Raw genomic sequence first — 137522 nt, forward strand, 5'->3', positions numbered from 1 at the left:
GGCTAGATTAATATAGCAGCCTTAGAAGTAAAAGAGAATAGGCTCTATTATAGAGGCCATTTATTCGTCCCTAACTTAGAAAATCTATAATGGTAACTAATCTAAATGGCCTACGATCTCTGATTAAGCGGCTACCTAGGTAGAGGAGGAACCTATAAGCTTTTTAGCCGATACTACTTCTGGCCTAAAATAATAGACTTAGTTAAATGCTTTATAGGCGCCTGCTATAGTTATAAGCGCGCTAAGGCCTTTAATATAAAGTACTAAGGACTACTGCACCCTCTACTAGTACCCATATAATAATGGGTAGATATCGCTATAGATTTTGTTATTAACCTACCACCCTATAAGCGATATAGCCGTACCTATAAGAATATCCTTATAATAATATGCCGACTTATAAAAGAGCGCCACTACGTCCTAACTGAAGGCGTAGCCGTTAGCAATGTTACTAACGCCTTTCTTTATAAAATCTACCGATTATATAGGTTACCTAACTTAATTACGTCCAATTAAGGTATATAGTTTGGCTCTAATATATAGAGACGAATCTGCTAACGCCTTAGCATCTCCATTAAGATATCTATATCCTTCTACTACGAAACTGCTAGGTAACCAGAAAACGCTAATAATAGCATAAAAGCGTACCTATAATAGGTAGTCGCCTATAGTTAAGATAACTAGGTGGATTATCTCCTATTAGGTGAATTCGCAGCGAATAACCACGTCTTAACTACTATAGGATTTACCCCGTTCTTCGCGAATAAGGGATATTACCCCTAATCTAGTATAAAACTACTAGAACCTATTAATAAGAAACTGCTATATAGAAAACGCCTTAAGATGCTACTTGCTAACTAGTATATAGACTGTATAAAAAATCTACTTAACTACTGCAAGGGAGAAATGGCCTGGGCTTAAGTAAAGTAGGCCTACTTCGCCGACCGTTATAGAACGCCACCACCGGAGATACGTGTTGGCGACTGGGTATAGCTAGATATACGTAATATCTCTACATAGAGGCCTATAAAGTTACTTAATTATAAGAACCTTAGCCCCTACCTAATTAAATAAGTTATTAATAGGGGAGCCGTATATAAGCTAGAGCTTTTACCTACCCTAGCCACCCGCGGGATATAGCCTATATTTTACCTATAGCTACTATACCTTTACTAGCCTAACCCCTTACTAGGGTAGATATAGCCTAAACCCCTACTAGTACTAATCTAAGACGAGAATAAAGACGAGAACTATAAGGAGTGGACCGTTAAACAAATTATTAACTCTAAATACTTTAGCAAAGGCAGAGGACGATAGCTTTACTATAGAGCTATATATATAGGATTTGATATAAATTAGCTAAAATAGCAACTATGGGAAGACTTTAAAAATATAAAGGATCTAATTAGCGACTTTTACTACGCGAACCTATAGAAACTAGGCCTATGTAGAGATTTTATACCTAATCCTCTATAGGAGCCCTTATAGAGTTAAACCGTTATATATTGCCATATAGGGGCAAATTGCCGTTAAATTGCCGTTAGATTATGGTAAAGTGCGATTATATAACCGGAATATTGTTAAGATATCTAGGAACTTTAACTGGCGGTTAAAGTTATCTAATTAGTTGGATTTTTAGATGCCAAGCCTTATTATATAATATTGTTTTAAGCCTTTAGTAATACCCCCCTTTCTTTTTTTCTATACCCTAAGTGTCCCTTTTATATATATATAGTAACCANAGCGTCGCNGGAGCTCCGCCTNTATAGNAGGGGGGGTAGTNNTANNGAACCCNACCGCAGGGGCCTCNATAGGAGAGCCCCGTGCTCTCGCGTACACCTCGCGTACAGCTTATATCAGCTACGCGTAGGTATATCACCTCCTTACGCCCTCGACCCTTACGATCGATCGCGCAACGTCTTGTAGACTCCTTGAATATATACGTCTTGTAGCCACTGCCCCATCCCGTGACATAAAGATAGTAAGGTATAGGCTAAAGGAATAGAAAAAGGTACGGCGAGGGAAATCTAGTATCTTACCTTAGGGGGACTTCTACCTTTATAGATCTTTACAGGGCCCTAGCATTCTATTATCCTATTATCCTATTATCCTATTATCCTATTATCCTATTATCCTATTATCCTATTATCCTATTATCCTATTATCCTATTATCCTATTATCCTATTATCCTATTATCCTATTATCCTATTATCCTATTATCCTATTATCCTATTATCCTATTATCCTATTGTCTAATTATCTAATTATATTATCCTATACTGCATATTTCTTATTCGGCGAAGGATAATAACAACACTCCTATTATATAATAGCGTCGGCTAAAGACAGCCGCTTAAGAAGGGGGCAATTGTTAGGCCGTAGAGACGCACTTACTGCAACCAGTTTAGCGCAGGCGAGGCGCCTATAAAACGTAGTCGCCCCGCACCAGAGAACAGCAGAATTTAGTTCTATAGTTTTACTCCATCAAGAACCAGATACCTATTATATTCCGCTACTATTATTACGTTACTATATACCTTTAGGGCCTTAGCGTCCTAATAAATAGGTATTAATTCGCTTTAGTTCTAAGTCTAGTAATAAATATTAGGCTATAAGTCTTTAGTAGGTTAGTAGGTTATCTAAGGCTACTATAATCTTCTCTTATAGTTAAACCGTTAGCTTATTATATAGGTCCAAATAGTAGTTCTTAAGGGGAACCTAGCCTTCGCCTACTAGGTGTAAGAATTAAATCTAAAACTTAATAAAGGATTAGTTTAACTTTATTATTAAACTATTATAGTTATAACGCACATTTTATACTTTGTTTGGGTTTATATATATAGCGGCTAAATACTATAGTATTTTACTAATAGATATAAAGCGGACAGAGAAGTCGTCCTTAAATTTGGCTTAAAGGTGACGTTAGGTATCTTCTATAGTTTAACTAAAGAGGTAAAGCATCTTAGCTTCTTTAGAGGGGAAATAGTTATAGTTAACACGGAGTTTTTCTTATACTTAAATCCTCCAATTTTTAAAGGTAGAGTCTATTCTATTAGATAGGGATTAGGGGTTAGGGAGCTTAATAATTTTTAATTACTTTATTATTATATTTGTACTCCCTAGTATATCGCATTTAGTAGAGTAAATAGGTTAGCTAGGGCTTTAAAGGGGGGAAGCTAGGCTATTTTATAGGGCTGTAAGGCTTTCTAGGATCTCTTATAGGGTCTTTTATATATTTCTTACTTTAAGATAATTGGCTTTCTAGCCAGCCGTAAGGGCACAAATCTACTTACGCACGTCTATAATAATAATAATATCTTCAATTTTTAATCCCAATTAGATCTTAGGTTTCTCTTAAGTGGAAGTAGCTCTTTTAAATAAGCTTACTTTAGGTGCCATTATTAGCTTCTTAAGGTTTGTCGGTATTATACGCTTTAATTTTAATTCTAGGGGGTATAGGTTTAATCTTATTTAGCTTATAAAGTGGGATATTATTAAGGCCTTCCTAGGCAGTATAGTGTTGTTTAGTATCTAAGTATAATATATTAGCGCGTTATTATAGATAAAGTTTCTTTTAGGGTGGGATATTAATTAAGGCCTTCCTAGGCAATATAAGGAGTGCTTAGTATAATATAACGGCTTATATAAATGCCTCTAAACCAAAGCTTGTGGAATGCTATCTTATAAAGATACTAAGCTAAGAAAAGGGAAAAGGGGTTGCTAGGACCGATGTAAACAAATATATAAGGTAAGCCGCTAAGGCGCTAGCTTTGGGCGAGCCAATCGTAGGTCGGCAGAATTTGGCAGAATTTGGCAGGTAACGTGCGATAGCGCCGTTACACCTTTAGTTCTTTTTATTATATATTAGCTTATTTTTATATAGTAGGTAAGTAAATATATAGACTAGAGACTAAAGCTAAGCCTATTATATGCCGGAGCTCTTAATTAAGCTAGGAGTAGTTTTAAATAGAGATAAATCAGCTCCTAAAGCCATATTTCGTACAATATTATAGTAGAAAAGTAGTAAATTCAATAGAAGAAAATTTGATGGGGAATGCCAAGGAATATTATGATACTTCGAGATATCTTATCGATAGTAGATCATCGATTGTATCGAGATAAGATTAGATCTTTGCCTACCCTACTCTACTAATTAGTAATTTTATAGAAATAATATTGCCGAAATTAACGCCTTCTTACTGCTATTGTTATAAGCTACTATACCTTTAATAAATACTATAAGCTTACTAACAATACTTCTATATATGCCGCCTTAATTCTCCTTTACCCCTTATATTAAAAAGTCTATATTAAGAGGCACTGGAATAAGAAGTGGTATAAGTAATTATTTATGGTAGTAAGGAAGCTTTAGAAGGAGTAATATATATATTATAGAGTTAAACTAAAAGTTACCTCTACTAATCGCTCTACTAAGCCTTCTAATACTAAACTCTATATATATATATGCTTAATATTACTAGTAGCGTAGAAAACAAGTATAAATATTTTATTAAAGTAAAGCCTATTTTAATCCAAGGCACAGCGCTATAGTGGTAGCTTAATCTAACTCGCAGAGCTAACTACCTACGACTTTCTTAAATGGCTATTAATATATTATTTATACCGTTAATGTCGGCAGAGGTAGAGCAAATCTTTTTAGGTACACGGCGAATAGTCTTATAGGAGCGTATATTACTAGGGAGTATAAGTATTAAACATACGGAGTGCTTAAAGAGTTAGCTATTAAGTAATATTACTGCCGACGAGAGGCTTATGGCGATAAACGTAGTATGAGAGGCTTCTAAGCTCTTAGCAAAATCTAGAGAGTAACTAATACCTACTACACCGCGCTAAGGATCATGAACTTAATAATAGTGGTAAGAGAGCAGTTGCGAGAGAGCAGCTATTTTAAAGCTCTACTAAAGCTTAGGGGCGTACGGAGCCTACTTAAAATTAAAACACCATGCCAAGACTGTACTACATTTAATATTCAGTATCTTTTTAATACTGAATTACTTTCAATATTAATATTCAATACGGCCTCATACTGATATTGAATATTAATGGCAGCCCTGTTTGGTTCCATGCCAGATCCCAGAAATATCTTAACAATATTCGTAACGTCGATAACCGCTTGCCTTCCATGTATTATCGCGAGAGCAATCACTGGTATGTTGTATACAGTCCCCTTTGATTGCGGGTCTGCGCCATATGAGGGAAGGGTTTCGGCGGCCTCAGCACAGTTGCGCTCAACGGCATAGAATATGGCAGGTGACGGGCTTTGTACATCTTTCAGGCATTTCTTGACCAGGCCGGGTTCGTACTGTTGAAGATACTCTTTGATAGTAGTGACAGTTTATCCATTTTGAAGAGCAGACAGTGTTTGGACCGAAAAATCCTCCGGGAATGAAACACTTAATAGAGCTTCATCCAAGGGGACTTCTGAATGTGGTATTTGGAGTTGGGAAGAAGCAAGTCAACAGTGGCAGAGCGCTCAACTCGTTGCGTTTTTGGTGGTTCGTCTTGCGGCGCCATGTTTCTAAGTAGGTTAGCTTGCAATTGATGATTACGCTGAGCTTTGCGGCCTTGTCGGTTTTTAGGCGGTCCGGCTATGGGCATTGTGGACCTATCCCTTTTGGTGAAAACCCTACGACCGATAACAATATAGTTGATAGAAAGATAAGATTGTATGTTCTGTCGCTTGCAGAATCTTCCGTTTAGATCACATATATTGACGCCCACCGTCATCATTAGTGCTAAAGACTGGCGAGGGAAATAACCCATAACTTCAATTTCAACAGCTCGAGAGCGAAACATTCTATGCTTGTAACGACTTGAAGCTTCAGCTTTCTTCCACAACGCCGACGGGATCAAAAGGCATATTATTCGATGGGGAGATGGTTGGATGGCTGGATACGTATAGTCCGTGGCAATTCTGTAGGAAGATAACCTGTCTCGGCCACATTCCGTTGTGCCAATTGGTTCTGGATGTGAGGTGGAGATGATTCGTCCGGTAACCCTAATCTTCGAGTCACAGTTTAGCTTCACGTTAATTCCGTTTACGAAGACTTTCTTAGTACTCCTTAAAGAAATGCATTGAGAATTAACCCATGCTGAATGCTGAATGCTGAATGCTGAATTGTTAGCTTGTTAAGGTTCTGGTATGAGATGTTGAAGTTGGGGATTGGACATACGGAGATCCCCGCAAATCGACACCAAGATCCACAAAGGAAACTTTTAGGGGACAAGTGGGGAACCCAAAAGTCTTCTCCACAACTAATCTTCAACTAGACTTCTATTGTATAACACACTAGCGAAATGTACGGCTTCGTTCTCATTGAGCATCAAGAATATGATACAATCCATTAACAAAAAATAAGAGAAAGGGCCGCGAACGCCCTGCCACCTCACACCACGGTGATGGCAGAAGAGTAGAAAATGCAGCGCAGGTTTGGAGCCCAAGAAAGGTTTTCAGGGCTCTCCCTAACGCCACATTCTTGACCAAGTGGAATGATGACTATGGACACATTTTACAGCCTCTAACTTACAATGGAACCGACGTGAACATTATCGTACGTTACAACACCTCCCCAACGATCTTCGCTGCCTCTTTGTATGTCTTCAGCAGCTTCTCGCACTTCTCGCGCTCGGCTTTGATTGTGTCGTCTTCGTACAGAAGCTCTTGGAAGAGGTCCTCCCTGTAGAGCTCGCTGACGAGCCGGTTCTGCACTGCATCTTTAGAGTGATTGACGAGCAAATGCATCACGGCTTTGGGGACTTGATCAGCTATTGTTTCGCGTACAATGTTGAAGTAGGACGAGATGAGACGTCGGATGAGTTCAGTTTCGAGAGCCTCCCGCTCGGTAAGTGCCGGCGCTTCGTTCTCAAGTGGCTACAATTTATTAGCCTATTATACGGGGCCAATTAAAGGGGAAAGGGAGACTTACGAATGGGCTCTCGAAATTTTGCGTTGCAGGACTGTTGTCAAAGTCATCTGGTACCATCTCTAGCACATGACGCTCGGGGACCCGAGTGTCGCCTCTACGGATGCTCGCTGCGAAACTGGGTTCAATATTTTGGCTAACATGTCGGCTACCAGGTCGGTCGGGATAGGTGGCATTCCCTGGAGCAGATGGGTGTGAACCGGCAGGCATCTGGCCCTCTTTGCCGAAGAAATAGTTGAGGAAACTATCCCGTGTAGATCCGGGACCCCCTTGTGCGCTAAGCCGCGTTGGGGAGCCCGAGCGAGGCCCATTCATGGCGCCTACGATACCGTGAGTCCCATTCAGCATAGTGCGCCCAATCGCTGGAGACATACTCCTGCTGGCCTTACTTGCATGGCCACGAAGGGGAAGGTGCCCAACTCTCTCTCCAGGCGCTTCTGCTTCCTCTTCATCTTCAGGTGTTTCGACACCATTGATGCCATTGGGCTCTTTCATTCGTCGCTTCTCACGTTTTTTCCTCTCCTCGGCGAGGGCAACCTTCTTCTCTCTCTCTTGCTTGTCGTTGATAACGGACGACATAGCAGCAGCAGCGCCAAGGAAATTAGGGTGGTTTGTGTTTATGTATGCCCGTTGGATGGCAATTAGTGACTCGACGTAGGTTGAGCATGGTCCAAGGCGCTCACGGAGAAGATCGGAGACGACTTCTATCAGCTTTCCTTGGAGACGAGGATACCGACTAAGCTCAGTAGAACCACAAGTATGGCAAATTTTAATAAGCTCTTCATATACGAGCTCAACACATCGCTGGCTCGGAACATCAAGAAGTTTGATCTGCGGTTTTACGAGAAGGTCGAATGCTAGTTCCGGGACGAACAAGCTAGGACGAGGCCCCGTAGAGTTTCGAATGGCTGTCCGGATATCAAGAACGGATAGATTTGTGGTGGGGTCGATGGATTCCAAAGAGTTTCCAAAAACAGAGTTGAAGATATAGTATATTCTTGCACCACCACAGAGCTCTTTCGTTGAAATTTCAGATGAAGTACCATCAATAGACGAGATGAAAGAAGACGCAAAACGGGTCATAAGTTGCAATATCAGTGATCCTCGATGTTCCTTTCCGGTGAATGCCACATCTCCATAGCTTGCCAACTCCTGTTGCGTTTGACCCATTAAGGTGTTGAGTCGGGCTTTAATATCCGGTAACCTTTCTCGGATGTGCGCCATCAAGGTCTGGTTGAGGCTCTTCGCTAGAAACTCTGTTCCACATCGGTGTGCCATATTCCTGTACGCTGGGTGATGTCTGAAGAAGTCCCGTTCGGCTTGCAAAGCATCGGCTAAGGATTTGTTTCCTTGAATATCCTGTTGTGATCTGTTCACTACACCAATGAAGCCGAGCTTGAGGGGGTATACCCGGCCGGAGAGGATATCCAACGCATTTGTGCCATGGTCCATAAGATCTAATTTTGTAAGGACGCCAATTGTTCTTCGACCCATAGGATCCACATGTCTGGCAAGCTTGAGGGCTTCAGAATTGACGAGGTCGACATTTGCCGGAGAAACGGCTAGGATTATGCTGTTGGGCTTAGCAATATATTCAGAGATGAGATTCCTCGTTTGTTTCTCGATATCCGATGGCTGATCTCCAATAGGCACCTAGATGAGTGTCTTAGCTCCTTTATGCTCGGAGAAAAAAAATTTATACAACCAACCTTAGTCAAGCCTGGCAAATCCACCAGCGTCAAGCTTAGAACATGGGGAGAATAGATTTTGAGGTTTATGGGTTGCCTGTTAATGCCTTTATTGTTTCCCGCGATTCTTGCCGTCTCCGCCTCGATTTCCCGTTTGACCTCGGAAAAGTCATAAAATCGTCGGCCAGGGATATGATGGAACTCTGCCCACTCCTGCTGTCCCGCTACACTTGCTGGTGTGTGTGGTATGTGAACTTCATGATTTTCTGGCTCGTCATCGCGCTCGCTGGGGACGTTGATAAGTTGAAGAATTAGTGGTCGCCGGGTTACGATGCCGCTTCCGCGCGGAAGGAAATCTCTGCCAACAATATTTTCAAGTACAGATGATTTTCCTGATGATTGCGATCCTACTACAACCTGTTTGAGCTGTTAGTATAGACTGGCCTTCCTTTAGTTGACTCTGAGGGAGTGGGGCATACAATCTGAGGCAAATCCAAGGAATCATTTCCGATGGTATTGAAAACCAAGTCTTGCAACTTGTTGACTATGCCGAGCAGGTCATCGCCTAGCGATGCCATTTCGATAATGCTAGCGGACTGTACAGTGTTGGCCTCCTAATGCCTAGGGTGCTCTCAAACGAATAAACAGCTCTGCTTCAAGGAGGCGGACAGGGCCTCCGAGGAGGGTAGAGGGATAGTAAAGGTGGTAGATACTGTTGAGTAGAGCTAACGGCAATATCTTGGTGTTGAACTTGGGTTGGAAAATGACAATGGCACGAGGGGAAATTCAGAGGTTCGTGGAAGTTGCTTGTGACGACGATTCCAAGGTTTGCGAATGGGACGCGCACATTAGGACTAGCGCAAATCGGCCACGGCGAAGAAACGGCCAGGAACCGGGTATCTCAACACCAACTCAACTTCAGGTAGAGAGACCTTCAAACAACATCGTTTTGGGCAAATAGACCGTAATGCGTCCGAGGTTACAGCAACAGCCGAGGAACAGCCTTTATACGCTTCTCTACTACTTATGCACCGTATCGTGATCAACCGATGACTAACAAGAGCTTTCATGTTAAGCCTACCTTTTTCCGATATGGTTGTTATCTGCTCACTTTATGCTAATTAGAACTGTAAATTCAAATTCGGGAAGTATGAGTGGAGGCCCTTTTTTGTGCTTTCATTCTCAGTTCGGTCGTCTAGCTAGCTTACTTGAGGAGATTTTCTCTGAACTCCTCATGTTTCTCCTGAAATACCTCAAAAGCCTTCTAAAGTCCATATTGCCATTCGACTCTACTCTCGAATCTCTTTGTTTAGTGCATGGCTTCAAAGGGACCTAGATTGTGGATATCTAATTATTAGTGGAGTTTCCCTATCGCTAATGGCGATTATTTATCTCAATCATATTGAAGGCTTTGAAGCTGAAACTTTCTTGGTGCTTAGAATGAACGTAAGAAGGCCGTGATAGAAAGGGGTTCGAGCACATCAAGGGAAAACACTGGGATAAGGAAGATTTTTATTGATAGGGCAAGGCTGGACCAAATCCATCTCTAGATTAGGGTTATTCCACTAGATGCGCAGGTCCTGCAAGGCATTCTCATGCGAGCACGAAGTTGAGAGACAGTTTTTCTTGCTCCTATCTAATCCTGCCCTTACATATATTGTCAGGCTACTGAGTAGGCTGGTGGAAATGATACATATGATGCTCTATGAAGAAGAATCTAAGGGCGAGATGGCCCCGGGAGATGGCCCGCGCGCTGTCACGTGACCTATCACGTGCACGTCGCCGAGCTCAAAGAGACTGCCCAAGTAACCCCCCCTACAAACATATATTTCTCAAGTATAGCAATAATTGCGGGCGATTCAAATTCGGACTCTTACCAGTATACATAGCGCTGTAAGGGCAATCCAAAAGGGCCCTACTTAAGGGGGCGCATGGACGTCGGAGGCAGCCCCTAAATTTAGTCGTATGTAAATGCCCTTACAGCTTGCGAGCTCCGGCTTCTCCCCCTGCGTGCGCTTGTAACACACACCTAATTTCGCTTTCTTGCACACTAGAGAATTTTAAGTTTAACTCTTAATTAAGCTTAAATTATTAGAGACTTTACCTTTCTTGTAAGTGCACATACCTTACTTGCGAGTGCACAGCCTTTTTATAAGTGCACAGAGTCTACGCTGGATGGTGCACTTGACTAATTGTTAGCGAAATTGGGTGTGTGTGGGGGGGGGAGAAGCCGGAGCCGTGCAGGCTGTGTGGCTGCTACTGAATGAATTAAGGATTGTTTAATATAGAACATGGTTTCTTCGCAGGGATGTATTTCTTGCTGCCTTAACGTATTAGCCGTGCGGCCCTGCGAAACACTATTAAATTGAATATGCAAGTAGTTTTGAGAATATGTGTCGACCGGAAATACCAGGTCAGGAACTATCCCGGGCGTGACTAATCTGCGAAAAAGAATGAATATGTATACAAGGCCAAGATACCCCTGATCTAGTCTCAATCTAGTAGACGATCAGTGATCGGCGCTCGGTCAACAATATGACACAAGAAAAAGGCAATATAGGCGTGATATGGCGATATTACAGGCCTCAAGGATCACAAAGTGGACGTCTTGAAACTCCAATTGTGCATCTGCATGTTAATTAAGGTTCGGAAAATTCGGAGTTACTTGGGCCTTCTTCTCTGACTGGACGGGCTTTTCGATGCATCCAATACAGAAAGAGAAAAAATTTGCTATTGCAGAATTGCGGGTTTTATGCCTCTAAACAGAAATAACTGGTTCTGGCCTAGTGAGACTTGCTAAGCATTAGTAGCGTTGGCGTTAATTTTAGCTTACTATGGTATCCGGCGAAAGTATTGTACATTGTCGGTGCGTTGCAGGGGGTTGGATGGCTTGTGGCTTGTTTTTAATACACTTTTGCGGCAAATAAAAAAGGAGGAAAATTAAGAAGGTTCATGTTTCTATACAATCCGGCTTTCTTATTGGTGTAAAATGCTCTGCAAGGAACTCCTGTACAATACTTTTGCCGGATACCATAGTAGGGCAGACTTCGGTTCGCTTGACTCATCAAACATGCCACACGTCCAAATTAGGCAACTGCTCGATCGGCTGGCGAATTTGTGTAACGGTCTGATATTCAAGATACTTGGAGTATCAGGGGCTAGTTTTGGGCAAGGGGAATCGGAGAGTTGGAACGATATACTTGCGATCCACGGAACTACGACTATGAGATGAGGCGATGAGGAAATAGGAGGTAGTAGAAGACGAACCAAATGCGGAAATTTGTGTGCTTTGCAGTAGCCTAGCAAGATTTTGTAGGGTTGTGCTTAAGACATGAGATTAATTATTAGTTTCTAAAAGTCATGAATAAGTTTACTGTTTTGGAAACACGAACCCAGTCCTAGATGCTACTATTACATTTGCTTATCATTGTAGTCTGACGTGTCGGATTCAGGTTCATCTTCAGGTTCATCGAGCCCATCGCCCCATACACTTGGTTCATCGGCCTGCTCTGCCTCTTCAAACCAACCGTCAAACTCGGGTTCCATGTATCCGTGGAACCCATTGACCATGATCGGACCAAACCTGGTGAAGATTTCGGTAAGCTCCCATGGAGGGCAGTACACACAATCTTCTCCAAACAATTGCGAGGTAGGGACCGTGAGAGATGTAAGATTAGGGAAGTGGTACTCAAGGATGGGAATGATGGGAGATAAGCCTTCTGTTAGAGAACTCGAAAGGCTAAATGTGCCATCACATAGCCAGAGTTGCCTCAACTTCGGAAACAAAGGCCTTTCATGGAGATTAAGTTCGCGCAGATCGATTGGAACGGTGAACTGCAGATATTCGAGAGACTGGCAATGCGTTCCTAGTGCTATGAGAGATGCAGTGAAACATTTTCCTTGGGTTGATTTCGAATAAATTGTTCTGGATGGCCAGTTTAAGTATTGGTAAGTCCGCTTTACTATTGGCTCGACTGAATACTCGAAGAAGCGTAAGTGAGGAAGGTTGGACGCTAGGTACAGGATGTCGGAGTTGCTGATGTCGGTGCTAGTGAATAGGCATGAGCTGTCTACATTTCGTGAGAATAGCAAGGTCCGGAGATGGCGGCAATGTGTAGCCAATGCACTCAATGAGCGAGATGTCAGTGGAAACCACTGTCGAGGATCATCATACCACTCCTCACGAAAATCCAAATCCCAGGCAAAACCAAAGCTTAATTCGAGCTTTTGGAGGGCCGGAAAATACATGATAGTTGAAAAGAACTCATCCATCAAAATTCGCTTTTGCATTTCATCCCCGTTGAGGGGAGCTGAAATTTGAATGCGGAGAGTTGAAATTGCTTGCAGACGACGACAGAGAGTTATTGCGAGGTTGACTGGGGCTTTGAGGGTGAGCTCACGGAGATCGGGGAACATGGCCAATTGTGAGTTGGTTAGGAAATCGGTAATGCCTGTACCTGCTGGTTGAAGCTCAAGACTGAGGCTTCTCAATAATGGACGTCTCGCGAGATAGGTAAGATGATTGAGGGGTACTGCAATGTCCATTTTGATTAGGTCGAGTCCTTCGGCTGATGGGAGTGCTCTGAACAGGTCCATAAGGGCATCAACCGATTGAGCTGCTCGTAATTTAGGCAGAGGGATCAAATCGGTTCGTGTGGTATACGTAACTCCAATAGACTTCAAAAGACAGCAACGAGTCTAGATAGAAGCTGTTAGCTATAGTACCGCTATATGTCTAATGACAGTTAGAATATAAAGCGCCGCCGCCCCCCAAAAAACTGAACTCCCTTCAGTTCAATCGGCACTCTCCCTTCATCTTAGGAAATTCTCGAGCTATTGAGCAAAAGTTTCTTCACAGCTTGAGCCCTGGATAGTGCTTCCGAGCCGCGCTTCAATGCCTTAGGATTATCACTGCTGGAGGGCTGAAGGGCTCAAAGCTATTTCTTAGAGGCCTCCGCGCCTCCGTTTCACTTCACGCTCCTGAGCGAAGGCGGGAATGATCTGCTCAAATTGATGTGAAATAGCTTTCTTACCGCTATCATAGGGAGTAATTTCTCGTTGATGTGGCTTGGCATGTATCCTGGAATGTGAAGCGCCCGTAGCATAGGCGGTAGAAATGGATGCATCATGTTCTCGTCGAGCATAAAGTCCTCTGTAGTGCAATTCATGGCAAGCTTAATAGTGTCTAGCCTTGGGAAGGCTAGATTGCGCATATTGACGAATGAGAGGACTGAGCCGACCGTAGTGTCAAGGCGAATAGAGCAATTTCGAACCTTGTTGGCATAGTATTGTTGACGCTCTGGGTGTATAGTCTCGAGTCGGGGAAGTGGTGGCTGATCAGCCCATTGGATAGATGCTGCTTCCGCTGCCCATAGGCTGTTTACGAACATGCAGGTAAATAGTGACTGATCTTCATGAACATATGCCAGGATAATAGACAGAAGTTCTGGGAGTGAGAGTGCATGTTGAGTTGCCATGTCTGTATAGAGAACTGCAAAGCGGCCTCACAAGGCGTACTAGGTGGAATGATTGGTTTCAATTACAAGATGGCATTCCGTGCTTTCAAGATACTTTGAGAACCTATTCCTCGCATGAGCTGCTAAGACATGATTCAAAGACCAAGAAAGAGGAGATAAGGGGAGGTTGTCTCGTGCAGGTGGCTTTTTAGCGATTTTCCACGAAAAGCATAAATTATGCAAGTCTTGCACATTTTTATGTATACCGATAGCATAGCGAAATTAGTAGAGTTTCAGGAGGTCTATGCACAGTTGGAGAAGTGCAAGATTTAATTGGAAGTAGATATTTTTAGACAGGTAGTCTACCAAGTAATTGATGAATTGTTCTGTGGCTTGTCAATTTATGCCCCCGGAAGGCCTGTTGTTCCAGTGCACGGACCCGTTTGCGACTTGAATTTCCTCGCAACTCTAACTCTTTAAGCGTCTTTTGACAGTACTGCCCCGCGCAAAGACCACCCCGCCATTCCCGGAGATTATTCACTATGGGGAGGCGAGGGAGAAAGCGTAACCACCAAGAGTACGAGGGCGATGACCAAGGCAACCAATTCGGCGTGGGCGAAACGCTGTCCCGGCTGAAGAACCCTGCAGGAGTGTCTGACTCTCAGGACAAGAAGCTCAATGCTACCACTAGTAACAAGGACGAGGGAGACGAGTGGGAGACAGTCGGGAAAGACGGGCGGCCTATCAAAAAGCAGAAGCCTTTAGACAAGGAGAGCGGGAACTATCCCGCCATCATCCACTCTCCCAATTTTCGACTCTATCATCAAATCAAGATCGGCGACTTACAAGCTCTAACACTGTATATTCTTGCGGATGGCCCAGGACCTCAGTGGGTGTCTGTACGGCATCAGGCTGCGATCAGACAAGTGGTCGTGCTCATGGTGCCAGGCTTAGAAGCTGGCATGTTCAATGGTAGAATACCTCTAGAGACAGCTCCATCAGCGCCTAAAACTGCCAAAGACAATGTGGTCCAGAGTGGCTCTGAGAAGCTACAGGAATCGGGTAAACCTAATGTGGAGCAGAATAGACCAGAACGACTTCACATGACACCAGACGACTACTACCCCGTCAAGCTTAATCCTGATAAGCTAGCTGAACCACTCAAACCGTTAGCAGAAGTGTTTCCTCACATCTGGCCCATCAAAACGCCCGGTGACGACAGAACCCTACGCATACACTCGCCCTTACATGCAATGCTAACCGCACCTATACCAAAGACGAGAGAGGAGAAAATGTTTAAGAAGGCGTCTAAAGGCCCCGCTCCACAAAATGGGAAGAATTGGCAAAATAAGCGCACACCTATTACGGAATACATTGCAAATATCATGGATCTACAAGAAAACGATTACGTAATTCATCCGGCCTGGTTCACAGCGGCGACTGCAAAACAAGAAGCCATGGAGGGGAGGAAGGCAAAACATCAGACTATGGAGGATGGCTGGGTTGATACAAATGTGGCAGCACTGGACGATGGCGATGTGCTGGACAAGAAGATTGAGAAAGGTAGTCTCACTGCCGGCAGGACCGTCGTTGCTATGGATTGCGAGATGTGCAAAACCGAAGGAGACCAATTCGAACTCACGCGCATCAGTCTGATAGCTTGGGATGGGTCTGTACTATTGGATGAATTGGTCAAGCCAGAAACGCCGATCATAGACTACGTTACGGCGTACGTGCTCGAGATTCCTCTTCTGTAATTCTCACTAAAATTTTCCTAGTTACTCCGGCATCACTAAGGCTATGCTTGAAAATGTGACAACTAGGTTGTCCGACATCCAGAAGCGTCTTTTGGAAATCATTACACCCCGTACAATCCTTGTGGGACATTCTCTTAATTCTGATCTCACGGCACTCAAAATCACTCATCCATTTATTGTGGATACGTCTATCATCTATCCTCATCCGCGTGGCCCGCCTTTAAAGTCTTCGCTCAAATGGCTTTGCCAGAGATATCTCTCTCGCGAGATCCAGAATCACGGCAGTAGTGGACACGACAGCGTTGAGGACGCTCGGGCCTGCCTCGACCTCGTCAAGCAGAAGTGCGAGAGGGGTCCGATGTGGGGTACTAGCGATGCAGGCGGTGAGTCAATCTTCAAGAGACTCGGTCGTTCACCGAAACCTAAATTCCTCAAAACGCATGCCGATGCAGAGGAGTTTAGGATGGGTGCTGTCGTTGATTGGGGCGATCCTTCAAGAGGACACGGAGCTCACGCAGACGTATGCATTGGCTGTAAGACCGATGCTGAGGTAGTTGAAGGCATCAAAAGGGCTGCGAAGGGCTCTGTTAACGGCGAAGACTCGCCTGTTGGAGGAGTGGATTTTGTCTGGGGCCGACTGCGTGAACTAGAGGCAGTTCGGGGATGGTGGTCGAGGTCTAAGACTGAAGACAACGCTGAGTTGCGCGCGAATGCCATGAAGACACTGTCGCAGCCTGATGGAAACAGCGACGGTGGCGAGGCTAGTGGCGCTGCGCTCGGACGAGCTGTGGCAAAGACCGTCTCTCACATTGTTGACGTCTTTCAGTCGCTGCCGGCTTGTACGGCCTTCATGGTTTACAGCGGCACAGGCGATCTGCGTGAAACAGTGCGCTTACAGGCAATGCAGCAGCAGTTTCGGAGAGAATATTCTGTGAAGAAATGGGATGAAATTAGCGTCAAGTGGACGGATACGGAGGAACAAGCGTTGCGTAAAGCGTGCAGAATAGCAAGAGACGGCCTCGGGTTCATAGTCGTTAAGTGAGATCCATGTCTTATTTACAAATACTATTTTGGGGTGCTGTGCAACATTATTGTCGCAAGCTGCACTCCTATCCATTGCTATATAGAGGCGGAGCAGGCAGGCAGGCATTGTTTAAACGGACGTGGTGGCCTTGGTGGACTAATGGGCTGATGGCATGCTTTGACGATCCGTATTTTTATCCAGGCGCCGATTGGATTTGGGGAAATAGGCTGTCGCGGCAGCGAAGTGAAACAAGCCCCCTATGCAATCAAGAATAGATATAGGAGATACAGCCATTGCCGTAACTCGCTATCCCTTGCTTTGGGAGGGTAATCTATTGCAAGGCTTAATGGACGGCGGATACCGCAATAAAGCGCGCTATATCGGGACAAAGATGTGTGAGATCGAAGCTACGGCGCAGAGTTACTCTGCTGCATCACCAGCTAGGGGAGGGGGCGTTGGCGACGCTTGCTTTTCTCATTTGCCAGCGTGTTCTGCATCGTGCCGAAGATAGCGGCGCTGCGTGGTCGCGTTGGCGAGCGCAGCTAAGTGGAGGGCCCAATACGTGAAATGCAATAAAAGCTCCGGCATATTTAGTCGCAAATTTCCAGGTGACGTTTAGCAGCTGCGCTTGCTGAGCAGCTCAGCAAGTTGGGTTGCCAACGGGCAACCTGGCGATATGGCGGCGATATGGCGGCGATATGGTCGTGCTCTCAGGTCGCTTGGGCGGGAAATTGCAATGAATCAAGAAATCTACAGTCTTTCGTAATAGGGACTTGTAAGTGACACACAGCAACTATCCACCTTGGGCGCTAGGCTGTGCAGGGTATGAAGTAAACCCGAACAAGCCTGTGTATGCTAAACGTGGAAAGCGCTTGCTTAGCTCCTAAACTTAAACATTCGATCTAATCCTTTGCTCTCTCTCAACGTAATCAACCCTGAAACCCCCCTATCATCACACCCCCAATCCTGAGCGGCCACTGGGCGGGTCTCTTATGACATTGGCACGTCAGCCTCTTCTCGAGAGACCCGTGAGATCGCATACCTACTTGCCGATAGACCCATCCCAGGGCTTATTGCGTCGTACCCTCCTACACAACTTTTTTTTTTCTTCCTGTTTCCATCCGATCCCCTTTTGGACGTTTTGATTACCTACTTTTAGTGATCGTTTCGGGCCCAAGGGGTTACCACGAAGGGATCAATCTTCCGCGAAGGCAAATTTTCTTTGCTGGTCTGGTTCAGATGGCCGCCACGCGCAAGCGATCTCGTATCAGCGACACCCCCATCGTGCAAGACGCTCATTCGCAAGCAGCAGCAGCAGCTCAGCTAGCATCGCCAGATGGCGACTTTCCCGTGACGCGGTCGACCAAGGGCTTCTGCAAGAAGTGCAGCACCCAGGTTGGCGAGTTCTATAACGGGTGGGTCAAAATCACGGGCACCTACTACCTGCCGGCAATGCTGGGATCCTACAACAGCTTGCTCAAGGAGTCGGGCAGGCAGAAAGCGGCCAGTCTTGGGACGGCTTTAAATGGATGGTAAGCTTCTGGTCTGATCTAGCGGCTGCAATCTTTTCAATCGTCCCCTTATCCCGGTCCCCAATCAATTGGAACGAGGAGCATGCTATTTAATTTTTTAAGCGCGTCGCGCTAGTCTGCATTTCAAATAATTTCCACACTGTACATTTTATGTATTAAGCCCGCCCGGCCGCAAATAATGATCCAAGCTCCACCCAAGTCCATCCAAGTCCCCGTTTACTGACCTGATCTTTCCTCTCCCCCAGTCAAATCCAGCCGCTGTCCTGCCCGCGCTGCCCGGAAATCTTGGGATTTACTGTTGTCGACGCCCCGAAGGAGAAGCACAGCTACAGGTATGTACGCACGCACCCTCAAGCCCACTCATCCGCCTTTCTTTTTTGCCTTGCACCGACCGCGAGGGCTGTGGCGCTCGTTTCAAGGGTCGTGCAGGTGAGACGTGCTCATCGCCCACCACTTTATGCATATGAAGGGTCGCTGCCACCAATTCATTTATCTGCATTTTACGTCCATTTACATCCATTTTCCTGAAGCTGACTGATTTTCGCCTTCGCTCGTAGTCATCGCGACTTCTTCAAGCTGCCACGCATAGAATTGAAATGCGAGCACGCGGGCAAATTCAAATTGGTTGACCCGCTGCTGGACCCTGTACCTGATCAGCTCCAGCAAGAAGACTCCAAATCACCACCATCAGAAATGGAGGTCGAGTCGGCTGCACCAGCGGCTGCACCTCATCACCCTCCACCGCAGCTCCCTCAACCTCACCCTCCCTACCGCCACAATTCCCCGGTATCTGCAGTCACAACTGCCCCGCCGCATCAGCAGAATGCGCCTGCATCGAAAGCTACACTTCCCTCACCAGTGCTGCCGTCTGCACCGCTGCCGCCGCCTCGGACTACGTCGGCTGCCTTCGTACCACCCACCGCTAAGGACTCGGGAGTGAATCTTGCCAACAGATTCCGTGATCGTGACTACTCAATCCCTCCGGTATTGCCCAGCTCGCCCAATCCAGCGCACAAACCCAATGGCCAACACTATCCCAACCCGCAAGAGGTGCAATTCGATGCCATCTCGCGTCTGCAGACGCAGATCGGTCACAACACGGCGAACCTGCAGATCCAGGCACGAGACATCAAGCGACAGGGAGGAGACATGCAGAATCAATTGCAGTTTCAGCATGGAGAAATCAAGAGGGTGGAGGATGCGGTCAACAGGCTTCAACACGAGATGAGGGGTGTTCATGAGATGTTGGAGTCGATCAGGATGGAGCTGCATTCTCGTCCGATGACTGCAGCACCGCCGCCACCGCCACCACCACCATCGGCAGCGCAAGACTCTACGCTTGAGCTCCTGGCGAATAATCTTGCTACGATCGGGCAGAAGGCCAATGAAGTCGACACGTTGAGGGTGACTATCGAAATCATGAAGCGTAGAATCAACCGCTTGGAGGAAACTGGCGCCGCCTCTTCCAGCTCACATCCATTCCCATCCCCGCGTGAGCCCTCTGCGCATTCCGCCCACTCTACGCATACCGTCTCGAGCTATCACGGGACTCCTTCCACCGCGCCGGATATTGCTACTCCTATCCGCCCAGATCTAAGACTGCCATCGACATACCACCCAACGCCTACGCCCGACCAGCCTCATACCCACACCCTAGAACCCGAGGCCAAGCCGACCGGTTGGGTGTCTGTCAATTCCAGCGCCAAACGTGGACACTCCAATGGCATCGAGGGTCCACACGAAATTGTTGGTCAACCTGTCGGATCGCCCAAACGTCCTAAGCTCGCACCCATCGAGCCGCGTATGACATATGAAGCCAAGCCGCACGCACACGCTCTCTACGACCGCATGGACACGTCGGACAGCGAAACGAGAGGAAATCAGTCGCATCCTCAATCCCAGACTCAGTTGCGCGAGTCGTTGACCGAGTCATCTGCTACCCCGTCCACTTTCATTCCTTACTCGACGCAGGAACCCAACCCAGAAGATAGCTGGCATTCAGAATCGCAGCACGCCTCCAACCATCCAGAGCATCGTAGTCCCCGGGGTCGTGGGCGGGGGGGTCCTAGCAGCCGCGGAGGACGTTCCAGAAAAAGCATCCCTGTTGATTCCGACCTAGGAACCCCGGAATGGGAAAAGGAGGATTGGCAAGGAGCCGGTGCGCAGACCAGTCCGGACGGTCACTACAACCCCGTGACCCCTGGTGGCACCAAGACGGGCCGCGGGCTTGTAAGGCGCGGATCTGGTGGCGGTGGCACGGCCTCGCGTTCTTCGCGGCCCACCAGCTCAGCCGGGAGAGCCGTGAGCATGGGCCTGCAGGGTGTTACCCCAGGCCCAGGTGTCGGGATCGGAGGCGATCCCTACGCCCACACCAAAAAGACCCGCACGAAACCCATCAGAAATGCAGAAGGAATACTCATCAGGAAAGATGGCCGGCCGGATATGCGTTCGCAGTCCTCTGCCGCCAATCTCCGTAAAGTCCACGCAAAGAAAGAAGAAGCAAAGGCGGCCCAGCGCCAATTTACACCAACCTCCAGCCTTGCAACTTCTCGACCTAACACCATGGGCGTCGACACGCCGAGCCCAACGGCCGGGGCTGAGGGCGCAGGACCGAGTACCCAGCACAAACATCAGTTGATTATGAAGCAGATGTTCCCGCATGGAGTGGATGAGGCTAGAGCAAGACATGACTACTCCAAACAGTTATTTGCGGCTAGTGGCTCTCCTCTAGAAATGAAGATTAAGCGCGAGGAGGAAACCAGGCGGGTTGAAGAGATTAGTCCGGCCGACAATGGGAATGGGACAGACGTCGACATGGACCACGAAGACGACGAGCAGACGCCAAGTCAAGATGAGGATCAAAGCGGCGCCGGCGACAGAGCCACTAGGGCACATTATGAAAGTAGGGATCGTGATGCTAGTGGCGACAAGGGTGCTGAAGATGCCACTGCGGGTGCTGGAACAGATTCTACGAATCAATCGACTGCGGCGACTGCTCAGACGCTCGAGGCGGAGGCTTGAGCGTGTGCCTTTAGGTGTTCCCAGGCGTTTACATAGTCGGAGGCCATTTGACATACCCTTATTTGCGCGAAACTGGAATATTTACCTTGATACCGGAGTCTTTCCAAGTTCATATTTGCGGTAATGCACGCCTTCCTTAATACTCTTTATCCATGGCCGGGACCACACAGAGCCCGGATTATTTCCTTCACATACATTCGGCAGCGCGAGCAAACGAGTTGAGGAGGCATGAATCATTTCGGCTGCGGCAAGTTTTCAACCACAAACTTCAGGTATCTGAACACTGTTTTTCGATAGAGAATAAGTTGAGATAGAATTTATTTTGTCCGTTTTACTCAGCCGTGAGTCGGCTTTACCCGAGATTGTAAGATTAGAAGCTTTTAGAGATTAGCTTAAGCATAGTGCTTGATTGCGAATATACCCGTTTCTTTCCAAGCTGCATCATATCCTTCGAGTATCAGGATGCTTAAGGGTCTTATAATCCTTTGATATTTCAAGCTGCTTATGTTGCACCGCTTCCTTAATTTAATTGCAATACTATCGGTAGTGTTCGTACTTTGGCTATTATTATTGGGATGATGGATCCGTTCTCCATAATGCCGAAATATTGTGCAGCGTACACAAACCACGAGTCGATAGATAGCATAGCTACAATACCGATCTTCAGGCTCAGAATATTTGAGGGCCTGCTGAACTGTGACGCGTTATCTGGCTCGACTTGAGCCGTCACTATTCCTATCTGCCTCTTGCGTCTTTTCCTCAAATTCCTTTAATAAAGCTTCTGTAGCTTTGAGGCTCACGCGCACATCCTCCAAATCGGCATTGACCCGTTTGCGCGCCTCTTCCGGGGTATTCGGCGACGAAGCCACCTCCTCTAACACGCCGATGACATGTTTCGTGCCCTCCCAATGCGACCGGATGCAATTCCGCGTGAGCTCAGGACTGTGCACGGAGCCAGCTAGCGCCTGTGGCCGCGGCAGCCAGGCGACCTGGCCGTCGCCCGCCTGCATCGCCTCGATCTGGCGCGTGTTCTTCTTCGAGTTGGCAAGCATCCAGTCGATGTCGGAGATGCGGCGCCAGTGGCTGTGGTGGATGCTGTCGAGTAGGTTTAACGCGCGGCGCTGGACCTCGCGCGCGTTGTCGTCGTCGTCGTGCTCGCTGTAGTACGCGTGCTCCTTCTTCGCCAGCTCGAGCCACACGAACTCGGCCTCCTTGGCCAGGTGCGCGCGCTCGTCCTGCAGCTCCGCAATGTGCTGGCGCAGCGTCCGCAGCCCGTCCTCGGCGGACCGCGGACTCCACAGGTAGTCGGTTTCGGGCATGAAGAGCAGCTTGCCGTCGAGCACGGCGACGGTGTGCGGCGCGGTGCCCGGCGGGAGCGTCGAGGCCTCGTCCTCGTCCTCATCGCCCTCGTCGTTCTCATCGCCCTCGTCGTCGGGGAATAGCGGTACCGTGATCGGCTGCGGCCTCATGCCCGGCTGCGCTGCTATGCTCTGCTGTGATCCCGCCCCCTGCGGCGACTCCATGCCCTGCTGCAACCCCTCAATCTGCCGCGACGCCCTCACCGCGCGCGCGCCCCCATACCGCCGCAAGTCCAGCGACGCCAGCCACAGCATGGCCTTGCGCACGACGAGGGCGCGGCCAGCATCGGACTCAGCATCGAGCGCCAGCTGCATCTCCAGCTCCGCGGCGCGCCGCATCTGCCCCCGCCACGCCAGCACGCTCGCCGCGTGCCTGGAGTCCGGGAACGCGCTCTGCCCGACGAACCACCCGGCGCAGGAACCCGCCGTCACGGCGCCGACGTAGCGGCGCCAGCCCGCCGCGCCGGGGAAGGAGCGCGCGCGCAGGGCCGCCAGCGCGCCCAGCGCCCCGCCCGCCAGCAGGCAGTCGTCGCGGCCGAGGCGGCCGTTGTTCTCCCACAGGCGGCGGCGGGGCGGGGCGGCGCCGTCGTGGGCGAGCGCCGGGCGGACGAAGACGTGGGTCTTGAAGGCCGGCGCGATGCTGAGCAGCGGCAGCGTGAGGCAGGCGGACGCGGCGGTCGCGCGCAGGAAGGTGCCCGGGGCGATGCGGCCGGCGATGGAGCGGAGCGTTGTGTAGGCTAGGCCGAGGGAGACGCTGAGGATGGAGGTGAGGGGGATGGCGGGATTGCCGTGGTGGTGCTCGGGCGCGCGGGGCTGGATGCGATGGCCCTCCCCTGGGATGAGGTTAGCTAAAGGCGCGGAGGATGCAGAGGGGGTGCTGGAGAGAGAGCTGGAGAGATGTACCTGGTGGGGGGAGCAGACGCGTCATGATGGACTGGGAGAACTCTGGAGTGCCGAGAACAGCACCCGGGGCATATTCTTTTTTTTAAAGGACGGCTGAGTGAGCGGGCGGAAGCGCAATTGCGGCGCGCGACGTCGTGATCGGCGAGCTGGGGAAGAAGCTGTCCTCGCGCGCGACCCTTGAGAAGGTAAGGAGGAAAGATGGAAAAGGGACGAGCTGCTGGAAAAAGCCAACGGTTGCACAGAACGGTGACGAGGGACGGGTAAGGCCAGCCACAGCGCTTTCATGTATCAAGTGTCCTCGACGTCATTCTGGTTGTGGGGGGAGGTCTTTTACCACTGCTACCTGGCCAGCAGAAGAAATACTCAACATTGCCACCGGCCCAATGCTCTTTTAAGTTGGCAGGCTGGCTTAAGGATCTTGTTCGATCCTTGACTACTCCACATGTTCCTCATCAACCGCATACTGTCCACTATGACGTTTCCCGAACCCCCCACCACCACCGATGCCAGCACCAGCACCAGCAACGATGGCTCTTTCTACAACCCCACAAGCGCGGAGACGCTGCTTGTGCGGTCGCTTCTTATACAGCTGAAGCTGCCGACAGAGCTCGCGCTCGCAGTCATTGATCTCGCCGACTACTACCCCGTGGTGCGCGGGCACGAGGCAACAGAACTAGACGTGCCTGCCAGCACCCACCGGCTAAATTCAGCTGCCGTCCTCTATGCGGTCACGAATCCGATCCCCGAGGGCGTCAATGGCGAGCGAGTCCGCACGAGGAGCGTGAGCTTTGAGCTTAGGAGCCACGATCAGGGGTGGGGTGGGGACAGGGCCTGTAGAGGTATGGTTTCTTTGCAGTTAAATTATTGCAGGGCGGGAATTTCTATGCCATTCCTGCCTCTGTTGTGCTCTCTGCCTTTCCATTTCAATGTCTCCATACTCTATATATTTCTGGTACATGATTGAGCATAGCTCTGAATTTATCTTTCCTGCATATTCCACCACGGCCCCAACTAACCGCTCCTATTTACTCAGGCACCTATAGCGGCTCTTATACCTGGTTCGAAGCTTGCATCCTTCGCCCGATCCCCTGCTCCCCGCCGGCACGCCCTCTCCGCCTACCCTACACCTTCAACCCGCACCCAACGGCCGTGTGTTTGAACCCAGTTGGCTACACGCTGGTGCCGTGCTCAGCGTCCAGCCGCGAGGAGACGGTCGTCTGGCACATCCAGTCGAACGTCTGTGCGAGGTCGCAGGAGATGGTGCATAGAGTGGAGTGGCGGCCGGGAGAAGTCCAGGAGATGCAGCCAGGGAGGGGAATTGGGAAGGCGTTTGTGGAGAAGCTGAGGCCGGGTGATAGGGTCGGGGTTTGGGTCAGGGCGTTGGTGAGTCTGCTTGTTGTCTTTCTGCTTGTGCCTTTGGCGATGGGAGAGGACTTGGCTGACTGTGAACAGTACCCTGGATGGGTAAATCATGTCAAGGAGGTTAGTGTCGAGGTGAAGCTGATAGTAGATTAATACGTCTACAACTAGACTGCAATGGGCTTTTTTTGGGCTCTCGGGGGCGTTGGGGGACCGTAGGTGGCCGATAGAAGGGTATAATATTTCGGTGAACTGGTCCTCATGTTGATATGGAACGAATAAAGTTCTAGCCTTTCGGGCATAACACTGTAACGGGAGTAATTGGTGAAGATTTTGGACATGAGATATTCGAAAAGTGTAGCAAAACTATCTGAATGAAAGATGCTAGTATTCCGATTGGCACAGAGCTTGAGTTATGCTTGTTGTATCTATATTGAATATACAGTAAAAACTCTTTAATACGATATTTGATTACAACGATATACTCCGTATTACGATCTACATCTCTTAATCAAAACTTTTTTGGCGTATTTTACGATAAACTGACTTCTAATGATATTGTTAAGTTCCAGCCACTAAAATCGGTATAACCAGAAGAAACTTTGTATGGGAGGAAGGCTATTTAGCTGTAAGGTAGATCCTACGCCCTTTTCGGACACTTGACGTGTCGGCTTCCTTTTCCTGCTTATTAACCCAACACGTGACTTCACGTATAACAATACCATCGGTATAACGATACGCTTGGCCGTACAACCTCCCTAGCGTACCCGCCTGCTACACAACACACTTCCACAGGCCATTTACATTTAAGCTCTTATGCTTTGCGCTCATGGCAGTGCTATGCTTTAGATCAACACAAGCTTTGGCTTCAGCGTAGGCGATAATTTTATTCTGTTCGGGTTCAATAAATCCAATCAAAGCCATAAATGCAAGTTGACGTGGCGATTATGGCGGCTGTGCAGCATTGTGCCCAACACCTATCAGATTTCAGCTTATGAGGCTGAGCCAGTCGCCTCACTCTATTTCCCTTTTCTTTTCTTATGGGCCCTCGCATTTCATCCCATTTCCTTCATTCCAATTCTCCTGCTCCTGAGTGCCTAGTTTCGATTTGAGCAAGTTGAGGCTACCGAGCCCTCACTAATAAACACCTGCGACTGAACAGGACTGACTAAATTCGATTGAACACTTGTTCCAAATTCATCCTCCCAAGACCCCACGTCCCGGCGCGCTTCCATTCCATTAGTTAAACCCCTTAGACGATGCCAAAGCGAGAATTTGAGCCTGAGAATAATCAAGAAGCTATATCGGGCGAAGAGAAGAGGAGGAAGATAGATTGTAATGATGCTCGGACGCCAGTAGCCAACACCCCTAGGCGGGGGTTGGCTCATAGTGATTACACAGTCGGCTGGATCTGCGCTATAACTACGGAGTACGTTGCCGCGCAAGCCTTTCTCGACGAAAAGCACGACGGACCGGAATATGTGTCCCCCAATGACAATAACGATTACACACTAGGCAAATTTGGGAAACATAATGTTGTTATCGCCGTCTTGCCTAACGGGGAATACGGCATATCCTCTGCAGCAAGCGTCGCAAAAGACATGCTCCATAGCTTTCCCAACGTCAGAATCGGTCTAATGGTCGGCATTGGCGGTGGTGCGCCAAGTCCAAAGCATGATATCCGTCTAGGCGACATCGTGGTCAGCGCTCCTCGCGATGGGAAGGGCGGCGTCTTTCAGTACGACTTCGGCAAAATGATCCAAGACCAGAGCTTTCAACCAACAGGGTTCTTAAACCAGCCACCAACGGTCCTGCGGGCTGCAATAAATGGACTTAAAGCCCAGTATGAAAGCGAAGGTCATCAGCTTGAAGAGGCTATTAAGAGTATCCTTGAGAAGAAATCAAGGCTGCGGAAGAAGTATCAGCGACCGAGCCCAAGTAGCGACCGGCTGTATCAAACCGGAGTCACACATCCTTTAAACAATGAAGCAAGCTGTGCAGCAGTCTGTAATAACGACCCGTCAAACTTGATACTACGACACGAACGGGCCAAAGACGAGGATAATCCGGCAATTCACTACGGTCTGATTGCCTCAGCGAACCAGTTAATGAAGGATGCTTTGATTCGGGATAAATTTGCAAAGGAAATTAACGTTCTATGTTTTGAGATGGAAGCGGCAGGCTTAATGAATCAATTTCCCTGTCTAGTCATTCGTGGTATATGCGACTACTCGGACACCCATAAGAATAAAGAGTGGCAAGGGTATGCAGCAATGGTGGCGGCTGCATACGCGAAAGACCTTCTCTATCGAATTCCTCCAAACAAAATCGAGGCTGAGAATAGGATCAGCGATCTTTTCTCTGGCGGTTAGTCATTCTTAAGCTTGTGTTAAGGCGGTAAAGAGTGTCTAATAGATGCAGTTCTCGACAATGTTAAAACAATAAAGTCCAAGTTGGATAGAAACGAAGACCTTGAGATCCTCAACTGGCTCACGCCAATCGACTACGGTCCTCAGCAAAGTGACTTCATTCAGAGACGACAGGAAGGAACGGGAACATGGCTGCTGCATACAACTGAATTTAATACATGGCTCAACCAAAGAAACAAGACTCTCTTCTGCTCAGGCATTCCAGGAGCAGGCAAGACAATTCTTACATCTATCGTCGTGGATCACCTCTACTCCAAATATCGGTCTGATTTTAGCGTTGGCATTGTATACCTATACTGCAACTTCCGACAGCAGCAACAGCAAAAGCCTGAAGATCTACTCTTAAGCCTTCTTAAGCAGTTAGTCCAAAGGCGAGCGCCCGTGCCTGAAAGCGTAAAAACACTTTATGAATGCCACAACCGCGAGCGAACCCGGCCATCATTTAACAAAATTCTAGAAGCCTTGAAATCAGTCGCCGCTCAGTATTCAAGAGTCCTTATTATCGTTGATGCACTTGACGAATGCGGTATTTCCGATATTAAACAGTTCCTATTAGCGATCTTCAACCTTCAAGACAAGACTAAGGCAAATCTCTTTGCTACTTCTCGGATTAATGATAACATTGCGAAGCTGTTTAAAGGAGCCCTATCCCTCCAGATCCGTGCGAGGGACGATGATGTTGAGAGCTATCTAGACGGGCAGATATCACTTCTACCGTCTGATATTGTGGATGACGCCCTTCGAGGCACGATTAGAAAAGAAGTTATTAGAGCTGTTGATGGAATGTATGCAAGGCTTTCTATTAAATACCGTACAGATCCATTTTAATCTTAATATTAGGTTCCTCCTTGCGCAGCTACATATGAATACTCTTATAAACCAGCCGACAAAGGGAGACATTAAAGAAGCCTTACAGTATCTAGCTAAGGGAATAGACGGATTAAATAAGACTTATAAGCAGGCGATGAAAAGAATTGAAGATCAAGGGAGTCGCGTTCAAGAACTCGCAAAACATATTCTAGGATGGATTATCCACGCTAAAAGGCCGCTTTCCACTGCAGAACTTCGACATGCCCTTGGTGTTAGACCGGGTGCAAAAAAGTTGGATGAAGACTACCTTCCGAGTGTTCAAGTCCTACGATCTGTATGCGCTGGATTGGTCACTATTGATGAGCAGAGTAGAATTGTCCGCTTAGTCCACTATACTACACAGGAATACTTTGAGCGGACATGGACTTCTTGGTTTCCTAATGCCCAGATGGATATTACAAGTGTCTGCGTCACCTATCTGTTATTCGACGTTTTTAAGACGGGTTTCTGTCAATCTGATAAAGAGTTTGAAGCACGATTGCAGACGAACGTCCTTTATGACTATGCAGCGCGAAATTGGGGCTACCATGCTTACACGGCGTCAATTAAGGAGGACTTGATTCTCAACCTGTTGGAGAGCAGAGCTAAGGCCTCCGCCGCTAGTCAGGCGATGATGGCTTCCGGAAGCTACTCTGGCTATAGTCAAAACGTGCCAACACAAATAACAGGAGTACACATTGCAGCGTACTTTGGACTAGGGGGAATAATAATAGGTCTACTAAAGAATAGGTATAATCCAGATCTCCAGGATTCTTACGGTCGGACGCCGCTATCGTGGGCGGCGGAGGGAGGGCACGAGGCCGTGGTCAAGCTACTGCTCGAGACGGGCAAAGTCGACTTCGACTCGAAGGACATAGGGCGCGGTCGGACGCCGCTATCGTGGGCGGCGGAGGGAGGGCACAAGGCCGTAGTCAGGCTGCTGCTCGAGACGGGCAAGGTCGACGTTGACTTAAAGGACAAGGACTACGGTCAGACGCCGCTATCGTGGGCGGCAAAGCGAGGGCACGAGGCCGTGGTTAAGCTGCTACTCGAGACGGGCAATGTCGACGTTGACTCAAAGGGGTACTCTAGTCGGACGCCGCTGTCGTGGGCGGTGGAGGGAGGGCACAAGGCCGTGGTCAAGCTGCTGCTTAAGACGGGTAAGGTCGACGTCGATTCAAAGGACAAGGGGTACGGTCAGACGCCGCTATCGTGGGCGGCGGAGGGAGGGCACGAGGTCGTGGTTAAGCTACTGCTCGAGACGGGCAAGGTCGATGTTGACTCAAAGGACAAGAGGTGCGGTCAGACACCGCTATCGTTGGCAGCGGAGGGAGGGCACGAGGCCGTGGTCAAGCCGCTGCTTAAGACGGGCAAGGTTGACGTCGACTCAAAGGACAACTTTGGTCAGACGCCGCTATCGCGGGCGGCGGAGGGAGGGCACGAGGCCGTGGTTAAGCTGCTGCTTGAAACGGGCAAGGTCGACGTTAACTCGAAGGACAAGTCTGGTCAGACGCCGCTATCGTGGGCGGCGAAGCAAGGGCACGAGGCCGTGGTTAAGCTACTGCTTAAGACGGACAAGGTTAACGTCGACTTAAAGGACAAGTCTGGTCAGACGCCGCTATCGCGGGCGGCGCTGGGAGGGCACGAGGCCGTGGTCAAGCTGCTGCTTAAGACGGGCAAGGTCGACGTCGACTCGAAGGACATAGGGTACAGTCGGACGTTGCATTTGTGGACGGCAGAGCGAGGGCACGGTCAGACACCGCTATCGCGGGCGGCAGAGCGAGGGCACGAGGCCGTGGTTAAGCTGCTGCTCGACACGGGCAAGGTCGACGTTGACTCGAAGGACATAGGGCACGGTCGGACGCCGCTATCGCGGGCGGCGCAGGGAGGGCATGAGGCCGTGGTTAAGCTGCTGCTTGAGACGGGTAAGGTCGACGTCAACTTAAAGGACATAGTGCACGGTCTAACGCCGCTATCGTGGGCGGCGCAGGGAGGGAACAAGGCCGTGGTTAAGCTGCTGCTCGAGACGGGCAAAGTCGACGTCGACTTAAAGGACATAGGGCACGGTCGGACGCCGCTGTCGCGGGCGGCAGAGCGAGGGCATGAGGCCGTGGTCAAGCTGCTGCTTGAGACGGGCAAGGCCGATGTCGACCTAAAGGACACTGGGCACGGTCGGACGCCGCTATCGTGGGCGGCAGAGCGAGGGCACGAGGCCGTGGCTAAGCTGCTGCTCGAGACGGGCAAGGCTGATGTCGACTCAAAGGACATAGGACACGGTCGGACGCCGCTGTCGCGGGCGGCAGAGCGAGGGCATGAGGCCGTGGTTAAGCTGCTGCTTGAGACGGGTAAGGCCGATGTCGACCTAAAGGACACTGGGCACGGTCGGACGCCGCTATCGCGGGCGGCAGAGCGAGGGCACGAGGCCGTGGTCAAGCTGCTGCTTGAGACGGGCAAGGTCAACGTTAACTTGAAGGACATAGGGCACGGTCGGACGCCGCTATCGTGGGCGGCAGAGCGAGGGCACGAGGCCGTGGCCAAACTACTACTCGAGACGGATAAGGTCGATGTTAACTCAAAGGACAAGTCTAGTCGGACGCCGCTATCGTGGGCGGCGGAGGGAGGGCACGAGGCCGTGGTTAAGCTGCTGCTTGAAACGGGCAGGGTCGACGTTAACTTCAAGGACATAGGGCACGGTCGGACGCCGCTATCGTGGGCGGCGGAGGGAGGGCATGAGGCTGTGGTCAAGCTGCTGCTCGAGATAGACACGGTTGACGTTAACTCAAAGGATAAGTCTGGTCGGACGCTGCTATCATGGGCGGCAGTAAGAGGGCACGAGGCCGTGGTTAAGCTGCTGCTTAAGACGGGCAAGGTCGACATCGGCTCGAAGGACATAGGGCACGGTCAGACGCTACTATCGTGGGCGACGGAGGGAGGGCACGAGGCCGTGGTTAAGCTGCTGCTTGAGACGGGCAAGGTCGACGTCAACTTAAAGAACATAGGGCACGGTCAGACGCTATTGTCGTGGGCGGCAGAGCGAGGGCACGAGGCCGTGGTTAAGCTGCTGCTTGAGACAGGCAAGGCCGACGTTAACTCGAAGGACATGTGGCACGGTCGGACGCCGCTATCGTGGGCGGTAGAGCGAAGGCATGAGGCCGTGGTTAAGCTGCTGCTTGAGACGGGCAAGGTCGACGTCGACTTAAAGGACATAGGGCACGGTCAGACACTATTATCGTGGGCGGCAGAGCGAGGGCACGAGGCCTTGGTTAAGCTGCTACTTGAGACGGGCAAGGTCGACGTTAACTCAAAGGACGACTACTACAGTCGGACGCCGCTATCGCGGGCAGCAGAGCGAGGGCATGGTCGGACGCCGCTATCGCGGGTAGTAGGGCGAAGGCACGGTCGGACGCCGCTATGGCGGGCAGCAGAGCGAAGGCACGGTCGGACGCCGCTATCGTGGGCGGCGGAGCAAGGGCACGAGGCCGTGGTTAAGCTGCTGCTTGAGACAGGCAAGGTCGACGTCAACTTAAAGCCGCTATCGTGGGGCGGCGGAGCAAGGGCACGAGCCGTGGTTAAGCTGCTGCTTGAGACAGGTAAAGGTCGACGTCAACTTAAAGGGCAACTCTGGTCAGAGCGCCGCTACCGTGTGGCGGTGATGCGAGGGCACGAGGCCGTGGGTTAAGTGCTGCTTGAGACAGGCAAGGTCGACGTCAACTTAAAGGAACTCTGGTCAGACGCCGCTATCGTGGGCGGTGATGCGAGGGCACGAGGCCGTGGTTAAGCTGCTGCTCGAGGACGGGTAAGGTCCGACCGTCAACTCCGAAGGATGACTACGGTCGGACGCCGCTATTGTGGGCGGCGGAGCAAGGGCACGAGGCCGTGGTTAAGCTGGCTGCTTGAGACAGGCAAGGGTCGAACGTCAACTTAAAGGGCAACTCTGGTCAGACGCCGCTATCGTGGGCCGGTGATGCGAGGGCACGAGGCCGTGGTTAAGCTGCTGCTTGAGACAGGCAAGGTGAAACGTCAACTTAAAGGGCAACTCTGGTCAGACGCCGCTATCGTGGGCGGTGATGCGAGGGCACGAGGCCGTGGTTAAGCTGCTGCTCGAGACGGGTAAGGTCGACGTTGACTCGAAGGATGACTACGGTCGGACGCCGCTATCGTGGGCAGCGGAGCGAGGGCACGCTCCGCAGAAGATTTGTTCCGTGACACGCTAAAACACCTGCTAACTCTTGGACCAGTTAGAACAACGCACTAATTTCAGCCCCCTGCGCACCCCTGTCACCTGACAAAATCTTCTGCGGAGCGTCTGAGAGCTTATGGGCGTCGCTTTGGTGAGAATCGCATGTTTTAAAAATCAAATAATATTTATAATATATATGCTTGATGTAATGGATTCTTTAGGTAATTATATATTTATAAATATATACTATAGGCCTATATCTAGAGTATTAAGGGGCGAGATACATCATCGTAAAAGTTAAGTTATATTTAAAACTGAATGTTTCTACTAGGCTAACCGACTACCTATATCTAACTTCTCGCATAATAAAGCTATAATATTACTATAACGTAGAGGCGATAGAGAAGATAAAGGGCTTTTAGCTCGTAGTATTTTAGAGATAATTAGACGTAGAGAAGTATGTAAGGTATCCCTTAACCCGCCGACGTCCACAAGGCATGTGGCCCGTGCGGAACACCAGAATCAAAACTACGCGTATGGCCTATGTAGATTTAATTAATTAATTACCATCAATTATGCCTTCCAATCGTACTTCCAATAATATAGATCTTGTTTAACCAACTTAATATAACATTCCACCAAACCGGGCTGCTAAAAAACCACCCCCCGAGCCATGGGAGCTGCCCAATTTCGAGCCTTTGCATATTAACGATTCGACGACCATAGCACCTCAAATCTACCTCCTATGCTTGATCGAAACGGTCCATTCACTATATTCAGTTGATTCTTTACTAGTAAGATCATAGATAAGCTAGTAGAGTAGACGAATAAGTACGCAGAGCTGCACCCGTCGAATGATGTAGGTGAAAAGCTACGGGCCTGCCCTTGTATTTTTGATCACGACAATTTTCATGCATTGATCTGATTGGCTGAATTCTTATCGATAACGTGTGGGATAGTAGTAAGGCAAGATCACAATAGGATTTCAAAACTAGACCGACTACCTATGACTAACTTCTCGTAGAATAGAGCTATAATATTTTAACCCGAATCAGCGGGTTACCTCCCCACCCACCACCTTTCATACTTGCTTGCTTTATATAACTTTTTTATATAGAATATACTTTTAACTTTAGAAATGTACTGCTTGGAATTCCGCTGCTTGGAATGCGCTGCTTAGAAAATACTCTACTTAGGTCTCCATTATCTACGTGCGACTCGAAAGCATAATATGATGCTGGACCTTATCGATAATGCGCGGCGTGAGGCGGACTGCGTGCAGCGCTGTTCAGCCTTGCTGCGGCTCCATTATTTCCATAACCCTAATTCTGATCTCTGTTGATCTAACCTCGTCGCGCACTTTGATTCGTCACATTGCCATGATTAATATCCCTCCCTGCGTTGTCGGTGCCTTGCTGAAATACTTCCGCTTTGATCGGACCATTGTTAAATGTCAACTTAGCCGCAGACGCAACGTCGTTGGGTTGCGCGTTGGTTTCTCGAGTCGCCTGCTCCCTTCCTCGCTTGATCCAGTCATCGAGAACACCTTTGACGCTAATGAACCCGGCATCGTTCAAGCTGGTGAACTTCGTCATATCCATGTGGTTAGCATCGATCCCACAATTCGGATACGGCAGCATCGTTGCAGACTCTTCTGGTACCACGAATCCGACGACATCCACAGCGACGGTCTCGTAGAAACAGAAGATCTTGACATGATTTAGTCCTCCATCGGTTGTCAACTGACGCTGGAACACCTCTCCAACCCCCCTAAGGATCTCCGACCGCCGCTTCAGCACCGAGAGGATCCTCTTGTTCGTTCTCCAGAATCGATCCAAGAGCCTTGCCAGAGTATATCCCCACGTCGCGAGATAGGATCCAGAATGCGGCGTGCCCATGAAGATGACTCCCGCTGTGGAAACAGCAATACTGCGGAGACGAGGCTCGTTCGGCTCCAGGCAAACGAGAAGGGCCTGTTCGGTGACCAGACCACCGAGGCTGTGGGAAATGAAGAAGATGGGACGCTTGATCTCGTTCAATCGACTGTTGGAGATGGCATATGCCAGGGCTTTTCCATGCCCACGGAGGCCTTCTCCACTCGCATTCTCCCAGAGGCCTACAACGTTGGCGTCGTAGCCGTAGGTGATGATTCGCGCAGTCGGAAACCGGGCATGCATGAGGTCTGGGGTAAAGGTGCCATTTGGATGCGTCCAAGTCGACTCGCGGTCTCCGGTCAAGCCATGGACAAACCAGATGCTGGGGGTGTAATTAGCTAACGGTACTGTAGAGTTAGGACGAGCTCTTGCTCTTACTCTATCTCAGCGTCTGCTGGATTCGAGATTGTCTGGGCCCCAAACCGGCCATCTATCGACTCACTGCAGGAAGGTGAGCGACGTAGGTTAAGTAACGGATCTGGCTTGCTTACGGATACTCTGCTGGGAATGCCATAGACGGCGTCGAAGGTGAAGCTGCGGCTATCATAGGAGCTCGCCGAGATGCGAGAGCCATCGAACTAGTGCTGCTGCTCACATCATCGGCTGCGGTAGTGTTTGTGGGCGATGCTAGAGACTTATCTTTGCGCTTGTGTTTAGATAAACGAAACATTCTTGCATAACTGAGATGTAGGGGTAAGGAGGGGTTAGGGTACGTTATGACCAGTACCCCACCACCTGTCAATTATCGTCCTACGTTATCGATAAGAATTTGGCCAATCATAAAGCATAGACTAAGTACGGTTCCTGGGTGTTATACGCACGGGCCGTATTCTTATCGATAACGTAGTGCCCTGACAGGTGATGGGATAAGGCTGAACCCTAGCGCTGGTCTGTCACTCCGCATCTTGGGTAAGCAGTGACCTCCGAAGTGTCGCTCAGGGACATCATTTACCAACTCCCGTATGAGGTCTCGTCCGACATGTAATGGCTCCTTCCCAAGCCGCCAGGCCCGAAAGCTTTCGAAATGAGGCTGTTACCGCGACTATAGTCCAGCAAGGTAAAGACAACGCGGGACGCGACATATACAATGGTAAGCTTTCTATCCTTCCACCATGCCATGTTGAAAGTTCGCCAAGGGAATGCTTTGGCTAACTGTCTCTACAGCACCCGTCACCGTTCTATATGACCGCCATCCAAAACCTCCTCCCTCGTCCACCGTTCCCTTCCGTCGGGACGACCACTTCATCCACCGGGACGGCCTCGACAAGATACACCAGATATGCGCTAAGCCAGCATCTCGTGCGGCGCTCGTTGGCCTTGGAGGCGTTGGGTAGACACCAGACATTGCATGCTCGCAGCGAACAGCGGCTGACCATCTGCACAGGAAATCTCAGATTGCCATCGAGTACGCCTACCAGGTGCGGGATGAGTCGCCGACAACGTGGGTGTTCTGGGTGCACGCAGGCGCGCAAGCGAGATTCGAAGAGGGGTACCGGAGAATCGCTGAGACGACGAGGATGGAGGGGTGGGACGACCCCAAAGCGGATGTTCTCCGGCTCGTTCGCAACTGGCTATGCGACGAGTCGAACGGGCAGTGGGCGATAATTATCGACAATGCTGACGATTCCAGCGTTTTCTTCCCTATACATAACATATCACAGGCTCATGGGGCCAATAATCTAAGTCAAGCAACAGAACCACTATCAGACTTCCTACCGCAATCGCTAAATGGGTCAATTCTTGTTACGTCTCGGAACGCAGAGCTGGCTTACGACTTGGTGGGAAGCCGCGCTAATGTTGTTGAGGTTAAGCCATTGGACGAGGGCGATGCGTTGGCTCTTCTCCAGAAGAAGCTCAGCTTCGATGCTGATGAGAAAGCGGTCGAACTGCTACAAGCTCTTGATTACATGCCTCTTGCCATTACCCAGGCGGCGGCTTACATCGAGCAGAGAGCGCCACGTATGACTATCTCAAGATACCTAGATGAAGTTCGCAGAAGCGACTATGACCGAGCCCGCCTGCTTAACAAGGGCCTTCGAGACAGTCGTAGAGACGGTAGAGCATCCAACTCCATTATCGCGACCTGGCAGATCTCATTCGAGCATATCCGGAAAGATATGCCTACAGCTGCTCGACTGCTATCGCTGATGAGTCTTTTCGATAGGCAGGGGATTCCGGAATCGCTTCTTCACAATCGATATCAGCGAGACGAGGATGGAGAAGCCGACTTTGAAGACGATATTCATACATTGACAAGCTATTCGTTAGTTGAGATGAGCGCTAACGGGAAGGAATTCGAGATGCATCGACTGGTGCAGTTCTCGACAAAGAAATGGCTGGAGCTGTACGACGAGCTAGAGGGGTGGAGGGAGAAGTACGTAAGGCTGATGGATGACAGCTATCCGGTGGGGCGTCACGAGAACTGGACAATATGTCGAGCGCTGTTCCCGCACGCTCAAGCGGCGGTAGGGTGCCGGCCGACGGATGCAAAGGCGGTAAAGGCGTGGGCGTTAGTTCTTTTCAAAACTGCATGGTATGCAAGGGAGATGGGAAAGTATGATATAGCGAAGGAGATGGATATCGGTGCTTTGCAGGCAAGGGAGGCCACCTTAGGACTGGAGCACCCAGATACGCTTAATAGCGTCAGCAGCCTTGGGTTGGTGTTAGAGAGGCAGGGGAAGTATAAGGATGCGGAAGCGATGCACCGGCGGTCACTAAAAGGATACGAGAAGGTGCTTGGGCTGGAGCATCCAGACACGCTCACTAGCGTTAGTAACCTTGGGTCGGTATTGTCAAGGCAGGGGGAGTATAAAGAGGCGGAAGCAATGCACCGGCGGTCACTAAAAGGAAGGGAGAAGGTGCTTGGGCCAGAGCACCCAGACACGCTCACTAGCGTTAGTAACCTTGGGTCGGTGTTGTCGAGGCAGGGGAAGCATAAAGAGGCCGAGGCGATGCATAGACGAGACCTAGAAGGATCAGAGAAGACACTTGGGCCAGAGCACCCAGACGCGCTCACTAGCATCAGCCGCCTTGGGTCGGCATTGTCGAGGCAGGGGAAGTATAAAGAGGCGGAAGCGATGCACCGGCGGTCACTAAAAGGATACGAGGAGGTGCTTGGACTGGAGCATCCAGACACGCTCACTAGCGTTAGTAGCCTTGGGTCGGTGTTGTCGAGGCAGGGGAAGTATAAAGTGGCGGAAGCAATGCACCGGCGGTCACTAAAGGGAAGGGAGAAGGTGCTTGGGCCAGAGCACCCAGACACGCTCACTAGTGTTAGTAACCTTGGGTCGATATTGTCGAGGCAGGGGAAGCATAAAGAGGCCGAGGCGATGCATAGACGAGAACTAGAAGGATCAGAGAAGACACTTAGGCCAGAGCACCCAGACGCGCTCACTAGCGTCAGCCGCCTTGGGTCGGCATTGTCAAGGCAGGGGAAGTATAAAGAGGCGGAAGCAATGCACCGGCGGTCACTAAAAGGAGGGGAGAAGGTGCTTGGGCCGGAGCACCCAGACACGCTCACTAGCGTTAGTAACATTGGGTCGGTGTTATTAAGGCAGGGAAAGTATAAAGAGGCGGAAGCGATGCACCGGCGGTCACTAAAAGGAAGGGAGAAGGTGCTTGGGCCAGAGCACCCAGACACGCTCACTAGCGTTAGCCACCTTGGGTCGGTGTTGTCGAGGCAGGAGAAGTATAAAGAGGCGGAAGCAATGCACCGGCGGTCACTAAAAGGAAGGGAGAAGGTGCTTGGGCCAGAGCACCCATACACGCTCACTAGCGTTAGCTACCTTGGGTCAGTGCTAGAGATCCAGGGGAAGTATAAAGAGGCTAAGGCGACGGAAGAGCTAATGTTGAAGGTGATAGAGACGAGAAAGAGGGTGCTTGGGGAGGAGTATCTAGGCACGCTGAAGTCCTAGAACCGCAATAAGAAGGTTAATGCGAAAGTGCTACCAGCTATAGAAATAGATCTTTAGCTTTCAGCATCTAACCCTTAAACCGTTAAAATTAGTCCTCGTGTTATCGATAAGAATCCACTAATTAGATTGACTAAATTTAATAGCCGTACTAAGAAATATAAAGCTTTTGATTTTATAGTAAATTAATATATAAGCTTAATATATATAACGTGTCCCGCCTCCACGTCGCCATACGGCTAAAAAGATAGAGAGTGCTTGCGAACTTGTTTGCAAGCGCGGCGGGATTTAATATATATACTCTTACAATATAAGGTCTCTAGCAATCGTCGTTTCTATAAAATGATATTTTATAGATACTAATAGTAGTAGTGTAATTAATAGTTTAATTTTATCCCTTAACCTATTAGCGTCTAATAAATAAGTAGTCTATACGCGAATACTAGGTTTAAACAATAGGTATATCTATAGATTCTATTAATTAATTACCTATATCCCTTAACCCGTTGGTTCTGGCGTAACGATATCGATAGGGATCTAGCTAATAAGAGGCTCTTATTTGTATATCTGATACTAGTGTTTGTAGACGAGCCAGCTTGGCGTTGCGCCTTAACGAGTAAAGGGATAATATAAAATAGTTCTATAGGAAGGACAGGTGCTAATAACCTTATATTAAGCGACTTAACTCCTAAAATTAGGTGTATATATTAAATTACTATATAATTAAAAGCTTTATATTCCTCAGTGAGGGCATTAAATTCAGCTCGATTGATTGGCTAGTCCTTATCGATAACTGTAGTGTTCGCGCACAGATCACTTCGTCTGAGGACCTCGATGGGTAAGGGATAACGCACGCTCGGCCGTACAAGGGTATGACTCGGTACCTCCCTGCTAGCGCTAGCTTACGTCACATAATTATAGACTAATGCGGAACTTTTAAACCTGCCCGTGGTAAGAATGCTGGAGTCCAACCCACCCGGGGTTATGACGTGGCGAATATACTTGACGTCACTCTGATAGTTTTAAATCGACAACAACACAACACAGCTACCGTTCTCAATAGAAGTTCATTATGACAAAGCATATTAGCGAAACCCTTGATTGACATTAAAATCTCTTCCGGCGCTTTGATTACCTTGGAAAACTGGTCCACCGCCAGAGTTCACAGATCCAGAATACACTGACGAACCAACATCTTGCATCGTCCCAAACTTCTTGTTACGTCTTTCCCGTATCTCTTCTATACATTGAGCTTCTGTCTTCTTCTTTAGGGTGTCAGCCCACAACCAGAGCTGATCACTGACAGCAGCATATCCAGCGTCCTTAGCACTACTAAATTTTGTCATATCCATGTGGTTGCCATGTATGCTGCGATTTGGATAGGCGCTGAGTATTGCAGAATGATCTGGTACTATCTAACCATACTAATTAGCTTTAGTTCTTGGGTCCAATCAATTTCCCTAGTACCCACCTTGCCAATCCCTGTTACCGGCAGCTCCTCGTAGAAGCAGAAGATCTCTATCGTCTGCTTCTGGTTCCTAATTCGGTCATCTAGCATTGTATGGAACTCTTGCCCCAAGTTTGCTAGTATCTCTGATCCAGGCTCGAGGACCTGTACAATCTGGCTGTTAGTCCGTCGGAGGGCTTTGGAAAGACGTGTTAGAGGCGTGGCCCAGTCCGCATGGGTTGAGCCGCAATGTGGAGTGCCCATAAAGGCGATTGCGGCTGTCGACTCCAAGATATCTTTGAGATGCTGTTGCGCTGCGCCGCGGGCAATTAGTAGAGCTTGTTCCACCACAAGCCCTCCAAGGCTATGCGCGACGAAGATAAGTGGACGCTGGTTCTGTGATTATTGAGTTGTTGCTTTTAATGTTAACTCTGTTATGGCATTTCACTGACCGAGCAAGATTTCATCCGCCGCAGGGCCAAATCGTTTGCAAGCGACTTCCCGTGGTCCCTTAGAGTATTCGAACCTGCCATCTTAAGAACGCCGATAATATCGGCATCGTAGCCGAAGGTCAGGATGCGAGCATTGACCAAATCGCCCCCAAGTAGTGTCTGTGGCCAGAAAGTCTTGGTCTGCTTGTGAGTCCAGGTCGTTTCGCGATTGCCGGTCAACCCATGGACGAATACAACACTAAAGCGACATCTTAGTTAGCGTTCCAAAGTGATAATGATAGGGGGTTACGTACTCCACGTATGCCTCATCAGGCTCAGAGAGTGTCCGAAGCCCGTAGTCTCCCTCAGTTGAGTATAACTCCTCCATACTTTCTTTAGTTTGTTGATGGGTGTTAACTGAGCAAGATGCTACGTTGATGCGCAATGCCTGTCGCTCTGTCCTGCGGCGGCTGCCCCGCACATCTTGGCAGAAGCAAAGTGAGGCTGAGCACGCTGCCCTTCCAAATTGATATCTATCGCAACCTCCTCTCCGAGTCTTAAGTTTGCGTGCCTTCGTTACTTTATCTTAACTAAAAGGCTGTCTTCCAACCTTTGATATGGAATACCGCCATTCGTAGGCACAACGGCGCGAGCCAACTTCTATTGAAAACCCATCTAATGCCGAACAAGTTCATAAGCAGCTATGGCTTCATCGTCACGAACACAGCGCATCTACTCCGGCCACACAAACTCTCAAGGGGGTGCGGTATTCAATGGTGACATTAATGCGGCAAGGGATATCAATATACGTATGTATCAAATATGACACGTAGGACTTTGTCGCTGACAGAATGTCTCGCCGGTTGTAGATAACATCACTGAAATCCGGCCCATTGCGCGCCCCCTCTACGAATCCTTCTTTACCTCATCTGAGTACTTCAAACAGGTCCAAAATGAGCTTGGCTCTCTTCTTGCCATTTTGGAAACTACAGAAATGAACGCTAGAAGCCATGGCATTGACACCAGTTGTCATCCGCAGCTATGCGATATATCGCAGAACTGTTACGGGGTCTTGGGAGATCTTCAATCTCTGAAGGAACACTTTGATAGTGTTGGTACTCAGACTCAATATACCTGGGAAAGGATGGGCTTGCGTGCAGATGATCTGGCGAACATTAGGTTAAGAATTACGTCTTATGTCGGCATGCTTAATTTATTTAATACCAATACACTAAGGTATAGCTAATCAGAATCCCCTACTTTGCGCTTTTCAAGCCGCCTAATAGCTCCCTTTCTAGTTCATCACAGGGAAGGATAGAACAAATGCTTAAGACCTTTCTAGACGAGCTTCAGGCCGGAAAACGAGATGGATCGGTGGCATCTGCCCAAACAACTGGCTCGCTCTCTGCCGATGACAAAGAAGCGTGGCGGCAGCTGCGTAAAGAGCTAGAGAGCGTTGGCATAACTCCTGCGCTCTTTACACAGCACCGCATATTCATTGTTGGCACGCTTTACAAGGCTATCATTGAAAAAGATTTGGCAGGGGATATTAGCATCAATCAGATTAACATGCTAGAACCGGCTCCACAACGACCTTTAACTTCAAATCCTAACGCAGAGCCGGCCAGCCAGTCACTGCAGCAGCTAGATCAACAGCAAACTAATGGTGAAGTGTCTACTAAGATCGGTGCTCCGCGCAGCAAAAAAGTAAATGCGATGGCGAAATTGTTATACCGAATTACCAATAGCAGAGCAGCCCTACTGAAAGCGGCTATGATCGGAGACGCAATCTTTGTCAAGCAGTTGCTTGAGACAGGCAAGTTTGACGTCAACTCGAAGGACAACAAGTACGGTCAGACGCCGCTGTCGTGGGCGGCTAGGAACGGGCACGGGGCCGTGGCGTGGTCAAGCTGCTGCTCAAGGTGGGCAAGGTCGATGTCGACTCGAAGGACAACAAGTACGGTCAGACGCCGCTGTCGTGGGCGGCTAGGAACAGGCACGAGGTCGTGGTCAAGCTGCTGCTCGAGACGGGCAAGGTTGATGTCGACTCGAAGGCCTACGGTGGTCAGGCGCCGCTGTCGTGGGCGGCTGGGAACGGGAACGAGGCCGTGGTCAAGCTGCTGCTCGAGACGGGCAAGGTCGACGTCGACTCGAGGGACTACGGTGGTCGGACGCCGCTGTCGGAGGCGGCTGAGAAGGGGCACGAGGCCGTGTTGAAGCTACTGCTCGAGACGGGCAAGGTCGACGTCGACTCGAAGGACAAGAACGGTGGTCAGACGCCGCTATCGTGGGCGGCTAGGAACGGGAACGAGGCCGTGGTCAAGCTGCTGCTCGAGACGGGGAAGGTCGACGTCGACTCGAAGGACAAGTACGGTCAGACGCCGATGTCGTGGGCGGCTAGGAACGGGCACGGGGCCGTGGTCAAGCTGCTGCTCGAGACGGGCAGGGTCGACGTCGACTCGAAGGACAAGTACGGTCAGACGCCGCTGTCGTGGGCGGCTGGGAACGGGCACGAGGCCGTAGTCAAGCTGCTGCTCGAGACGGGGAACGTCGACGTCGACTCGAAGGACAACATGTCCGGTAAGATGCCGCTGTCGCGGGCGGCCGAGAAAGGGCACGAGGTCGTGGTCAAGCTGCTGCTCGGGACGGGCAATGTCGACGTCGGCTCGAAGGACAAGTACGGTCAGACACCGCTGTCGTGGGCGGCCGGGAACGGGAACGAGGCTGTGGTTAAGCTGCTGCTCGAGACGGGCAAGGTCGAGGTCGACTCGAAGGACAAGTGCGGTCGGACGCCGCTGTCGTGGGCGGCTGGGAACGGGAACGAGGCCGTGGTTAAGCTGCTGCTCGAGACGGGCAAGGCCGACGTAGACTTGAAGGACGAGTACGGTCAGACGCTACTGTCGTGGGCGGCTGGGAACGGGCACGAGGCCGTGGTTAAGTTGCTGCTCGAGACGGGTAAGGTCGACGTCGACTCGAAGGACAAGTGCGGTCAGACGCCGCTGTCGTGGGCGGCCGGGAACGGGCACGAGGCCGTGGTCAAGCTGCTGCTCGAGACGGGCAAGGTCGACGTCGACTCGAAGGCCTACAATGGTCAGACGCCGCTGTCGCGGGCGGACAAGAACGGACACGAGGCCGTGTTCAAGCTGCTGCAACAGAGCATTCAGTAGCTTTATCTGCTACACCACCTCCCTACCCACTACCAGTCCTACCTGCTTGCTTTATATACTTTTTCTTATAGAATGCGCTTTCGACCTTAGAAATGTGAAATGCGCTACTTAGAAATACTCTAGTTAGAAATCTTCTATTTTATAACGTTAGGCTTAGGGATAGATAAAAGGATTACTTTAAAATCTCTCTTAAAGTTACCTCTATAAGATTAATATCTTTACTATAAATATACGACGTCTATTACACGCCAGCGCTACTTGGGCGCGCTAGCAGGGAGGTGGCTGACCCGCACCGGCCATACCCTTGTGCAACCCGTATCGTACTAACCAGTTTTTACTGGCGACCGATGACGTCGAAAGAGCCGCAACTGTAACTCTCGCGAGCCGACTTCGCTCAAAGAAACCCTCGACCACCAGCCTCGCCCTTAACCCTACGGACAACCATTCTACCTGCTGTTCTACTCTTAAAACTCAGTAATATTCACTATATTAGGACATCCAACCACCAGCCATGNGCCCCGCCTCACCTGCAGCCCTGACATGGCTGCGCGGCGCCCTCACCGCCGAATCCTCCCTCGCACCATTCACCGCACGCCAACCACACCCCTCCTACCTCCTTCACACCACATCCCTCTCTCCTAGTTCCCACAACCCAGTCTCCGAACCCTCCACCCGCAAACGCCCCTTCAGCACCTCCTCCCGCCGCAGCGACGACCCGCAAACCCACTACCACTTCTTCCCGAACTCGCTCCCCGCGGGCCCGCCCCCCGCGGGCACCTTCCACATCGACCTCTCGGCGCTGCGCAGAGAGTTCCTGCGGCTCCAGGCCCGCGCGCACCCGGACCTGCACCCGGTCGCACACAAGGCGCGCGCGCAGGCGCTGTCCGCGCGCATCAACGAGGCGTACAAGACGCTGCAGTCGCCGCTGCTGCGGGCGCAGTACCTGCTCTCGCTGCGGGGGATCGACGTCGGCGGGGACGAGGCGGCGCGCGTCGAGGATGCGGGGCTGCTGATGGAGGTGATGGAGGCGCGGGAGGCGATTGAGGAGGCGGAGAGCGAGGAGGAGGTTGGGGTGCTGCGGGACGTGAATGAGGGGCGGATTGAGAGGAGTGTCGGGGTGTTGGAGGAGGCGTTTCGGAGGGATGATGTGGAGAGTGCGGGAAGAGAGGCTGTGAGGTTGAGATATTGGGTTAATATTAAGGAGAGCTTGGATGCATGGGAGAAGGGAAAGCCGGTTGTGCTTATGCATTGAGAGGGGAGGTGAGGAGGTTGGTTTGAGAGAGGGGGGTTGGGGCTGTGGATGGGGTAATTGGGAAGAGAAGGGTGTGTGGTTTCTGTATCAATATGGGAGTAGATAGGCGTTAAAACTTGATAACCTTTTTCGGCAAGGTTTTTAGGCATTGGGACTCATTTTGTGGGAGTAAAAGTATTCGTGTGTTTATAATCTACCCTCCAGAATTTCTTCAGGTTGTCTGAGATGTATAAGCTCTTCAACACTACTTGGTTAGAGGGATTGAAGGCCTCGGAGTTAATTCAAATGGTTGTTTTTGACACGGTTTAGAGCTGGAGACTTAGAACTAGAAATTCCTACTTGTCTACGTGGCACTCTTGAAGCTACATTAAAAATCTCGGGATTATTCGAAGCCACTTTTTTACATATAATGAGTGACTTCGAGTACTTTTCAAGAGCAGATTTTGCTCGTGGTTTAATATGCTGAAGCTAGTCATAGTTCGTTTTTTTTTAGATAGTCTTGCAATTGAAATTTGTAATGAATATCATTGAATATCTCGAATTTTATGATATCTTTCAGCTAAATACTCGTTGTGGTAGATGTTGCTTGCGTCGATTATTGATCCTACTGCGTGACACCTGCAATGTCGGACCATTTCGCGAACCTGACATCTGTCTCCAAGCTCCAGGCTCCGCCTTTCTCCACAACACCACCACTCCATTTCTCCACCATCTAATCTTACACACCCAATGCGATAACAATGAAGAACTTCTGGGCGCTCCCAGCCTTTCTCAGGCTCGTCATCGCGAGTCCGCACGCCTTCAGCGTCTTCGACGACCTGCTTGCCTTCCCTCAGGTGCGCTTGCATCTCACTTCTCCACAGTAGTGAACAACCACTAACACTCTCGTGTCTGCAGTATGAAGTCCGCTTCCCCGACTCCTTCGTAACAGAAAACTATGCATCCTCACGCCTCGCCCATGCCGTCTCCCGCGCAACACCCTCGCCGGTCCCGGACTCCCGCGAGACGCAAGAGCTCTCCCCAGCAGGTCACAACACGCGCGGCGGCAACATTGGCAGCGGTGGCGAAGCCAGCGACGAGGTAGACGAGACATACGAGGCCGTCGTGGTGGACGGGCAGCGGTACCTGTGCAGCATCCCGGTGGTGGCGGCGAACGAGGCGAACACGACAGCGGACGCGGCGCAGGCCAAGGACGAGGAGGAGAAGGAGCTGATGCGCGCGACGGACCGTGGCTGGGAGCTGCTGCAGGGCATGCAGGGCGATTGCATCTACTTCCTCAGTGGCTGGTGGAGCTACAGCTTCTGCTACAACGACGAGGTCCGCCAGTTCCACCAGCTGCCCCCGAGCCGCGGCGTCCCCGTCTACCCGCCCGTCGAGGACACGACGGTCAAGAGCTTCGTGCTGGGCAGGTTTCCGGGGGCTAAGGGGAAGGGGAAGGGGAAGAAGAGGGCGGCGGAGGAGAGGGCGGAGGCGGAGCAGAGGAAGACGCTGGATGCGGAGCCGGATGAGGGGTTGGGCGGGATGGAGGTTGCGAGGCTGGAGACTAAGGGCACGACTAGGTATATGGTGCAGAGGCTTGGTGGAGGCACTGAGTGCGATCTCACGGGCAAGGAGCGGAAGATTGAGGTGCAGGTGAGTCCACTACAACCTTCTACAACCCACTGATCTACAGAGTTTGCAAATGCTGACGGGTATGCTTAGTTCCACTGCCACCCCCAATCCGCCGACCGCATCGGCATGATCAAGGAAGTCGCGACCTGCTCCTACCTGATGGTGATATATACGCCTCGCCTTTGCAACGACGTCGCCTTCCTCCCGCCCCAGGAAAACCGGCCTCACGCCATTTCCTGCCAGCCAGTCATCGCCGAAGCCGACATCGACACCTGGAAGGCCGCCAAATCGATGGTAGCTGAGCAATTCATGGCGCTCGCCACAGACGAAGAAACGCAGGGCAAGAAAGACCCGCCGCCTCGCCCGACTATCGGCGGCATCGAAGTCGGTGCGCAGCGCGACGTCGGGTCCGAAGGCAAAGTCATTGAGAAATCCGTCGTAGTGGGTGGAGGGAAAGAAGTCTACATCGGGACCGTGGCGAGCAGTGACGGGAAAACTATGAATGAGAAAGAACTCAAAAAGCTAAATATCGCTGACCCGAAAGATGTGGAGAAGCTGAAGCGGGATCTGCAGAAGTTGGCAGGTAGAAAGGGGTGGAAACTTGATTTAGTGGATACGCCGCGTGGAAGGGAGTTCAGGGGTATTATTGAGGCGGAGGACGATGATGATAGGGGGAGTGAGAAGAAGGGGAAGCAGAAGGGAGAGGAGGGAAGGAGGAAGAGAGACGAAGAGGAGGACAATCGGGGCAGCGAAGAGGTGTATAAGGATGAGCTGTAGTTTTACTGTTATTATGATTCAAGCTGGTTTAGGGAAAAGTATTTTATACACACGATAACTGTTATTCATACTGTACCTACTTTACGTCTCCCGTTCTTGTATACACTCCAAACCTCACTCACTTTTCTTTCCCCAACCCTTTCCCCTGCCGCACCCCTCCCTTGCCCACCATCTGCAGCCAAGGCAGCGATAAGCCCCTCGCGATAAGAGCACACGTGCATTTTTTTGGCAGCTACTCAGCATCTCCGCGCGCCGTGGATTTGCCCAGTGCCATCAATTGCGCCCGATTCGATTCGATGTTCAGCGGATCGAGCGAGTGCACTATCCTGACCTCCAGCGTGGTCGTCCCGCTTGGCCCATCTAGCTGTGTCACGGTTTTCATTGCTTTTCTTTTATTTACTGCTTCGTGCTGAGAGTTCGGGCGTGGAAAAAAGATATTGAAATTGTGTAATTATGACTATTAACGGGACTGAGGATAAAGAGAGGTTGGACTCGGAGCATTTCTCGCCGTATCGGGCGGATGGGAAGTTGGTGAGTTCTTTCTTGTTTCTGGCTTTACTGTTGAGGGATGGGTGTGGAGGGCATAGGAGAGGGATAGAAAAGGAATTGGAAAAGAGTGGGAGAAAGAAAAGTTGAACGAAGCTTGAGCTGATGCAATTGAGGTGTACAGTATGGCTTCGTCTGCGTTGTCACAGGCGCGACTCAGCCGGTAGGCAAAGCAATTGTTACAGAGCTTGCGAGTAAGTGCTGAGTGTATCTTTGGGTTATCAATTGAGCTTCATTGGAATGCCTTTTAGTTCTGCAGTAGTTCCATGTCGTTTTCAAATTCTAATTGAAGCATTTCTTATGATACGTTCAATTCGAGGTTGACTGTCCAGCTAACCATATCACTACATCTGTATAGCTCACGGCGCCGCCTGCATCTACGCCTGCTCATCCACTCCGAATGAGCCCTACGCCCAGCTAGCCGACGAGGTCAATAAGGCACATCCCAATACGGAAATAATCGGATACCCGTATAAAATCACCAGCGAGGAGGATACACTAGGTTTAATCGACGACGTGCTGAACTCATGGGGAAGGTAACCACCTCTTCTCCTCTTGAATGATACGGGTACAGCACAGTACATTAACTGAGCCCAATGATATCTGCAGACTCGACGTGTGGGTCACCTCCTCAGGCCTGCTCGGCCCTCCCTCCATCGCTGATACTTCACCTGCCGATCTGNGCATGTGCTTCGAGGCGAACTCAATGGCGCCATTTTTTGCGCTCAAGTATGCGCCGCCGGCTATGGCGAAGACGACACCGAAAGGAAATTATCTGAATGCCGCCCCGAAGGATCAGGCGTATGGGAGTATCATTGTGGTGGGGTCAGTTGCAAGCACGTACGGTGGTAAGTTGGGATAACAATGCTATTTGGTAACAAACAAAGGGGGTGAATATTGGCTGAGAAGGAGAAATGGTCGTGGTGGGACGGAGACCCATATGAGGGACTAAGCTGATAGAGTTGCCGTAGGATGCTGGGGTCCCTGCTTCACCATGAGCTCGCATGCTGCTTTGGGCGTTGTTAGAGCTGGTGTTGTGGTGCTGAAAGGTCAGTATTGCACCTTTCCGCATGTACTGACCAATCCACTACGGAATTTTGCTTACCGTAGTCTCAATAGGCACTGGTGTTCGCATCAACTGTATCTCTCCCGGCCAAATTGATGTAGGAGCCGACCTGAAAGGGGTATGCTGCACTTTCATCCGAACAAGCCAAAGATAGCTAATACATGATAGTTTGACATGCGTGGCATGGACTCCCAATTCCCACCGTCCAGGTTGCAATCCGAATCTGTAATCTCTCCCTTTTCTCCCCTGCCATTAATGCCGGTTGATGTTCTAATCTTCTCTTCTCCCCGCAATAGGCACAGAAGTCTCACATCGGCCTTGAGCGCGCCGGTCTACCACATGAAATTGGTAGAGTTGCAGGTTTCTTAGCTAGTGGCTTCAGTAGTTATATTACGGGTGCAAATTTGGTGGTTGATGGGGGCGCTTCGTAAGTCACTCTTTCTAACTGTGAGATTATGGTGACTGACAAGGACAACTAGGATTATGAATCCATTGACCGTGCCGATTTGATTGATTTAGCATGGACCTATATCGGTAAATTGGATTGCTGCGGTGAAATTAGGGGGAAAAAGGCATCACTGGGAAAAGCCATTAACCAAAAATACTCCACAATGCATGACTGTCTGATAAATAGTATCATAGAATGATATTACGCAGCCTGTAGTCTTTAATCCTAAATGCATCACTCTGCTAAAAATTTCACAAGTCTAGATCTCCTCAAAAGCAAATCTAACTCTAGATCCATCACCTCAAACTGCACAAATATCTACTGAACCCACTACCTCCACAGTCTCAGCAATCGGCCCCCCTACGCCTTCTACGGCATCTTCACCCCCATCGCCTGCAACGCCTCCCTCGGCGGCAGCGCCTCCGGCCCAAACGACATAGGCAGCAGCTGCTCCAGCGTCTTGACCTCATAGCCGCCGGAGCGATTGTGCATGAAGATGGGCGTGTGCGGCTCGCAGAACTCGCGCAGGAACTGGCGGCACATGCCGCACGGGCTGCAGAAGTCGTCCATGTCGGTCGCGACCGCGACGGCCTTGAAGCTGCCCATCCGGTGCCCCTGCACCACGGCGGCGCCCATGGCGACCCGCTCCGCGCACGTCCCGACCGGGTACGAGGCGTTTTCGACGTTGGCGCCCGTGATGATGGCCGAGCTGGTTGGGGGGGGGGTTTTGAGGAGCAGGGCGCAGCCGACGCGGAAGAGGGAGTAGGGGCCTTCTCGGAAATGTTAGCTGCGTGGCCTTTGAGGTGGTTATAAGAGGAGAATGAGACTGTGTAGGTGTAGGCTAGATACGTTAAGGCATTGAGAATATGGGCGGAATGCATACAGTAAGCCGATGCTCTTGCTTCAAGACATTTTTCAGAGAGAGTTTGGAGCTCTACGACTGTAAGGCCGTGAACTAGACCGTCTGGGTCAGTGGATTGGGTGGATGGGACAGTTGGGGCTGGGTTGGTTGACATGGTGGAAGGAGGGAGAGAGCTGTGAGGGGCGTTTTAGTGTCACAAGCAGGGAATGGGAGCCCAGACCAGACGGTGTCAACTCCAACCCAGGGCTTTGGCTGCGAACCATTGCTGTTCCTATTATATAATGGCGTTCTATTTTATGGTTTTACAGCCCTGAAGAGCATCACGTCCATTATCTCTGGAAAGTAATTGTACGTCTCATTGGACGTGCAGGGTGCAGGATGTGCAGGATGTGCAAGACTCCGCCGGTTAGATGCGGCACCCTGCTTTCGGGGCTTCCTTCGATGAGAAAGAAGTGACCTGTCTCCTATATGAGATATTTGGCTCTGGAAAGTGTTGCCCAGCGTTTAGCGCCTCGAGCTAAATATGCATTTTTGTAGTATTATAGCCTCGTTTCTTCATTACAATTTTGCCAGTTAGATTCTCTTACCAGATGAGAGCATTCCTGTGTAGTGAAGGTCTCTAGAGTGTATTGAGAATCCTTCTTTAAAACAATTCGCTGTATGCACCTAGCGTATCAAAGGGAAATTTTCAGCTGGTGTGATCTGGGGTTTGAAACTTCACAGACACCGGAGAAGGATAATTAGGGGACTTAGGTTTAGTATCAAGGTCAACTTTCACTCCGGAAAATACTGGGTTTTGTTCACTGAAAATCTCCTTGATCCTTAGGATCTTTTAATGTAATCAAACATGCGTCTGGCATCAAAACTGGGGGATTTGCGTATACCTTGGTAACACCAATCTATAAGTAGACGCAATTGTACTTGTTTAACAGCTCCAATTTTTCTATGCCCATGAGAGTCCTAAATTCCCGGCTTCCGCATTGCACAAGCAAGCGAGCCCCTGATGAGATCTATATACACACAATCCTCCAAACGGCACTTCCGCATTACCCAACAGACCAGCAACTCTGCAAACTGCACCGTTAAAGACGTTGCGACACATCACCACAAAGCGTAAACAGCGCGGGCGTGCATCCCAAAACCGTCACCGCCCAGGCAAATTCTCGCAACGGCCAAATTGCGTAGTCCTACTACCAAGCACCAAAACGTCCTCCCAATGAGATCGCTAGCCCGATAGTAAGATGAGGGAAATAATGAAATGTTAAGGAGAGAGGGACAAAATGCAAGCCCGCTCCACCAACGCCAAGCTAACTCTGAACTAAGATAAAGCCCCTTAGGAAAGAAATGGCGGAGATGGCCTAGGAAGAACCCGAATTTTATGACTTTGATCAAGGGGAATGAAATTAAAGTCGTAAAAATATCACCATCCGTGTGGCGTCAAGCTCTACCCGCGAAGCTGGCGAGATACCTAAGATCCTTTCTTCACCTCAAACCGCGTTCCTGGCTCTCTCTTCTGTCGCGCTGCACCGTGATAGAACTCGCATACGAACTTCAGGCACTTGCCCTCCTTGCGGTCCAGAAAGACGGTAATTACGTCTCCGCTGTACAACCTCCCGTACAACACTCGTCCTTTGTCGTCTTTTTGTCTCAAGTGCACGCCGTTGACATATATACCATTTCTTGTGAATGTGTTAATCCCAGTATACAGCCCATCAAGCTTGGTCCAGTCTCTGCCTTGCTCCTCAAGTTCTTTAAAATCGTGTCCTTCTTCGGCGTGGAACCATATTGTAAATGCCTTCTTTGGGATGCGGGTGTCGTTGACCTGTGGATACACGATTGTATTTTCCAGGAGGCGACCCCAAGAGGTGTTGTTCTGATCTAGTTTGAGCACGATTGGTGAGAAGGAGTCGGGGGTTGCGGTCAGCTTGCCTAGTCGTGGAGGTGGGCGAAGGAATTCGGCGGGCATGGAAGTTGTGACAGGTGTAGAGTTTGCAGATATGTTGGCATGTGTACTGCCATTTTCTGAGCTTGACGCAGAGAAATGCATTGTGTCAGGAAGGCCGTGGAGCGCATCTTTCGACGCTGCCGCTTCGGCAACGAAGTCGTGGCCACTGACCTTCGAGGCATACTCAAGATTGTGAGTAGTAGGGTCGTAGGGGTCGTAGTAGAATGAGGCGGTCTTTCGAAGATTGATCTGTCGATTGAAAACTGGCGCTTTCGGCGTCCGTTCACTTGACATGGTCTCGCCCAGATCAAGGGACGAATGCTGCTCTACCTCAGGTGTCTTTGGTGTTGATGGCTCGTTCGGGGTCGCAGCAGCAGAATTGGGTGATTGCGGCGATGTCATGTTGAGTTCTCGAACCAGTGATTCGGCCCCAAGAAGACTGGGTGAGGAAAGCACGCCATCCATCTGGGCAATAATCCGATCTGCAGAAGGCGAGCTGGCTGGCTCAGCGCCATTACGCAGAAGTGCACTCTGATGGTTGTCTGGGTGTGGGGCCTTGTCGTCTGAAGTATAGATGGAAAGAGCGGCATTTGCCTGTACGTCTAGGACACCGGAGCTCCGAAGGGCGGACTGGCCTATTTCACCGAAAAGGCGAGGACGGCCAGCGGGCTGTGGAATCAGTGCGAAGCTCTCATCAGGAATTTCTCCAGCTTGTCCAGCTGCAGAATGATAAGAGGCTTCAGGGCTGGAATCAAAGTCGTCCCTGTCACGGGGCTGATTTCGGGGAAATAGCTGATCGGTTTTGACGCGTTTAGAAGGGTTTTTGTTAAGGAGAAAGTCGAAATCTTCTGTGGCAAAGTCCACTTCCTCTTCATCGCTAGGAGCATCAGAACCAGAAGATTTCTCGTGGATGCTAAGCTGCGACAGTTGTTCCTCAGCCTCTTCTGCACCGTTATCTTCCTCTTCTTCTTGTATAGCATTAAGTGGGGCATCGTCCGCCACTTCGGTACCATCATAAAGCCATTTGTGCCTTAAACACTGCCGTTCAGTAGGTCGTGAGGTCGGATCGGTATTCAGCATTTTAAGCAACAAGTCAATACACTCATTCGAAATACCAACTCTTTTTAATGGTGTGACGTCCAGACTTGTCTCCATGATTTTGTTGAACATGCCCTTGCCCGTTGGATCACTAACGCCCTCAAAAGGTGGGCTGCCACAAAGGGCAAACCACAAAACGGCAGCAAAAGACCATACGTCAACAGACTGACTGTATGAATGAAATGTTGACTTTTGAGCTGTACCTCGTCTGCGTTTTGTTCCTTGCGCGGCAACATGGGCATCGTAGTGAGGGAAGACCTCAGGAGCGCAATATAACAGGGTTCCGCAGAATGTCTTTAGGAAAGTCTCGTTGTTTTTTACCACTTTTGAGAGGCCAAAATCGGAAAGTTTGACGGTAAATGGATCTTCGCAAGCAATCAAAATGTTGTCCGGCTTGATGTCGCGATGAGTGATCTTCTTCTTGTGCAGATAGGCCAAGGAACTAAGGATTTGGCGAGCCATGAGTTTGGCAGAGTGTTCTGGTAGGTTGCCCTTAGTAGATAGATACCCTTGTAGATCTCCGCATGGAACGTATTCCATAATGATGTACAGGTGACGCCCAACATCCTGATAATCGATGTACTGTACAATATTCGGATGACGGAGTTCTTTCATGATTCGCATTTCGTTGTCGAGACGTTGGTCAAGTTGTCCATTCTTCATGAATCGCCTCTTTTCGAGTTCCTTAGCCGCTAGTGGCTCACCGTCTAATGCAGTAGCAAGTTGGTATACGGTAGCAAATGCACCTTTTCCGAGCATGCCTATGATGTTATTAGAATATGGTCGAGAGCCCTCTAGGGTACTTATTTTTACTTACCTACGACATTGTACTTATTCCCTCCATTCCATTGCATGCCATGTGAATTACTATATGCATTTGGGAGAACAGAAGCCGTGCCACGTCCCTCAATCAGGTTACCAGGTGCTCCAGCAATCTTAAGATTGGTTCCTTGACGACCCCGCCCTCGCCCTCGGTCATTGGCTATAGCGCAGCGAGCCACGTAATTTGTGAACTTGCGCTGATATTCGTGTTCATGTCCTTCTCGTGAAGGAAACCGCACAATAAATTTGATTTTTTCGTCCTCTACGGAAGATAAAATTTGGATAATGGATCCAGGATTGATCATCCGCGTCGATGGGTAGTTACTCTCTTTGCCCTTGAGAAAAACATCGTCGACCAGGGTTCCGTTTGTCGACACATCCTCTAGCATAAGTACCCCATTGTGATTGACATAGATTCTGCAGTGGACGTTGCTAAAACGTTTTGCCGAGTCCCTAAGAATCATAATGTCGCACATTTGGGCATTCCGTCCGAAGGAGAAGCCCAAATGTGGGTTCACAGTGTTAGAAGACATGCGCAAAGCTAGATCGTTCCCCGCGGCGCTCATTCCCCCTCCGTCCAATATTATGGTTTCTTGCTCATCAATGTTCGCTCCGTATTCATTATAAGAAATGAGACTTTCATTCTGCAATATATGCTGGGGCTTGTATATCGCGGTATCGGAGACGATACGATACGCTGCTAGCGAAGCGGGATGGAGTATACATAGGACATCCGAAATATCTGACTCGCTTAAGCCAGAATTATTTCTGCCAAGCCTTCGAGGATCGAGGACCTGTTGTGTCAACGGCTGTGTGGGTTGGTCATCCATGTTGAGTGCTGGCTGAATTGACACCAGGCGTGAAATATCCAAGGTTAATAAAGTCTGTTGAATTAGGCAACCAGATCGCGAGACGTATAGTTAGACTGTCGAGTTTGTTCTTGGCAAATGTGAATGGTAGTGGGACTTGGGTGCCGAAACTAATGGTACGCAATATTCACACGTTGGAGGGTTTGATTGGGCCCAAAAAAATTCCCGAGAATCCCGGTGAACTGGTGCAATAAGCTGAACGCCGGCTTGGTTCCAGGATACCAAGCCAGACGAAGGAGGTTCTGGGGAGGCTTCAGGCTTCATAGGGCCTCCTCCTTTATAGATCACTTGCCAGGTATCAAGCCACAGCCAAGTACCTCACAAGACGACGCGTTTATCCTCCACACTTGCGTGCGTCGCTGTTCCTTGAGGTGCTCTCCTTGGTTCCCTCCTCTTCAACCTTGGGAGGCTGAGGCCACCCTCTAAATTCCTGTTCAGCAATATGAAACGCAGGTACCCGAGAATCGAGGGTATTTCCTGATATATGTCTGTTCTCCCTCGTGGGATTGTAGTGGGTTGGAAACTGCAGCTGTGATTTTATCGGTCGTTGAAGACTAGGCGGACAAGCTTTCGAAGATGTTCTGGCAGATTGCAGAGTTTCGATTTTATGCGAATATATGCTGAAGTAGAGATGCGATCTAGAGCTTTAAGTCGGGAGAAGTACGTGGTCAGGCAAAAGGTTGCCTTGTTCTGAAAGGGCGGGCGAGATGGGAATAAACGGAACGTTGCCCCCCTAACAACCTGAAGGTCAATTTGTAAGCCTGGAAGCAGATGAATGTAGATAGATGTAGAATTTGAAATTCGTCAACATGCTCACCTTATGGAAGAGTAATTAAGAACAACAATGCTTTTGTGCGAGCGAGGCGATGTCGAGACAAAAATTGCCCCAAGCCCTCGACGTTTAGCCAAGACGCGGGATGTTCGCGTGGTGTTTCGTTTCACCAAGGTTAAGGCCGACCCGGCAATCCCCCGATTGGCCAAGGCATACATTCGGATTTTCGATAGCAGATTAATTTGCTTCCGAGTGGTATTATATCCACCCTTATAAAACAGCATACCCCTGCCTGGGCATCTCTTATGGCCGGAGCTCCTCATTATATACTTCTTGCGGCTATAAAATTTTGAGACCTTCTGCACCTTTTCTAACAAGAAAATCTCCTACATCCTTCCTTCCTTTCCAGTCTAAACATATACCCATGGTACATATATACGACGAATGCTTCTAATAAATGCTAGCATTGAGGGAATCTATTGAACGAATAAAAGAATGCAAAAGATGAAAACGAAAAAGAGGAGTATAGTACAGTACGTCATATCTTTATTAATGAAGCAGGCCGGGTTTATTTATTTATTTCCACCTCACCTTAGCTTTTAATTCACTATCCCTTTTCTCCCGCGTCTTGAAACTTGTTCTCTCCTCTTCTCACTCCATTCTCCTGCAGACGCATCGAGGCCCGTATTTGCGCTTTCTCTCCACTCGTCGCGTTCATGGAACTCTTCGATATCCTCACAGCCCTTAGGAGTCCGGCACAACTTTCTTGCATCTTCAGATGCTGTCCGCCAGATTACTTCTCTCACCTCTTTCCCTACTTTCTCGATAGAATCTATGGCCCAAATGACATCGAGATGTTCGTAACCTTCAATGATCTTGGCATGCACAACGTCAACGTGGGGTTCGCGGTCGCGCTCGAAACGCCGAAGCAGTCGCCGACCGTCGACGAGATCATCGGCTCCACAAACCCATAGTGCAAAGGGGGGAGTTTGTGGGCCATACCAAGCATAGCGAGAGCGGTCGGTGTTGCGGCGAGTGCGGGTAGTCTTCTTGCCCTTATCTTGATGCGGGCCCAACGGGGAAGCTTGGTTGGGGTCGGAGCTTGAGTGCGGATGTGCGGATTCGTCTTCATCTTCGCTAGAGGATTCTTCGCCTGATCGCGCCCGTTCTCGGTCTTCCTCTTCATCTTCACGATCCTCGATCTTCTTCTCCTCACGCGTGGCGAGAATGCACTTCTGTCGCGCAAAGCACTCACGGCCTAACCACCACCGCATACTCTCTGCGCTAACATATACGGGCGCAAACTGGAACATTCTGTCGCGAAGATCCCTTTCCCACCTATCGTCTGTCCAGTTGAATAGAAAGGAGAAGACTCGGTAACCCATTGCACCGTAGAAACCCCCAGGTAATATCGAATGCATAGACATCATAAATGGAATGAATGCATGGATGCCAAATATAGCGCGGAACATGCCGGGGCTAATCACACGCATAAATTTGAAGTATATTTTTCCGATTAACGGTCCGGCGTAGGCAGCAGGAGCGAGTGCACAAAAGACGCTGATTTTGTTCCCGATATCTGGTCGTTGTTCTTTGGCAAGTGCCACGAGGGTTTGTGTGGTGCCTTGACTATGGGCGATGAGGGCGAGCTTTTCGAAGCCGGTCTCAGAGAGTACGCGCGAGATGAGTGCAGGCAGGTCCATAACACCCATTTGTCGTATATTCCATGCCCACATACGTGGGTCACTGTACTTGAGCAGATTATGACGAGGCTTGAAACCGCAGCGGTTATTACCGAGCCAGACATCGTAACCCGATTTTGCAAGAAAGAAAGCCAAACTATCATCGTCATTTGTGCAGTATGCTCCCGCTGACTGAAGTAAGCCATGGATAAGGAGGATGGGGTATTTTTTGTCCCCAGGCCTGTATTGAGATCCTGAGGCGCCATGGGCTGATCGATTGGCGGCAAAATTGGCTGGGAAAACATCAGGGGAATGCGGAGCTCTCTTAGCTGAACTTGCGCGCTGATACTCGCGTGGGTTATATAAGTGCCACAACTCGATTACGAAATCATCCTCCGTTTGGACGTCGAATATTTCACAGCCCAACCCAACGCGTCGTGCATAATAACCCACATCACAGACAATGGGATCTGGGCCGCCTTCTAGAGGGACGAATTCGTCCGCGCCTTTCCATTCTTCACCTTCGTTGTCCGCATCCGCCTTATTACTATCACTGCCTCTTCTTTCCTGATATTTTTTCCTCTTCCACGCCTTCTCTGCGTCTCTTCTTGCACGCTTTCGTCTTTCCTCCTCCTGAAAGAATGGCCTCCTTTTGTTTGGGTTCTGGAGCTTTAGTCTTATCCAAACATGCTTCCAAGCGAGTGGTATGCTTGTAAAAGCGGCACCCAATATAATGACCATTAGGAAGCAAAGTGATAGTATAGCAGAGGACACTCTAAAACTCCAATATTGTATACTTCGTAGTAGCGTGGGCGGGCCATACATTGGCAACGGCGGAAATAACGGATTTGTTCTCGAGGAAAGGACGGCCTGTCGCAATGGCGCTTCAGGGTTGGTGCTTTGCTTGGACTCTCCATCACTTGGACGTGCGCCGTGTATAGATCCATCCTTCGCTTCTTGTGTGCCGTTCTGAACTGGCTCATTTGGGGATGAATCACGATCATCGAATATGTCTCTTAAACGGTTAGCTTCCTCGATAGGCACAGCCGGTAAGCGTCCACCATCAGCAGTCTCTACTACAGGATCCTGTCCCGTTATAAACTTTGCCTCAACAGCCTGAGTAGAACCTGTAAATTCGTCTTCCTGCGACGGGCTGTACTGGGCGAGGCGCTCCGCTTGATGCGCGAATTCAATACCTGCTTGAGTCTTCGAGTTCGCTTTGTCCTCAACCTTTTGCTTGACGGTGGTGAGGCTAGGCATGTTTGCCCCTTGTAAAGTTTTGCTTAGGGTAGTGACGGTTTTGTGGAGAACACAAGGTCTATGTAGGTTTGGCCTCGGGATGACCGTCAACAGAAAGTTGAGAAGGAATTGTAAAAGCTCAAACCAGACACAGGCCAAAGAAATCTAGCAACGGCTAAAACTACGACACTAGATGAAATAGCAGGAGATAGCCGGGCGATAACAGTGAAGTGGATGAGCTGCGTGGCTAGTTCATCACTACCGCTACTATCGCAAGTTCGCATGTGTTGCTACATGATGTCAGGATTCTCGGCGAACCATTACTAATTTGGGTAATGACATCTCAACGTCTAGAATCATTCCCGGGATATTGAATGGTCCCTAGACCGAGTCCTTTGAGTTTGAGTCTTGATGGCGGACTGTGGTAAGTACACCGTCGAATGATGTTGTGTCTAAAATAAGCAAACGCCTAGTCTTCGCTCCACGGGTGGGAGCCGCCAAGATCCCCGCTCCGCCCTCGTTAGCCTCCGCTGCGCCTTAAATTTACTCCGCATTCTCCTCCATGTGAGCTACGGAGAAAGGTTCCACATACACTAAGTTATGATTGCCTTGAGGTCCTGGGAAATATCTTCCAGCACTCTATATTGCTACACAAACGCAGTCGCTTCTCATACCCACGGCATTTCATCTTCACCTGCTAGTAAAGAAGTCTTTACCTCGGCATGTTCGCTTGCTTGGCATTATTCCCAAGCGCATTGCCCTTATGCAGACCTGAGAAGCAACAGTTTCTACCTTGCTGCTACAATTGAATTTCCTGACATTTATCCAAGAATATGGAGGCCTCGGTGAGCCCCTTCAACCCTCGAAAGAGGCGGCGAAGGAGGAGGGCAGACAGGCCTGCCATTTCTGCTCGATTGCTGCTGGATGAAAGAATGAAGGGTGAAATCGGTGTTCTATCTGAGGACCTATTCGCAGACCTTTTTCCTGGTTGTAAGTAAATCTTCGAGTACACATATCATTGCCTCAAGGGTTTGTAAAGACTAACGGGTAAGTGCTGCAGTAAGCCGTGAGTTGGCAGACCAACAGAGTCGCGTCCATCACGTCGCAATAACGCCTTGGTTACCAAGCTCCGTCGTCGCGCCTCACAGCACTACTTGGACTATACTACCTGTCCGAGCTGCCGAAAAGAACGATGTATCAACTACCCGACCACACTCGTCCCTCCAATTTCCTGCCGCATCACTAGCTCTACAGTCTTTCGTGCATACTCTTCATTCAGTCTCACCAAACAAGACACAAAGACGGGACGCACCTATTGAGATCCGAATACTTGATGCGGTGCCTCTAGGGCTAGACACTGTCTTTGTTAGCCTTGATACCGAGGCATTAAGGAAGCTAGATGAAGTGCACGCAAAATTTGGCGGAGGGTTTGGATTTAGCCGTCCGAATGGTGCTGCCAAAGGGCCAAAAGACCGCTTTCTTGAGGTAAATGGGACTGGAAGTAAGACCAAAAATGCCGTGGATATAGCATCGCAGGAGCAAGGATGGAAGAACGCAGTAAGGGATGCTCTCAAAGCGCCTACAATCGTGCATACGGGGGATTTGTTACCGCTTCCAATTCCATCCCACCCTATCACTCATGTTCCCCCACCCCCGGCCAAGGTAACAGCTTGTGAGCCGGTATCCCAAGGATTGCTTTTACCAACTACGAAAATTGTTGTGCTTCGATCACACGGACATTCCAAGTCATCCAAGGTGTTACCACCAGCTCACCCTACTATGTTTCCCAACGGTGTAGGGGACGATGATGACGATACGTCAAATGAGACATTCTATTCAGCAGCGGAGGAGAGAACCCCATCGCAAGGCGCAACCCCGCCAGAAGAAGACCTTGGACATTCAACTGCCGATAATCTGGACTCGGAGATGTCTGGGACAGATGCTGGTGATTTATCCGACGATTCAGAAGACATGATATCATTAAGTGCGCCTATGCTTCCACCTCAGTCTTCTGGGGTTCTCTCGTCATTCAGTTCCGCAACACCTCGACCTGGAGTATTCCAAACAAACGGCATTGCAACACCAGGTTCTATCTTCTCGAGTTTTACTGCAACAACAGCTCGGGGACCTACATCGAAAGGCAGGGTATTCAAAGCTCAAGGACTCCTTGAGTCCATCCCGGATGAATTGGTTCACCCAAAGCCCGGGAGTGATGATGATGAAGAAGCTCGAGTTTTTGTAGACACCAACACTCTGGTAAAGATAGGCTGCTTCTCCGGAGATTGGGTAAAATTGGAGGCGGCTGCAGAACCTCCGCAGCATGGTCTTGGCTCCTGGGGCTTAGGGGCCTTTGGAAATGAGGACGAGGACTCTCCTGAATGGCGCGCCGTCAAAATATACGGGCTCCCTGAGAATTTGTCAAAAAAAACTCATCGATACCCCGTCCACAAACCAATGGATCGAAGGTCAAGCTTTTCAGGCATGATCCAACACAACACAACGTCACAAGCATATCTTTCTCCGGTACTCCTAGCAAATCTTGGAGATCCAACCCACCTCCGCATCGTATCACTTACGCCCCACCAATCTTCACATATGAGCAGGACCTCTATACATAAGCCACGAATAACTAGTTCTTCCGTACCTCCATCAGCGAAGGAAGTTACTCTATTGAAACTTTCTACGCCCCTTTCTACAGACCGCTTGCTCCAACCAAGCTTATTCGCTGCACTGAAGGAGCATTTTGAGCAGAAACGGCGCCTAGTCAAGAGTGGTGATTTAGTCGGAATTGCGATCGACGAGTCTCTTGGAAAGGCTGTTTTCCAAGGGCCGAACACAGAGGAAGATTCCGGGAGCGATGAGCTCCTATTCAAGTCAAGACATAGCGGCTCAGAAGAATCAACAAATGGCCACGACTGGAATGCAAAGGCGGTTGCATGGTTCAAAGTTGGTAACGTCGTAGCAAGCACATCTTCTGAGCTCCGCGATGATGAGGAATTAGATATTTGGGGCGGAGTCGTTTCCGTCGACGCTGCAAGTACGAAAATGGTGCAAGCCGGTAGTGAGCAAGGCAAGGTCCCCGCAACAATGAACAGTTCATGGCAATATTACCTTGGCGCAAAACGACCGCCTGCAACATCTGGAGTTTCTACCTCAAAGGCCGTTGGGATAGGCGAGCTGCCTAAAGCTTACCTCTCATCTCTCAGGCATCGTCTTAGAGAACTAATGTCCGCTGCTACCAGTCCAAGAGCTATACATTTGGGCCTCCCACCTTTAGCAATCTTGATCACATCAACTCAACGCGGAATCGGTAAATGTACGGTAGCAACTCGAGCTTGCGAGGATCTTGGACTTCATATATTCCCTATCGATGCTTTCGATATCTTGACCGAGGGGGGCGCTGGTGGTGGAGATGTTAAGACGGAGGCTTTCCTCAAGGCTAGGGCGGAACGCGCTCTCACGTGTGGGGCAGAGTACACAGCTTTGCTTCTCAAACACGTGGAAGCATTGAACGCCGACCGCATGACGACAGCGCTCAAGGAGGTCCTCGCTGATTCAAGGGTCCTAATCGCCACTACAACGGAGGTTGACAAAGTCCCTGATGGTATACGAGGCCTCTTCACTCACGAACTCGAAATGACAGCTCCAGACGAAAAGGAAAGAAAAGGAATATTACGAGGCATAGTTGGGGATACTGGAATTCGTCTTTCTCCTGACGTGGAGCTCTCCAACATTGCCGTCAAAACTGCCGCCCTTGTGGCAGGAGACCTTGTAGATGTTGTTGATCGTGCAATTGTAGCGAAACGTACCCGCCTTGAGCTTCTAGCCCAAATTGCTACAAAATCCTCTTCTTCCTCAGACCTCGTCACAATAAAAGACATTGAGCTCGCCGGTGGCCCTTCTAGTAACAGCCTAACGAAAGGTGATTTCGACACTGCCGTTGAAGCGGCGCGAAAGAATTTCGCTGATGCTATTGGAGCACCTAAGATTCCTAACGTCAGCTGGTCCGACGTCGGCGGTCTCACGCACGTCAAAGATGCCGTCATGGAAACAATTCAGCTGCCGCTAGTACACCCAGAGCTGTTCGCCAAGGGTATGAAGAAACGGAGTGGTATTTTGTTCTATGGCCCGCCTGGAACAGGCAAGACACTTCTTGCTAAGGCCATCGCGACAGAGTTTTCGCTCAACTTCTTCAGCGTCAAGGGACCGGAACTTCTGAATATGTATATTGGAGAGTCAGAAGCCAATGTGCGGCGTGTATTCCAACGAGCTCGAGATGCAAGGCCTTGCGTTGTTTTCTTCGACGAATTAGACTCTGTCGCGCCAAAGCGCGGTAACCAGGGGGATAGCGGCGGCGTCATGGATCGTATTGTTAGCCAGCTTCTTGCGGAGCTGGATGGCATGAGTGATGGTGGGGAAGGCGTCTTCGTTATCGGCGCGACAAATCGACCGGACTTGCTAGATCAGGCACTGCTGCGACCAGGGCGGTTCGATAAAATGCTATATCTGGGCGTGTCGGACACGCACGACAAGCAGCTGACAATTCTAGAGGCTTTGACGAGGAAGTATGTATTTCCTATCTTACTTTCTATATTCTCGTTAGACTGCTAACCTTTCCCACTAACAGATTTATTCTCCATCCAACTATCTCTCTTCCTCGTGTCGCTTCCACTCTACCCTTTACCTATACTGGTGCAGACTTGTACGCCCTCTGCTCCGATGCCATGCTCAAAGCCATCACCCGCCAAGCCCGGGCTGTCGATGAGAAAGTCAAATCCTATAACTCCGCCCATTCTCTCTCTAATCCTAAATCGCCATCACAAGCTGGGCACATCGGCCCAATCTCCATTGCTTACTTCTTCGACCATTTGGCCAAGGAAGAAGATACAGTCGTAGTGGTTACAGAGCAAGATTTCGTCGATGCTGGGAGAGAACTGGTGCCTAGCGTGAGTGTGGATGAGCTGAAACACTATGAGCGGGTGCGCAAGACATTTGAAGGCGAGGGAGCACGGAAGCAGGAGGAACAGAAAGCGATCGCTCCAGCATTGGGTGCGAGTGCAAACTTCACACGTCTTCCAGGGAGCCGAGTTTCAAGTTATGATAGGAGCAAAGGCAAAGGCAAAGGCAAAGTGGATTCGGCATCTCCTTTCGATGGTGACCAAGCTGATGGTGAAGCCGGAGGGAAGGACGATAGCGAGGACGACTATGTCATTCGGACAGATCATTTGAAGCTGAATGGATCCTCCAGCGGAGATGGGGCGGGCTTTGACCCCGCCAAAGGGAAAGGGAAAACTAAGGGCAAAGGAAAAGCGAAAGGAAGCACTGAAATTGCGGAGGGTGGGTTTGGTGATGCGGCTGAAGGTGACGAAGAATTGTACGCATGATTGAAATGGGGTTAAAAATGCGAGGACATGCAGTGCGCATGTACTAATATCGAGCCAAGATTTGAATGTAGCTATCACAGATGAAAAAGTGGAGTTTGAGGACCCTTTGCAAAAGCGATAGGAGGCAGCACAGATACACCGAGAGTGTGAGTACATGCGAAATCATAGTCGTGGAGATCTTCGACATGTAGTAATACGCCAAGGACATACGTTTCAGCTCAGACTGCACGAGCACCGAACAAAATAACGACTCGAAGAAGAAATGAGTCATTAATACAACTAATAATAATGTGTGACTTCTGTCTTCCCTTTTCAATGGGTACCTGCATACTCTATCTCTACCACTGTATATTTACGTCGCCAGAATGACACCGCCTCTATTGATTTGGCTAAACGGCTTTCCCGGTTCAGACAAACTCGCCGCAGCAAATGCGCTTGTAAATCTCGTGGGCGAAGACAAAATCCATCTCATCGACATCAACTCATCCCTTGCATGATATTAACGTCCTTAGAGCTATGCGCCTTGCGCACCAATCAGTAAGCTGTATATGCAGGCGGTCAATCGGTCTGCCAGATCACTGAGACGCCGTAGATAAGGCCGCGAATATGTCAAATTTCGTATATATATTATATATTCAGAGCTTCACTCCCTGGTGCTAAGTCGATCTACGTGTTCCCGCCGACACGGGCCCCGTTTTGCGTGGGGGTGGTTGATAAAGTTATCTATTTGGGGTTGATGTTCTTGATCGCGCGTACGGGCCACATATCTCAGGACGCAATCAATGCAAGGGATAATGCTGTCGAGGCAAAAATCACGCGCTCAAGTCCGAATTACTAGATGCGGCGCAGCACTGGTACAACCTTAACTTCGAGGCACCCCTGGTTATGGCGCTGTTACATCGTAGTTGTCTTCTTAGTAGAATTATTAATTTGACTTAAGCAGACTTTTAGTCAGATAACGGGCTTGGGTAGAGCGTGGCGAGAGAGCATATCGAAGCTGCTGAGAAATCAGGACGGCGGTTTACATCTGTCATGGCCTCAGGAAGAGAATGTTCGCTAGTTCAGATCGCAGCAGCGCTGGAAAACTGCTAGACGAGTCGGTACTAGCAGGGGTGCGGAAGAGGTGCACGTTGTTGAGATTTGCGAGCCAAGACGAAACGGAGGCCAACGTTACAGAAGCATTGCCTGAGATTGCAACAGCGATGGTGGGAGTTCATAAGTGCTAGGTTTCAGCCGCAGCAAGTACGTACTTGCAGCCAGCAAGGGAGATGATTGAAACTGGTGGATCAGCCCTAGAAGAGGTCCGTTCCCCGACCCTACCCTCCCTCCCGGCACCATTACCGTATTGCGACCTATCCGAAAACCAAGCCTTTTACCCCACCGCCCGATATCAAACCATCATATCATTATTTCTGACTGAGCAGCGGGCGCACACCGAGTAGCAGCGGGCGCAGTCCGAGCAGCGGGCGCAGGAGCAGGCAAGCCATTAATGATCTGACGCACAGCGTCCACTAGCGCTTCCAAAATGACTACAAGCCTGCAGCTTACAACCAGACTTATTTCACCGACGCGTATGTCCGATCGTGCGCGTTGCGAAAGGTATCCATAACATGCTGACACATGGCTTGAGAATTGACGAGCAACCAGGGAGTCAACCACCATGCAGCCCTGCGGGTTCTCTATGCAGCCACAGGTCGTGCATACTTCATCTCTGGGATCGGTTTCGTTCATCATGAAGCGACAATATTGTCTCTCGAAAGGCATTAGCTGTTTGGGAGCCGTAAATGGCAAATGGTATTGTAAGGCAGCGTCTCTAGAACTGCTAGTTTCCTGTCCTCTTGTCCACGTTTCCTGGTTCTGGAGCACCTGAGCCCCGACTGCCTAACAGCCTTATGCAAATCTCACCAACTAGGGACATATTACTCGTCAGATGCTTTTCGTGACGCGCCACACTAAGTGGTCTTGCATCCCGGTGATTATTGACCGATTACCAGCCTCGATATTTTGCCTTCGCATTTGGCAGTGCTCAGCATGCATACCGCTGCCATCTTATCTGGATTTTTCATAAAACTCTAGCCTGTCTGATTTATTTACTTCGTCCCCAGATTCAGCCTTTCACTCAACTCCATCAACCCCTTCGAAAATTATGAGTACACCCAGTCTATGATGGCTACATACGACAACCTCACCAGAAATTCTTGGACGTACGAGAACCTAGACAGTGTTGAGAAGAAGGAGAAGAAGAACACCAGTGGTTCCGAATCGCTTTTGAAGTGCAAAGAACCTCTGAGATGGTACCTTGGTGGCCTTATCCTTTACACAATCTGGATACTCGCAATCATCGGCTGGTGCTATTCGGGACCAGTCTACGCCGGACAGTTCAAGCGTGTTTTATCCACCGGCAATCTCAGAGTAGACCAGTTCTATGCCGGCGCAGCTTCCGTTAGCTTTCTCGTCCCTGCCGCTGCTCTAATCGATCTAGTGTGTCGGGAGTTCGGACTCCTTCACCCTTTCTCCATCGCTCATAGGGTACCAGTCAGCGCCGCCGATATGGATACGATGATTGATACTGGAGTGTTTTCCTTGACGGCAGTGTGGAAATATTCGCGCAGACGAGCAGTAATGCAAGCTATGCTGTTGCTAATAGGCGTTTCCGTCGTTCCTATCAGCTCGTTGATCCTAGCTACTGGCCAATATGCTCCGCAAACTCGTGACCAAGGTGTTGTTGGATTGCCGGCGTACCCTTCGAACCTGATGAACCTGTCAAGCACCATGGGATATAATGGCTCCGGACCTTTCGTCAGCCGATTCGACGACAGCGACTTTTTCTTGACTATGCTGGGGGACACCTTCAGAGGCTACGTCATCAGCAGACGAGCTATGCTCAATAAAACTCCTTACCAGCTTGGTCCCACCGCGACTGTCAACATGACATTCAACCCAGGAGTACAGTACGATGGAGTAGTGACGTTCAAGTGGAATTCGGGTTGTGAGGCAGCTAACGACGATATTGGATACACAATCAGCAACCACAATGACCATTTGAGTGTCAACTTCACGTTTCCCGATGGCTCCATTCAGCATAGCGATGAAGATGATATCCCGCTTTTCATGTGGAGCAACGCAACAAAGACTGCTAGCGGTATCCCATTAGGAGGGACTTCATACCTTGCGCAAACATCTCTGGTCAAGAACTTCACCCCAAACATGTCAGTGAACGAGCACGCAATAACTGCTGTCGGCCACGGAACTTGGGTGTCCCGCGTTAAATGCACACCGACAATGACATGGCAGGTCAGCTCCTGCATTGCGAATCACGACTCTATGTTCAATTGTACGGATACCCCGGGAAAGAACACAACTGGGCTCGACACCGTTGCCCTCGACGCGCTATCCGAGTATATGACCGCGGTTCCCTGGCTACTGTATCTCAAACACGATTACATCTACCGCATGACCCTCGAACCCTTTTACATCATGCCCACAGTTGAGCACTATGACAGCCTAATGGGTGTCCTAGCCGAAGCAATTGCCTCCATCACCACTGCAGGTTATTTCGGTACGGCGACGGTTCCGACGATCGGCGAACCTCCAAAACCGGTCTACGTCGTGCGACTGTACATCCTATTCATCCTTCTCAGCTTACTCTGCATCGCCATACTTCTCAGTGTGGGGGACTTGGTTTACAACAGCAGGAAGCGATTACCTTTCCGGAAGGCAACATTCCTAACGATCGCTTACGCCGTTCATGGACGCGGGTTGAAGGAGGGTGATGACTGTGGATGCGTAAAAAGTAGGAAGGAGCTGAAAGCGGATAACAAGATGATGTTGCAATATGGAATCGACGTCAAGGATCGCTTCCATGTTGGCCTGGCACCTGATATACAGGGGTGGGACCGCGAGGAGGAAAATACCATACACTATCGAGGGACAACATTTCAGCTTGTTTATGGTTAAATTCGACGACTGGATTTTCACGACTTAATGAATTTAGATGATTCTGATTCTTGTTTTTAGGTTTGGACACTGCAGTTTTGTAGCAGTGGCCTCTTAAGATACCATTGTAGATGAATGGCTATGTCAGCTATTATTTTTGGCGAATCCCAGCGTTTTTGGTTTTAGCAAGCTTCACCCCCTTCTCTGGCGAAATTTAAATTCGCCCACTTGCCGCCAACTGTACATAGTAATTGTAGCGAACGGCTATGGCTGCACGCAAGGACCGTTTGGAGAATTGTCCTAGTTGAGAATCGAATTCAGAACTTGCCTGATGTACGTTCCCTCTTCGTCCCTTTTTGCCTACGCCTCCGTTCGTGGGGTTACAACAGCCAATATCCGCCAGAACGCGAATAGTAGCCGATGAAGTTTGGCAATATCGTATCCCTTAACACGCTTGCGTCCTAAGATCAAATGGTCCGTGCACAACACTAGGATCAAAACAACGCGTATAGCCTTATTTAATTGATTTAATTGGGTAGTTCTTATCGATAACGGTAGGACGCAAACCAGCGTGTTAAGGGATAGGTGGAAACCTCACGATATTTGACAAAGATTACGACGCTGTGGAGAGAGGCCGATCGCGAACAGCTTAAAGTCCTTACTGCCAAGCATAGGCGTTCGCTACGATTGCTATGTACAGCTAGTGTGAGGGGGTTAAAAGCTAGGTGCCCAGGGCCGTTCGGTCGTTCCGAAAATATCGGTAAAACCGCGCAGCGACAGAAACGCACCACACCCTAAAAGTACGCGTATGTTCACGGAGCCCTGATCCGATTGATTCTATTGGCCAGATAACAGTAGGACGAAATACACCAGCTGAAGGGATAGTACAATAAGCTCTAAAATAACACTTTTTTTAATATAAAAAGATGTTTTAGCTATTAATCATAGTGCCTAGAGCTGTACGTTAGCATAAAGAGGTAGTAGATTTCTGTGATTGTAAGATTAAGAGCCGCATCGTCAGGAATTCTGCAAAGTGGCAGAAGCATGCCTTGAGCTGATGTGTATTCGCGAAATGCGCCCGGTGCCGGGGCCAGCCTGCGCCATTTTGGCCAGCCCTGCGCCATTTTGATCACTCCAGCGTCATTTTGATCAACTCTGAGCACATTTAGCTTAACACATGAGCTCGAGGCATCTGCCACTTTGCAGAATTCCTGACGATTCCCTATAAATACCCCGTATATACGCCCACCTAAGGCTTTAGATATTACAATTAATGGCTAAAAGCCTTTTTCATACTTAAGGATATTATTCTAAAACTTCTTATTTATATATCTAGCCATACTTGCAGTATTGTATATAGTTGGGGGGATATGGCGCGTTTTTTGTCGCTGCGCGGTTTTTACCAATATGTTCGGACTAGCTGTATCATGTTACAGTAGCCGGGAAGCTGACGTCCTTATAAGGAACGGTAGCAGAGTCGGTACTTCTCGTGCAGGACCTCTCCTTAAATAAGCATCGGTAAGCACCAGAAGCCAGGGAAGCCAGGGAAGCAAATCCAGAATTGTGCATCCGGGAGTGCGATTAAGCTTCAAGCAACCCACTACGGAGGAAACTCGGGGTAGAATTAAGGGCTAGCTACCTAGGTAGGCTTCCCACAGCGAGGTCGCGGGCCGACGGCTGGGCACGACTTTCGGTCAACGGCTGGCGGAAACGAGTCTTATTGGGTAATTTGGGAAGAAGCTCCATCCTTGGGCTCGGATCCCCGGGCTCGGATCCTGAGCAAGCCCAGCTGAACCCTGCAAAGACCTTAAACCCGCCTGAGCTTTGAAGATATTCAAAAGAGACGCCGTTTCCGCTGCCAACAGCCGTTATTTTCTGCTCTGCTCGTCGACTTCGAATCAATCATGTTTCTCTCCTTCCTGTTCACCCCGTATGCGCTTCTAGCGTTTCCTGTCCTCTACTACGTCCTACCGTACCTCCGTAACTGGTCTATTCGAGATATCCCTGCGCCGTTTCCTGCGGCATGGTCGAACCTCTGGTTGCTTCTTCAATGTAGGAGAGGGAAGCGTTTCCTCGCAGTCGACGCGGCTCATAAGAACTATGGCACAATGGTTAGAATCCAACCAAATCACGTCTCGATCGCGGATGCAGATGCAATTCCTGTCATATATGGACACGGCAACGGATTCTTGAAGAGGTATATTAAAGCCCTCTTATGTATCATATCAACGAGCGGCGTTAGATCTTAAGCTGAGAGTAACTAAATAGCGAGTACTACGACGCCTTCGTCTCCATCCAGCGCGGCCTCTTCAACACCCGCGACCGCGCGGAGCACACCCGCAAGCGCAAGACCGTGGCCCACACCTTCAGCGCCAAGTCCATCGGCCAGTTCGAGCAGTACATGCACCACAGCCTCGAAGAGCTGGTCGCACAATGGGACCGCATGGCCGCCTCAGCGAAAGGCGGCTATGAGCAGATGGATGCGCTTCACTGGTTCAACTACCTTGCTTTCGATATCATAGGAGACCTGGCATTCGGTACACCATTCGGCATGCTCGCGCGAGGGAAGGACGTCGCAGAGGTGCGGTTGACACCTGATGCGCCGCCGACGTTTGCGCCTGCTATCGAAGTGCTTAATCGCAGGGGTGAGGTATCTGGGTGAGTAAAAGTCCAAGCCATCACTTTCCCATTACTTACACACTCTACGAAACTACACATACTTGGATTTTCCCCCAAGGTGGGTTTACTGACTTGTCTGCTTCTAGCACAATTGGCTGCTTCCCCCAACTCAAACCCTACGCCAAGTACTTGCCCGACCCCTTCTTCTCCAACGGCATGAAAGCGATCGAGAACCTCGCCGGCATCGCCGTCGCGCGCGTGAACGCACGTCTCGCGAACCCGAAAACCGACCGCGTCGACCTGCTTGCCCGCCTCATGGAGAGCCGCGACGAGAAGGGTGAGAAACTGGGCCGTGAGGAGCTAACCGCCGAGGCGCTGACGCAGCTGATCGCGGGCAGTGACACCACGAGCAACACCAGCTGCGCGCTGCTGTTCCACTGCCTGCGGCATCCGGAGGTCGTGGCGAAGCTGCAGAAAGAGCTCGACGAGGCGATTCCGGACATGGAGACTGTGCCGACATTCACAATGGTCAAGGATCTGCCATAGTACGTTTCCCCTTTCCCATTCCCCCCCTTCCCTCTTTTCGTATTACTCTCCCTCCTAGCCCCTCCCTTCCAGACCCTAGAAGCAACAGAGACCCCACAGCGAGCCCGAAGCACCGACTAACACCTTCCCCCAGTCTCGACGCCGTCATCAAAGAAACCATGCGCATCCACTCGACCTCCTCCCTCGGCCTGCCGCGCCAGATCCCCCCGGGGCCCGGCATAACCATCAACAACCACCACTTCCCGCAGGGCACGGTGCTGTCCGTGCCCGCCTACACGATCCACCACTCGCCCGCGATCTGGGGCCCCGACGCCGACGCCTTCCGCCCCGAGCGCTGGGCCGAGGCGACCGAGAAGCAGCGCGCGGCGTTCATCCCCTTCAGCCACGGCCCGCGCGCCTGCGTGGGCCGGAACGTGGCTGAGATGGAGTTGGCGCTCATCGTCGGTACCGTGTTCAGACGGTACGAGTTTGAGCTGCGCCAGGGGGAGATGGAGACGCGGGAGGGGTTTTTGAGGAAGCCGTTGGGGCTGCTGGTCGGGATGCGGAGGAGGGCGGCGTGAGGGGCTTTTTTTAATTTATTTTAAATTTCGTGGGGGGTTAGGGCAGTGGGATCAGGTGGTGAAATTTGGAGGAGAAGTGGCTTGGGAGGGCTTTGTTGGGGAAGGTTTAGGATGCTTCGGTACGGTAAGGGGAGACAAGGGTTTATCTACAGTTTTTTTTGTAAATCTTGTAATAAAAGGGTTTTTTGATGGGTAAAATCTTGCTCACAGCCAACGCTCCGGCCCATGCGCCTGGTTTATCGTGAGTCCACTCGCTTTCAGCTTTGGGATGAGGACAGGGATGGACATCAGCAGCGATTAGTAAGAGACAATGAATCAAAGAGTTAACAACTTTATTTGAGACCTGGAAAAGCGAATCATGACACGCTAATTTTAAATATCGCCCGGGATGATATCATTGCTTTGCGCTGGATGAACTCTACAGTATCAACATTCTAAATTTAAGTGCTACAAAAGACCAAATGCATAGCATGATATTATTCAATCCTGAATGAGTATAGAGCAAATACGTCACAGATTAAAAAAAAGCGGGTCTTCGCGGAAGCTTCGGAAAAGACAACGCCAAGCCGTTTCGTAAAATACTGGCAATTTTACATGAGCAAATAGTCTAGTGAAATGATATATGCGGTGCAGCAGTTAGTGTTGCTGTTCGCCTGAGTTTTCTCACCTATGCATGTTAGTTTCAAGTCATGCAGGCTGTCTCGGCGAGCTTACCAGTGTCGGAGTACGCAAACATAACCAGGTTCTATCACCTTTCTTAATGTGCTGAGTACCCTCTTCGTCTAGCCATGATGTAACACCATCTTCTCTGTAATCCGGCGGCTCTATCCCCTTCAGTAGATCCTCAAACGAATCGTCTGTAACATTCTCGTCTGATACATCCAGATAACTTAATTTGGTTAATTTAGCTGCATAGGACGCATCAGTCGCACAGATTGTATTGAAATACGGCCCTAACCCGTTATGCTTAGGATCATCTGAGATGTCTAGAATTTTCTTTGTCATACGAAAGTTAGCAGCAGCTTGTTCTTGGAGATAGCGAGCCCATTCCTTCGCGAGAAAGGCGTGGATACGTGAGAAATGGTGCGAGTCATCAACCTCTGCTGCTACTCGAGCTCGAAACAGCAGCTCCTGAGGAGAGAATTTGAATGCACCATTTAGCCGTCGATCCAGCAGCGATCGGAGCAGGACTTCCAGCTTCGCAACTTTTTCAAACAGGGGCGAAGTCGCTGGCACTGGCTCATTTCCCCTTAGGAGTTTATTCCACTGCCGTTGGTATGAAGCGTACAAATCATCTTCGGGGTAGGTTTCCCTTGGTTCCACCTTGGTGGGTGCAATGCCGATTGGACTACGCGTGTACGAAAAATCATCGTTTATCAGAGCAGTATATGCCGACGAACGAACAGTCGTGCCTGTTATGTTGTCCAGAAAAGGGATGTTGATTCCGCGTAACACAGTGAAAGGTTTGAGAACGAAGATCGCTGCTGCTACGATTTCGTCCCGTTTCCAATCCGCAAAGCCTATGACGGCGGGAACAACATGGACTTTCTGGATGTTTTGGTTACCGTCGATGAGACGGAGAAATTGCCGAACAATGATCCTTAAATCATATAAAAGCGTGTCCTCGCGTTCCGGTAGTGCTGTACTGACTGGAGCATCCCAAACTGCCCTCTCTACAATTCGCAACTGAATACGAAGGTTTCGTATTCGTCTGAGCTGGACGGATGCAAAACGGTCTTTTGTTAGCCCGAAAGTGTCCCTTCCCCATTCTCCCCTTGTCCACATCATGCCACAAATAGAAATGCTCAATTCCGTAATCACAACACAGAATGGAATAGTGTCATATAGGACGCTTGTAGCTTCCTCTGAAATTTGCTTGCTAACGCGGAATATTGCGGTGTTCACATTCGAATACCCTTGTCGCCAGCGGCTGATCTCCGGTAGTGGCTTCGCCGGTATGGCATCTTCTGGGAAGAGGAAGCGGAATATAGCCAGACGTAGTTCCGTGGGAAGTCTCATAAGATGGCAAGGTAGATCATTGCGACCTTGATCATGCCATTCGCATATTTCCATGAATGTCGGCTCCAGTTTGAATAACCGGTTACAGGGTTGTCCGCATTTCGCAACGGCTCGACATCGTCCTCTTGGAATAAGCTGGCGGATGTGCTGTCCACAGGTTGGCAGATAGTCCGGATTAATTGTTGTTGCTGTCCGTGTGCATGGTAGACCATCCCTTTTGATTGCGTTACAAAAGCGGTCGCAATCAGCGTCGTGAAGTGAGCAACTGTTGGTGTGATGATCCGCCTCATGAGATTGCATGGTCTTCTGTCGTTTAGATATTGCCATAAGAACGACCGAGCTCGCAGCTCGAAGTCACCTCAGGGTTTTATTAATATTTTCTTATTCGCTCGTCGTGACGTGGCCGGGCATACACGTAGCTATGAATACCAGCTCCCAATTTCCCCTGAAGTTGAAAAGAAGTCTTAGAGCGACGAGACGATATAAAATTCAAATCAAGACATAACGGACGTGTGCTACAATAAGTATCTTTCATGTCTGCTCAGCTGTTGTTGAAAGCCTGATGAGCTGAGGTCTGATTGAAGTTAAGCTCGGTCCAAGTGCATAGGTAGGGCTGCCAGGATTCTTGGCTACGCGCGTGGGGGAGTTTTCGCCTCGGTTCGTTCTGTTCTCCTCATATTATCTCATCGACATGTAGCCGATATATAGCGTATATACAGTAGACTATAACGGCCTTGCCTGGCGTTTTACCTCTAACTGTTCACCCAATGGCTTCGTCTTCAACCACAGGAGCGCATATCATAGCCCGAGCTTGGCGGCATCTTGGAGTCACCGTCATCTTTGATCTCGTCGGCGTTCCAATCTCAGATATTGCAGAACAGGCCATAAACTTAGGGATACGTTTTATTGGTTTTCGCAATAAGCAAGCTGCAAGTCATGCTGCTACAGCATATGGCTATTTGACAGGAACCAGGTGTGTGCCTGGTCGTTGGAGGTCTAGGTGTGCTTCATGCAATAGCTGGAGTATGTCATTCATCTTCGCACCGCGAAAGAGCTCAGCAAGGATATCTTTTTATCATATGTGCTCAATAAGTGCTGATGAGAATACATGAGAATACAGATCGGCCATTCATCGGCCAATGCATTCCCCCTATTACTTCTGGGAGGCTCTAGCGAGACCCATCTGGTCGGAAAAGGGGCTTTCCAGGAACTTGATTCTATATCACTGCTTACGTCACAAACCAAAATTTCTGTCCGTCCACCGGATATCCAATCTACACCTCAAATAATCGCAAATGCGTATAGATCTTCGTGGTACGGCAGGCCAGGAACCGGATTTGTGGACCTTCCAGCAGACCTCATAACGGATACTGCAGAATCGCCATACGGTATCGAGCAAGGAGGGGTTATCCATCCACCATCAGCAAGTAGCGCCGATGAAGCAAGGCTGTTTCAAAATTTCTCAGCTTGTCAAGATTGCGAAGGCGCCTCTAGTAGTTATTGGGAAGGGCGCTGCGTATGCAAGAGCAGAAGGTGTAATCCGCGAGCTTATTAACAAAACACAGATACCTTTCCTTCCTAGTCCAATGGGTAAAGGTGTACTATCAGATTCACACCTTCAGAGTACCTCCTCTGCAAGGTCAACAGCACTAGGAGGAAACTCAATCTGCCCCTCGCTACGCGAGGGGCGTGTCGCGGCTCGACTTAGGTGGCCTTTCGCTGTTTCGACTCAGGTGGCCTTTACGTGATAATCGCGTATAGATTCACATAATTGATCACGTGATGTATATTAATATAGCTATTTATATTATTATCGTCGTTATCTTCTTCTTTAAGTAATAGTACTACTACCACCACCACTATTAAGTAAAACTTCTGGATATATAATATTGTCTGTTTCTATTTAATTTGGGGGAAGCAGTACTAAAATACTATTTACGGTAGTAACCCAAGACAGTATAATATAGAGCTAACCGTGTGTAAAAGCTGGTATCCGTAAATTAACGCCTATAAAGTTAAAAGACTGACCCTATAACTTATTTATGGTTATCGCAAAAGATAAACAGATAGGAAACTGCCGTTAATTAATAATAAATGGCAGCTCGCCTTTTGTAGAAGACAGCATAATCTACGGGATAACCTATAGCTGGTTAGTAAAGGTGCCGCTAAGAATATAGGCTTTAAGATAGCGGCGGCCTATCCGGGTAAGAACTATATGGGTACCGTTATAGAGGCCCTCTTTAGGATATAGGTTCCGTAAAAGGATTATTAGAGCGCTAACCTTAAGGCAGAGCCATACGGGAGAAAGATATATAGGGTTAAAGCTCTGTAAAAGCTCTGGGGGGAGAGTACTTTTAGTATTTAGATTATCCTATTATACGGTATCCGTAGAGTAGAAAACGGACTTAGGGCTATTAAGAGAGTGGAGGATAGTATTATTAATAGCAGCAATGGTGTTGTTACGGATAGTTAAGATAGCACGGCCGTAGAATATATGGAGATTAGTATACGCCTACTATAAAAGAGTGGGAGGGTAAACGGAGTTAATAAAAGGCTATAGACCGGTAAACTGGGCAATACTAGTAGGCAACTAGATACGGCTAGTAAGAGTAGGGTTATAAGAAAGACTATAGATCTAGGTAGCAAAGCGCTAATTTAGCTCGCCGTCTAAAACGCGTATATTCTAGCGTAGCGATAGAATATAGAGGGAAGGCTATAAGAAGAACTGCCGTAAGCAGGCCGCAATAACATTAGTATAGGTCCCCTGTTTTATAATAGGGAGGATCTAAGTAAAATTACTACCTAAAATAACGGGAACGCCGCTAAAAAGAGCCTAGGTATTAGAATGGACGTCCGTAAATATATAGTATATAGCTTTAAAGCAGTAACAGTGCTATATCGGTGCTTTGTCCCAAATTATAAGGGTAGTAGAGTATAGTAACTGCACTAGCTAGGAGTCTTTAGGCACGTTATATACGGATTCCTTATATAGATTAATAGGAATGCGAAAACGGGAGTGGGTAGTTTAGCCGCTAGGTAGTAAAAGGGCAGCTATACTAGAAGAGGCGATATAGAGAATAATGCGGCCGTAAGAGCGGTAGTAGTGGCAGATATAGCGGTAAAGAAAGGTTTTACCGGTGCCTGTAGGGCCCTATAGGAAAAAACGGGCGTTCTGCGGGTCCGTATCTATAGCGGTAGTAACTATAGTAAAGTAGGCAGCCTGGTTAGAATTCAGCTAGGAACGCAGCTCTGTAAAAAGGCGGCCTTCCTTAGTAGTGCTGTAATTAAGCTCTATAGTAATAAGCGGGTTACCATCTATAAGGTCCTAGCGGTGCTACAGTAAAGGCAGAAAGTAATCTATAAGAGTTTTGCTATAGTCTATAAGCACCTACTAGATAAGATATAGGCCGTAATCCAGATATATATTGTTGATGCTGCTTAGAAGATTAGGCCAACGCTCTAAAACGCGAGAGAGATTATTATAGAGAGACGGCTTAAATTTCGCCTAAAAGGTAGGAGGGTCGCTTACGGGGCTATAAACCAAAGAAGTTATAAAAAGAGATCGTAGTTAGGCGCTAGTAGCGAATACGGATGCTTTCTATAGGCAGTTAACCTACTCTTAGTCGTTATTAAGGAGCCCTAAAGCTACGTAAGCGGCTTAAAAGGTTAGGTAAATAGTGCTAGCGATAGTACAGAGGTGCTTAAAAGAGGTAGCGCTAGAAATAACGGTAAGTAGTAGCCGTAAATAATACCGTTCGCTAGTAACGGGGCTATAGTAATATATACGGCCAATAATAGTATCCTTTAGGCGGACGCGGCGCTACTACTAGTATGTTTTTACCATAAAGGTATATCTATAAGGGAAGTCCTAGTAAAGCGTAGCATAACTATCTATATTTTTAGAGTTATACTAAAACTAAGTAGTTAAAGTTAAATAGGCTATTTTAAGGCGCTGTTATAGGTCCTCTATAGACTCGTCTGGCTAAAAATAAATAGGCTGCTGGCTAGGAAGGTGTACGGTAAGCTGTATTATAGGGGGGTATTCCTTATAAACTAGGAACTTAAATAGCCGCTAGATGGCCTCTATAGGGCCAACATATCTACTATAAAGGTACCTACTAATTTCGTTATTATCGTCCAAGAGCTATATAATTATTTAGTCGGTCCCCTTATAAATATACTTATAAATATACTTTACGGCCTATATAAAGGCGCAGACCTTAACGTTAATATAGGCCCTATACTTTGCGCTAAGATAGGGATTATATAGTATAACCTAGCGGTTATTAAGGTTTATGGTAATATTATTACCGCCTAGTATACGGACAGGCCATAACCATAAATTATTATAGTGGCGATATTAAGGGTAATTATTGTTATATATGGCCGTTGCGGGGCAGAACGGCTTTAGAAATTACTTTAAGTAGGTTAGCGGACGGCCGTAAGCACCGGCAACTATATAGGGGGCGTTTAGGTTATTAGTACCGTAGGGCCTATAGACTATTATAGTCCGTATAATGTTGGTAAGTCGTTTAGTAGGGTTATCCTAAGGCCGCGGGAGCTTTGTGGATATATAACGGTTAATAACTATAGGATCTATTAACGTATTATGGTCCTCTAGATATAAAAAGAGAAGAAGGTAGAGATACGGTAGGTACTATTTTTGATATTTAATAGTCTAAATATAGCTAAGGAATCTACTAAAAATCTGGTTTTTCTTAAGGTTATATAGAAGGTAGATAACCTTTATATAAAAGACACGGGCAACTAAATTAGGGCGGTTAATAGCGGTTTAGAAAGGTAAAAGCTTATAGGTAATTTTATCCTACCGCGGATTAGCTATAAAAATAATAAATAGGCTTAGACGGCCGTAACGGCGGACTATTGCTATAGAATTTTAGTAGTACTAGCTGATAAAGCGGGCGCTGCTAAGGTAACTTAAAGGAAGAATAACGCGGCGGCCAATAGAATTAGGGTTAAAATCTCTACAGGAGATAGCATCCGTAATGCCGTTATATAGGTCCGTATAAATATTAGACTAGTGGGAACGGATCTAATTAAGCTTATTCTAGTTATATAGGGCCTAGGCGTTAACGACGTACTGCTGAAATAGGCGCTAGAAGGCGAACGGCACTAATTTAGAGCTGTTATAGATGTAAAGGTAGAACTAAAAGTAAGCTCGCTAAGGAAGGCGGTTATACTAGTGGGTACGGGAATTACTACGGAGCTATATACCCCAGTGCTAGCTAGGGTCGCTATAAGAAAAGAGCAGTATATAGTATAGCGGCATATAGGCGGCATAGTTTAAGTTAATATAGTAGTACCGCGGGGGCTCCCTAGGCCAGCTATGGTTAGTAAAAATAATATTACGGAAGCTAGCGCTTTTATGCTTATTAGGAATAACAACAGTGACCTTAATAGCCGTAGGTAGATTTTTACGGCGCCAATTAGCGCCCGCCTTAACGATTAGCTATATTTGCGGGTTTAGAATAATCTGTAACGGAGTAGATATAGCTTACGCCTACGCCTGCGCCTACACCTACACCTACGCCTAAAGCTGTTCTATAGCGGTTTAGTATAAGGTAATAAAAGGGTTGCTAATCTCGTGTAGCATATTAGTAAGACGCCGTAAAACCTCCGCATTAAGCTGCGGATTAGTCTACAGATAAATATTGGTAGCGTAGGTAGAGTCGTAAAAGTAAAGCTAAGCATATTAAGGTGTAGCTTTAAAGGGAGCTTCTATAGGCCTAGCAAGGTAGTACAGTTCGCCATAAATCTAGAAACAATTAATACCGGCCAAAGTAGCGCTATGGTTAGTAACGGTGCAGTTAACGGAGGTAAAAGCTAAAGCCGCATTATACGAACGGAGCTAGTCCTAAAACGTACGGGCGAAGCGTTCCCGGGACTGTAGTAGGGTCTATAAATACTGCGGCGGAGGTTTAAATAAAGGTAGGATAACATCGCCTTGCTTATAGCAGCTCTTAAAGCGAGGCTATTTAGCCTACGTAGAACCAATCCGTTTATCTATCTAGTATAAAGCTTAGCAGTAATCACAGGCCGTATTTATAGGCCTAATATCCAACTGGTCCGTAATAGGGCGGGCTATAGTAGGTCGCGGCTAGATCGATACGGGCGGTATAAGGAGGCGGGAAGTAGAGGAAGAAGCAGTAGCGGAAGTAGCAGCGGAAGCAGCAGCGGAAGCAGCAGCGGAAGTAGCGGTAGAAGTAGCAGCAGAAGCAGCGGCAGGCTGCCGAAGGTCCGCTAAAGATCATCGGGACCGCCCCTTTCTTCTCTCCTATATATATAGAGTTAGAAAGGCAATTAAATTAAAAAGAAGGGAAAAAAGTATTAACCTTATAAGGTTTATAGGTCTTATACGGAGCTCTAAGACGGTTCGTTACAAAGTTAGTAAAAGAGTAATACTGCTTATAGGCAGTGCAAAATATGTGATTAGAAGGCATTTTGGAGGTAGGCAGGGAGTAGTATATTAGTAGTAGGTAGGGTATAGTAAACGGGGGGAAGATAGAGAGCAGTAAGGGGTAGAATTCAAAATTTAATGGGGTAGCACGTGAGTAGATCAGGTGACCCGAATAATTTTTTTGACGAATCAAAAAGCGCCAAGGCCCTTTGAACAGTTCTATATAGATTACAACTTGCAGACGTAGTCCTAATTTTAGGTGCTCGACTAAACCGGATATTCCACTTCTGGGAGGCTCCAAAATGGAATCCTACCACCCGCTTTATTTGATATATCGCCCGAAGAAATTGGTCGCAACAGGAGTAATGCTGGATTAGGTATTGTTGGAGATATTAACGTCGTGGTTGCTCAACTGCTCCATCACCTGTCCAACTGGTACTACAATTCTTCGTCTTCTGACTTCATAATAATATTATCTGAAGCGAAGCATAAAAATGAAGCTAAAGCCGCTGCCGCTGCCGCTGCCGCCGATTCCTCAATTCCCTTTTCTTATGCGCACGCTTTCCACGTTATAAAGTCCGCCCTTCACTCTCTCTCGCCTCCGGAAGATGGCGGAATTGTTTACGTATCTAAAGGCGCCAATACATTGGACATATCCCGCTCCGTCTTCCCAGTTGAGTACTCCCGCCTACGACTGGATGCGGGTTCCTATGCTACAATGGGTGTAGGTCTCGGGTACGCTATTACTGCGCACGAGGCCTACAACGGCTTAGCCGCGGAGGCATCGTGGGGCACAAGCAGTAGGAAGAAGATTGTGACTACCGAGGGCGATAGCGCATTTGGCTTTAGCGGCATGGAGGTTGAGACAATGACTCGATTTCAAATGAATGTGTTGATTTTTGTCATCAACAATGGAGGGATATACTTTGGTGATTCAAATTCGTTCTGAAGACCGGCTGAGGAAACAAGAAAAGAGTGTGAGGGGTGAGGGTGTGGAAGGCGGACTGAGGAGCTGAGCTTTGGGTTTTGAGGTCGGTTATGATAAGGTTGTTGAAGCGTGTGGTGGGGAAGGTTTCCTAATTCGAACGCCAGAGGAATTGTGAAAGGCAGCGATTGAAGGATTTAAGGCGAAAGTGCTAGTAATTGTGAACATAATTATTCAGCGCGGTAAGGTAGAGAAACCGGTGAGTATCACACTTTATAATTGGTCGAGCTTGTATACTAAGAAACTTTGTTTGCAGAGCTTCGGCTGACAGGCAAGTTCAAAAAAGAAGACTAGGAAAACGGACTCTCATTCCAGGTTGTAGCAACTGCAAACCTACAGGTAGGTATATCTAGAATTCATGTCTTTGTGATAGGTCAGAAAGTGACCTCACCTCTGCTGGACGGTCGCGTGCCCGTGCATCTGCATGCAGCCGAATCAGACTGTATCACCCAATTAATACTCTCCTAGACTGAAGCCCCAGCTTCCCGGCATGCGGCGCATGCTGCATCCTTCTCCTCACTTAGACTTCAAATGTCCGTCAGCGTTGGAGTCTTTTCATCACCTTAACACCACAATGAATCCTTTGACTCAATTACGGCATGGCAGATAGTCCCCTGCGTCTGGCAGAGAACATAACCCTTCTCCAGAAAGTTAATTCCGAGCCGGGAAGGCCTAACGAGAATGCTATTCCATGCTTGGAGCTCGACGAGAGAGCTCTTAAGCTGCGGCACGAGCGAGACATTGCCGATTGCCTTGCATTCGTGTCAACTTACAGCAATGACCCAAACAGGATTATGGCTCTCTGTATTGAAGAAAAACCGAATCGACAAGGCCTTATTGTCAGCGTGGCTGCCAATGCGGGTAACCTGGACACCCTCACATCTGGAATGCGTGGTATTGTCTCAATTCTGGAGAACGAAGCTCGTGGTTCGACAGCCCCTCTAATACTATAGCAAGGCTATAAGCACTGAGTCTACCTAGATCCAATTCGAGAGAACTACCCTGCCCTTTTGCGGCAGATAGTTGTACACGGCCGGTCCCGATTGCTACGTCGTTTGAGCTCAAGTCACACACCTTCCTCGATGAAGGCGCTCAAAGCCCCAGTAGCAACCCGCCTCAAAGACGCCCTTACTGTATTTTATAAAACCTGCGGAAATGCTGCTAAGGCCAATCAGGGCTTAACAACTTTGTCTGAGAAACTCCAAGATCAGTTCAACCAGCTTGAGCAAATGCCAGCTGGCGATACGCAGTCAAATACCGGTGAACAACTACTGACATCCATGCTTATAACTGCAAATTCCATTTGGACGGAACACAGGGAAGGCTTGGCTGAGGTGATGGAACAAATTCCTTGTGAGAACTCCTGGATTCAGAACGACAAGGAGAAGTTCATGCTACGGCTCAGAAAGCTTGCACATTATATTTCCACCGCCAAACACCTACTTAAAGCAGCCCGCACCTTCCCGATTCTCAAATCTATCGAAGTCCGCGGGGTTTCCGTTGCTCCCTCGTCGCTTGCTACCCATCTACAGCATCCTATAACATTACCCTCAACTGGCCTACTAAATCGGTACCTCAACGGCTATGGATCTCGCAAATTAAAGGCCACGATGACGAAATTACAGCAGCTAAACCAATGCAGCTTGCCAGCGCTACAATCTGAAGTCCGGAATCGAGTGTGCGGAATCGAATACAAAGTTCATGCTGAGATCCAGCTCCTTTTCTATTACGAGGAACATGGCAATACACAGCTCAAGCCCCGTGTAATTGTTTCTAACAAAAGTGCATGTTTTCTCTGCAACCTTTTTCTCAAGCAACATGGCGCCTTTCATACTCCGAGAACTCATGGTAAGTTATACGATACATGGACGCTACCAAATCTCGCTGCGCTGCAAGTCTCTGGGGGGCAGCGGACCGAGTTGAGGGCTGTTGTTCAAGAGTTTAATACCGGAATTGAGCAAACCCTCATCAATAGCATTGAGACAGGAGCAGTCCCAAGGCTTTATCCAAATGAGAGCGATGTCTTTTCGATAGCTCCCTTCACTCCTTCAGCAGTATCAGCCGTCTCTACCAGAACTGTAACTCCAGGGAACACAGCTCCAATCGCTCGAAGTATGCTGTCTCGAGGCGCGGATACACACGTCCCGGTATCGATCCTGAGGAATTCCTCCTCAACACACCTAGATATTGAAACTATTCAACATTCGCCTGTGGAACAACAAGCTACCTTGCACGATGCTCCTGAAATCTCATCAGACCCCGATCCAGTCATCGCTTCATCCGCTTCATCTTCCTCGAAGCCTGACTCAGTGTTCAGTATACCAGTAGATGATCGGCGTAACTCTGAAGAAAGTTCCTCGCAACCGCCAGAACTTGCAGCATCTCCAATTACGCCAACAACGCCGACAACTCAAATGGCGTCACTGCTGCCACTCCTGAGCGACAAAACGACACCCGAACCTCCTAAGCGACACAAATTAATAATCCCAGAAATAATCCTTCTTCAACAGGGTGCACCGTCCCATCACACCTTTACCCAAACTTCCCCCCCTCTCCGCCTTCATACTCCACGCATCCACATCGAGCTTTCCTATGCTCACGCGCGGGGTATTATGGCCCAGAGTGCAGAGGATCTATACAGTAACCTAAATGAAGAACCAATACTTACGATTGAAGCAGAGTGGCTAGCGCCTACTAAATTGGCGATGGTCACGTCCACGCAAGCCATAGATCTAGCGTCAGAGTGGAAGGAGATGGACGCGCCAGAAGGCGTAATGTATGGTCAAGTAGGATTGTTGCTGCGGAAAGGATGCGATTTTGTGGCGCTTAAAGCAAGGGAGTCTCTCGTCCCTGGCTAGGCCGAATAATCAATAATAGTAACGAAGCGTTAGAGATGCGCTGACGTCTGTGTAGTCCGTCTCGGGGCTATCCTACATTTCTTGTGTCAGCTGTGCGTCCGGAATAAGAAGGTAAAATTCAGATAAATGTAGTGGGTTTGGCTTTTTGATCACCCGGCTGAACGAAGAAACATGTATTAGGAGTATTCAATTCAGGACTTCAGAGGGTATCAGTTTACATTATTTGACATCAATCGTCTTTTTACTTGAAATAATGTAGCTTAAAAGCTATATCTTCAATATGTGCTATATATGGCACAAGTAAGAAATAGATGGTCACCAGCGAAGACCGGAAACTGAATTATCTTCTATGAAGCGCTGTCTTCTATCAATGGTATCTACATCCACCGCTACCCAGTCCCGAACTCGTCCAATCTTTGCCATATCTCTATTTAATCTGAGTTTTTCTCAGCGCATCTGCTAAATCATTGACGCTCTTATCGTTCTCCAATGGCACATTTTCCTCCTCCGCCTGCTGTGCTGCGGCTATTTCCCTTGCTGCCTTCTCCTCAACCTCAACGCCCTCTTCCTCATCTCCACTCTCCGCGCCTTCTTCCTCTTCCTCATCGCTCTCATCCTCCAACTCATCCAATTCGTCAAGCCCCCAATACTCGTCATCCTCACCAACTCCATCCGCTTTCTCTTTCCGTGCTTCCAATACCTCCCTTAGCTTCTCCACACCCTCGTCGTCCTCACTGAAACGGTTCCCATTCAGCTCCACACGCCGAAGCGCAGGAAGTTTTTCATGAGCATCAGCAAGCCCCTTCACTCCCTTGGCGTCAATCTCATTAAATTGCAACCTCAGCACCTCCAACTTCGCATTATTCCCCTCCCGCAACGCCTTACCCAGCATGACACCGCCACGCCCACTAAGCAAACAATCCCCGACGCCGAGCTCCTGCAGCTGAGCCCAGCCGCCCACAACATCGCTCAGCGCGCGCGCGCCCAGCGCCGTAAAAGTGTTGTCCTGCAGATCCAATACGCGCAGCTGGTTCGCATGCGACAGGCCGTCCTTCAGTAAGTGGGTGATGCCCTCCTGCCGGATGCCGTTCTGGACCATCTTGACCTCGCGCACGCTACGGTGCGCGGCGTACGCCTTGGCCCATGCGCCCATGCTCCCGTTTTCTAGCCTGTTGCGTCCGCAGATCACGGTCTCGAGGTTTGCGACCTCCTTGCCCTCCTTACGTGCGGCTTCTTTCTTTGCGGCGAGCGCGGTGAGCGCATCGGCGATAAGGACGCCGGCGGCGGGGCCTAGGCCGTTGTTGTTGAGGATGAGGTGGCGGAGAGGGGTGTGGGAGGAGAGGAAAGCAACGAGAGGAGCTTGGGTATTGAGCCCGAAGGCGTTGTCGGAAAGGTTGATGGTGTGGAGGTTCGGGAGGGTGAGGAGGGATGTCAGAAGGTGGGAGAGGGCTAGTGGGATTTCGGAGAGTAGGCGCGCTGTGAAGATGTCGGCGAGGTTGGCGATCTATGATACGAAAGTTAGCGTCTAGTTTGAATGGATGAATGGATGAACGGATACATATATGTGTATGTGTGGAGGAAATCAGAGGTAAGTTATAGGGGGTAAAATCCGGAATTGATAGACGGGATGTTGTGTGGGGTACTTCAAACAGGAAGATGATCATACTTGTAGCTTCTTTTTCGTCTTTAAAACCTTCGCCAGTGCCTCAGATGCTCCTATGCCCAGTGTGTTTCCCAGAAGCCGGACTTCTTCCACATCGTTATTCACTTTCAGATCCTTGATATGTGGTTCAATGTCCTGGGTGGTGTCGAGCTTAAGCCCTTTGCCCTCAAGAGAGAAGATTTTGTTGGAAGCCATGATATCAAAACTAACCAAAAAGTAAGAGAAGGTATCTAAAATCAAAGAAAATAGTCTTTAGGCAGAGGTTTGTGCGAGAGAAGGAAGACTGTATGGTAGTATGATTGTTGTTTTGGTGTTGGTGGGGCTTTTTTGCCAGCGATTCGGCGAGACCCCTGTTCGGTATCGTTTCTCGGGGATGCCAAGACCGGATGGATGACATGAGCGACTTTGTTGAAAGCTCAAGATTGTATTCATACACGTCAATCTCCTACTTATCCGCAGTCACGATGAGTTCAATGCAAGCCAGTAAGCTTCTACCAGCCTCTCTAGAACTCAATTATTGCTGATAAACCCCTCCAGCATCTCCTGCCGCCACAAGCAACCTAGGCGCAGACCTGAAGCCTGCCGGAAACGCCGCGGCAAAAGTTAAGGTACAACTCTAAATGCCCTAATTGCTTCTAAGGATAGATGCCGACTAGATTTCTGAATAGCCCTGCTGCGTCTGCAAAGATGAGAAGGCCGCCCGCGACGAGTGCATGCTCTTCTCCACCTCCAACAACGCCCAGCAAGAATGCCAGGATCTCGTCTCGAAGTACCGGAGTTGCATGGCTGGATACGGGTTCTCGCTTCCGTGAGCAGAAGAGGCCTCAATGAGTGGGGACGATGTATTATAAACCAATATGGGCTAGGCATGGAACATTTGAATCGGGCATGGTCACGGCGTCAAGCATTTGCAGGCGGATAAGTTTTTTCAGGCACGGAAGGATGTATACTACATGCAGCACAAAATGAATTAAATTCCACTCGTGAATATTCAAAATGGGTATCTTGTAGACGTTCTTGAGATCGAATAGAAAATCTTTTACTGTTCCTTTTCTCTTTCTTTTCCAACAGTTTTTGACCCTAGAAGACCACTCTTCATGAGCAGCACCCACAAGCACCAGAGATAGCAGACTCCAAAGCCTGCGGCACCAACAAGGACGTTCGCCACAATCCAGAGGTCTGGTTTATTTACTGGTGGGGGAATAAAAGCTTCAATGACATGCCATCCGATCATAGCTAAGTAGAAGTTCAGATGTAGTATCTTTGTCGGTAAGCTTAAGCCACCAGAAGTTCCTTCATGATAGGCAGAAAGTGAGGCTGGCGGTAGTCCAAGAAGGTATGCCCAAAGTAAGGACAGGACGAAATAGGGAACCCTCAATTCATCTCTCTTGAGTAGGGGGAACATGGTCCAAGCTCCTAGCATATTTGCAAGTCCAACCCAGGCCCGTACTGAAGGGAGCAATCCTCCAGTGCCACTAAGAAGAACTGTCATGGGCAAGAGAGGCAGAAGAACATTTTTCTCGTGTACCTGGTAGGAACATAGGAAGAAGCCCCACGATGTAGCTGCCAGCGCTAAAGGAAGAAGTTCTTTTCGCGGATTCAGTAATAAGATAAGGCAAGGGGGTGTTATAGCAGCGGTGGTGGCCAAAAGAGCAGCGCGTTGAACTAGGATGCTGGAATATTTGTGCAGCTTATGGAAGGTATGAATTGCGCACCAGACATTGGCGACTTTGTCCTCGAATAAGCCACGAGCAAAGGGAAATATTCGGTGGATCGACTGCGCAAATTGTAATACTGTGGGATAGTACCATGCCTTTTCATTTATTGGAACAGGTAGAGTTGCCAAGATAGGAGGAACAGGAAGGTCCTCCATCTGTACTCCTCTGTAAGTATCGTACGCAACTCCGAGGAGGAATGGAGCGAAAAGGATAGCGAACGATAGCACTGTGCTTATAGTTATGCCTATAAAGCGTGCAGGATTGATGCGAGGGACGATGCAGATCCCAAGTAAATATACGAAAACAGCAGGCGCATAGAACAGCGCCATTTGTTTGAATCCTAGGGCGCCCACAAAAAATACGCAGCTCCACAACGGCCTTCCTGCAATCATGCTAGACATACTAGCAAGAACCAGGCCAAGCATGACAGTGTTGTATTGGAAATGACCATGGTCGATGAGGATAGTTGCGGGTTGCATCAGGATTGCTACAAGCGCAATTGATGCTTCCCATACATTGACACCCTGGAGACGGGAGTATCGGCGTAGGAAGATGATGGCGGCTGGTATGTATACGAGATATTCGGAGATGAAGACAGTAGCTCGCATATAAACTTTTAACGAAGGGTCATCAAGGCCCCGAGAAGTGAAGAGAGCAAACCACTCTGGCTTGATGCAGGTACCTCTGTTAACGGTAAGTAATGAGTGAATGAACCATGGCATTAAGATACCTACATTATACCCAGTACCCAGCTGTGATAGGCTGTAAGAGGAGGATAATCCAATCCCCACCATTTTAAGTCATGAAAATACCATTGTGAAACGGGTAAACGTGTTGTGATCTCCATCCAGTGGCGCTGAGCTTCAAAGTCTCCATGCATAGGTGGCGATTCATAGCCTGGCTAAGTCAGTCCAGCATCCTCATAACCTGCAGCACCATAGAGATACCTGAGTATCCCCAGAATCCCGTTGTCCAGCGGAAAAGCCCCACAACCATTAGAATTAACGGAAGAGTAACCCATTGTGATACCGTTCCTTTCGCAGGCCAAAGAAAAGCGACAAGTGGAAATGCTGGTTTTCGAGTATTTGAATTCAAATCCATATCAATAGTACCATGAGTAATATGTGCGAGGGAGCCTTCTTCAATTTTTCTTCTCCTTCTCGGTTTATGGGACTGCTGCATGAGTAATATGTGCGAGGGAGCCTTCTTCAATTTTTCTTCTCCTTCTCGGTTTATGGGACTGCTGCGGAGAGGCCATAATTACGAGGTGAGAGAGATAAGCTTCGTGGTAGGAGGGCGCATCGTACGCTGGGAAAGCCGGAGGTAAAGATGGGTTTGTAATTAGAGAAGTGTTGTCTGGAGCATTGCAGTAGGACTGGAGCTCAAATTCACGCGGAACGCTAGCACTAAACTGGGATAAGCGCGGATTTGAACCCTTCACCGCCTGCCCAACTTTATCTTAAATGGTCCAAGCTCCGAAACATTTTGCTCGCACTGAAAAACTCGACTTCCCGCCTCTCCATTTCCTTCAACCACACCTTCCGCCGCACATCACTTCTTTGCAGAGGCATCCTTCTGTCTCGAGAATACAGCTCGAGTCATACATTGAGGGCATTCTTGTGGGCATTGTCGACAATATCGTCATAACCAGAGCATAAGTCAGTGGGCATCAGACGCAAAATCTTCCTTCACACACTCGTGGGTCAATATCATTTCTGTGGGCTTTCATCACGCCGAAGAGCGTGAGCGAGATTCAGTGGGCTTTTGGGCTACTGTGGGTTTTTCCATTTACCTTCTCGGCTTTTGTGGGAACACTTCGCCTTGAAGCAATCTTCTGTGGGCTTGTGGGCTACTTGTGGGCTTGAGGGCTTCCCGCTTCGCGCGGACTCGAGAGAAACAGTGGGCTTGCCGCACGTTGAGATAACCATTTTGAGGAGGCAAACTCCTCAAAACCAATCTTGCGCTCGATCTTCAGTCGAGATATTCAACCCAGAGACGAGATATCACTCGTTCCAGTTGATTCTTACCAACCCCATTCCTTATCGCTGATAACTCATGTCTCATAGCTCATACTAATTTATCTTAGATCGGAGATAGAAATACCTCATTATGCCCAAGGTTAAATCAGGAAAAGGCGATATCGCCAAGTCCTCAAAGAAGGGTTCAAAGAAATCGGAACTCTCGGCTGTCAAGGATGGGCGTGTGAAAAAACCCGCTCAGACTCCAAAGGCAAAGAGCAAAGAGATTGCCAAATCTGCAGTCGCGAGTCGCTCGGTTAAGGAGAAACTAAGCAAGAAAGCCAAAAAGGTACCAACTCCTGAACCTGAATCGAGCTCCAGCGATGCCAGCGACAGTGAAGACGATGAGACAAGCTCTAGCTCTGCTAGTAGCGATGAGGAGGTCGAGACAAAGACTCCCGCGAAGACTAATGGTGTCGCAAAGGCCGTTTCCAAGGCCGACTCTGACGAATCGAGCGACGCCGATAGTGACAGCAGTGAGGATGACAGTGAGAGCGAGGCCGAAGTAACTCCAGCGAAGGCCAATGGTTTCTCTAAAACAGCCGCTAAAGACGAATCTGAGTCAGAAGACGGTTCTTCAGACGAGAGCGAGAGCAGTGAACATGAAACTGAGGATGAGGAGCCGGCTGTCAAGGTTAAGGGATCTGTTGATGCGAATAAGCTCAATGGCACTCTTAAGAAGGTCGAGGACAATGTCAGTAACATATTTTGTAGAGTTCAATCAGGCATGAATAACCGAAAACCCTAGGGTTCCTCTGACGAAGACTCCGATGACTCGGCAACTGAATCTAACAATGATTCTGATTCTGATGACTCGGATGCCAGCGACTCCGAGGAGGCAGAAGATGAAGCTCTCACGAAGAAGCGCAAGGCTGAAGCTGAGCCAACTCCCTCCGCCAAGAAAACTAAGACCGAAGATGAAGGAATCAAAAACTTGTTCGTCGGTAACCTGAGCTGGAACATTGACGAGGAATGGCTCAGCCGTGAATTCACGGAATTCGGGGAGATCACTGGATGTCGAATTATTACGGACAAGAATACCGGCAAAGCTAAAGGGTTAGCCATTTGTTCCCATACTTCCGTGTTCGTTTGCTAACTTGTCAAGATTTGGTTATGTCGAATTTGCTACTGCTGCAGCTGCTAAAGCTGCTTTGGAAGCCAAGAATGGCGTCGAACTTGACGGACGTGCCATGAATATTGACTTTAGCACTCCTCGCAGCAATGACAACGCTGGCTTCAAAGAGCGCACCAACGACCGTGCCAAACGCTTTGGTGACCAGAAGAGTACACCAAGCGATACCATCTTTGTTGGTAACATCTCCTTCGACGCTACCAACGACATGATCTCCGAGGCTTTCCAGGAGTATGGTACCATCACTCGCGTTTCTCTCCCAACTGATCAAGAGACCGGCGCACCCAAGGGCTTCGGATATGTCGGCTTCAGCTCTGTTGACGAGGCCCAGGCTGCTCTAGAAGCTCTGAATGGAGCTGACATTGCTGGTCGTGCTATTCGGCTTGATTTTGCTACCCCACGCTCCAATGACGGCGGCTCTTTCCGTGGTGGCAGCTTCGGACGAGGTGGTGGCAGAGGCCGTGGCGGTTTCGGAGATCGTGGCGGACGTGGCGGTCGGGGCCGGGGTGGCTTCGGTGATCGCGGTGGTCGTGGCGGTGGCCGTGGAGGTCGCGGTGGATCCTCGTACAACCGCGGCGGTTTCGGAGACTTTAAAGGCACCAAGATGACCTTCTAGGTTTTCACTATGTAAAAATGCACCACGCGTCTGTCTTATCTCATGTGCTGATTCATCATATGAGATACGGTAGGTAATGGTACATCCGCGTTTGTGTCTGTATACGGTACATAGGGTTCCTTGCCCTTGGATACGACACATCTGCACTTTCATATTCTTACGGTTCGGATGGTTACTAAAAGTCATTTTCTTCCCTTGCCTTAATTCCTTCACCTGTACCATACCTCGCGCTGCGTGTTTTGGCGTATATGCAAGGTTGGCGTGACGAGGGCAATTTGCTTTCAATGTATCTATTTTTACTGCTTTTATTATACTTAGATGCGGGTAATCTATGATATTTCTAGATAAATGGCGTCCACCTTGTGAAGTGATCAAACAGTCATGCAGCACCTAAGTTACAGTTTCTCTTTTTCACATACTTCTCGTCTATTGAAAGTGGTTTTCGAACCTATTTCTATTTCCATTATTTTGCTGCTTGGGCTGCTTTCGCTTGCTTGAGGTCCGGCATCTGATCCCTATCTAGATAGCGCAAGCACATCTTCCATACTAACTACATCTACGAACTTGGGCAAAACCCTCTCCATCAAGAAATCGTTAACTTCCTTTTCGTCATCAATGATCCCTTCTCTTACGCAGATGATGTGGAAATCGAGATCTGCCCCTGCTCTCGCAGTCCCTAGGATGCTGCCCATGGTCGTTAAGCCTACTAAGATAACGTGTTTGATGCCCCTTGCTCTTAAATAAGACAGCAGGTCTGACGAACCAAAGCAACTCGGTTGAACCTTCGGCAGAACGATTTCGTCTTTCGAACCCCAGCCGGAGGAAGGAGCCAAAACGGCCGGGATGGCATAATTCGGGGTGTGTGGGTCCGAAGGAGCAGAACCGAAAAAACCCTTAGCCTCAAGCTGGGTCACCCATTTTGCTAGTTTGTTGTACGGCGAGACGAATGCATTGGAATTGAGGTTAAAAGGTAGAGTGTGGTGAATTATAAGAGGGACTTCATCGTAAGAGAGGTCGATGATTTATCAGCGGACCGGTGACGCGCAATCTCCGCTCGGAAAAAGGATAGCAGTTTTTGGATCTCGCCAAGGTATGCCTCCTGTGTTTCTTTGGGGAAGCGCGCGAGGATCTGGGTCTGGACGTCGGATAGCAGGAGTGCTGTATGGGGAAGGGAAACCGGGACGTAGAAGGGAGTTGATGACGCCATGCTTCGTTGAATGGAATTGAGAATTGCTGGTATAGAGATCTATATAGCTTGAGTGTGCAGCGTAATAGCTTACGAGGTTGTTATTAATATCATGTTTCCTGCAAGTCGATAGACCAACCAAGAGGACGTATCCCCTTCCGCTGGTGTCCTACAAGAGTTGGACCGTGCGCTTAGCGTTAGTTCTTAGCCTGGTTTTTCTAGTAAGTGTATACCTGGTGGAGCTTTGTAAGGTCTATTGTCCACTACCTTTATATATATAGTAAAGGTCTAGCTTTTAGAGTTAATGCGTAAACTGCCTTTAGCACTACATTTATAAGCTAGTCTATTTGCTGCTGCACTCTACTACCTACTAGGATAATATAGAGGGCGGTAGCAACCCTATTCCTAATTTCGTTCTATAATACGTTCTTAAATAGCATTCTCTATTTTATGGCGCGTTTAGGGACCGCAATGTCGAATATCATCTTAATTGCCCTATAATTAGATCCGTGTTCTGTCCCATATACTATATACTTTACTATTATAGATACTAGCTCGTCTAATACAAGGATTAGGTTAATTATTATCTTATGGTTGCTATTTTACTATATTTTCGTACCCCTAGGCAGCAGGCTACGCAGGGAGTGATCTCCTATAAAGTTAATAATTGGGTCGGCTTCTCCCTGTCTTGCCGGTAAGACGTTATTTCCTCCCTATAGCTAGTCGTGCCGGTTAAAGTCTCCTGCGAGTATTATATTGGTTTATATACCCATCTTATTTTATATTTCCAAAATTAGTTAGTATAGTTTGCCAGTTGTATCCTATAGTGCCTTTATATTCTTTCCCTTAATATATACTAACACCACTAGTACTAATTAGTCGGGAAGGCGCAGTACCACCGCGGTAAGGTCTGCTGATTATACTGGCACCTATTCGGCCTTAATATCTTTTTAAATCTATAGCATACTCCGTACCGCCTACCTCTCTTTATAGTAAACCGTGGGTATTACCTTAGTCCAATTTAGGTATCCTATAGGGACTATTACAACTATATTATCCGTTTTCCATGCGTATAGCTCTGATATTACTAGCACCCCAAAGTCTTTTAGTTGTTTATTATTTATTAGGCTCTACTGTACCATACTTTGCTTTTAGATATTTAGTTAAAGTACCTAAAGTGTCTTATGCATAGCGGGTAAGATAAAGTACTCGGCAATTTTTACTAAACAATTTATATGGTCCTCCGCATAGTATACATTTTAGGATCTATTCTTAGCAGTCATTATAATAATATCCTTCTTAAGCGCATCTAGCATATACTTGCGGTCTTATATATATAAATGCTTTATATCCTAGTATCTAACACCAGTAGCATTACGTTAGGCCGCTTTTAGGTTTATAGGTTCTAATATAGGCTGATTCCCCTATAATATAAAAGTATTAGTCCTGCAGCAACCGTGCTGCCTTACTACTTTTAGTAATATATACCACTGTTAATCCATATGCCTTTCCTGTGTCTTTTTTACTAAGCTATTTTATCTGGGCTATATATACATTATTCTCTTTTCCTAGCACCTCTGCTACTTTATCTTAAATCTTTCCTTCCTAGTTAAAAACTGCTGTTTAATTGGCGTTGTTAATTTTTACTAGGTAGAGCTAGTCTCGCAGCACCCAAACACTAGGTACTAAGGTCTTCTAGGCCGCTTCTTTTATACATTAGAGCTTAGCTTTATTCCTGCAAGTTATCTTAATACGTATGGGGTTCCTAGGGTCTTTAATTACTGCTGTATAGCGCTAGCTCTTGTGGCCTTCCGTTATACGTATATTGTTTTTAATTGCTTGTCTAATTACCCCCAGTTATACTTTGTTCTTATTTTCCTCTTTAACTCTAAATATGTCAACTATACAGTACAGCGTGTCAGTAATAGTCGATGGTAGGGTATTCCTTAAAGGGAAGGACGTTAGGTTGCTTAGTTAACTACTTAGTAGTATATAGGTAACATCCACGTACGACGGAGCCGCGCTTAGTGGTGCTTAAATATTAGATAATTAGGTCTAAATCACCTCTATCTTTTCCATAACCTCTACTCTAAGCGCGTTAATCTACTCTATAAACATTTCGGTAATAACTTTAATTTAGTTCGCTTGTGCCTCTTTCTACTCCTCTAATACCCCTAGTAGTAACGTAACTAGGTTAGTTAGCACCTTAATCTACGTGTTCGTTATTGTATTTATCTTCTTAGTTGTTAATTAGTTTACCGTAGTTGCTAGCTACTTTACTCTCTTTTCAGCTATTACGCGGTTTCTTGTTAACACTATTTAATTCTTAGGGCGTAGTTTTTTCCCTATACGCTTTAATCGTAGTGCACTAGGGGCTACTACTGCCACATAAACCGTATCTTCTGTATTACTCTTATAATTATCGTTTTTAAGGGCCTTAGTTGTCTTGGCGCGTTCTTGACGCGATTAACGTATTAAGCCTCCTTCCGCCTCTACTATCTCCATCTTTCCTTTTTTAACTTAGGTACTGCGTGCTAGGGGGGTATTATTTAAAGATAAGTGTATGATTCTCCCTGGCAGATAAGGAGAATGTATTAGAAAACAAGCCCGTAACGATTACCTCTATATTCTTAAAGGCGTAGGACGTACACGAGTTACGTATACGGGTCACGTGCATTATAAATATCTTCGTCTAAGCCTAGGGGCCCTAGGTTAATTAACAATCAAGTTAAAACTAAGATTATTAATTAATTAACCTATTTCATCAATAAATAGCTCTATATAAACTATCTAACAAGATTTTATTACATACTAGCACGTATATAGAGAAGAGCGAGAAGTTAAATTTTAATAGGTTTTTGTATACAACCCAATGAGTTATTTTATCCTAAGGGTATAACTTTAATTTTTTAGGCCTACCTAGCAAATATATAGTCTTAAATATAAAAGCAAACTTATATACTAGTATTTAGAAGCGAACTTACACGCTAGTATTTAAAAGCGAAGTCACGCGCTAGTATTTAAAAATGAATTTATATACTAGTATTTAAAAACAAACATATATATAGTGGCTTTGACAACGAAAATGGGTCCACAATATCCGTTAGGCTTCTACGCATCAATTAAAGCAGTTAAATGTCCTTTTTACGCCACTCTAGCGCCGGAATCGAGATCCCAAATGTAGATCTCAGCTCTATTTCTACAGTTACGGCAAGATCGTATAACATTTACTCGGTCCTCTACTATATCGGAATTAATGTCGATATATATAACATGGCGTCTCCTAGGATAAATAGGGGAAAGCATTTACGTGGTATGTCGCATCGCTGGGTATAAAGAGGGCGGATCTTATTTAAGAACTAATACTATTAACCTTCTCTACACTTAGCTCCTTACTCTATACACTTAGCTTATTACCAATTTTATACTTTAATTTAGTACTACGTTACTAAAGCTTTATAAAGTAATAATGTTAAACTAGCTTAAGACTATAAAGCTGTTTAAGGTGTCTCTAGACATTTCTTCTAGCTACGGAAGTCCGCAAACGCCTCTTTCTAGCCTAGTTATACCGCCCTTAGACTTAGTTACTGTGCTTTACCTTACGGAGCTGCTTAAAAACATATTAAAGGTAGTAAAAGTAACACCTAGCGCTATAGACTCTCTTAAGGCTACCGAGCCTTAAGCTATAGACAGTTCCTAATCTTAAGAACCAAAAGCCTAAGCTTTAAAGGTAGAGTATAAGATAGTTAATAAAATGTATATCCCTACTAAACCGAAAGTGTAACCCTAGCTGATCTTCTATATATAGCTAAGATAATATAACCTTAAAGTATAAAATAGTTAAATCCTCTATAGTACCTTCTAAGGTAGATATATATAACAAATATATATTTATTATTTATATATATATTAGTAAGCATAAAAATAGCTACCAGATTTATATTATTAATGGTAAAACAATAGATAAAAAGACTAAACGTATAATATACCTTATTGACGTTAAGTCTAAGGGCCTACGGAATATACTTAGGTCCGTTTTATAAGGTATAGATAGAACTTACCTTAAGGAAGACAAACCTACGGTATAAAACCCTATCCATTAGGCCCTAGATTGGCTGCTAACTTAAGACTAGGTAGAGCGGAATATATTATACTACTTCCTTCCTAAGCTAGAAGCTTATAAGGGAGCCCTAAAGAACAGCACCCACCTTAACCTCTTAGTAAACTATATTAGGGATATATATATATTGGAAATAAGGCAAGCGGTCGTCACGTGTCGCCGCGGCACTAGCGTGGCGAGGAGTCTTAAGCTCCTTGCTCTTCCTTATTCTAATAAAAAGAAAATAACAATTATTATACTACCTACAACTTATAGATATATAATATTACCTTATGTTACTAACACTAATTAGTGGTTAACTTCACTATTATACTATAGAACAGCTAGGTATTCCACTAAGAAGAGACGAGCTACTATACCAGTGCTACTTATACTAGAGGAAGCTATCTTTTAAGGTCAGAACTGGTCTTAAACCTTAAATAGAACTCTTCCACGAATCTAAGGATCTAAAAGGCTAGAACTGGTCCTAAGCCTTTCCTAGATTATAAATTCTTGCGTCCATTATATAGAACAACACGCTTTATAAGTCTTTGCGATTTAAGGCTAGAACTAGTCCTAAGCCCTATAATTGTAGATTTTTATCACGAACGCGTACTAAACGATAATCCCTATACCAATAATACTTCCCTTCCTCTAAAAGCATGGCTACTCTAAACGACTAAAAAGACTCCTTACTACTAGGGGTAGCTAAGTACGCGAAACTCATTAATAAAGATTAGAATGAATTCGCCTTTAATATAATAACTTATACCATAAAACAAGTTAACGGCTTTCTCCTACACTATATTATATTTTACCGAAATAAACACTACGCCGATTTATAACTATAGGAGTATTTTAAGGAGGATTTTATAGGATGGACTGCTAATACCTAGGCACTTAGCAACGTTAATATTGTTTAAGATTTTTAAGACTTCCTCTGTAGGAATAGGGTATATATTACTAAAAACGGTAACCTAATTGCTAGTAATATTTAGGCCGTTATTATTAGTATAAAAGAACTAGTATGGACGGAAGCTAAGATTATACGTTAACTATGGAAACCTAGAACCAACCTATATTCTTTAAAAGGCAACTTTAATTTATATTAAAAACCCCAGAACGCTACCCTCCTACTTAAAGGTGCCCTCCCACCTAGAGGTGCTCTTCCTTTACCTCCTCCGCCGCCTCTACTTCCTCTATCCTAACTAACCGGTAAGCCTCTACTATAAGAAGTCACGAATTTAATAAAGGTATATTTAGACAAAGAGAAGAAATTTAGAGGAGAATTGTATGACATACTTAGAGCAAAACTATAGGTCTTTTATGACTGTTATAATAAGGTCAGAATTTAATACCACTAGTACTATTATACTTTCTCTATTATATTAAAGGGATAAGCGGCAATATTCTATTACGACTATATTACGGGTAAAAACTATAGCTTTAATGTAATGCTTTAGCTTACTAAAGCCCACTTTAAAACTGATGAGAACCGCTAACTTTATATATCTAAATAGCGGGAGACTATATTTTAAAGAGTTATTGCTTCTAACCTAATAAAGACTTACTTAAAGTGCCTTTAATTACTCTTTAATAAACTCTAGAAAATCTAACGTGGCCTTACCGAAACTTACTAAAATAAGAATAGTTTAAGGGACTAGGTTATCTTAGCCTGCCATAGCATTCCTAAGTGTAATTTGGCGCTATATAAACCTATGGATATATTTAAAGGAGTATATACCAAACTGCGCTCTATTATAGGTACTGTAATACAAATATAAGAATCTTAACAATTCTATATTGTAAACCCTGTCTAAACTAGTATTCTAAACTAATATAATTATAACTAGACTAACTAAATATATAGTGGCCGTAGTAGGGAATACGGTAAAGGGTATAATTAATGTTAACTATAAGGCAATTATAGAGGTCCTCGTAGAGGTTTATTTTAAAGTAATCGCTAGAAGAAGTGCTATATTTGTAAGAAACCGAATTTATTAGTTAATTAGGCATTCTCTTAATAAATGAAAGGAGGTATATAATAAGTTTCGCTAGAGTGTAACGGAACCTTATAGTAGGAACTACGGTAGGTTCGTTAATAGGCTAGGTGTGTAGGTATAGATAAATTAACAACGTAATAATAACTGGTGGAGTAGTTGCCTAATAGATTAACTCTAATTGTATTCTAAGAATTACTATAAGGAAGGAACTATTTAGGTAGGGACTAAGGGTCCTTAAATACACAACCGTACTCCTAAGAAAGTTGTTGCTCTATCTACTCTGTCTACTCTATTTGCTTTATTATAGATCTCGTAGATTATATAGATTATATAGATTACATTACATAACTCTGCTTACTATTCCTCGTTACATAGTTCTACGGGTTCTATCTTAGACTGTGCTTATATTAACTAACTAGCTTCCTTTAACTTTTCTCTAAGTAGTTATAATATTATACTTAAAGCGTTTATAATACCATCTCCCTCCTCTTTATCTTTGTCCTTAAAGATACCTAGTATCTCTAAGTTATATACTAGAGGTATAATATCTGTTTAATTAATTTAGTTAATATTGTTACTTATTATACCTAAAGCATCTTTTTTTTCTTTAACTCTTTATTATACGCGTACAGTTTCGTCTATACTATTACTTAGTAAAATAATGCCGTCTCTATATTCTTGTTATATAAAAGAGGGGTTAGTTTATATTACGCTAGTAAGTCCTTTATCTTAATAACCCTCTTCTTATTTAGAGTATACTAAAGTAAACATTTAGTTGTTTTATAATATTTGCTTTATTTCTAACGCTAAATATATATATCCTATTACTCTTAATAGTTATTAAGTTCCTTAAGTAATTTATTATAGGGTCTTATATTTAATTTGCTGCTATAAAGCTTAATAATAAACTATTTATTACTTTGGCGGAACTTTGTTAATCCTAGGACGCTAAGTAAGAGGCTACTAATGCTTAATAACGGGCCCTAGATTCTCGTCTTACTATATCCGCTTGGTTAATCCGTCTTAAGAAGGTTTATAAGAAGGTTCGTTCTAAGGAGTAGAAACTTATAAAGTAAGGTCTATAGGAACTTAATAATAAAAGAATGGATTCTCTTCTAATAGAGAAGAAAATAACTCTAAGTAGTTTAGTAATTGTTTCTCTTAGGTCCCCCTTAGGTGGCTTATTCTTTAGTAATTTTTCTTTATTAATGCTTTCTAACCTATTCTCTTTTAATACTCCTATACCTTTCCTATAGCGTTCTTTAGGTTCTTTAGTAGTTCCTAGGTAGTCTTATTATAGCCTATCCACTTTACTTTATACATATTTTATTATTAATGTCCTTATAGCTAACGATCTTTAAAACTTATTATTTGTCTTCTTCCTATCCTCTATATATATCTGCCTTATAAACTAGTGGCTTAATATCTTTATATACTAGCTTTAGTATCGTAATATACTATATAGGGTAGATCTTTATTTTAGCTAGTAGGTTTAACTTAAACGTAACCGGTAAAATCCTCTAAATAATTTTAAAAGGTCTTAGTCTAACGTAGTCTAACTTCTTACTTAGTTGTTAACTCTTGAAATTTTTGTATAGTAGCTATACTTTATCCCCCTTCTTAAGATCTAGTCCCTTAGATCTCTTAGCGTTATAGTACCTTTTTATTCTTTACTATACCACCTTAGCTATTTCTATAAGGTTTATATAAAGATTTATTAAATTCTCTATTCTTTACTTAGCTATGCTACTTATCTTCTTGGCGTATTATAGCAATAATAAAGTCCTCAGCTTATATCTATAATTTGCCTTAAATGGTAATATACCTATTCCTTCTTATAGTATTATATTATATATAAACTATATAACTAGTAATAGTAATACCTAATTATTTTATATATAATTAATATAGTGCCTTAGATACTATTCTAGTGTCTAGTTTAATCTTTCTATTTAACCGTCTATCTGTAGATAATATGCGGTAGAAGTTACTACTCTAACTCCTTATTCCGCTAAGAATACCTCCTAAAATGCTGCTATAAATCTTAGATCCCTATCCAATATAATTTTACTTAGTGCTTTATATCTTATAAATACTTCCTTAATATAAATTTTAGCAATATCTTCTATTAAGATTTCTTCTATATATGCTATAAAGTATCCCTACTTTATAAGCTTGTCTACTATTACTAAGATTACGTTATAATCTTATCCGGTAATAGGGTCTCTTAACTTTAGTAACTTAATAATAAAGTCCTATAATATAACCTCCTATAGTCTCTCTAGTATTTTAATAGGTTATAGTCCTCCGTATAGCTTATGCCTTATTAGTTTATTTCTTTAGCAATCTAGATATTTTCTTATAACTTATCTTACTAGTCCCTAAATTCCATTAATAATATACTCCTCTTAGAGTCTTAATACTAAGCCTATAGCTCTATTATATCCTTAAGTTAGTCCTTTATAGAATAACTTAATAAACTCTTTTATAATATTTCTTAGCATATATATTACTTCTCGGTTCTTATACTACTCTAAGTTTAGATCCTCTACCTATTTATCTTAGATTTTTTATAACTAATCGCTCTCTAGTAATTTATAGGTCTAACTAGTTTCTTTTATTGCTATAATTTTTAGATAGTTATACCTAATTAATCTATTTATATCTTTCCGCAGTAAAGCTCCTAATGGCTTTTTATTATTTTATAGTTTAGCCTTTCTACTTAGAGTATCTGCTTATATGTTATCTGTACCCTTAGTATACTAAATCTTAAAATAATATTCTATAAGCATCTCTACCTATCTAACTTATCTTTAATTAAGTTCTTTTATTATTAGGAACCCTATTAGGTTCTTATAATCCATCTTAACTATAAATAGTTTCTCTATGCCTTATAAGAATGCTCTCTATTTTTATAGTGCTATAACTATACCTAATAACTCCTTGTTATAGATGTTATAGTTTAATTTTAGTAATATTATCTTCCAACTATAGTTGTCGGGAATAAGGCAAGCGGTTATCACGTGTCGTCACGTGTCGCCGCGGCACTAGCGTGGCGAGGAGCCTTAAGCTCCTCGCCCTTCCTCATTCCAATCAAAAAGAATTAACCAACATCACTGTAACCCTACTCGAGTAGTCGTTATTGGTGAGTCACCCTATGTTTTTAACACTAATCAGTAGTTGAATACACAGTTAACCATAGAGCAGCTAGGTTTTCGAACAGAAGAGATAGTCTCGTGCAGGGGTGCTATATACGCTCATATGGAATGGATCCTAGCGATACTGTGCTACCTTAGACTTACGGAAAACTAGTAACAGAAGTATCACTGAGTACTAGGAGATACTAAGTTACATCTATTACGCAGAACAACCACGTTTACGAAGATTTGGTTGAGTACTTTAGGTCAAAAGTGTTACTGAACCTACGGTCCCAAAATTAACGTCCGAAACGCGTTAAATAACTACGTATACGAAGATTTGGTCGAGTACTTTAGGTCAAAAATATCACTAAACCTACAGTCCTAAAGTCAACGTCCAAAACGCGTCAACAACATCTTAATTACCTACCTTTTAACAGCAAACCTACGAGATTCTATAAAGCTAAAAACCCTACCTACCTTTGATATACGACACCCCGTCGATTCTATACCTACTATGGCGTCAACCTACCCAAAGAAGTACGAGAAAAGCATTAACCTGGAGACGTGGGACACAGACATTAACCCTATAAATGCCGAGCAACAGGACCTAAACGGATTCTTATTATACCGTATAGTATACTATAAGGACAGCGAATACGTTAATAATATGCTATGGTATTATATAAAGGAGGACTTTGTTAAATAGATAAAGGAAACATAGGCTCTTGCGAAGAAGGTTATTATATGAGACTTCCATAACTTCCTTTAGGAGAATAGAGTATTTGTCCCTATAGATGGGGGCACTATTGGAGATAATATTTAGGAGTATGTTATTAACGTAAAAGAAGAGCATAAATAGACTCTATAAGAGATTAAGCACTAAAAGAAGCTTAGCCTACGATGGAATCTATAAGAAATTAAGCACTAAAAGAAACTTAACTTATAAGGGAATCTAAGCAATACACCACCAGAGACGCTTCCACCTCTATCTTTAGTTTCCCAGTATCCATTACTTCTACCTCCGTCTTTAGTTCCGTATCCATTACCTCTACCTCTATCTTTAGCTCCCCAGTATCCACCAATTTAACCCGTAACTTTAACTACTACCCCTTAATCTAAGCAAGCGTAAGATCCCCTTGCTTCGCGGCCTAATAACCTTTAAACGCTACCACAGTAGGATTAGGTACCACACCCTGTTCCATTAAGCTCTACGTTACCACCGCAATAATCTCCACAGCAATCTCCGTAACAACCCCCGCAACAACCCAGATCTACGTTACTACCGCAAGATCAAGAGAAGAAGTTTAGCAAAAAATTGGAATACGGCAAAGGGTACAATCAATGTCGACCACAAAGCAATCGTGGAGGTTCTCGTGGAGGTCCTTATAGAGGTCCTTGCGGAGGTCCTCATAGAGGTCCTTGCGGAGGTCCTTATGGAGGTCCTTGCGGAGGTCCTTATGGAGGTCCTTGCGGAGGTCCTTGCGGAGGTCCTCGTGAAGGTCCTCGCGGAGGTCCTCGTGAAGGTCCTCATGGAGGTCCTTGCGGAGGCCCTCATGGAGGTCCTCGCGGAGGTCCTCATGGAGGTTCTCGCGGAGGTCCTCATGGAGGTTCTCGCGGAGGTCCTCGTGGAGGTTCTCGCAGAGGTCCTCATGGAGGTCCTCGCGGAGGTCCTTATAGAGGTTCTCGCAGAGGTCCTTGTAGAGGTTCTCGCAGAGGTCCTTATGGAGGTCCTCGTGGAGCATTAAGAACTGTTTAGGATTTAATGGATTAATGGCCAAGACAACCCGGCAGATGCGATAACAAAGGCAATTTAAGAGCATTCCTATTGGCCAACTGTCGTTCCCATTTGCTTGAGCTAGCCGCATCCAGTTACGCTCCGCTAGCTCCATAACCCTATTTTAACGATACAGTTTCCTAGGGCGTGCTACCTACCAAATTCTGCCATATTCTGCTGACCCCGACTTCTGCCAACTAATTAGGATTTTCCATACCCGGCATAGAAAATCGCTATTGGCTCGCTTACTGCTAGCGCCTTAGCAGTCCCTTTATATTTGCGTTAAACCCTAACATCCTTCCTTTTCTTCTTCTTCTCCTTAGCTTTATATCTTTATATAGTAGCAATCTATAAGTGTATATAGATAGCAACCACAAAAGAAGAGTTGCCAGTGTCGGGAATGAGGCAAGCGGTTGTCACGTGTCGTCACGTGTCGCCGCGGCACTAGCGTGGCGAGGAGCCTTAAGCTCCTCGCCCTTCCTCATTCTAATTAAAAAGAATTAACCAACATTACTGTAACCCTACTCGAGTAGTCGTTATTGGTAAGTCACCCTGTGTTTCCAACAATAGTATACCACTAGGTACTATTTATCCTTATATTTCTATAGAAAGCACACTTCTAGTATAAAGTCTAATATATCCGTCTTAACCACTGTCTCTAACTTTGGTTAGTAGATTTTAAGGATTAAATCCTAAGTAAACAACTCCTTAACCTCTTTAAATAATTTTTTATATTTCTTTCCCTATATCTAAGGTTCCTCTTTCTTAGTTAACCTTATAAATAGCTTAATATCCCTTAACCATTAAGCTATAAACCTTCTATAGTAATTATAAAACCCTAAAAATAATTTTAACTATATTATATTCTCTAATTCTTACTAATTTATTATAGCCTTAATCTTCTTTAGATCTATACTAAGTTAGCCTAGTTTAATAATAAATTTAATAAAATCTGTCTTCCTAGTAAAGAACTCGCATTTCTTAATTGCTACTAGTATCTATTCTTTATATAGTCTCTTTAAGACCTATTTAATATATTCTCCGTACTCTTCCTTATTTATTAAGTAGATAATAATATTATTAAGGTATACCATAATAAACTTATTTAAGTGTTCTCTTAATATATTATTAATACGCTTCTAAAATGTTACTAGTGTGTTTATAAGCCTAAATTATATAACTAATAGCTTATATAGTCCTTCCTTTAACCTAAAGGCTGCCTTTTATTTATTACCTTTCTTAATCCTAATCTAATAATATGCCTATCTTAGATCTATCTTTATAAAGATTTATGCGTTACTAATCCTATCTTAGATTTCGCTAATTAAGGGTAAAGGATACCTATCCTTTCTGGTAATGCTGTTTAACTATTTATAGTTAATATATAGTCTTAGTTTTTTATTCTTTTTAGGTATAAATAATACTAAATAACCCACTAATAATTGTAATAGTCTAATATATCCCTTTTATAAGTTCTCCTAAATAAACTCTTTAAGCGCTCTACCTTCTTCTTTAGTAAGCTTATAGATTAGAAAAAACTTTAGACTTATTTCTAGTTCTAATTCTATCTTATAATCCTATACTATATACTCTAATAGCTTTTTACTTTCTAGTAACTATAACTTTTTGCTATATTTATAGTATCTCTTTAGTACGTAATTTAATCCTTAATTAATCTCTTTATATATTGCTCCAACTTAGTACTATACTAGCTTAGTTTATTATTACATCTTACGGCGTTAAGTATCTTTAATATTAACCTGACCTATAATCCAATTAATTTTTAGATTATATTCCTATAACTAAGGCATCCCTAATATCGCCTTATCCTTCCCTAATAGTAGGATATTAAAAGACATCTTAATTTATCTTCCTTTAATAGTTAACTAAATAGGTCCTGTTTTAAGATTAATAATACCTCCTTTATAGGCTATTATATCTCCTAAAATTATAACTAATAGGTAAAAGTGCTCCTTTTATCTGTGTAGTAGCCCTATCCTTTTAACTGCTATTAGTAAGATATAGTTCCTTATTGCTTTACTATTTATTAATACCTTAAACTATTAATCCTGCCACTTAACTTATAAATTTAGGTATTGTCCTTAAATTTCTTTAAGGGTCTAAGGCTCTACTACTAGTTCCCTCTAGTTTTATAGGCCTCTACTTTTCCTAACTATTGGCTACTAGATCTTATTTATACTTAGTTTAACTTAGGCCAATACTTAGTTCGCTTCTTTTCTTTAATATACTATAGATAGGTGTTCTCTAGACATTCTTCCGTAAGGAATCTTCCTAGCTAAAGTATTAAGTTCCCTTATCCTTGGACTTCTACTAGGTGCCAACTATATATATACTTAACATTTCTGTATTTTGCCTTATCCGGTGCCTAATATATCCTTACTAGATACTTCTGGTTTTTATCTTTAGGTGCTTTATATATATTGCACGTATTATCTATATATACTATCTATAATAGTGTATAATACGCCTAGTGTTTTAGGTTAACTCTCAGCTTATTTTTATCCTTAAGTTTAAACCTATACTACGTTAATTTAAGCGTTATAACTTTATTTATAGGTACTAAGATTTATCTTTTACTTCTTTAGTTCTCTAATTACTCCTTTAAATCCTTTAATATTATAATTAAAGCTCCTTTAATATAAGTTATCGCTTTTTCCGTAATTAGTTAGTCTTAAATAACTTTTTTGTTTAGCTATATATAGAAATCTTCCTACTTATTATTATATCTTTACCTATACCACTTTTAGTATAGCTCCTTAAGTATATACGGTCTATCCGCAAGAAAGTATCTTCTTATTACTATATTATAATAGCCCTTTATATATCGTTCTTTAAACCTAGTTAAAATCCCTAAATCCTCCTCTTATTCTAGTTTAGTAAGCCACTTAGCTCTTAATATACCTATTCTTAGCCTATTAGTAATTCTTTATACTAGCGCTCTGTCCCTTATACGTCCTAATATATTAGATCTCTTATTTAGTTTCTATTCTTGCTCTAAATTCATCTATAATCTCTTTTTATTCGCGTCTTGTAAGTAGATCCTTAAAGTTATCTTACTTCCTAATCTTAGTATCGACTTTTTAATCTTTAGGGTGAGCACTACGTTCCCCTAATAAGTCCTCTAGGTCTATATATCTATCTCCTAGTCTAACTACTGTTTATACTGCGGATTCTCTAATCTATAGTAGAGTCTCTTACTTCCTGCCTATAGATGTCCTTATTCGTTCTCTAAATTCTTAGTTCCCTAAAATCCTTAATTCTAAGCTTACTTCTTTTTTAAGCTATACTCTAGCCTTAGTCTAACTAGGCTTTTAGGGTATTCTTATCTCGTCTTAAAAGTCTTAAATCTTACTTATCTTATCTTAAGAGTCTTATACCATTAGGAATTCTTATCCTAAGCTTATTCTTATATCTTTAAACTAAGCCGTTGCTCTACTTTATTAGTTTTCGTCTATTATAGGTCCCTAAGCTGTCCTTATCCTTACTTTAGAATCTTAGATCTCTTTTATCTTGTCTTAAAAATCTTAAGCCTTTGGCCTTTTGCCTTTATTAAGTGGTAAGCTAGCACTAGCAGTTGTCTACTTACTTAATTATCTCTAGATATTACTCCTTCTATTTTATAAAGTAATAGATGCCATATCTAATGGTATTATAATACCCGTTACTAAACCTTACTCTATAGCGGTCTCAGTCTCTACTTCTAGTACGCTATTAAGGTTTAGATACCCCTAGTTAGTTCCTTTTTCTTTCTTATTATTATTAATTAATAAGTACTCTAACTCTATTATTATTGTTACTAATCTTTATCCGTATATTACTGTAATATCTTAATCTAGCTTATAGAGTTAATCTTATTTTTCGTCTAACTCTTTAGTTCCTTTAAGTCCCTTTAACTCTAGCTCTTATGGCCAATAGCTTACGCCGTACTTAGCGTCTTTATAAATTTAGTATGCGTTATTATAATAAAACGCAAAACTTCTAATTAAACACTCTTTTGTTCCTTATAGCGTACTATTATCCCTCTATATATATATATTATATACTACTAGTCTAGTTCCCTTTATTATATAGTATCTCTAACTATCTTTATAATCTTTAGTAAAATAACCTAATTTTCCGTAATTTATATAAGCTTTATCTTTAAACCATTACTTTTATTATAAAGTCCACTTAAACATCTTCTACTATTAAGATCCTTAGTTTAGCCTATACTCCCTAGTCCTATAATTACTTAATCCTTAACCTCTAAGTTTCTATAGTTTCTTGCTCCATCTCTTATAGGCTTCTTTAGTACTACTTAGGTCTATTAGCTCTACGCTATACTATAGTTTCTAACTTAGCTTTTGTTAATGCGTGCTTTACGCCTTATATAACTATAGAACTCTATTCTAACCTCTCTTGGTTTATTCCCTTTAGAAGATCCTATTATTAATCTTAATTACCTAATTAATTAATTCCCTTAGGGTGTCCGTATCTTCTATTAGAATGATTACGTCCTAGACTTTAGCCTTAAGTCCCTATTTATACTATGCTATAAGCGCCTTATTATTCTACTTAACCTACATTGCTAGCGTCTAGAACTGCGTTATATACTTAATTGCTAAAGTTTACTGCGTAATATTTTAGAGTTTTCTTTCTGCTATAGTTGTTGCCTTTAGGTCTCTAAATATTTATATAAGTCGTTCTATAAATCCGTTCTAACTTAAAAATATAAACCGTACTTCCTAGTTTATAGTTGTTATGCCGTTTACTTATATCTCTATAAGGTAAGGCTTAAACTATTTAAGTGCTCTTCCTAATAAGAACAATCCTGTATACGCTATTTGATCTATAAATATGGCTAGCTTTACTCCTTTCTATATAACCTTAAAATGCATTTAGGTAAGAAATCCTTTAAGCTTTAATCTCTCTCCTAAGAATCTTTTAATTAATGGTAACTTAACCTTTACTGCTTCTATCCCGTTAATCCTTTATTTAAGTGCCGCGTTATCTCCTATTAACTAGTTAACTATCTCTTATAGTTATCCGTACGTTACTGGTTGCTATAAGTTAGTGTCTATTATACTAGTGTCGTTACCTAATCTTAAAGTAGTTGCTGCTATTAATGGCGTCGTGGCTGCTTTTAGTGGCATATTATTAAATTTATTGTTACTATAACCGTGGTAGTAATTATATAACGGAACCTTGTAGCAGAAACTACGGTGGGTTTATTAATAGGCTAGGTGTATAGGTATAGATAAATTAATAACGTAATAATAACTAGTAGAGTGGTTGCCTAATAGATTAACTCTAATTATATTCTGAGAATTACTATAAGGAAGGAACTATCTAGGTAGGGACTAAGGGTCCTTAAATACACAACCGTACTCCTAAGAAAGTTATTGCTCTGTTTACTCTATCTGCTCTGTTCGCTTTATTATAAATCTTGCAGATTATACAGATTATATAGATTACATTACGTGACTCTGCTTACCATTCCTTATTATATGGTTCTACGGGTTCTATCCTAGACCGTGCTTGTATTAACCAACTAGCTTCCTCCGACTCTTCTCCAAGTAGTCGTAACATTGTACTTAAAGCGTTCGTAATATAGAGTATAAGAAATATTGGAAATTATAAGGTTACTACGGCCTACTTCTAAAGCTTTTTAGTTTAATATAAAGGTATAGAAGATCTTAAGGGTGAGGTTAATGAGGCTAAATAGCTCCTTATAGATATAGAAATTAAGGACTATTTTCCTAACTAATACTTTACTAAGTATAGTAAGGTAAATAGCTTATAAACTGTCGCTATTTTTAATAACTAATACTTTACTAAGTATAGTAAGGTAAATAGCTTATAAACTGTCGCTATTTTTAATAACTAATCTATTCTTTATTCTATTATAAAGTTAGATATCTTTAATAAGCTAAAGGAGAGTTCTGCGTTTTCCTTTAATAATAGATACTTAGCAAATATCTTTTATAGTATTATGCCAGATACTAGAGCCGTAGGAGTATCTATAGTAGGAGAACCTTAAGTTTAAGCTCTTTAGTAGCTTAATAACTCTATTTAGATTGACTAATTAACGGCAGGCTAATATACAATTTGTTTTAGCAAGGGTACTATAATCTCTTTTAGCACAATTAGAGTCTAAACCCCCTTAGGGTATATTATTTTTTACGTTGTTTCTATAAACACCCTATTTCTATTTTGCATTAGAGATATAGATAAATTAGGCGTTAAGCTTAATAACTTTAAGAATATGCTTATATAGGGAGATAATTAGGCGCCTATTGTACGTAAGTAGGGTCACCCTTAGCTACTCCTTTAATAATTAGAAAAGAGTGTTACTTAAAGCTATTTAACTAAGTTAGAGTTACGCTAACTATACCATCGTTTTAGTTACCTATTAGTTTACTAATTACTTAGGGTTCTTTAGTAAGTAGGTTATAAAGTTAAGGTTAAGGCGATTAAGTATCTTATAAAGTACTGCTATTACTACTAAATAAACCAAAAGTCCCCTAGCCAATTTAAGTTTACCCTTAAAGATAACTATAACTTCAACTTCTATATTATTGTTAACGTTATATATCTTAGCGGTAAGCTAGTACTCTAAGTTATTAACTTCTTAACCTCCTTTTAAGCCGCACGCTTTTTAAAGGATATATTAGCTAGAAACGTATAGGATACCCTTTAATTATACTGGATTAATGTCTACCTAGAACCCCCTAATTAAATTATCTATAATATAAGAAAGAACTTCTTATCTATAGAGTTTCGACAATAGATAAAGGCAATAGTAATTAAGGTTAAAGAAGTCCCTATTAAGGCATATAATAGTATTAGAAAAGTGGAGCGATATTACACACTATTACGCCGCGTATATAAGATTATCTCTTTAAAACTAAAGGACGCTAGCGAAGAACTTACCTTATAAATAGCTATTAAAGCTATTAATAATTCCGCTGGCCTGGATAGACTTATACTTATATTGCTAGTCTTTAGCGCCTACCCTTAAATAACTAATAATTCTCTACTATCTCCCTCTATTATATAATAAGCTAAGGCTATTTATAAGGCAATAAAGGAGGTATAATATCTCTACGCTATACGCTAGGTTAATAATGCACTTAGAATAAGAAATGGCCTAAATACCTTAACTACGCTTAATTTACCACTCTAGTCTAAGGTACGCGTATAGCGTAAAAAGGGAGAATAGTTAGGCCTATATTAACTTATTATAATTAATAGTTAAACTTGCACTATTTAGATGCCTTATAGACCTACTTAATTCCGTTTAACTGTTATTAAGCCTTACTATAAAGATAACAGTTTTAAGCCTTTATAGAATGCCCTAAAAAATGCCTTAAAGAAAAACTATAATTAATATGCTCTAGAAGGCGACTATAATTCTAATATAATTGTAGTAGATATACCGTAACTACGACGCGGTAGAGGTTGCCTAAAGGAATTATAAAATTGCTAACACCTTATTAATTTTAAAGAGTAATTCATTGCCGCTATTAAGAATAGAGTTAAGTTATTAATGGCCTTTATAACAGCTAAGGAGAAGGCTAACTTTAAGCTCGCAAAACAGCTCTAAAAGGAAGGTCGTATTATAACCCCTAGAGCTCCTTTCTAAGTATCTAATAAGCAGGAAATCGATAGTCTTATTATAAGAGGAGTCTTTAAATTTAAGAAGTATAACCCTACTAAGTTTAATAAAGTTCGCATCTTTAAGTTAAGAATAGTTAACGAGATTAAGGGTAAAGTTACTAACGCCCTATTTAAGAAATTAAGGCTTATTATCTAAGGCTATAACGACAATAGTAAGGAGGTAATTCTTATGCAGTCTTCTATAATTTAATGAGCTAGTTAGTAAGTTATTATTGCGCTAGCTTCCTCCTTAATAAAGAATAGAATGGCGGTTTACTTATAAGATATTACTTAAGTCTATACCTAATTAGAGACGTACCTTTAGCGCCTAATATTGGCATACCTTCTAGAGCAAATTTGCTACCAATATCCTGAAGATATAATTATAGTTATGCTTAAGCCATTATATAGAATTGCAGAGGTAGGAACTTATTAGTAGGCTACCTATAATAAGCACTATAAAGAGAAGCTTTTAATAACTACTTCTATATTTAATCTATACTTCTTTATTATAACTACAGGAACCCTATTTGGAATTATTGGTATATAAACTAATAATACAATTATCTTAGGAGACAACTAATTCTTAGCTCTTAAAAAGGATAAGCTAGTAAAGGTAAATCTTATAGCAAAGCCAAAGGAAAAGCTTAATTTAATAATACTATTACTTTTTAATAAATGCATCCTCTTCCTAAATAAGGATTTTATTGCTTTACGCCAGAAGGGTTAAGGTAAGAAGATTAACATTATTAACGTTAATTCCCTAAAGTAAGAATATATAGAGCAACGCGCTTATAGAGCTTATATTACTTCTATTTATTAACCTAAGGCTTTATTTAACCTCTCTGTTACCACCTAACACCAGGAACTAACTAAGGATAACATTCTTGCCCTAAATAAACGTCTTTCTTAGTAAATAAACCATCTTGATTAGGGACTACTCTACGTGCCTATTAATCTTCCCACTACTAAGCTCTTTATATTTGTTAATAGATCGTTTATAAATAATAAAGATTTTAGCTCTTAGTTGGGATATAAGATTATTATTGCGAACGAATCTACTAGAGAAAACGACTTCATAATCTACGGTAATCTTATTTATTAGAGCTTAACCAAGAATAAGCGCGTTACTTAAAGCGTTTTAGCGTTAGAGATATATAGAATGGTTAGTGGAGTTAATATGGTAATTACAATTGGAACTACCCTAAAGATAATTATAGATTAACTCGCACTTTCTATTATCCCTATAATTATATACACTAACTTATACTCCCTCTATAAGTATTTAATTAAGCTTAGTACTATAAAGGAGAAGCGCCTTATAATTAATATTATAGCACTTTAGCAATCCTACAAACGGCAAGAACTCTTTAAGATTTAATAGATTAACGGCTAAGATAATCTAGTAGATGTAATAATAAAGGTAAACCCAAACAAGGCTCTAGAGACATTTATTAATATAAATACTCTATATATATAAGTTAAGGGTTAGGTTAAAAGGGAGTAGGAGCAAGACATATATTATAATGGCAATAGTTAACAGGCACGTACTATACGCCGTTACGGTTCTAGTAGAATTTAGTAGAAGTCTATAGCTTAGCAGAATTTAGCAGAAGTTTATAGCTTAGTAGAATTTAGCAGAAGTCTATAGCTTAGTAGAATTTAGTAAAAGTCTATAACTAAGCAGAATTTGGCAGAAGTCTATAGCTTGGCAGAATTAGGTAGAATTCTATAGCCTGGCAGAATATGGCAGATTGCGGCAGATTGCGGTAAATTACGGTCTTATAACTGGGCTTAATTAGTAGGCGTATGCAAGGTATTACAGGGTAGTCCTATAACACTACGCTAGTTAAGCAGTATTTGTATATAGATGGCAACTATAAAAGAAGAGTTGCTAGTGTCGGGAATAAGGCAAGCGGTCGTCACGTGTCGCCGCGGCACTAGCGTGGCGAGGAGTCTTAAGCTCCTCGCCCTTCCTCATTCCAATAAAAAGAAAATAACAATTATCATACTACCTACAACTTGTAGATATATGATATTACCTTATATTACCAACAATATGCCTTAATAAAACAGCGCCTTAAATCGCTATAAGATAGCGAAGAAATTATATTTAATCTACTCTAGATATTACGGACGCTTTAAATACAATATTACGACTACTTGGAGAAGAGTCGGAAGAAGCCAGTTGGTTAATTAGAGCACGGTCTAGGATAAAGCCAATAGAGCTATATGATAAGGAATAGTAACCGAGGTTATGTAGGGTGATCTATATAATCTATAGGATCTATAGGATCTGTAATAGAGTAGATAGAGCATACGTATATTACGTATAAGAAGGATTTTATAGGAGTATAGTTGTGTATTTAAGGACCCTTAGTCCCTACCTAGATAGTTCCTTCCTTATAGTGATTCTTAGAATATAATTAGAGTTAATCTATTAGGCAACCACTCCACCAGTTATTATTACGTTGTTGACTTTAACTTATATCACCTATATACCTAGCCCAATAACGAGCCTATCGTAGTTCTTGCTATAAGGTTCCGTTACACAATTACTACCTAGTTACGGTATTAAGTACAGAAAGTTGAATAATATGCCACCAAAAGCAGCCACTATAACGCCATTAACGGCAGCAACTACTTTAAGGTTAGGTAACAACACCAATATAGCAGATACTAACTTATAGCAACCTATAACGGTCGGACAACTATAAGAGATAGTTAACTAGTTAATAGAAAATAATACGACGTTAGAAAATAGGATTAACGGGATAGGCGCAGTAAAGGTTAAGTTACTATCGATTAAAAGATTCTTAGGAGAGAAGTTAAAGCTTAAAGGATTTCTTACGTAAATGCACTTTAAGGTTACGCAGGAAGAAGCAAAGCTAGTAACATTTATAGATTAAATAGCGTATACGGGATTGTTCCTAACAGAAAAAGCACTTAAGTGGTTTAAGCCTTACCTTACAGAAATCTAGGTAAATGGAATAACGACGACAAACTAAGAAGTAAGGTTTATGTTCTTAAGCTAAAATAGATTTATAAAGCAACTTATATAAATATTTAGAGACCCAGAGGCAGTAACCACAGTAAAAAGAAAACTCTAAGATATTACGTAACGAACCTCGGCAATTAAGTATATAACGCAGTTCCAAACGTTAGTAATATAAGTAGAGTAGAATAATAGGGCGCTTATAGTATAGTATAAATAAGGACTTAAAGCTAAAGTCTAGGACGTAATTATCCTAATAGAAGATATAGATACCCTAAGGGAACTAATAGATTAAGTAATTAAGATTAACAATTAGATCTACTAAAGGGAATAGGCTAAAAGAGGTTAGGATAGAGTTCTATAGTTATATAAGGCGTAGAGTACGCAATAACTAAAGCTAAGTTAAAAACTATAGTATGGCGCAAAGTTAATAGACCTAAGTAGTATTAAAAAAGCCTATAAGAGATGGAGTAAATAACTATAGAAACCTAGGGGATAAGGATTAAGTGATTAAAGGTCTAAGAAGCAGAGGCTAAACTAGGGATCTTAGCAGCAGAAGACGTTTAGGCGGACTCCACAGCAAGAAAAATGGTTTAAAGAGGGAGCTTATATAAATTGCGGAAAATAAGGTTACTATATTAAAGACTATAGAAGTAGGTAAAGTCACTATATAGTAAAAGGGATAAGACTAGTAGACGATATATATATATAGAGGGATAATAATATACTGCGAGGAACAAAAGAATGTTTAATTAGAAGTTTTGCGTTTTGTTATAATAACGTATACTAAATTTATAAGGACGCTAAGTACGGCGTAAGCTATTAGCTATAAGAGCTAGCACCTATAGGATATAAAGGAACTAATAAACTAGCTCGCAGATTGAATATTAAGGATAATAAATTTAATAAAGGCGAAGTATTTTATAACGATAAGGTAATAGAAGCGGTTTACTGGGAACGCGCAGCTATTAAAGATATTATACTAAAGGTAGAGGATAATTCCACTATAAAATAGGGAATATTAGTAGGGATTAAGACCCTATTAAACACGATGTCTATTACTTCGCGAGATATAAGAGAAGTAGGGCAGTAAACTACTTCGGCACTTAATAAAGGCAAAAGGCTATAGGCTTAAGATTCTTATAACGAGATATAAGATAATTAAGATTCTTAAGACGAAATAAGGTAAGCTTAAGGACCTATAATAGACAATAACCAATGGAGTAGAGCAATAGCTTAGTTTAGTAATATATAAATGAGCTCAGGACGAAGTTTCCTAAAGGTATAAGATTCTTAAGATAAGATAAGATAAGTGAGATTTAAGACTCTTAAGACGAGATAAAAACACTAAGTAAGCCTAGTTAAACTAAGGCTAAAGCTAAGCTTAAGATAGAAGCAAGCTTAGGATTAAAGAATTTAAGGGGTTAAGAATTTGGGGCATAAATAAGGACACCCATAAATAAGAGGTAAGGAGCTTCTTTATAGATTAGAGAATCTATAGCGCAAACAGCGATTAGACTGGGAGACAGGTATATAAACCCAGAAGACTTACTAGGGGAACGCAGTGTTCGGCCTAAAGATTAAAAAGTTAATATTAAGATTAAGAAGCAAGAAGACTTTAAGGATCCGTTAATAAGACGTAAACTAAAAAAAACTATAGAAGAGTTTAGGCAAAGAATTATTATATAGTAAGAATAGAAACTAGATAAGAGATCTAGTATATGAGGACGTATAAGGGACAGAGCACTAGTATAAAGAATTACTAATAGGCCTAGGGTAGGTATACTAAAAGCTAAGTAGCTTACCAAACTAGAAAATGAAGAGGATTTAGGAATTCCTACTAGGTTTAAAGAATAACATATAAAGGGCTGTTATAATATAGTATTAAGAAGATACTTCCTTACGGACAAGCCGTATATACTCTAACAGCTATACTAAAGGTAGTATAGGCAGCGACATAATGATAAGTAGGAAGATTTCTATATATAGTTAGATAAAAAAGTTATCTAGGACTACCCGATTATAGAAAAGGCCATAAGTTATATTAAAGGAGCCTTAATAATAACGTTAAAGGGTTTAGAGAAATAATTAGAGGACTAGAGAAGTAAGAGATATATCTTAGTACCTATAAATAAAGTTATAACGTTTAGATTAGCATAATAAAGGTTTAAACTTAAGGATAAGAATAAGTTAAGAGTTAACCTAAAGCACCTAGTATACTATACGCTATTATAGATTGCATACGTAGACGATATATGCAAGATGCATAAAAATCTAAAGGAAAAGAATTGGAAATACCCTATAAGAATATACTAGATAATAGATAAGCAATAATACAGGAATATTAAATATATATATAGATAGCATCCAGCAGAAGTCTAAGAGGAAGGGGATTTAATACTTTAGCCAGGAAGATTCCTTATAGAAGAATGCTTAGACGGATAATAGTAGTGGGAATGCCTAGAAAATATATATCTATAGTATATTAAAGATAAAAAGCGAACTAGGCATTGGCTAAAGAGTAAGCTAAGTGCGATAGGATTAAGCAGCTAATAGTTAGGAAAAGTAGAGGCCCATAGGACTAGAGGGAGCTAGTAGTAGAGCCTTAGACCCTTAAAGGAATTTAAGGATAACACCTAAATTTAAGAGTTAATTAGTAAGATTAGTAGTTTAAAGCGCTAATAGATAGTAGAGCAATACGAAACTATATCTTACTAGCAGCAGTTAAGAAAATAGGGCTACCTTATAAACAGAAGGAGCAATCTTACCTATTAGTTACGATTTTAGGAGATCCAATAGCCTACGGAGGAGGGATTATTAACCTTAAAATAGGACCTATTTAGATAACCATTAAGGGAAGACAAATTAAAATGTCTTTTAATATCCTACTATTAGGATAGGATAAGGCAGTACTAGGGATGCCTTAGTTATAGGAATATAATTTAAAGATTAATTAGATTACAGGTTAGGTTAATATTAGAAATACTTAACGCCGTAAGATATAATAATAAGCTGAAATAGTATAGTACTAAGTTAGAGCGATATATAAAGAGACTAAGCGAGGCTTAAGTTATATACTAAAGAGATACTATAAGTATAGCAAGAAATTATAGTTACTAGAAAGTAAAAAGCTGTTAGAGTATACAGCATAGGACTATAAGATAGAATTAAAACTAGAAATAAGTTTAAAGTTCTTTCCAATCTATAAGCTTACCGAAGAAGAAGGTAGAGCACTTAAAGAGTTTATCTAGAAAAACCTATAAAAGGGATATATTAGACCATCGTAGTTATTAGCGGGTTATCCAGTACTGTTTATACCAAAGAAGAATGGTAAGCTAAGGCTATATATCGACTATAGATAGTTAAACAGCATCACTTAAAAGGATAGGTATCCTTTACCCTTAATTAGCGAAATTTAAGACAGAATAGGTAACGCGCAAATCTTTACGAAGATAGATCTAAGATAGGCGTACTATTAGATTAGGATTAAGGAAGGCGACGAATAGAAGGCAGCCTTTAGGTTAAAGGAAGGACTATATAAACCATTAGTTATGCAATTCGGGCTTATAAACGCACTAGTAACGTTCTAGAAGCGTATTAATAATATATTAAGAGAACACTTAGATAAATTTATTATAGTATACCTTAATAATATTATTATCTACTTAATAACTAAGGAAGAACATAGAGAACACGTTAAATGGGTTTTAAAGAGACTATAAGAAGAACAGATACTAGTAGCAATTAAGAAATGCGAGTTCTTTACTAGGAAGACCAATTTTGTTAGATTTATTATTAAACTAGGCTAACTTAGTATAGATCTAAAGAAGATTAAGGCTATAGTAAATTGGTAAGAACTAGAGAATATAATATAGTTAAGGTTATTTTTAGGATTTTATAATTACTGTAGAAGGTTTATAGCATAATAGTTAAAGGATATTAAGCCGTTTACGTAATTAATAAAAAAAGAAGAACTATAGGCATAGGGAAAGGAACAGTAAGAGCTATTTAGGAAAGTTAAAAGATTATTTACCTAGGAGCTAATTCTTAAAATCTATTAACTAGGACTAGAGACGGTTATAGAGATAGATATATTAGACTATATACTAGGGGCATACTTTATATAAAAATATTAAGATAGATAGCACCTAGTAGTATACTATAGTTAAAAGATAATACTACTAGAGTTAAACTATAACACCTATAATAAGGAGTTATTAGGTATAGTTATAGCACTAAAGAAATAGAGAGCATTCTTATAAGGTATAGAGAAACTATTTATAGTTAAGACGGATTATAAGAACCTAATAGGATTCCTAATAATAAAGGAACTTAACTAAAGATAGGTTAGATGGGCAGAGATGCTTATAGAATACCATTTTAAGATTTAGTATACTAAGGGTATAGATAATACGCGAGCAGATACTTTAAGTTGAAAAGCTAAACTATAAAATAATGGAAAGCCATTAGGGGCTTTACTGCGAAAAGATATAGACGGATTAATTAGGTATAATTATCTAAAAATTATAGTAACTTAAAAGAGTAACGAGCTAGATAAGGTCTACGAGATACTAAAAAGCTTTTAGGTATAAAGAATTCTAGAAGCATAGCTAGAAGATCTACAGATGGATATATACAAAAATTAAAAAGTAAAGTATATCCTAAGAAGCATAATAGAGTAGTTTATAGAGGACTTCTATAAGGGATTAACTTAAGAACATAATAGAGCTACGGGCTTAGTATTAAGACTCTAGGAGGAGTATATTATTAACGGAATTTAGGGCTTAGCGCGAAAAGTTATAAGAGAATATCTAGATTACTAAAGAAATAAACTAACAAGGCATAAGCTATATGGAGGGCTATAACCTATTAAAATACTAGAGAGACTATAGGAGGTTATATTATAGGACTTTATTATTAAGTTACTAAAGTTAAGAGATTCTATTACTGGATAAGATTATAACGCGATCTTAGTAATAGTGGATAAGCTTATAAAGTAGGGATACTTTATAGCATACACAGAGGAAATATTAGTAGAAGATATCACTAGAATCTATATTAAAGAAGTATTTATAAGACACGAAGTACTAAATAAGATTATATTGGATAGAGATCTAAGATTTATAGCAGTATTCTAGGAAGTGTTCTTAGCAGAGTAAGGAGTTTAAGTAGTAACTTCTACCGTATATTATCTGCAGACAGACGGTTAAACGGAAAGATTAAATTTAACACTAGAACAGTATCTAAGGCATTATATTAATTACGTATAGAATAATTAGGTATCGCTATTACTAGTTATATAGTTTATATATAATATAATACCTTAAGAAGGAATAGGCATATTACTATTTAAGGCAAATTATAGATATAAGCTAAGGATATCGTTATCACCATAATAAGCGAAGAAGATAAGTAGTATAGCTAAAGAAAGAATAAAGACGTTAATAAATCTTTATATAGACCTTATAGAATTAGTAAAGAAAGTATAAGAGAAAATAAAAAAGTATTATAATACTAAGAGATCTAAGGGACTAGATCTTAAGGAGGGAGATAAAGTGTGGCTACTATATAAATTTTTTGAGAGTTAACAACTAAGTAAGAAGTTAGACTATGTTAGACTAGGACCTTTTAAAATTACGTAAAGGATTTCACTAGTTACGTTTAAGTTAAACCTACTAGCCAAAATAAAGATCTACCCTATATAGCATATTATAATGCTAGAGCTAGCATATAGAAATATTAAGCTATTAGTTTATAAAGTAGATACGTATAGAGGATAGGAAGAAGATAAATAGCAAGTTTTAAAGATTATTAGTTATAAGGACATTAACAATAAAATATAGTATAAGGTTAAGTGGATAGGCTATAATAAGACTACCTAGGAGCTACTAGAAAATTTAAAGAACGCTATAAAAAAGGTATAGGAGTATCGGAAGAGATTAGGTTAGGTAGTATTAATAAAGAAGAATCGCCAAAGAATAAGCCACCTAAGGGGGACCTAAGAAGAGCAGTTACCGAGCTACTTAGATCTATTTCCTTCTCTATTAGAGGAAAATCCGTTCTTTTATTACTAAGTTCCTATAAACCTTATTTTATAAGTTTCTATTCCTTAGAACGAACCTTTTTATAAACCTTCTTAAGATAGATTAACTAAGCGGACGTAGTGAGACGGGAGTTAAGGGCTTTTTGCTAAGCTTTAGCAGCCTCTTATTTAGCATTATAAAAATAATATAATTCCGCTAGAGTAATAGACAGTTTATTATCTAGCTGTGTAGCAGTAGATTAAATATAAGACCCTAAAACAAATTAATTAGGGAACTAGATAACTATTAAGAGTAATAGGTTGTATATATTTAGTATTAGAGATAGAGCAAATATTATAAGACGAATAAATATTCGCTTTAGTGCACTCTAAGTAAGAGGACGGTTATTAAGAAGATAGACTTACTAACGCAATATAAACTAATCCCTCTTTTAAATAACGAGAATATAGAGACGGTATAATCTTACTAAAAGACAATATTGTAGTAACGGTATGAGACCGACGGGCTATAGAAGAAGAAGAAATTACTTTAGGTATAATAAGTAAGGATATTAACTAAATTAATTAGACGGATATTACACCTCTAGTAAACGACTTGAAGATATTAGGAATCTTTAAGGACAAAGATAGAGAGGAGGGAGATGGTGTTACGGACGCTTTAAGTATAATGTTATAACTACTTAGAGAAGAGTTGGAAGAAGCCAGTTAGTTAATTAAAGCACGGTCTAGGATAAAGCTAATAGAGCTATATAATGAGAAATGGTAACCAAGGTTATATAGGGTGATTTATATAATTTATAGGATCTATAGGATCTATAACAGAGTAGATAGAGTATATGTATATTACATATAAAAAGGATTTTATAGGAGTACGGTTGTGTATTTAAGGACCCTTAATCCCTACCTAGATAGTTCCTTCCTTGTAGTAATTCTTAGAATATAATTAGAGTTAATCTGTTAGGTAACCACTCCACCAGTTATTATTACGTTGTTGACTTTAACTTATATTACCTACACACCTAGCCCAATAACGAGCCCATCGTAGTTCTTGCTATAAGGTTCCGTTATATAAGACTCTTTTTAAGTCAAATAAATTGGTATATAGGAAATGCTATAGCACTAAGAAGTATAGATATACGAGATTTAACTTAGGCGAGGTAAAAGAGGACGATAAAGGAGATAAATATTTCCGTATTTAAGGTCGGTATCTAGATTTTAATAGCAAAAAATTTAGTAAGGCTGTAACCGCAGTTGCTATTTAGAAGTTCTAGGGATTAAAGCCGATATACAGCCTTATATATTTTCCCCTTAAATATTACCCTAATGTAAAGGAGGAGAAGCAAGAACTTGCTAATAGCGGTTATAAATTTATTTTATTAATAGGGACGCACCACCAACAGTATAAAGGTAAAGCCTTTTATATAGAGAAAGGAAAGCCCTTTAGATTGTCTATTAATAGTTAGATTATAGTTAACCGGTAGCCTACCTTCCACTCATCGACGGCCTCAACACGGTACACGAACGGCTTTAGGCATTAAAGACCGCACTAGCTCCTACTACATCAGGTCGAAAGCATGACGTCCTAAATTAATACACGGCACTGAAGGTCTACAATAAGAAGCAGAGTATCGAAAAATGGCTGAATAGCTGGCGAAACGTTTACAAGCTTGCGGAGCAATTGAAGCTACCGGACATACAGGGATTCAGGCCACACTATGACTTCGTTCGAGCAATCAAGCCCATCTCTTCTAGCTTCGCAGGAGCACTAGAAGTAGATCTCATTCGCAAGGAACGGAAGGATGAACCTGCCCCATCTATCATCAATCTCATTAAGGAATTTAAGGAGCATTACCGCATGTAGCAGGCATCCTCTACCCCTGCCAATAGCTCCGCATTTGCAACCCTACAAGGCAATTCTAATTCTAATTCAGATTCCAACGGCAATTCTAATTCCAATTCCAAGTGGAATAAGACATAGTATTACAAATGCGCTATTATACGGCCACAATAGGAGCATGATCCTTCCCCGTCTATACCCTACTTTACTATGCCTCCATAGGAGGGTTATATTAAACGACAAGGGCTAGTATTAACCCCTTTCTTCTAATTATTCTAAGACGGCGATATAGAGGCAGCTGGTTAAGCGTTGCTTTATATAGCAATGCCCATCCAGTTATATGGCTTTACTTAAGCCCTATTATACGCCTTAACGTAACTTCCTATTGCCTTAATAGCTGACGAGCCTAACCTAGGGTTAAGATAAGGTAAATAGGCAACTTAGCTTTTAAACAGCCCTAACAGTGTAGGGTTCGGAGGCGTTTATATAAAGTTATAAGCTAATAATAACCCCCTAATAACGCCTTACCTAGTAGGAATAGTATTATGTAATCTACTTCTAATGCCCACCCTTTACGGAGTAGGATACTACTTAAGTAGTAGACTTACCTTAGCTAGTTAACCTTGTATATTCACTCTTTATCTGTGGTAAAGAAGCTATTAGTGCGTTATAGGGTGGTTTAACTAGTATTCTAGCTAAGCCCTTTATAAGCGCTCTGCCTTATATAGGCGGTATAATAACTCCTATTAATCTGCCTTACGTTAAGGGAGGACTTGTATTTAAGATACTAAGCAGCCAGTACTTAGAGGCATATAGATTTACACCCTTATTTATACATTCTACTGCGTCCTTATTTCTATAAGTAGTCGGTTTACTTTTCACTTATTATTTATCTATTAGAACACTCTATCTTCTCCTTTTTTTACTAACTATTCTATCTAGTTATTAACGCTAATCCTCCTCTCCTCTATAACAACTATTCTGGAATTTGCTTTAAATCCTCGCTCGTAGAATTAACTTAAAAAAAAAGCCAAACGCACTATTGTGGATTTAAGGCGTTGGTGTTAGCCTAAGTACCATTGAACTTCTTAGTCTTTGCTATATATAGGTACCCTCCAGACTATAAAATCGCCCTTCTCTATTGTGCTCTTTCTAGGAACAATTAAAAACCGTGCTTATAATAGCATATTTAGATCTAGCAACACTCTTAAAAGCCTATTAAGTAGCCTGGATAAGGTTTAATAATAAACGACCCGATAAAGAGGCCAATATAGGCCTGCGAAGATCCTTATATCTTAAGCCAATAACTAAAGAGGGAAGGCTAAAAGCAGCTATAAAGCGTAAGATACCTACTAAGGATTAAGTTCGTACCGTCTTATTTAGCTTATAAATAAATATACTTCTTCTTGCCGTTCCCGTCGGCTTTATAGTTAATTATCTTTACGTTAACGGTATTACCATATTTATTGTTAACTTTATTGCTATTATTCCGCTTGCTATAATGCTTAGTTACGCTACTAAAGAGATTGCGCTCTACGCCAGTAATACATTAGGTGGTCTTTTAAACGCAACTTTTAGGTACATTTCTCCGCTTTTTATTTGTTAGTTAGCTTCTAAACTAGAGCTAGTACTAGCGCTAGGATGTATTTAGCTAGCTCTTAGTAACTAAGATCCCTATAATAAACGTAAGAAGTGGCTAGGTTTATTAATATTGTAGTCGCTTATAAGAGGCAGTAAGAAACCGTAGTATAGTACCGACTATCTAGGCCCCAAAGAATATAGACTCTCTACTTTGTCTATTTTAGTGGATGTATATATAGAAAAGCACCTAAAAGGATATTACGGTGGAACGCAGGTATATAGTGGTGTAGACTCTATAAGGATAGAGTATTATAAATAATAAATCTATATACTACCTAAGCAGGGGTCACGTAGTCTTAGGGAGTTCCTATAGGTACCCCCTTACTAATAAAGGGTAATCAAAGCGCTTCAATTGCTATAAAAGCTATATAATATAGATATGCTTAGATTTACCATAAATTATTCTATCTTTCTTACCTTAAGGGTTAATTAGTTGTTTTTAAGGGCATTTAGAAGTCTAACGTGCCGTAAATTTAAGAGCCTTAACTCTCCTAAAGCATTATCTCCTAAAACCACAGCTAATACTTATCTCAGCTATATTTTACCATTTCTCTTAAGGCATTTAAAGCCTAATATATACCCTTTATTTCTTTTATTAAGCTAAAGTTCTTAGGCCTATAAAGTATCTATAGACGGCTAATATTAGCGTACTATATATAGATACCATTTAAGAGAGTATAATTATAGAGCGTAACTAACTTACTATCTCGCCCTCCTCCCTAATATAATACTAGTACATCTTTAAATCCAGCCCCTTAACCTTTAAGTACGGCATAGGTTTTAAATATATCCCCTATTTCTTAGACCCTGTCTTTTTTTATTTTATAAGCCCTTTTAACCGCTTTTTAAGGGCTGCCATTTAGACGCCTAGTTATACCATACCGTCCGTTTTAGGTAGACTCTTCTTATATTCTATTACCGCGAGTTATAGGAGCCACTTAACATAATCTACCGAGCCTGCTTAATTAATACTATAGTTATAGATGTTAATATTACGGGGAGTAAGTATATCTTAGGTGCGTACTTCTTATTTCTTAAATTAGGAGAGGTAAATACAATAGTCTACACGTTTTAATTTAAAGGGGAGATCCTATAAGCTGGTTGGGACTAGCGATTTTGGGAATATTTGAGTTATACTGCATAAGAAGATAGAGTTAGTAAGATAGCATTTACGTAGTTAGCAAAAGCATAGAAAAGTTATACACATTCTCCACTTAGACCTTTTAGTCATTGTCCCGGTTTTCTAACTTAGTAGCTAGGTCTAGCAATAGTCGGAAGACCTTCTTTATTTAAGACGGCTCTAGCTTTCTAAGATCTTAGCATTATAACGTAGCGTCTTAAATTAACAGCAATTCCTTAAGCAATTCCCTAGCATGCGCTGTAGCTTTACTATTAAAGTTATTAAAGTCGTTAGGGCGGGCGGAGCGATTAAAGAAGATATTACAATACTTACGGTTATTAAGTGTATTAAGCTGGTTCTATGCAAATGTGCCTTATAAGCCGTTGCTGCCAAAATCTATTATTAAGAGGGGAAACTACCTATAAATATCGCAGTAGGATACTAATGCCATCCTGGATGTTAATAAATCTATTCCGTAGCACTTTAATATCTTATAGTACCTTTATTGCCGCCTTTACTCTAATAGGCGGTTTCGCTGCTCTTAAGTCGCCAATCCTCTTCGTTAGGCTGCGCGATTATAACCTATAGTTACAACTAGCGCTTATAAGCTTAGTTGCTGCTATAAATATAGTAAAGCGGGAGAGCGTTATGGGTATGCGGAAGTTAAGTTTAGAGGTTATTATAGAGAGATACTCTTTAAGCTAGAGCTAGTTAATGTTAATATTGTTAATAAGGTCCGGGTTATTAGAAGCGGTGTTATTCTAAGCGTATTAATAGGTTTTAGATAATTGCCCTAGTCTCTTAATCGGCAGCTTTATTAGTAAGGTAGTTTTCTTATTTACACTTCCGTTAAATCTGTTCTTTCTGTTTTGCAACTATATTATTACCCCACTCTCTTTACCTCGTCCACTGCTAACGCGCTAGTTACTATTATCTATAAAATTTCTAGGTAGCAATTAAGAACGCGGCTGGAGTTATTAAACTTCGTCTAAAGCGGCCTTATAATGCTAATTCCGCTTCTATAGTTTAAGGAAAGAAAAAGAGACTTTAAATAAATTAGTGGTTAAGGGGTTAGTTTCGCATAATTGCAGCTAATTATTAATAATGTACTCGCTCTCTAAGAGCTTCTATAGCTCTTAGATAGGGTTAGATATATTAGGGGTTGTCTAAAATAGTTTAAAGAATTTTTAAGCTAGAGCAATAATAAAGTTACCTGTAGATTTAAAGGCAGAAATAATTTTTTATTTATAGACTGTTGCCTAGTAACACTAATAATCTATAAGGGTCCTTTTTAGGACGTAGGGTAGCGTTTCTGCGATAGTTATAGCGTCTTAGCGTAATGTCTAATACGCATAACCTCTTCTATATAGCACAATTATTACATTAGGGTGTTATCCGTTTAACTAAAGCCTCTTTCCTTACCTAAAGAAGGGTGGCCGCTATAAAGTCGGCCGCTATAATTATGGGAAATAGGCTTATCTAGGATTTTAAAGGTGCACCTTAGAGCGATAGTTATTAATAGAGCTATTGCCCTACAAGGCTAGATCTGCCTTTTAATTGTATTCCATTACTTAAAATATTCAGGCAATTAATAAGCCAAGACCTATGCGTTAGTCTCTATAGGTTCCGCTTACACGCGTAAGCGTAGTATCCGCCTTTAAACTATAAACCCCTTACTTGCAATAAACCGACTTAAGGTATACTAATAGATACTATTAGTGAAAATATATGCCTTATTTACTTCCCCTTTATATTTAATTTTTATAACTAATATAGCTATTATAGAAACTTACGATCCTTTATTATTATATCTGCTTTAAGCTTAACTAGCTCTTAGATATAAATCTAAAGTATTCCTAGCTAATTTATAATTAGGCACTTATACTTTCTATAGCTATTAATTCTATAGCTATATGCTATATTACCACTAAAGACTTATTTAAAGAAGATTTACAGAATTATAATAGTAATTTTATTAATCCTAATAAGCTTCTTTTAGCTTCTAGCTTATCTACTTTACCTATAAGTAAGCTAGCTAAACAGATTAAGGCAAGTACTACTAATCAGTTTTCCTCTTATAACGGTAATTTAACGCCATCTTAAGGCGTTAGTACGACCCCCTAAAAGTCTCCCGCACCTTCTTTTTAATACCTTTTATCCTATATAGAAAACTAGTTCTCCTCTGTAGCTATAAACTTATTAATCTAAAGTGTGGAGATATTATAGTAAAGTCCTAGTAGTTAACCCTATAATTATACAGATAACTAAAAAGGAGAGAAAGAATAGTTACTGTCTTAGGTAGACGAGTAATACTATAAAAAGCCTTAATAATTAATTAACTATAATCTCTAATATATAAGGCGGGACGACTAAATATAGGCGCGTAAAGAGGGGCAGGATAAGGTAGAGTTAGATAATATTTATAGATAGGATAACGTAATAGAAGAACGTACAAAAGACGTCTCCTCCGTTAGCGATTTTAAACTTTAAAGTAAAATATACTAGAGAAAAGGAGCATAATCACCTATAAATAAAAAGCAATTATAGTAAGTTAAGCCTACTAAAACACTAAACGCAGCAATTACTAGGTCTAAAAGGAAAATATTAAAGCGGCTTCGGAGCAAACGAAAAGTTAATAATTAGCACTCCTATAAGGTCAAGAGGCTACAGAAATAAACTCTAAAGGAGATTCCACCTATTTATAACTGCAAATTTTCGTTAATAGAGATATATTAAACCTTTACTAACCGCAGCTCGTTAGACAATTTTAATAGGCTCTGGCTCCTTACTCGCTTATTCTTTACGGTTACTAGCTAGGATGCTTTTATATAGCTACGAAATTTCTATCTTACTATTTAAGAGAGTATAAGCATAGTTATTCTTTTTTTTAGTAATATAGTATCTACAAACATGGAGTTTCTTAATTAATTAGATATCTCACTTACTACAGCTTTTATTATAAAGCGATTCCACCTAATTAGATTGGTAGAAGCTCGCATATAGCTAAAATAGAATTACTAGCTTTAACTAGTCCGGTAAACTAGATGTCAGCGGAATAAAGAGCAAATATTAGAACTAGGTTATTGCGGCCAGGCTGCTTCCCACACTTTAGACGATATACTATCCTTAGCGTATCCTAAACTTATAAGGTATATAGTTAAATATAATAAACAACTAACTACCCTAAAAAATAGACTTAGTTAAGGACGCAACTGGCATATACTAGCAGCTTAATTTAATACTAGTATTCTTGCTTTAATCCCAACTAATAGTGATTTTAATATCCACGACCGCGAGTAAACTTCCTTCCTACTAGCAGAATTTACACTAGGCTAACTTCCTATAGTATTAAAAGACTTCTAGTAGATAATTTTAAATTGCTTATTAATATTTTAGATAAAAAACGTGGTGGTTTTCTCTATAAATACAGCTAATAGGTAACTCATTTTCTTAATCTCCTCTTAGGACTAATTCTAGAGAGAAAATATATGCTTAAGGATACGGATAGATCTCTTGTAAAGGAGGAGCCATTTAACTTGCTAGGTTTAATAGAATACCTAGAACTAAATAGGTAAATATTAGCGTAGATTTGTGCAGTATATAGGGATGTGTATTAATTATATAGATTATTATAACTAAAAAGCTGTTTTAATATCCGCAAACCCCAATACGCGGATATTGTTGACGCGCTTAACAAATCTTGCGAAAGTGCCTTAGACGTAGTGCATAATAAACTTAGTTAATTAGCTTACAGACTAATTGAAAATCCACATTAATAAAACCACGTTTAAGCTTGCTGAGGTAATTACTATCCTACCTTCTCCGCTCCATAAATTGGTAAACTTTAAATTATTCTTCCGCTAATTATAGTCGTTACTCTAAACTTACAGCTGACAAAGATGGGGGTTAAGCGTATAATTGATATTGCTTTATATAATGATTTAAGCTTAGCGGCCTTGGCCCTACTAACTACTAGTTTACTAGAGGCCCTTTAAAGTACTAAGCAACGTAAGCTTATAGACTTAGTCGACCGACTTCGCTATACGGGCTTAAGTTCGACCTTACAGCTGCCTTAAATTGTGGTTTGTAGTAACCAGTCCTCTAGTAAAAGCTCCGTTCTTAAAGTGATTACTAAAATTCCATTTCCATAGAAGGAAAACTTATACACCCAGTTTATAACAGAAATTATTATAAGACGCGGCATTAAGTTATTAATCTTATATAAGATTAACCCTAATAATAGTTACCCGGAGGACGAGCAATACAAGCTTTACACATTTTTAAGGTTTATTAAAGACTTTAGCGAGCTCCCCTCTCTTATTAATAAAGCTACCGTAATTATAGGTCTAGGTTTATATAAGGCATTTTTAAGAGATATACTAAGCATTGAAATTTACGGACCTAGGCGCCTTTAACTATAGGTCTCTTTCTTATAGCTATACTTCTTTCGGCCTCGACCTGAATTTAAGTTAACAATCTAAATAGGACTTTAGTTAACCTCCCTGGCCTTATACATTCTTCCAATAAATTACAATTAGAGGATAATATTAAACTTATTAAGTCTTTAGTCGAAGACTACATTTTAGAAGAACGTATAATTGTTCTCGCGGTTATATTAGCTAAGAATAACTATGCAAATTAAGTTATTCTAAAAAATTGCCGTAAGTTCGACCTAAAAGGAACGCGCACCCTTAATATTATTACTAAGCCTAATTATCTGCGGTACGATTCTAAAAATAAGGGGGTCTAGCTTAATCTAGTACAGAACCGGGATATATTCTTTGAACTTAGATAATATTTATTAAAAAACCGTACAGACAGCGAATACTAGTTATTATTTACGAAGAGAAATATAAAAGAATGTGTATTTTTTACTACTAGTAATTATAAAGCTCTTCCTTAACGGATAAAAGGTATAGATCCTCTCCGAGAACGCTTAAGTAACCTTTTATTCAATTATCTAAAGAAAAAGCTCCTAGCTCTTAAGGCAAAACTTAATAAAATAATTAGAAGGACTTATATTAAGCTTAAAACTTTTAGAAGAAGCCGTAGTACTCTTATAAATTGAAGAGTATACTTAGCAGAGCTTTTTACCTCCGTATGGGATATACTTAATATAGGCGTTAATAGAAACTACGAGAATGCCTTTTTTAGCAGCGTTAATATTAAGGTCGTAGTGGAGAATAAATAAAATACTTGTAGACTTTAAGCAGTAGTTTAGCATCTTAATATAAAGTTTACTAAGCGGATGCGTTAGCGAGGGTATAAATATAAAATTAAGACGGAGGCCATAACTAATAAAGACGCTAGCTATACCGCCAATGAACCCCTTTCCTTACCTAATAATATAAGAGTAGGAAAGACAGTGTTTAGTATACCTAAAAGACTAACTAGGAACTAAGCAGTTTAGTAGGTAATTTAGATCTTATAATAAAGCTATAGACACGAGCTACCCAGAATATTTAACCTTATACTTATTAGTTACTTATTCTAAGATTAGTCTAAACGGTAGGAAATTTTAGCTCGGGGCTATGCTGATTTAGTCGCTAGCGCGTGCGAGAAATCCTTACTATATGTTCTGGATTATATTACTACCCCAGAGGTTAAATTACGACTTCTAGCTATAACTATTCTACTAGCCCTAAAACGTGCTTATAAAGTAGCTATTAATAAGATTAAGCTAATTTCTAGGGACAAGAGACGGTATTTAATTACCTATAACTACTACTTTATGGACACTTTATAGAAAATCCAACAGGAATGGTATTTATATAAAATCTTAAAGTTAAGTTAGGAGGCTATAGTTTCTATCTTATAAAAGACTTTTATAAGTGGATTGGGCTATAAGTAAAAAGAATATATTAAGCCTAATATCTTCTAATAAGGGCTTAAGCGTACTATTTAGCAAGATATAGATAGATTTTCTGCCGAGTAGGCGCTTAATGCTTATAATGCTTACTATAAGGTATAGTAAGACTTATTAATTCCTAGCGAAACACTAAGACTGTATAGGACGAGTAAAAGTACTTTATAGGCGCAATTATAAAGTAAGTAATTAAAAGATACCTTATTACTCCTCTTACAGATATACTCTTACCTAAGGTTATGGCTTAGTACAGTAATTAAGAGATCTGTTTTCTTACTACTAAGCTAGCCGAGACTATGCAGATACGTAAGCATTTAGAGAGTAAGAAGAAGATATTAGAGGATGGTTAAGACGCCTTCTATATTGCTATGGGTTAGCATATCTAATATACTGTATTACTTTTATCCCTTATCCGCCATTTTACTAAGCCAAATAATTACTTAGTTTGCGTTACTATAGATCTTCGCTATAAGCTAAACCTAATAACCTCGCTCTTCCCTATTATCTTAATTAATATAAACACTATCTGCTCTATATAATTCGTTCTAAAGAGCTATCTCTAAGACATAATAGCGCCGTATAAAGGTTTACCGTAATAGGCAAATAATACTTATATATGGAGATAGAATAAAGCTTCGCGTAGATAAATCCCTCCACCTAAACCCTAAAGTAAGTACTTAAAAAGCTTGTATAGTATATCGGCCGTCTTGTTATATATATATATATATATATTTTTTTTTTATCCAATTGTATTATACTACGTACAATACTGCGCATGCAGCCTCTAGGCTATGGCGCTATAGTTCTATATANATGAATCCTTNCTAGGCAGCTTAANATGTACTAGTAGCTAAGTGGACACTCTGGCCCGTTTTAAATACTAGGGGGAGCTCCTAGCCTATTGGTGTTTTATCCTAATATTTTGCTTACTATGGTCCAGTTTATACCAAGAAAATCGCACTAAGGAAATCCTGGCTCTTTTATCTATTTCTGCCGTATTCTGCCGTTCCTAGAGTAGAAAAAGCGCTCTAAAAGATAGATTTTTGACGTAGTTTTGCATATAAGAAATAAGAGAAACCATATAGCTTACTAGCTTAAAAGTAGCTACCAATTACCCCTATACGACTGTTTTATTCTGTACCCTATTCCTCCTCCTTGCTAAAGAAATAGGTAGGGAATTAGTAATTAGTAGGTACTCTCCCCAAAAGTAACCTACTAATAGTATTTTATAAGGGCGAACCTCGTTACATAAACCCACTCCTATAGGAAAATTTTTATGAGGTTGTCTGTATAGGGTATAAACACCAATTCGCCTATACACCTTATATTTAACGTGCTAATAGTAACACGGGCCAGTCCCCTTCCCCTATCCCCTACTATAGCTACCCTAGCAGTGCATCGTCTGCGGTACGCCTATGGTGCGCCTACGGTACGCCTGCGGTCCTCTATAGTCTGATTGCCTATAGCGCGACAGCCGTAGACCGGTTGCAGTAGAGGTCGTCTATAGTATAACGGCTGTAGACTGATTGTAGGAGGTCGTCTGCTCTGCAGCAGACTGGTTATAGAGGTCGTCTGCCCTGCAGTAGATAGTTGTAGAGGAGGTCGTCTGCCCTGCGGCAGACTGGTTGTAGAAGAGGTCGTCTACCCTGCGGCAGACTGGTTGTAGAAGAGGTCGTCTACCCTGCGGCAGACTGGTTGTAGAAGAGGTCGTCTACCCTGCGGCAGACTGGTTGTAGAAGAGGTCGTCTACCCTGCGGCAGACTGGTTGTAGAAGAGGTCGTCTACCCTGCGGCAGACGGTTGTAGAAGAGGTCGTCTGCCCTGCGGCAGACTGGTTGTAGAAGAGGTCGTCTGCCCTGCGGCAGACTGGTTGTAGAAGAGGTCGTCTACCCTGCGGCAGACAGTTATAGAGGAGGTCGTCTGCCCTGCGGTAGACTGGTTGTAGAGGAGGTCGTCTGCTCTGTGGCAGACTGGTTGTAGAGGAGGTCGTCTGCTCTGTGGCAGACTGGTTGTGGTGGAATCGTTGGTTGTGGTAGCTAGCGTCGTGGTGACGTGTCTTCAGGGGGTATACAACCGGCGGCGCCCTTGCGACGACGGACGGAGGAGCAAAGGGGTAGGTAGTTATATATTAGCTAGTAATACAGTAGAGTTTAACATGCCTACTTATCTAGGCCTCTACCCCAGTTTTCTAGTACTTTAGTCCTAGTCTACAAGCAGTTGGCTGCCACCACCTAATACGGGGATTCTCACCAGTTCTTTCAGATATCTTATAACGGGATTGGCCCGAGTACTAGTCCGCCCCCCCGCGGTCTATATAAGAGTTTCCTCCTAGAGTTGGTACGCTTTCGTATGGCTTAGGAGCCTTCCATAGCCTCTAGTTTTACGCTTCTCTTTATTGTTTCCGCTAGCGCGGGCATAAGCTACCATTTGCAGGGGTCGCAACTCCCGTCTCACGCGCCTACTGGCGTAGTCCTACGAGGGCGTCGTGGCTGCATCCTGCAATGTAGCTAGGTATACCTTCTACGGTCAAGGCCCAGCCAAATCCTCTCCCGCCTAAGTAACTCCTGTTTGCTCCTTAAGCGTACCTCACTAGCGTACTGCCCTAGTGAGTAGCCGTACTGCCCTGGCGAGCAGCCGTACTGCCCTAGCGAGCAGTCCTATCTATTGGTACACCGACACGCGCATCCGTTCTCTCGAGCTACGTAGTAGTCTCTCCGGCCAAGACGTGATCCTGCCTGCCTACCAGGTGCACTAGGGGTCAGAGCCCAGCTAAGGGGTGAGGTCCCTAGAGCCAGCAGTGGCTACTACGCACTACGCCCCGCGGGAGGTTCCCGTTTCGCGTTACCTGTAAGAGTCTCCTCATAACAGGCCGACCGTGTCTTGCAGAACGGGTTATAGACTAGGTCCCTGCCAGGCGACCTACCCTACCCTATTCTACTAACTAAGCTTATGTCCCCCCTTTTTATAGGCTAGCCTGTGTCTCTAACTGTCAAGTCCTCGTACGACTGGCCTGTGTTTCCTTAGAGCCTCCCCCATATATATATGCGTAGGTTACGTGCACCACGCCTATTAAGACCCTCCTGTGAGTCGCCTGGTCGCCATAGGGCCGTCGAAGCTGGCCTGTGTTTCCGCTGCCTAGAGCTTTGCCCGTGTTTCCACCTCGTCGAGCCGTCTAGTCGCCGTCGCGTCGCCGTCGCGTCGCCGTCGCGTCACTGTCTCATCCAGGTCGCGCGCACCACGCCTATTAAGACCCTCTTCTGAGTCTCCTGGATGTACCGGATAGGCTCTTGTAGAGGGGCCTTAACGAGTTCTCTAGGTAGGGCCTTAACAAGTTCTTCGCGGTGGCTTTAGGGGCCTTAACAAGTTTCGTACGAGGTATCTGCGACGCGTTAACCTTAACAAGTTCTTATAAAAAAGGGTTTCCCTACGCCCTCGTCTTGCGATCTCAGAGCTGGTGCAAGCCCAAGGGTGTCCTGTTGTATAACTAGGGCGCGTCCACGTCGACTGGCTAATGATAAGGCCAGTTTCGGGCCTAGCTACGAGCCAGGTAGTCGTACATCGGGTGGTTTTCGTATCCCAGTATCCCTTGATAGGCCTCCCTAGGTGGTAGAGCAGGAGCCTCAAGCGGAGGCAGTAAGGCTCCTGGTGTTGTTGAGGGCGATGCTTTGTACGATAGTACGCGTCGCGAGCTTAACACCACAGAACCGCGACGACAGCGTGCTGCACGCGCTGCGACGGCTCCCTACCATCGCCTCTACACTTGGCCATCAAAAGAAAACGATTTCCTAATGATGTTTCCACCCGCGGCGACGTGGACGCGTGCAGTAGGGCTTCGCGGGCGTCTTGTTATATAGTATTAGGCGAAGTAAGCGAATATTATCTAACCCTAGCAAAAGCGAAGAATAATGGTATTAAGATATAGCGTAAGAATTGGTATATAGAGACTTAAGCTTGTGTTAATTCTAATAGATATTATAATAAGCCTAGCGCTATTATTTAGTTAATATTTCCAAAACCGTATTAGTATTATTTACTGTTAAAGTGCATAACTTCTAAACATAGCCACCCCGGCCAAGTTACATAGTAGATTGGCTAGCGTATAAGGTTCTTATATGTTACTAGGAGGGCGGCCAATTTATACCGGCTATACCCTTGTTAAAATGGCAAGAGTGTAACTAAGGTGTTAGATAGAGTTTAAAAGCGATGGTTATTGTAGTGGCATTAAGCTATATATGGCGTTCTCCAAACCGCCGTTTCCTAATAATTACCCGTAACTAAAATACAAATTTCCTAGTACCTAAATAGTATAGCTTTATAAAACCCCTGCTAGCGTTATATAACCCCTATATTTTAGCATTACTATCTTAATTGACGTCTTTAGTGCAAAAATATAGGAGGGTCGACTTATTAATAAAACGCGACGCTACTAAAGAGTAATATATCTCCACTAGTTAACTAGTTAACTATATTAAAAGGTAATCAATTATATTTTAAGGGCCGCTTTATTTATCTATGTACTTATTTATATATTTTAGCTAATATAAAGTTCTAAAATTAGGGGTCGAAATTTCTTAACATGTCTTATTGGGTTAACTCCGTGAATCCCCCCTAATGCCTCAAAGCACTATAACCCCCTAAACCCACTAGCCTCTTTAACCCTCCCCTAAGACCTAGTTATATACTGCCCGGATAAAATGCATATTAACCCCAACCACCCTACAGCTCCAAAGCCACGTTAAATACGTTAGATGGTCCTAAACCCAAAAATGTTAAGCACTAGACGGTTCGATAGAGCTTTGAGTAAAGCTTTAATAGAGCTTTAAGCAGAGCTTTGATAGAGCTTCAAGCAGAGCTTTAATAGAGCTTTAAGTAGAGCTTTGATAGAGCTTTGAGTAGAGTCTTATATAGAGCCTTAAGTAGAGCTTTAAGTAGAGCGTCGTGCAGAGCTTTATATAGAGCTTATATTTAGGCTTGTCTTTAAAGGCCTTGTAAACAACTTTATATAGAGCTTTGTGTAAGCGCTTATACAGACGTTTATACAGGCATTTATAGAGACAATAGTGAAGACGTTTATACGGACGATTTTATAGGCAATTATAGAGACTTCCTAGTATATTAGTGCTGCGTGTTAGTAGAGCTAGGGAAAATAAGGACGCGTTAGTAGAAACGCGTAACTCGTAAGGAAGTAGTGTTCCCATTATAAAAAAGTAATCAATTGTAGAGGAAACTGGTCTAACTTAACTCGTTAGCTTATTAGGTTAAATAGGCGTTATTAGGGAGTTAAATATATAGAAGAGAGTATCTTATACAAAATTGCGAAAATTTAAGTCGAGCCTCACCAAAACTCGCACTAAAGGCCCTCAGACGGCATGGCAGACTTAAGGTAAGTAGATAGCTGATTAGTTAAAAGTAAGTGGCGTTAAGACTAGTAACACTTTAGTATTAGTGAGTGCGCCTTAAGTTCTGCCCTTGCTGTTTAAGTCGCTTACTAAGATAACAAAATGCTACCTTCACGCGAGTAGGAGTATATATCCTTCTGGAGCACGAACGTTGACTCTAAGATTAAAGTATATTTGGAACATCTGAACCTCTTAATTGGATTTATTAAAACCACCTACACGTCTACGACTGAACGCCTCCAACCCCTTCTTAAGAACCATGAAATCACATATAATCTGCTCTGGACCCTCTTTAAGCCAAACTCAGAGGTCTATACTACCTGTCCTGGTACCGGCGAACCAAGATGCGTCAAATTTAATCATTGTGAGGAGAAAGCAAGACCGGGTGGAAGTACTTGGCTCCGCTCGGTCTTGCTTTCTCCTCACAATGATTAAATTTGACGCATCTTGGTTCGCCGGTATCAGGACAGGTAGTGTAGGCCTCTGAGTTTGGCTTAAAGAGGGTTTAGAGCAGATCATATATAATTTTATGGTTCTTAAGAAGGGGTTGGAGGGTATGTAACTGACTACTGGTACTGTGCTAAAACGTCATTTTGTTTTACCTGCGTACTACTGTTTCTTGATATTATATATCTTACTACTTATAGATTATCGACGTCAGTCTCTTGCCATCTACCTCATATATTTATACCACTTGATTTCCATAGATTTAGAATCAAGTCGCTTATTTATTTCCCCACACTGCAAAGCTTAACATGCGGAACGTTGGTCCCCTAACGCAAATTTTGACCCAAGTTTATAACCTAAAGCTTTAACTTAGAGCTTTATTATATAGACTTTAATTAATATATATAGAGATGAGGTTTTCCAGGGGGAGACCCCCTGGGACCCCCCTATATAGAGCTTTTGCTTAATTTAGAAGTAGTAGTAAGATTAAGGCGCCTTAGTTACCACTAGGTAAGGATCTACTGCAGTAACCAAGGCACCCTACTTAAGCTGGGCTTAAAGATTATATTGGTCACGAATATAGCATATATTTAGACTGCAGAGCTTTAATACAGAGCCCTCTACGTAGGATATAATATAGTAGATTGTAATTCCAATTTAAAGCTTTATATACTAAATATTTTTAATGCCTAATAACTATTAACCACGTTATTGCCCACCCAGTTCGGACGTACGACGACGCAATAGCTCGGCGATAATGTAATAGCTTGGCGCCAAGTAATAGGAGGGGGGAGGAGGGGGAGGAGATTGGGGGTGGCTCGGCCACTGCAAGAAGGTCGTGATATTAGTATAGTGTTAAACTTTAAAAATTATGTCCCGAAAGCTTAATTAATAACCCCTATATAAAACGTTAATAACATTTAATTATAGAGCTTTAAACCGGCAGATTTTCTAGGAATGCCTATTATAAGCAGCTCTGAGTGCAAAATCTAGAATATTTAGTAGTGGTATAAGTATGGGACGGGGGTACATATTTGCGTTCCCAAATATCGTCATATAATGCAATTTTTGGGTAATAAAAACCGCCGTTAACGTTGCTCAACTAATACCTACCAGAGGTTCCTCCGTCCTTCCTGTCTCCTCTCTTACCCGTCTCCTTGTCAGATGCTATCTATATTGCCACGTCGACCAATAGATCCCTTAGTGGGGACTAGGGAGGGGTATTAGAGCACCTCTTATAAGGAAGAAGAAAGAAGAAGAGAGGAAGGTATAGAGGAGGGAGTATTTATAGACGGGAGGAGGCCTACGAACGGGAGATTAGGCAGCTATAATATAGACATTAATATTGCTTGGCTAACACCTACTAGACGCCCCTCCGTCCTTCCTATCTCCTCTCTTACCCGTCTCCTCGTCAGATATTATCTATATCACCATATTAACTAATAGATCCTTTAGTAGGGAC

At 44.3% G+C, this 137522-nt stretch overlaps 28 protein-coding genes across 28 annotated transcripts; 16 read left to right on the forward strand and 12 right to left on the reverse strand.

Moving 5' to 3' along the window:
• Positions 1–6578: 6578 nt before the first annotated feature.
• On the reverse strand, positions 6579–9211 carry K441DRAFT_549445 (dynamin-1; the record flags this gene model as incomplete). The annotated part of the gene is made up of 4 exons (XM_067643005.1): positions 6579–6893; positions 6949–8598; positions 8655–9050; positions 9113–9211. 4 exons carry the CDS (start codon positions 9209–9211, stop codon positions 6579–6581), a joined length of 2460 nt encoding a protein of 819 aa, XP_067506480.1.
• Positions 9212–11733: 2522 nt separating this feature from the next.
• Positions 11734–13384, reverse strand: K441DRAFT_26928 (uncharacterized protein). Its single transcript, XM_067640869.1, has 3 exons — positions 12026–13384; positions 11901–11956; positions 11734–11848 (listed from the first exon to the last, which is right to left on the reverse strand). The coding sequence occupies exon 1, from the start codon at positions 13227–13229 to the stop codon at positions 12045–12047; it is 1185 nt and encodes a 394-aa protein (XP_067506481.1). The 5' UTR covers positions 13230–13384; the 3' UTR covers positions 11734–11848; positions 11901–11956; positions 12026–12044.
• Positions 13385–17557: 4173 nt separating this feature from the next.
• K441DRAFT_675483 (uncharacterized protein) lies at positions 17558–21423 on the forward strand (the record flags this gene model as incomplete). The annotated part of the gene is made up of 4 exons (XM_067650859.1): positions 17558–17645; positions 18030–18402; positions 18648–18734; positions 18960–21423. 4 exons carry the CDS (start codon positions 17558–17560, stop codon positions 21421–21423), a joined length of 3012 nt encoding a protein of 1003 aa, XP_067506482.1.
• A 704-nt stretch (positions 21424–22127) lies between these two features.
• Positions 22128–23749, reverse strand: K441DRAFT_694608 (uncharacterized protein; the record flags this gene model as incomplete). The annotated part of the gene is made up of 2 exons (XM_067652734.1): positions 23685–23749; positions 22128–23614 (listed from the first exon to the last, which is right to left on the reverse strand). Exons 1-2 carry the CDS (start codon positions 23707–23709, stop codon positions 22128–22130), a joined length of 1512 nt encoding a protein of 503 aa, XP_067506483.1. The 5' UTR covers positions 23710–23749.
• Positions 23750–24156: 407 nt separating this feature from the next.
• K441DRAFT_549624 (uncharacterized protein) lies at positions 24157–25199 on the forward strand (the record flags this gene model as incomplete). Its single annotated transcript, XM_067643017.1, has 3 exons — positions 24157–24517; positions 24718–25067; positions 25137–25199. 3 exons carry the CDS (start codon positions 24157–24159, stop codon positions 25197–25199), a joined length of 774 nt encoding a protein of 257 aa, XP_067506484.1.
• A 643-nt stretch (positions 25200–25842) lies between these two features.
• On the forward strand, positions 25843–27433 carry K441DRAFT_27047 (purine and uridine phosphorylase). Its single transcript, XM_067640876.1, has 2 exons — positions 25843–25916; positions 26206–27433. The coding sequence occupies exon 2, from the start codon at positions 26303–26305 to the stop codon at positions 27413–27415; it is 1113 nt and encodes a 370-aa protein (XP_067506485.1). The 5' UTR covers positions 25843–25916; positions 26206–26302; the 3' UTR covers positions 27416–27433.
• A 60-nt stretch (positions 27434–27493) lies between these two features.
• Positions 27494–30923, forward strand: K441DRAFT_472075 (uncharacterized protein; the record flags this gene model as incomplete). Its single annotated transcript, XM_067641863.1, has 3 exons — positions 27494–28257; positions 28313–29174; positions 30777–30923. Coding segments are annotated over 3 exons (1773 nt in total), but the record flags the coding sequence as incomplete, so codon positions are not given.
• Positions 30924–33466: 2543 nt separating this feature from the next.
• K441DRAFT_631817 (uncharacterized protein) lies at positions 33467–35137 on the reverse strand. Its single transcript, XM_067646324.1, has 3 exons — positions 34927–35137; positions 34814–34876; positions 33467–34757 (listed from the first exon to the last, which is right to left on the reverse strand). The coding sequence occupies exons 1-3, from the start codon at positions 35103–35105 to the stop codon at positions 33845–33847; spliced, it is 1155 nt and encodes a 384-aa protein (XP_067506487.1). The 5' UTR covers positions 35106–35137; the 3' UTR covers positions 33467–33844.
• Positions 35138–35333: 196 nt separating this feature from the next.
• Positions 35334–38496, forward strand: K441DRAFT_606621 (TPR domain protein). Its single transcript, XM_067645409.1, has 3 exons — positions 35334–35525; positions 35600–35765; positions 35820–38496. The coding sequence occupies exons 1-3, from the start codon at positions 35420–35422 to the stop codon at positions 38347–38349; spliced, it is 2802 nt and encodes a 933-aa protein (XP_067506488.1). The 5' UTR covers positions 35334–35419; the 3' UTR covers positions 38350–38496.
• Positions 38497–39367: 871 nt separating this feature from the next.
• Positions 39368–40686, reverse strand: K441DRAFT_694612 (uncharacterized protein). The gene is made up of 4 exons (XM_067652735.1): positions 40539–40686; positions 40246–40483; positions 39818–40189; positions 39368–39761 (listed from the first exon to the last, which is right to left on the reverse strand). Exons 1-4 carry the CDS (start codon positions 40610–40612, stop codon positions 39432–39434), a joined length of 1014 nt encoding a protein of 337 aa, XP_067506489.1. The 5' UTR covers positions 40613–40686; the 3' UTR covers positions 39368–39431.
• Positions 40687–42578: 1892 nt separating this feature from the next.
• On the forward strand, positions 42579–42920 carry K441DRAFT_508663 (ankyrin; the record flags this gene model as incomplete). Its single annotated transcript, XM_067642074.1, has 1 exon — positions 42579–42920. A coding segment is annotated over one exon (342 nt), but the record flags the coding sequence as incomplete, so codon positions are not given.
• A 93-nt stretch (positions 42921–43013) lies between these two features.
• K441DRAFT_425149 (ankyrin) lies at positions 43014–43274 on the forward strand (the record flags this gene model as incomplete). Its single annotated transcript, XM_067641579.1, has 1 exon — positions 43014–43274. A coding segment is annotated over one exon (261 nt), but the record flags the coding sequence as incomplete, so codon positions are not given.
• Positions 43275–43784: 510 nt separating this feature from the next.
• On the forward strand, positions 43785–45024 carry K441DRAFT_656332 (Co-chaperone Hsc20). Its single transcript, XM_067647994.1, has one exon. The coding sequence runs from the start codon at positions 43903–43905 to the stop codon at positions 44641–44643; it is 741 nt and encodes a 246-aa protein (XP_067506492.1). The 5' UTR covers positions 43785–43902; the 3' UTR covers positions 44644–45024.
• Positions 45025–45383: 359 nt separating this feature from the next.
• K441DRAFT_549586 (uncharacterized protein) lies at positions 45384–47031 on the forward strand (the record flags this gene model as incomplete). Its single annotated transcript, XM_067643013.1, has 3 exons — positions 45384–45479; positions 45541–46275; positions 46345–47031. The coding sequence occupies 3 exons, from the start codon at positions 45384–45386 to the stop codon at positions 47029–47031; spliced, it is 1518 nt and encodes a 505-aa protein (XP_067506493.1).
• Positions 47032–47282: 251 nt separating this feature from the next.
• On the forward strand, positions 47283–49454 carry K441DRAFT_656334 (NAD(P)-binding protein). Its single transcript, XM_067647995.1, has 9 exons — positions 47283–47562; positions 47702–47771; positions 47936–48113; positions 48187–48425; positions 48549–48626; positions 48697–48761; positions 48812–48868; positions 48940–49070; positions 49123–49454. The coding sequence occupies exons 1-9, from the start codon at positions 47485–47487 to the stop codon at positions 49151–49153; spliced, it is 927 nt and encodes a 308-aa protein (XP_067506494.1). The 5' UTR covers positions 47283–47484; the 3' UTR covers positions 49154–49454.
• A 6-nt stretch (positions 49455–49460) lies between these two features.
• Positions 49461–50185, reverse strand: K441DRAFT_694616 (cytidine deaminase; the record flags this gene model as incomplete). The annotated part of the gene is made up of 2 exons (XM_067652736.1): positions 49975–50185; positions 49461–49861 (listed from the first exon to the last, which is right to left on the reverse strand). Exons 1-2 carry the CDS (start codon positions 50105–50107, stop codon positions 49461–49463), a joined length of 534 nt encoding a protein of 177 aa, XP_067506495.1. The 5' UTR covers positions 50108–50185.
• A 1053-nt stretch (positions 50186–51238) lies between these two features.
• K441DRAFT_27315 (Pkinase-domain-containing protein) lies at positions 51239–55001 on the reverse strand. Its single transcript, XM_067640893.1, has 2 exons — positions 53814–55001; positions 51239–53757 (listed from the first exon to the last, which is right to left on the reverse strand). The coding sequence occupies exons 1-2, from the start codon at positions 54646–54648 to the stop codon at positions 51422–51424; spliced, it is 3171 nt and encodes a 1056-aa protein (XP_067506496.1). The 5' UTR covers positions 54649–55001; the 3' UTR covers positions 51239–51421.
• Positions 55002–55745: 744 nt separating this feature from the next.
• On the reverse strand, positions 55746–57939 carry K441DRAFT_656338 (alpha/beta-hydrolase; the record flags this gene model as incomplete). Its single annotated transcript, XM_067647996.1, has 1 exon — positions 55746–57939. A coding segment is annotated over exon 1 (1819 nt), but the record flags the coding sequence as incomplete, so codon positions are not given.
• Positions 57940–58902: 963 nt separating this feature from the next.
• On the forward strand, positions 58903–64134 carry K441DRAFT_631850 (AAA-domain-containing protein). Its single transcript, XM_067646325.1, has 3 exons — positions 58903–59370; positions 59441–62945; positions 63008–64134. Exons 1-3 carry the CDS (start codon positions 59214–59216, stop codon positions 63762–63764), a joined length of 4419 nt encoding a protein of 1472 aa, XP_067506498.1. The 5' UTR covers positions 58903–59213; the 3' UTR covers positions 63765–64134.
• A 1796-nt stretch (positions 64135–65930) lies between these two features.
• K441DRAFT_685677 (uncharacterized protein) lies at positions 65931–68353 on the forward strand (the record flags this gene model as incomplete). The annotated part of the gene is made up of 3 exons (XM_067651913.1): positions 65931–66066; positions 66130–67557; positions 68286–68353. 3 exons carry the CDS (start codon positions 65931–65933, stop codon positions 68351–68353), a joined length of 1632 nt encoding a protein of 543 aa, XP_067506499.1.
• Positions 68354–69604: 1251 nt separating this feature from the next.
• On the forward strand, positions 69605–71425 carry K441DRAFT_675498 (cytochrome P450 3A3; the record flags this gene model as incomplete). Its single annotated transcript, XM_067650860.1, has 4 exons — positions 69605–69897; positions 69969–70358; positions 70466–70864; positions 70924–71425. 4 exons carry the CDS (start codon positions 69605–69607, stop codon positions 71423–71425), a joined length of 1584 nt encoding a protein of 527 aa, XP_067506500.1.
• A 342-nt stretch (positions 71426–71767) lies between these two features.
• On the reverse strand, positions 71768–74012 carry K441DRAFT_694622 (uncharacterized protein). The gene is made up of 2 exons (XM_067652737.1): positions 72140–74012; positions 71768–72092 (listed from the first exon to the last, which is right to left on the reverse strand). Exons 1-2 carry the CDS (start codon positions 73769–73771, stop codon positions 72033–72035), a joined length of 1692 nt encoding a protein of 563 aa, XP_067506501.1. The 5' UTR covers positions 73772–74012; the 3' UTR covers positions 71768–72032.
• Positions 74013–74211: 199 nt separating this feature from the next.
• On the forward strand, positions 74212–83705 carry K441DRAFT_685679 (uncharacterized protein; the record flags this gene model as incomplete). The annotated part of the gene is made up of 10 exons (XM_067651914.1): positions 74212–74417; positions 74558–74849; positions 74911–75083; positions 80090–80121; positions 80207–80791; positions 80832–80852; positions 80973–81046; positions 81119–81162; positions 81458–81774; positions 81829–83705. 10 exons carry the CDS (start codon positions 74212–74214, stop codon positions 83703–83705), a joined length of 3621 nt encoding a protein of 1206 aa, XP_067506502.1.
• Positions 83706–84012: 307 nt separating this feature from the next.
• On the reverse strand, positions 84013–85684 carry K441DRAFT_631858 (RNI-like protein). Its single transcript, XM_067646326.1, has 2 exons — positions 85372–85684; positions 84013–85209 (listed from the first exon to the last, which is right to left on the reverse strand). Exons 1-2 carry the CDS (start codon positions 85561–85563, stop codon positions 84133–84135), a joined length of 1269 nt encoding a protein of 422 aa, XP_067506503.1. The 5' UTR covers positions 85564–85684; the 3' UTR covers positions 84013–84132.
• A 101-nt stretch (positions 85685–85785) lies between these two features.
• Positions 85786–86437, forward strand: K441DRAFT_631860 (uncharacterized protein). Its single transcript, XM_067646327.1, has 3 exons — positions 85786–85851; positions 85906–85976; positions 86037–86437. The coding sequence occupies exons 1-3, from the start codon at positions 85833–85835 to the stop codon at positions 86178–86180; spliced, it is 234 nt and encodes a 77-aa protein (XP_067506504.1). The 5' UTR covers positions 85786–85832; the 3' UTR covers positions 86181–86437.
• On the reverse strand, positions 86323–88426 carry K441DRAFT_27490 (glycosyltransferase family 57 protein). The gene is made up of 4 exons (XM_067640899.1): positions 88278–88426; positions 88034–88210; positions 87821–87983; positions 86323–87770 (listed from the first exon to the last, which is right to left on the reverse strand). The coding sequence occupies exons 1-4, from the start codon at positions 88342–88344 to the stop codon at positions 86408–86410; spliced, it is 1770 nt and encodes a 589-aa protein (XP_067506505.1). The 5' UTR covers positions 88345–88426; the 3' UTR covers positions 86323–86407.
• A 769-nt stretch (positions 88427–89195) lies between these two features.
• Positions 89196–90852, forward strand: K441DRAFT_675503 (RNA-binding domain-containing protein; the record flags this gene model as incomplete). Its single annotated transcript, XM_067650861.1, has 3 exons — positions 89196–89798; positions 89853–90160; positions 90210–90852. The coding sequence occupies 3 exons, from the start codon at positions 89196–89198 to the stop codon at positions 90850–90852; spliced, it is 1554 nt and encodes a 517-aa protein (XP_067506506.1).
• Positions 90853–91367: 515 nt separating this feature from the next.
• Positions 91368–92095, reverse strand: K441DRAFT_704178 (Isochorismatase hydrolase; the record flags this gene model as incomplete). Its single annotated transcript, XM_067653521.1, has 2 exons — positions 91894–92095; positions 91368–91849 (listed from the first exon to the last, which is right to left on the reverse strand). The coding sequence occupies exons 1-2, from the start codon at positions 92057–92059 to the stop codon at positions 91368–91370; spliced, it is 648 nt and encodes a 215-aa protein (XP_067506507.1). The 5' UTR covers positions 92060–92095.
• Between the last annotated feature and the right edge of the window lie 45427 nt (positions 92096–137522).

This window comes from Cenococcum geophilum (assembly GCF_001692895.1).
Source record: "Cenococcum geophilum 1.58 unplaced genomic scaffold K441scaffold_11, whole genome shotgun sequence".
Lineage (NCBI taxonomy): Eukaryota > Fungi > Ascomycota > Dothideomycetes > Gloniales > Gloniaceae > Cenococcum > Cenococcum geophilum.

Bases quoted from the DNA above. Each gene is read 5' to 3' on its own strand.
- K441DRAFT_26928 (XM_067640869.1), bottom strand. From the start codon at position 13,229: ATGGACCTGTTCAGAGCACTCCCATCAGCCGAAGGACTCGACCTAATC.
- K441DRAFT_631858 (XM_067646326.1), bottom strand. From the start codon at position 85,563: ATGGCTTCCAACAAAATCTTCTCTCTTGAGGGCAAAGGGCTTAAGCTC. The intron at 85,210-85,371 runs GTATGATCATCT...TTCGTATCATAG, and splicing joins AGACGAAAAAGAAGCTACAA to ATCGCCAACCTCGCCGACAT.
- K441DRAFT_27315 (XM_067640893.1), bottom strand. From the start codon at position 54,648: ATGGATGACCAACCCACACAGCCGTTGACACAACAGGTCCTCGATCCT. The intron at 53,758-53,813 runs GTAAGTAAAAAT...ATAACATCATAG, and splicing joins GAATAAGTACAATGTCGTAG to GCATGCTCGGAAAAGGTGCA.
- K441DRAFT_631860 (XM_067646327.1), top strand. The intron at 85,977-86,036 runs GTACAACTCTAA...ATTTCTGAATAG, and splicing joins ACGCCGCGGCAAAAGTTAAG to CCCTGCTGCGTCTGCAAAGA.
- K441DRAFT_27490 (XM_067640899.1), bottom strand. From the start codon at position 88,344: ATGGCCTCTCCGCAGCAGTCCCATAAACCGAGAAGGAGAAGAAAAATT. The intron at 88,211-88,277 runs ATATTACTCATG...GCTCCCTCGCAC, and splicing joins TGAAGAAGGCTCCCTCGCAC to ATATTACTCATGGTACTATT. The intron at 87,984-88,033 runs GTATCTCTATGG...TGACTTAGCCAG, and splicing joins GGGATTCTGGGGATACTCAG to GCTATGAATCGCCACCTATG.
- K441DRAFT_694612 (XM_067652735.1), bottom strand. From the start codon at position 40,612: ATGGAGGAGTTATACTCAACTGAGGGAGACTACGGGCTTCGGACACTC. The intron at 40,484-40,538 runs GTACGTAACCCC...ATGTCGCTTTAG, and splicing joins CCTGATGAGGCATACGTGGA to TGTTGTATTCGTCCATGGGT. The intron at 39,762-39,817 runs GTGGGTACTAGG...TAGTATGGTTAG, and splicing joins CGGTAACAGGGATTGGCAAG to ATAGTACCAGATCATTCTGC.
- K441DRAFT_694622 (XM_067652737.1), bottom strand. From the start codon at position 73,771: ATGGCAATATCTAAACGACAGAAGACCATGCAATCTCATGAGGCGGAT. The intron at 72,093-72,139 runs GTAAGCTCGCCG...TAACATGCATAG, and splicing joins GTTTGCGTACTCCGACACTG to GTGAGAAAACTCAGGCGAAC.
- K441DRAFT_631850 (XM_067646325.1), top strand. From the start codon at position 59,214: ATGGAGGCCTCGGTGAGCCCCTTCAACCCTCGAAAGAGGCGGCGAAGG. The intron at 59,371-59,440 runs GTAAGTAAATCT...TAAGTGCTGCAG, and splicing joins CGCAGACCTTTTTCCTGGTT to TAAGCCGTGAGTTGGCAGAC. The intron at 62,946-63,007 runs GTATGTATTTCC...TCCCACTAACAG, and splicing joins CTAGAGGCTTTGACGAGGAA to ATTTATTCTCCATCCAACTA.
- K441DRAFT_606621 (XM_067645409.1), top strand. From the start codon at position 35,420: ATGGCTCCTTCCCAAGCCGCCAGGCCCGAAAGCTTTCGAAATGAGGCT. The intron at 35,526-35,599 runs GTAAGCTTTCTA...CTGTCTCTACAG, and splicing joins GGGACGCGACATATACAATG to CACCCGTCACCGTTCTATAT. The intron at 35,766-35,819 runs GTAGACACCAGA...CCATCTGCACAG, and splicing joins GTTGGCCTTGGAGGCGTTGG to GAAATCTCAGATTGCCATCG.
- K441DRAFT_27047 (XM_067640876.1), top strand. From the start codon at position 26,303: ATGCCAAAGCGAGAATTTGAGCCTGAGAATAATCAAGAAGCTATATCG.
- K441DRAFT_631817 (XM_067646324.1), bottom strand. From the start codon at position 35,105: ATGTTTCGTTTATCTAAACACAAGCGCAAAGATAAGTCTCTAGCATCG. The intron at 34,877-34,926 runs GTAAGCAAGCCA...ACCTTCCTGCAG, and splicing joins GCATTCCCAGCAGAGTATCC to TGAGTCGATAGATGGCCGGT. The intron at 34,758-34,813 runs GTAAGAGCAAGA...TTACACCCCCAG, and splicing joins CCAGCAGACGCTGAGATAGA to CATCTGGTTTGTCCATGGCT.